The sequence below is a fragment of the Dromiciops gliroides genome, chromosome 1 (genome assembly GCF_019393635.1).
Source record: "Dromiciops gliroides isolate mDroGli1 chromosome 1, mDroGli1.pri, whole genome shotgun sequence".
Taxonomy (NCBI): domain Eukaryota; kingdom Metazoa; phylum Chordata; class Mammalia; order Microbiotheria; family Microbiotheriidae; genus Dromiciops; species Dromiciops gliroides.
The window spans coordinates 77,157,538-77,300,751 of NC_057861.1; the positions used below are offsets into that span (position 1 = coordinate 77,157,538).

Below are 143,214 nucleotides of genomic sequence, written 5' to 3' on the forward strand. Positions count from 1 at the left end.
TAAATATAGCACCTGTCTTATTTACTGTTAAGAATCTTATCTTTATCCCAGCCATGCATGACCCAAAAGGAAAATACATTCATATTATGGTTTAGAATATGTTTACATCATGAAACAGAAAGATAATAAAATACAATACTGAAACACTCAAGTGGTTGACCTGCTGCCACATCTAAGGAGGTGAACTCTGTGTGTGTGTATGTGTGTGTGTGTGTGTGTGTGTGTGTGTATAAATATATATATATACACACACACATACATACATACATATGTTATGGGCCCAGAGTACCCCAGAAGTTCTCTGGGGCACATCAAAGAACTTTCTCCTTGAGAAACTAATCCAAAGGTCAGACACACCTAAAGAGATAAGTGGAACCAGATCAGACTGAGCTAGCCTAGCTCCGGGACCCCCACCTTTCATTCCAGTCTCCCTCACCCCTGGAGAGATAAGTTTGGGTGTGGCTGCTGCCTTTGTGTAGGGATGGCTTGAGAGATCCACAGCCACCCCTCACCCAAATCCTCCAGCCATCAGCAGGGGGGATGGTCCTCCCTCACTAAGGGAACTTTCCACAGTCAGATGATCACCACCATCCGACCTCCATAAAAGTACCTGCCTGTCTTTTGCTGGAGGAGATTGGTATCTCAGAGCCATGCTCTGTGCCATGCCTTTCTCCCCATGAGAAGGCAGCCAATAATTTCTCTCTTGGTTTCCCTTCCCTTCCTCTGCCCCTAAATAAACTACTATATTATTCTAATTGCTTTTGTGTGCAAGAGGGTGTAATTCTTTAAAAAGGAATTCCTAAGGACCCCAAGCCCCTACCCCATTTTCCCCATATCACATATATAAAAAATTTTCCCTCAATTACATGTTTTGTTTTGTCGTGGTTTTTTTTTGTTTGTTTTTTTGGTGAGGCAATTGTGGTTAAGTGACTTGCCCAGGGTCACACAGCTAGTAAGTGTTAAGTGTCTGAGGCCGGATTTGAACTCAGGTACTCCTGAATCCAGGGTCAGTGCTTTATTCTCAATTACATGTTAAATTAATTTTTAACTTTTTCTTTAAAGTTTTTGAGTTCCAAATTCTATCCATCCTTCCTCTTTTCCCCCCTCCCTGAGACAGTAAGCAATCAGATAAGAGAGAAGGTGAACTTTGATTCTGTTCTCAAACCCTTCTTTGTCAAGGTCAGCTCTGGGAAGCAAATACTCAAAACCTCCCTCTGTCTATACATACGGTCTCACACACACACACACACACACACACACACACATACAACACAACCCTGAAGGCTGATTTCATATTTGCAACATCTCTTTAATGTATCCTCTACTCTCCTCTGACACTGCCACCATTCATCACTCCTCACCTGGACTATTACAATAGCCTGCTGGACAGTCTGCCTGCCTCAAGCCTCTCCCCACTCCACTCTATCCTCCATTCTGCCACTAAAGTGATTTTCCTAAAGCATAGGTCAGACAGAGTCACCATCCTACTCCGTAACCTCCTGTGGCTCCCTATTCCCTCCAGGATCAAATACAAAATGCTCTGTTTGCCATTCAAGCCCTTCATAATCTAGTCTCCTCCTACAATGTATTACCCAAGATGTACTCTTTGATCTAGTAAGTCTGGCCTCCTAGCTGCCCCATGAATAAGACACTTTATTTCTTGGCTCTGGGTATTTTCTCTGTCTCATGCCTAAAAAGACTTCCCTCCTGCACTTTGACTACTGACCTCCCTGGCTTCCTTTAAGTCTCAACTAAAATCACACCTTCTATAGGCTGCCTTCCCAAGCCCTCAGAATTCCAGTGCCTTCCTCTGTGAATTATTTCCTAGTATCCTGTATATTCTTCACTTTGTATATATTTATTTTCATGTTGTTCCCCCCCCCCATTAGATTGTAAGTTCCTTGAGGGCAGGGACTGTCTTTTGCCTCTTTTTTTTTTCTTTTTTTGTGGGGCAATGAGGGTTAAGTGACCTTCCCAGGGTTACACAGCTAGTAAATGTCAAGTGTCTGAGGCTGGATTTGAACCAGGTTCTCTTGAATCCAGGGCTGGTGCTTTATCCACTGCACCACCTAGTTGCCCCTGCCTCTTTTTCTATTCCCAGGGCTTAGCACAATGCCTGGTACATAGTAGTTCTTAATAAATGTTTATTGTTGATTGATTGGGGGTGGATGACCTATATATATAAACTATCATTCTCAGCTCCTCAATCTTCCCTGTTCAGAATGCTTTTGTTAGGAAAGTGCTTACAGGGCAGCAAAGTGGCACGGTGGCCCTGGATTCAGGAGGACCTGAGTTCAAATCCAGCCTAAGACACTTGACACTTACTAGCTGTGTGACCCTGGGCAAGTCACTTAACCTTCATTGCCCTGGGAGGGGAAAAAAAGAAAATAAAAGAAAGTGCTTTCTTATGCTGGGGAGCCATGGTCTCAAGAAGAGGAAAAACACTTGTAGATATTTCCAAGCACAGTAGACCTATATAGGCCTGAATTTCTACATGGAGCTGGTAGATGTCCTAGGATGGATTTCAGTATTTTCAAACATACTGTATGTATGTATGTGTATATGTATGTGTGTATACTGTAGTTGACGGTAACAACAACAGGTGGCATTTTTAGTGCTTTAAGGTTTGCAAAGCACTTTACATATGTTAACATTTGAACTTCACAACAACCCTATAAGTTAAGTATTATCTTCATCCCCATTGTATAAATGAGGAATCTCAGGCCCAGATAGGTTAAGTGGCTTGCTCAAGGTCATACAGATAGTCAGTTTTGGGGTCAGATCTCAGACTCAGGTCTTCCTGACTCCACAGTTTTGTGCTGTTCTACCTAGCTGCCCAGGAAAGGAAATGCCTCTCAGTTCATCCATCTCCACTCCCTCCCCACTTCTCCATCTAGATTGAGGGCCAACTCATTTGGAGACAGATTTGGTGAGGTATAATGCAGAGCCTTCATGCAAATCATTGCCTTCTGCGCTATTATCTAACTCAGACAGTTTCTCTACAACTGATAAACAGTCTCTTCTCTTAACTGACTGCCATTATTTCCATCCTCCTCCTCACCAGGGAGCACGCCTAAATCAGCAATAGGCGAGTCTTTATATCCTCTCCAAAATCTTTCACCAAAATCACCTCTGGGAGATACTTGCCCAATTCATGCCGCATTGGTAGATTAGGTTCCCAGAGGGGAATGACTATTTTTCTTTCTAGGGTTCTAGGGGTAACTGAAGGGTTGTAGCTTCTAATATGCTAACTCCTGAGTCCCTATATTGTATGTCCCCCAATGTTAATTATCTAGTGAAACTCTATTAGCTTCTAGAAAATGGTATTTACTGAGAAGGTATAAGAAGGACTGAAGTTACAAATCATCTCCCAAATTGAGGCTCTTTTTTTCCTTTGCAAACACAAGGTCCCTGGGGAAAGTGGGCTCAAACTTAGAGAGTAGTGAGGCACCTGTGGAGAGATCACATGTGACTAAGGGGTCCTTCTTAACTCCTGATCTTAGAAGTCCCTTTCTCCCTTCATGTAGTCCTCATGGTTTCCCTTAGGTGTAGTTCTTTGCTGGGCTCCAAGGATTGGTGCTTTTCAAGAATCCAAAGCTGTTACTGCTCTACAATGGGAGGAGTCTCAATCCCTGAATGAACCTGCTGATGTCCACCAGAAATTGTCTTTCCCCGTTCATCATTAGGGGATTCTTTTGTAGTTAATGACTACCCTGTTCTTAGACTCTGCTACCATCTGGTTGGCAGTGAGACCTTGAAGCCTGTACACTCGCATCTCAGGATATATACTCATCAAAGATCATGAAAGAAAAAGTACAAAAGAAATAGACCAAGTGGGGAGGGGGAAAGGGAATAACTAGCTCCTCCCCACCCAGCAGCTCAAAGCAATCCTCCTCAATAATAAAAATCTGCAAGGGAAGAGAGCAAAAGATGATCTGTTCTAACTTCTTGTATGCACATTTTGATCTGGGGCAGCTAGGTGGCACAGTGGATACAACACTAGCATTGGAGTCAAGGACCTCAGTTCAAATGTCTCCTCAGACATTTACTAGCTGTGTGACCCTAGGAAAGTCACTTAACCCCAATTTCTTCAAATATATAGAGCCATCTCCAGTTGTTCTGATACTTATCTTGCCACTAGACCCAGATGGCTCTGGAGGAGAGAGTGAGGTTGCTGACCTTGCAGCAAGAGACCTCCCTCACTTAAACCCAATGCAGTATAAGTCATGACTTCACCCCAATGTCATGGTCCTATTTGAGAATGAAAGACAAACAACAGCAACATTCAGATCTGTCTCAGCCTCTCCCAAATCATCAATTCATCTGGCTCACAAGCTAGTTAGGAAGCTCTTTATCATCACGTAGCATTAACTCTTAAGTTACCATAGGCAAAGCAGATTCTGAAGTTTCACATCTTGAACTGGCAGCAAGCAAAGAAACCCACCAGGAAGGACAAATCTGGCACCATCCAAGATCTGGGCCTTTATTGACCATTCCCATTCTATACCTATCATTCATTTTATTTTTATTTTTTCCCAAATTACATGTAAAAACAAATTTTAACATCAATTTTTAAAACTTTGTGTTCCAAATTCTCTTCCTCCTTCCCTCCCCACCCAGCCCCCCTTAAGAATTCAAGCAATTCAATATGTTATACATGTATTCATGCAAAACATTTCCACATTAGTCAAATTGTGAAAGAAAACAGACAAACACAAAAACTTTAGAAAAAGGAAATAAAAACATTATTCTTCAATCTGTATTTGGATACCATCAGTTCTTTCTCTAGAGATGGACTGCATTTTTCATAAGTCCTTCAGAGTTATCTTGGATCATTGTATTGCTGAAAATAACTAAGTCATTCACAGCAGATCATCTTACAATATTGCTGTTATTTTGTATACAGTACATTTCACTTTCTATCAGTTCCTGTAAGTCTTTCCAGGTTTTTCTGATAGCATCCTGCTTATAATTTCTTTTTTTCTTTCTTTTTTTCTTTTTTTGTGGGGGCAATGAGGGTTAAGTGACTTGCTCAGGGTCACACAGCTAGTAAGTGTCAAGTGTCTGAGACCAGATTTGAACTCAGGTCCTTCTGAATCCAGGGTCGATGCTTTATCCACTGCGCCACCTAGCTTCCCCCTCATCATTTCTTATAGCACAATAGTCTACACCTATCATTCAAAAATAAGGGTTGGGGCAGCTAGGTGGCGCAATGGATAAAGAACCAGCCAACCCTGGATTCAGGAGGACCTGAGTTCAAATCCAGCCTCTGACACTTACTAGCTGTGTGACCCTAGGCAAGTCACTTAACCCTCATTGCTCCACAAAAAAAAAAGGTGGCGGGGCAGCTTGGTGGCACAGTGGATAGAGCACCAGCCCTGGAGTCAGGAGGACCTGAGTTCAAATCCAGCCTCAGACACTTAACACTTAACTAGCTGTGTGACCCTAGGCAAGTCACTTAACCCCAATTGCCTCACTAAAAAAAAAAAAAAAAAGGTGGCAAAGAGGATTGGTTCAATGACAAAATTTTCACATCTGCTGCTATATATATGTGTGTGTGTGTATATATGTATGCAAGAGTATATATATACAATACACAAGAGTATACACACACACATACACACACACACACACACACACACACATATATATATATATATATATACTCTTGTGTGGAAGTTTTAAAACTTCCAACTACATTTCCATTTGGCTACCACCAGCTCCCTGGATGCCACACACAGCCTTCACTGCTTCCATAGTTATTGATCTCTAGCTGGCAACATATGACTTGATGGTGGTCAGAATATAAATCAGTGGAATGGGCAGATGAAGGCTGTCTTCTCTTTGTCTTTCTCTGTCATGAGGATCTGATTACATCCACTTCACAGATCCAGCACTTAAAATCACTGCTTGCCTAGCAGACAATCCAATACATGTTGATTTTGTCACACTGGTCAGCCTGACTTCTTGTCAAAGAGAACTAAAGGGAACTTGTTCTGGGAGTTTCCATGTGTTCAGTTCTTCCTCATCTTTTTCTGTACCACCACTGTGGAAATCAATCCATACGCACTGCTAGACCCTATGATGATACCATTGACCAACAATTCTTTCAAATATTTTCTGAGTTCTTCCCTCATAGAGAAACCTTTTGGATTCATTCTCAGAAAGGTGAGGAGACAATAGGATGGATTCTATGAGCGGCTCCTTGGATGTATCCTAGATCCCTCTCTGTCAGTGAGAACTTCCCTGTCCTGCTAGGCTTCTGCCTCAGTGGATTCTTCCATTCTTTGGGCATGGGAGAGTCATCTGAGTCTAATTCCTCTGGCTCTACTTCTGAATTAGAGGAACCAGCGCTCATGAGATGTCATTTGCCACCACTCCCTTCTATGCCCTTGTAAACTTCTGCATAGGATACACAGATGGTCATGGTCTTCTGGTATTGAGTTTAACACTTGAAGTATTCTGCTGATACATTAAATAGACAAGAGCTAGTCCCAGTCAATGTCAAAATTCCAGAGATGTTTTCCAAATCTGCCTATACCCAAACCAACATCAATCTTCTTGCCATCATTAAAAGCTTCCTTAGCAAACTTCAGACTTAATTTGATATAGCCCAAATATAGATAGTTCTTATCACTTGGTCCAGATTCCAAGTCCTTTTTCTTTTTCGTTTCTTTCTTTTTTTTTTTTTGCAGGGCAATGGGGGTTAAGTGACTTGCCCAGGGTCACACAGCTAGTAAGTGTCAAGTGTCTGAGGCCTGATTTGAACTCAGGTACTCCTGAATCCAGGGCTGGTGCTCTATCCACTATTCCACCTAGTTGCCCCTGTATTTGTTATTGTTATCTCCATTTTATAGATGAAGAAACTGAGGCAGAGGGTAAATGACTTGCCCAGGGTCACACAGATAATTAAATGTCTGAGGCTTGATTTTAATTATTTTGTATTTGTTGTATGAATGAATGAACTACAACGGGATCCAGTGTCTAGAGTAAGTTTGCACACCACATGTTTAATCTGCACAGTCACTTCTTTACATGGTCCTATGAATCCTGGTGAAATGAACTCAGATAAAATGGGGAATTAGGTTAGTGCTGTCTTGAGGTCTCTTGGTCTCTGGCCCAGGTCTTATTTTATGAAGCTGGTTTTATTCTATTTAGATTCTGATAAACAAACACCTGATTTTCTTCTTGAGTACATGAGTACATGACTGACCACCTAGTTCTCATTCGTAGCAGAAGACCGTTCTGCCTCTTTGACTGAACTCTGCTAGTAATGTTATTACCCTTTGACCTTGAGTCTAATAAGTTGCTCAGCTGGGCTCCAAGGATGATTTTTTTCTCAAGTCCATAACCAGTACTTTTCCCTAGGGGAGGTCATGATCCTTGAAGTTATTGCCTTTCTCAGGTGACTGTCTCTCCATATCTAGCTGTCCTTGTTGCAGAGTGATACAGAGAGGAACAGACAGACAGAGAGATAGACAGAGAAACAGAAAAAGACAGAGACAGAAAGAGATTGAGATGAATAATAATAATTTGTTTATTGTTGAGTCATTTTTCAGTCATGTCTGACTTTTTGTGACCCCATTTAGGGTTTTCTTGGCAAAGATACTGGAGTGCTTTGTCATTTCATTTTTTTTGTTTGTTTGTTTTCAGGGCAATGAAGGTTAAGTGACTTGCCCAGGGTCACACAGCTAGTTAAGTGTCAAGTGTCTGAGGCTGGATTTGAACTCAGGTCCTCCTGAATCCAAGGCCAGTGCTTTATCCACTGTGCTACCTAGCTGCCCCGTCGTTTCATTTTCCAGTTCATTTTACAGATGAGGAACTGAATCAAACAAGATTAAGTGACTAGCCCAGGGTCACACAGTTGGTAAGTATCTGAGCTAGTAAATACTGAACTCACAAAAATGAGTCTTCCTGATTCCAGGCCCGGTACTCTATCAACTACGTCAACTGGTTGCCCCAATAACAATAATTAATAATAAATAATAACATCCCATTATTAATTACTAATTTAATAATAATCAATTCATAATACTAGCTGACATCTATATAGTGTCAAGCACTGTGCAAAGAGCTTTACAAATATTATCTCATTTTTATCCTCACAACAACCCTAGGAGATAGTTGCTATTTATTTATTTATTTAATTTTTAAAGTGAGGTAATTGGGGTTAAGTGACTTGTCCAGGGTCACACAGCTAGTAAGTGTTAAGGTCTGAGGCCTGATTTGAACTCAGGTACTCCTGACTCCAGGGCCGGTGCTCTATCCACTGCGCCACCTAGCTGCCGGACAGTTGCTATTTATTACTCCCATTTTTAAATGAGGAAACTGAGGCAAACAGAGTCACACAACTAGCTACCTGCCTAAGGCTAGATTTGAGCTCAGGTCTTCCTGGACTCTATGTCTGGGGCTCTATCCACTGTGCCACAGGGAAGGGGGGGATGGAGGCAAAAACACATGGGACAATATGCATGTGGTAGTAACACACACAAACACAAGTGACAATAATACATGTGATAATAAATACTCATATAGTACTTTCCTTGAAATATCAGCTCTTGTCAATAGTCCCTGAGGTAAAAATCCAGCCAAAGGGTTTGAATTACCAGGATGCAATAACTGAGTTAACCACCAGACGGTGGTCTACTCAAGATACCAACCAAAAACTCATTCAATTCTTACATATACACAGGTAAATAATGCCTACCTGGATCTTGGCACATGAACACTTCCAGCCTCTGAATGAACCCTTTTCACTCAGAAGGGACATTTTAACCCCTTACACTTCCCAGTCTAGCTTGAAAGGCTATCATGGGAAAGAAGAATTTAGCTTACATTGTTTTGACTCCAGAGCCCATAAGGAGGAACAACGAATGGGTTGGAAGTTGCAAAAAGGCAAATTGAAGCTTGATATCGGGAAAAACTTTCTTACATTTCAAGAGCTCTAGAAATGGAGTGGGCTGCCTCAGAGAGACCTCCACCTCATTAGAGGTCTTCAAGGGAAGACAAGATAATACCTTGTTGGTATACTACAGAATGGGGGGGGGCAGTTCTTTTTCAGATATGGATTGGACTAGATAGCTCTATTTAAGTCTGGAAGTGTATTAAATCCTGCGATGTTTCTATTACCCAAACCCAACTAAGGATTCACTCTCTTTCATTAAGGCATCCTTTCCTGATCCCCACAATTATTAATGTTCACTCCACAAAATTCCTTTGTGCATATTTGTATTTATTTACCTGTGTATATGTTGTCTCTGTTCCCCACCACCCAAAGAGTAAAATGCAAGCTCTTTGAGGGAAGGAAATAAACCTTTGGGCCTCTACTATTACATGCAGTTCTATTTTGAGCAGTCTCACCAGGTGTTTTTTTTTTTAATTTAATAAATGTTTATTGATTCCTTAATCTATAGAAATACCTGGAGTTTCCCCGATAAAATTTTAAGTAAAGGGGGCAGCTAGGTGGTGCAGTGGATAAAGCATCGGCCCTGGATTCAGGAGGACCTGAGTTCAAAACCAGCCTCAGACACTTGACACTTACTAGCTGTGTGACCCTGGGCAAGTCACTTAACCCTCACTGCCCTGAAAAAAAAAATTAAGTAAAAATAGGACAAAGGACTCTCAATATGGTTCAGGAGCATGGTATCAGGGGAGAGGACTAGTCTTGGAATCAGGAAAAGTCCTGATTCCGGTCCTGCATCTGAAACACATAGTAGCTGTGTGACCATGAACAGGCCACTTAATGTCTCACTGCCAGAGAACTCCCTAAGACCACAGTAATACCCATCATTTGTGTAGTGCTTTAAGATTTGCAAAGCATTTTACAAATATTATTTCATATGTTTTGCATGACTGTTCATGTGTCATATTGCTTGCCTTCTCAATGAAGGAGAAAGGGGAGGGAGGGTGGGAGAGAATTTGGAACTCAAAATTATAAAAAATGAAGGTTAAAATTGGTTTTGTATGCAATTGGGAAAAATAAAAATATTAAAATTATAAAACAAATATTATTTCATTTTATTTTCATACTGGGTTGTTTTTGTTTTTGTTTACATTTTAAATATCATAGATTGAGTGCCTGGGTACTTAATGTTCAATTAACTTTTAGATTCAAACTAGCCATACCTGGATAAATGATAATGTTCTCTAAGAGAGAGACTATCTGGGCCCCTTGATCAGGTATTATATATAATAGTCATTGTTGTTTTTCAAAGTACTATGGAGTTGGGGACCCAATAGAGTTCCCAAAGGGGAAATACTATAAGACCTTTACCTTGTGGGAGAAAAATTTGGAACTAAAAATCTTACAAAAGTGAATGATGAGGGGCAGCTAGGTGGTGCAGTGGATAAAGCACCGGCCCTGGATTCAGGAGGACCTGAATTCAAATCCAGCCTCAGACACTTGACACTTACTAGCTGTGTGACCCTGGGCAAGTCACTTAACCCTCGTTGCCCCACCCCCCCAAAAAAAGTGAGTGATGAAACCTATCTTTACATGTAATTTGAAAAAAAATAAAGGTCTGGTAAAATGAAAAAAAAAAAGACCTTTACCTTGTATAGTAATGGACTCAAAATACAGAATATGACAAATGTTTTTGGAAATAAACAATGTAGGAATTTGTTTTGCTCAACTATGAATATTTGCTACAAGGGTTTTCTTTTTCTTTAGAACAAAATGAAAGGGAAAGGGCAGTTAGAGAAGGATAGGGAAAAAAAGAAATTTAGAAAAAGGAAAGAAAAGAGAGTCATTGAAGCTTTTGAAGCAAAAGAAACTAAGTGGGTAACCATCATTAGGGGAATGGTTGGACAAGTTATGGTAGTTATGGTATGTGAAGGTAATGAAATACTATTGTGCACTTAGCTGCTGCTTGCTTATGAATTTGTTTCTCACTTAGCGTATCATAAGGACCAGGATTGTTCCTCACCGTGGAACATCACTTCCCTACTTAAACAGAACCTTATGTATGACCCACAACTTGGTTGTGAATAATCGAACTTCCAGTTTTTACTGTCAAATTTTGTTTCCGTGTCTGTCCTCCTATGAAAAAAAAAAAAAGATCCAAGAACTCCTAGGGAAAAACATAGTACCAGTTTATTTGTCCCCGTGAATCATGTAGAGACCCCTTACAAAGAAGGAGCTTGAAGACTCCTCCCTCTTTCCAGGGCATATAAGGTTTCTTTGTTCACTGGTTACAAGATGTTATCAGTTTCATTAGTATGATACAAATCAACCTAAAAGCAAATACTATGATCAGAATGGACAATGGGCATAATGCAAATCAGTTTAAAAATTTCAGTTATAACAAGAATGTAGGAAATACCAATCAATCTGATAGTTTAGCTTAACAGAAACACTATTATAAGATTATAGACTCCAAAAAAATAGGGTTTGGCAAGGAGGAGGATGCTCAGATAAAGAAGTCAGCAGATAGGGACTTATCTACTAGCTATCTGGTTTCAGTTTGAAGTTCAGTCAAAGGGCATTTTGCTCCTATTAATTCAGGGTTTCATAAAATCCTTTTGAATAATAAGGCAGCTCCATCAAATCCAGGTGGTCCATACATTCATCATAACAGTACCTATTCCCGTCCTTTTCAAGAGTATAGGTCCCTCTTCGCTGGATCTGGGATTTCCTGACCTTGTGCTAGACTTAGAGTCTCTACTTACTGTGATTTTTTTAAATTAGATTTCCCAATCAGGATTTAGTCTAGTACATTTTCTTCATCTTTTTAGAGAAATTGTGGATAAAGCACTGGCCCTGGATTCAGGAGGGCCTGAGTTCAAATCCAGCCTCAGACACTTGACACTGATTACTAGCTATGTGACCCTGGGCAAGTCACTTAACCCTCATTGCCCTGCCCCCCCACCAAAAAAACAAACTAAATTTAATTTAATTTAAATTTTAAAATAAAGCTATTTAGAGAAATTGGAGATGGGAAGAAGCTCGGTGTACTTCTTCCTATTTTTCTGCCATCTTGGCTCCATCCCCCTGCTGCATATTAAGTTGCCTATAAGAAGCATTACTGTAGGAGGGACTGGTGCCCTTCCGAGCTATTGACAAATGCTGTTACCTTTCTATTCTCTTGCCTTTAATGTGCTTGTGCTAACAGGAGAAATTAATCTTAAATCAGTCCTCCCTTCCCCAGAGCAGAGAGTGTAAAATGGGAATGATCTCTTATTGAAGCATTTTTTCCCCCAAAATACAGGGAAGAGGACAGAAAGAAAGCCAAAAGAAATCACAAATAAGTGGGGCAGCTTTGAAGTTACATGTTGAATTTACTATATGTTTTAAAAGAAAAGCAAGGTGTATATAACAAAGATTCACTATTTCCTGTATAAAGTTCTTTTTCTGTTCTACTATGTATGTGGAAATGGTAATTTTATTTGAGTAAGCTCAGAAAAAAAGTAAATTAAAGAACAACCAACCCATCACTTTCCTCTCCCTAAAAAGTCTCTGCATATGGGCTATTGACTATCTACACTCTCTATATTTCTTGTTTTTGTTTTGTTTTGCAGAGCAATGAGGGTTAAGTGACTTGCCCAGGGTCACACAGCTGGTAAGTGTCAAGTGTCTGAGGCCACATTTGAACTCAGGTCCTCCTGAATCCAGGGCTGGTGCTTTATCCACTGAGCCACCTAGCTGCCCCTACTGTCTATATTTCTTTTTTCTTTTCTTTTTGTCTCTGTCTATATTTCTTGATGTGGTTTTCTGAGACTGGGGATCAACATAACCCTTTGTGATAAAATAATGGGATTTGGCAGACGCCCAGGGGTCCCACCTGAAGACTGATTTAAAATTGTTTGAATTGGGTGAGACTGAGAAACTGACTGAGTACCTACTTAAAGGTGATTGGAGGGAGACCACACCTGGCTGGCCCTGAGTGATGTGTTGTTCTCAGAGGCTGTGGACTACTGATGTCAGCAGGAGACCACTCTCAACCTATTAGCTTGAAGGACCTCTCCTTTTGGGGAGGGAGACAGGAACTAGGAAGTGGAGGCTTCCTCGATGAAGTGGTCTCTCTTTTCATTGAGGAACCTGCGTGGCAGGAGACAGAGAAAAAGGAGGGTCCCTCTTGTCGTTCAGGACTTCGGCTTGGTGGGAGACAGAGACAAGGCGGACAGAGAAAGAGAGGAAAGCAGATAGAAAGTAGATAGACTTTTTTGGCATTATGGATCCCATGTATTATCTTTACTCTTTAATAAATTCTTAAAAGTCTAAACTCTTGGGGCAGCTAGGTGGTGCAGTGGATAGAGCACCGGCCCTGGATTCAGGAGGACCTGAGTTCAAATCCAGCCTCAGACACTTAACACTTAACTAGCTGTGTGACCCTAGGCAAGTCACTTAACCCCAATTGCCTCACCAAAAAAAAAAAGTCTAAATTGCTGAATTTATCAATGATTTTAGCCAGCTTCCCCCCCAAAACTGTGGGGGGGCAGACTAGGACCCACATTTAGATATTAAACATCACACCTTTTTTGTTGTTATTTTCAATTCCCATCATGTTCCTGCAGACCGTTTATGTACAGAGGGAGTCTCATACCAGCGTCAAGTTCACATTCATCACCAGCCTCAGCATATTCTGAGTCTTTGCTTTCTTCCTTTGTAAAAGATCTCCACAAAGGCAGCTAAATAAATTTTTACATTATAATCATTTCCCCTAACTTTCACTAACTTTACCCCTTGTAGGGGTCTGGATTTTAGTTGGAAGGGCCCTTATAAGTAGGTCTTTGTATCACCCACAAATGTACCACTTCCATGTTAAAAAAAAATTCTGAAATTCCCTTATCTGACCATAATTTATTGGCTTTTCACCTTACCCTCTGCTTTTCCTTATATAACTCTACCCTTCATCCACACAGTGACCTCCAATCTCTTGGCCCTTCAATTCTCTCCCAGGCCATCTCCTTTGCATTGGCCATTCTCTCCTCTTCACCCCATTTGATTCCTAAGTGAAGCAGTTCAACTCACACCATCCTTTCTAGAATCCCTAGCCCCTTTATCATACTGACAATTATGTGTAGCCAAGCCTCGACCATGGATCACTCCTGCCATTTGTTGCCTTCAAGCATACACATGTGTTGCTGAATGAAGGTAGGGAAAAATCATGCAACCTTTCTGACTGGAGCCAATACAAATTTATGTTATATAATAACCTCAACTAGGTCCTCACTGCTGCTAATCATTTTTTTTTTTTTGGTGAGGCAGTTGGGGTTAAGTGACTTGCCCAGGGTCACACAGCTAGTAAGTGTCAAGTGTCTGATGCCAGATTTGAACTCAGGTCCTCCTGAATCCAGGGCCAGTGCTCTATCCACTGTGCCACCTAGCTGCCCCCTGCTAGTCAATCTTATGTTACCCTCCTTATAAACCCACTTTCTCACTCTCCACAGTGGCTCTTCCAAACCTTTTCATCCCTCCTCAAACCTCTCATGACTTCCCTCTCCTTCAATTCTCTCAGTATAGAACCTTGCCTCATATGTTACAGAAAAAATAAGGCCATTTGATGTGAGCTCCATCTTCCCTCTTTCTCATCTCACTATCACTCAGATGCCTTCTGCCACTTTCTCCTTCATCCCTATCTTTTCATTTATTTTCTTTTTTTTTTTTAGTGAGGCAATTGGGGTTAAGTGACTTGCCTAAGGTCACACAGCTAGTAAGTGTTAAGTGTTTGAGGCTGGATTTGAACTCAGGTCTTCCTGACTCCAGGGCCGGTGCTCTATCCACTGCACCACCTAGCTGCCCCTCTTTTCATTTATTTTCAATCTCTCCCTTTCTACTGGCTGCTTTCCTACTGTCTACAAATATGCCCATGTCTCCCGTCATGTGATCCTTCCATCTTTGCTAACTATTGTCTTATATGTCTTCTGACCTTTGTAGCTAAACTCCTCAAAAAGGCCATCTACAGTAGATGCCTACACTATCTTCTTACCCTCTTTTTAACCCTTTATAATCTGACATCATACCTTATTATTTCACTGAAATTGCTATCTCCAAAGTTACTAATGACTTCCTAATTGTCAAATCCAATGGCCTTTTCTCAATCCACATTTTCCCTGACCTCTCTACAGCCTTGACACTGTTGATCACTCTTTTCCTCCATCACATACTCTTCTCTCTAGGTTTTTAGGACACTACTGTCTCCTGGTTCTCCTCCAACCTGACTGTTCCTTCTGTGTATTTTTTGCTGGATCCTCATCCAGATAGATCATGCTCTCTAACTGTAGGTGCCCCTCAGGGTTCTGTTCTGAGTCCTTTTCTCCTCTCCCTCTAAACTTCTTTACTTGGTGATCTCATCAGCTCCCATGGATTTAACTGCCATCTCTTTGCTGATGATTCTTAAATCTACCTTTCCTGCTCCAACTTCTCTACTGACCTCCAATCTCACATCCCCAACTGCCTTTCAGATGTCTCAAACTGTATGTACAGGAGACATCTTTTTTTTTTTTGGCGGGGCAATGGGGTTAGGATTTAACTCATCCCAGGTTCCTGATGACACTTTTTTCTTCCTCTTTGAACTTTTGTTATGTTTTTATTTATTAGTCAGCCATAATTTCAGGTCACCCAAAGGACAATGGACCTCATGCAGTATACATAAAAAGACTGAAACATATTATCAGTGGAGAATTGCACATAAAAGGCATCTTCAAAGAGATAAATAATCCAAAAAGGGAAGTGGACTGGTTGTGTAGTAAGGTTGAAACAACAAGTATTTATTAAATACTTATTATGTGCCAGGGACACCCAAATGCTATATTAATGGGAACTGATGAGATCACCTAGTATAGAAAGAAAAGGGAAGAGGGCCCCAGACAGATCATTAAGGGATACCCTCAGTTAGTTACAGGGCATTAAAGGATGAACATCCAGCAAAAACCAAGCAGTCAGGTAGAAAAACCAAGAGAGAACAGTTTTAGGCGAACCCAAAGGGGAGAGAGTATCCTGGTCAGTCAATTAATAAACATTTATTAAGCACTTACTATGTGCTAGACACTGTGCTAAGTGTAAGGGATACAAAAAAAGGCAAAAGGAGTCCCTATTCTCCAGGAACTCACAGTCTCCTGGAAGAGATGGCATGCAAACAAACAACATACAAACAAGTTTGGTCAAACAGGATGGACTGAAGAGAATCAACAGAGAAGGCACCAAAATGAAGGGAGATCAGGAAGAGCTTCCTGTAGAAGGTGGGATTTTAGCTGGGCCTGGAAAGAAGCCAGGAGGCAGAGATGAGGAGGGAGAGCATTCCAGGCGTAGAGGACAGCCAGGGAAATCATATGGAATTGGGAGGTGGAGTCTTGTCTATGAAGAACAGCAAAAAGACCAGTGTCACTGGATGACAGAGTACATGGGGGGAGTCAAGTAGAAGACTAGAAAGCTTGGAGGGGAGCTGGATTATGAGAGACTTTGAATGTCAAACTGAAGATTTTACATTTGAGCCAGCAAATGTAGGAAGCCAGTGGAGTTTATCGAATAGGGGAAGTGACATGATCATACCCTTGCTTTAGGAAGATCACTTTGACACCTGAATGGAGGAGGGAGAGACCTGAAGCAGTCTAACCCATTAGCAGGCTATTGTAATAGCCCAGATGTGAGGGGATAAGGGCCTGCACCAGGGTCGTGTTTGTGTCAGAGGAGATAAAGGTGAACATTTGAGACATGTTGCAAAGGTAAAATAACAAACAGGCCTTGGCAACAAATTACATGGGAGGGGTTGAGAGTGAGGAACTGAGAATGACGCCCAGGTTGGGAGACTGGGAGGATGATTTGAAAATCATCCGAAAGGAGACCATTGAATCCAGGAGAACTTATGAAACCACCAAATGAAACAGAAGAAAGGGACCCAGGACAGACACCTGTGGGACACCCACAGTTAGCAAATGTCAGCTGGATCCAGCAAAAGAGACTAGATGAAGTCTGATAGGCAGGAAAAGAACCAAGAGTGAATAGTATCCTGAAAATCTAGAGAGGAGAATGTATCAAGGAGAGGATGACTGACAGTGTCAGAGGCTGCAGAGGTCAAAGAAAATGAAAACTGAGAAAAGACCATTAGATTTGTCGATTGAGAGGTCTTTAGTTACTTTGAAGAGATGTTTCCATTGAATGGTGAGTTCAGAAGCCAGACTAGAGAGAATTAAGAAGAAAGTGAGAGGAAAGGAAGTGTAAACTCCAACTGTAGGTGGCTTTCTCAGGGAGTTTTATCCACAAAAGAGAGGGGGGAGAGATCAAGTCAGGATTTTTGGAGGATGAGGAATCTGGAAATAATTGTAGGCAGTAGAAAAAAAGCCAATAGACAGGGAGAAATTGAAGATAAGAGTGGAGATGACAGAAGGATCAATTTGATAGAGGAGACAGGATTGAATGGGATCCTTTGAATAAATAGGATTTACCTAGACAAGGAGAAGGGCTGCCACATTATGTTAAATGTAGGCGAAATTAGAGATAGTAGCAGAAGGCATCTGGGAGATAGGAGTTTAGGAGGAAAGAAGAGGAAGCTCAGAATATAACCTGGTTTGTTTTGGGTTTTGTTTTTCAGGCAAGGTTCTAAGCTCAGAAGAATGGGAATTGGGGGAGCTAGCTGTAGGAGATTTGAGAAGGGATGAAAGGGTTTGTTTGGAAAAGCTGCTCTCCTGTTAGTCAGTTAGGAAGGTGTAAAAGGATTGCCTTTCTATACTGAGGACCCAACTGAAATTGAATAGCGTAAATTTATTGTGGCTAAAAGTGCCAACCACTGATGCAGAGAAGTCAAGAGGGAAAAAGATGGAGAAGAGGACATTAGATTTGTCAATTAAGAGATTATTAGTGGGGGCAGCTAGGTGGCACAGTGGATAAAGCACCAGCCCTGGATTCAGCAGTACCTGAATTCAAATCGGACCTCAGACACTTGACACTTACTAGCTGTGTGACCCTGGGCAAGTCACTTAACCACCATTGCCTCACCCCCCCAAAAAATTATTAGTAATTTTGGAAAAACCAGTTTCAGTTAAATAATGACGTAGGAAGCCAGATTGGAGAGGGTTTAGAAGAGAGTAAGAAAAGAGAAAAAGGCATCAAGTGTAAATGTTTTTTTGGGGGGGGACGGGGGGGGGGGGGATTTTTTTTGGTGAGGCAATTGGAGTTAAGTGACTTGACCAGGGTCACACAGCTAGTAATTGTTAAGTGTCTGAGGCCGGATTTGAACTGAGATCCTCCTGAATCCAGGGCTCTATTCATTGTGCCACCTAGCTGCCCCAAGTGTACATGATTTTTTTTAAAGGAGTTGGCAGCGAAGGTAGGAGAAATATAGGCTGGTAACTGTAAGGATGGTAGGGTACCTGTAGGAGCATTGACTACAAAGAGACAGTTCAACCTTTATTCCCAAGAAGATTTAGGGGAAAGGCATATAGACCCTTGGAGAGGATCATTATGGCAACGGGCCCCCAGGAGATATGGTGGCCCATATCAGTCGCACTGTCTTGAAGGAGGACTGTTAAGCAAGACATGAGGTTGACATTTGGTATAGAAAATAATCTCACTTTCTTCTTTTTTTTTTTTTTGTGGGGCAATGGGGGTTAAGTGATTTGCCCAGGGTCACACAGCTAGTAAGTGTCAAGTGTCTGAGGCTGGATTTGAACTCAGGTTCTCCTGAATCCAGGGTCCGTGCTTTATCCACTGCGCCACCTAGCCGCCCCCTACAGGAGACATCTTAAACTCAATTTATAGAAAATATAACTCATTATTTTTCCCCTTAAACCTTCCCTTCTTCCTACCTTCCCTATTACTATGGGTTTTTTTGTTTTTGTTTTTTTGGTGAGGCAATCGGGGTTAAGTGACTTGCCCAGGGTCACACAGCTAGTAAGTGTGTTAAGTGTCTGAGGCTGGATTTGAACTCATTACTCCTGACTCCAGGGCTGGTGCTCTATCCACTGTACCACCTTGCTGCCCCCTTCCCTATTACTATGGAGGGGAACACCATCCTCCAAGTCCTTCAGGCTAGGAGTCATCTTGAATTCCTCACTCTATCTCATCCCCTATATCCAATCTGTTGCCAAAGCCTGATGATTTTACCTTTACAACATCTCCCAGATTCACCCCCTTCTCTCCTCTGACACTGCCACCCCTCTGGTACAGGACCTCTTCCCTTCACACCTGTAATTATTCTTTTCTTTTTTTTTTTTTGTGGGGCAATGAGGGTTAAGTGACTTACCCAGGGTCACACAGCTAGTAAGTGTTAAGTATCTGAGACTAGATTTGAACTCAGGTCCTCCTGAATCCAGGGCCAGCGCCACCTAGCTGCCCCTCACACCTGAATTATTGCAATAATCTTCAGTCACTCAAGTGATTTTCCTAAAACTCAGGTCCCATCATGTCACCACCACCTCCTACTCAATAAAGTTCAATGGCTTCCTATTGACTCCAGGAGCAAATACAAAATACTCTGATGTTCAAAACTCTTCATAACTTAGCCCTTTCCTACCTTTCCAGTTTTCTTCTACCTCACTACCCAACAGGTACTATTTAATTCAGTAACACTGGCCTCCTGGTTGTTCCATGAACAATACGTTTCATCTCTTGGCTCCCAGGCCTTTTTTCTGGCTGTCTTCCATACCTGGAATGTTTTCCCTCCTCGTCTCTGACTACTGTGAGAAATGATCATTAATAACCAGTAATTTGGGGGAGATTCAGAGGTCTCCCCTTCTTCTAATGTCCTTTAAATGTTCAGGACATTAGTGATAATGAGATTGCTTTAACTCTCCTCATCTTGGTTAGACCCTACCCAACCTTGCAAGGAATTTAATTTAAGGTGGGGAAGCCCACTGTATTCTTTTGTCTAGATAGCCAAGGCTGGGGTTGGTCTGAGTAGAGCATTTCTCTGTCTAGGGGTCACTCAGCCTCACCATTGAAAAGGGTATATATACTTTGAATTCATATAAGTTGTCTGGTATAGAGATATTTTACCGATCTGTGGTAAAAATTATTTGTGGTAAAGATTAATATCAGAAGTTTTAGCTGAATCATTTGAGAGATTGTACATGCTACTGAAGCAGCTTTTTTTTTTTTTAGTGAGGCAATTGGGGTTAAGTGACTTGCCGAGGGTCACACAGCTAGTAAGTGTTAAGTGTCTGAGGCTGGATTTGAACTCAGGTACTCCTGACTCCAGGGCCGGTGCTCTATCCACTGCGCTACCTAGCTGCCCCATTGAAGTAGCTTTTGAAGGACCTCCCATTTTGGGAGGAAAACTCAAGAACGTGAGGAACTTCCGGGATATGAACTTAAAAGTGAGGGCGGGAATGGAAGTTGGGTTCTCTGGCTGTTAAACTTAGCCGTGGTGGTGCACACAGGCGAGAGGAATTTGGAAACACATGGTTGGTGTTTGGCTTTGGGTGTGCTGGTTTGAGGCCTGGCAGGCAGTTTGGGATTCGGTGAGTTTTATAAAGGAAAATAGACTAAGTTTAGATCTAAGGCCATTCATCTGTATTTCTACTTCCCTATTTCCCTAATTGGTATCACCTTTTGTTGTCTAATTAATTCCCAAGCAATAAAAACTAATCCCCCACAGATTAAAGCTCAGAGGCTCCTTTTTCTTATTGGTCTGGGAGATATATATATAAAAGGGAAAAGTTAAAAGGGGGAGTTTAATGCTCCGTATATCCAATTTTGAATCTCACATATCCAAGGGATACTCAGTTTTTCATTTTAAAAAGCCCACCTCCAATCACACTAACCAATTAGATTTGATTGATGTTTGATGGACCACCTACTGTTCTGAAGGGTATATAAACTGTAAGTCCACCACCATGATTGTCTTTGGTCTAAGAGAGATAGCCAATGACCATCCTTTTATCAATAACCTGCTGGTCTTATTAATAAAATGATTAAATTATCCAGAAACTATGTCTCCAACTTTTTAATAGTCACACTACTGACCTTCCTTTAAGTCCCCCCAAAATATCACCTTCTACTGGAAGCCTTTCCTAACCCTTCTTAATTCCAGTGCTTCCCTCATATTTATTTCCTATTTATCCTATATTTGGTTTACTTTATATATATTTGTTTGCTTGTTTTCTCCCCCATTATATTGTAAGCTCTTTTTGAGAGTAGGGACCCTTTTGCCTTTTTTCTTGTATTCTTAGCACTTTTCACAGCGCCTAGAACATGACAGGCACTTAATAAATGTTTATTGAATTAAATTGAATTGGAGATTCCAATCCAACCTCTTCATTTTACAGATGAGAAAACTGAGGCTCAGAAAAGGTAAATTTGTTCAAGATTAGAAAGGTGACTCTGGCAAGTCAGGATTTCAACTTGGGTGTTCTAGCTCCAAATTCAGTCTCTTTTCCCCCTGAAACTTCCCTTATAACAACAAAACCTCCAAAATATTTAAACAAAATCAATCAACCCACAAAACACTGCATATAACAGTGTATGTTGTGTTGCCCCTCCATAGCCCCCATCACTAGGGGGCAGCTAGGTGGTGCAATGGATAAAGCACTGGCCCTGGATTCAGAAGGACCTAAGTTCAAACCCGACACTTGACACTTACTAGCTGTGTGACCCTGGGAAAGTCACTTAACTCTCATTGCCCCTTGCCAAAAAAAAAAGAAAGAAAGAAAGAGAGAAAGAAAAAGACAGATTATTTGGGGCAGCTAGGTGGCGCAGTAGATAGAGCACTGGCCTTGGAGTCAGGAGTACCTGAGTTCAAATCCGGCCTCAGACACTTAACACTTACTAGCTGTGACCCTGGGCAAGTCACTTAACCCCAATTGCCTCACTGAAAAACAAAACAAAAAAACAAAAATGTAGACCCCATCAGTTTTCTGTGAGGAAGAGAAATGCTCCATTATAAGTTCTCCTGAACCAGAATTGTTCATTGAAATTAATTTGAGTTCAATTGCCATTAAATGTTTCCATTTGGGGCAGCTAGGTGGCACAGTGGATAAAGCACCAGTCCTGGATTCAGGAGGACCTGAGTTCAAATCCGGCCTTAGACACTTAACACTTACTAGCTGTGTGACTCTGGGCAAGTCACTTAAGCCCAATTGCCTCACCAAAAAAAAAAAAGTTTCCATTTATATCATTCTAGTCATTGTGTATAGTGTTCTCTTTCTCTACTTTCTGTAACTTTGTTGGGTTTTTTTGTGTGTGTGTGTGTGAGGCAATTGGGGTTAAGTGACTTGCCCAGGGTCACACAGCCAGTAAGTGTTAAGTGTCTGAGGTCGGATTTGAACTCAGGTCCTCCTGAATCCAGGGCCGGTGCTCTATCCACTGCGCCACCTAGCTGCCCTTTTCTGTAACTTTGAATAAATCTTTCCATGTTTCTTTGAATTCCTCATATTCGTTTTTCCTTATAATACAACACTATTCCCTTACGCTCACATTTGAGGTTTTCCTCATGGAGCAATTCTCCTCTAGGTTCATGTCTTGGGCATCCCTGTCATGCTGACAACTCTTTACACATCCTGTGATCCAATGAGGCTGACTTTCTTGCTGTTCCTTGAAGAAAACACTCCATCTTCATGCTCCAGGCATTTTCTGTGGCTATTCCCCATGCCAGAAATGCTTTCTTTCCTCCTCTCCACTTCCTGGTTTCTTTCTAGTTCTATAAAATCTCACTTCCTACCAGAAGCTTTTCCCATTTCCCCTTAATTCTAGTGCCTTTCCTCTGTTGATTATCTGTAATTTATCTTGTCGTGTGTGTGTGTGTGTGTGTGTGTGTGTGTGTGTGTGTGTGTGTACACAGTTGTTTTCATGTTATTGCTCTCATTAGACTATGAACTCCATAAGAGCAGGAACAGTAATTTGTCTTTTGTTTTCTCCCCACTGACTGAATCTTTACTTTTTTTTTTTTGATTATTGATTCTTTCAGAAATCTGTTCTGGGCAACAGCTTTGTGTTGTTGGCCTAGCTGAGAGGGTCTTCCTTTCACCCTAAATCCTAGGTGCCTAGAGTATAATCCCTTTGTGATGGGCACTGCTGGCAGCATCTCCAGGAAGGATTTCCTTATTTCCTCACTTGTCTGAATTCTCTCTCCCTGCTTCAATCATATTATATTGACTTCTTTGTCTACATAGTAATATACTTCCTGGCTGTCTCCTCACTATGCCCTTGCTCTGGAGTCATCATCCTCATCTCTCTCCCAAAGGAACCTTGGACTCCCTGGGTTACCCTTTCTAGCACTCCTTTATATGCTGTTTGCCTCCATTAAAATTGAATTGGAGATTCCAATCCAACCTCTTCATTTTACAGATGAGAAAACTGAGGCTCAGAAAAGGTAAATTTGTTCAAGATTAGAAAGGTGACTCTGGCAAGTCAGGATTTCAACTTGGGTGTTCTAGCTCCAAATTCAGTCTCTTTTCCCCCTGAAGATCTTTGAGGGCAGGGACTGTCCTGTGTTTATATCCCCAGTTATTAGTACAGTGTCTGGCACAAAGTAAATGCTTGATAAATGCTCTATCAAAATTTTTTAAAATTTATTTAGAATTTTCCCCAAGTTACATGTAAAAACTAATTTTCACATCGATTTTTTTGAACTTTGTGTTCCAAATTCTCTTCCTCCCCCTCCTTCCCCACCCCTCCTTAAGAACTGAAGCAGATAAATGCTCTATTTAGTTTGTGTATCCCCCAGCAGAATGTATGCTCCTTGAAGGTAGGGACTGATTTTTCTTTGTCTGTGTATTTCTGGCCTAATACAAAGCCTTGCAAAACTGTTGCTACTTAATAAATGTATTGAATTTAATTGGTCTTTAGTTCTCTCACCATTATAATAGTCCCTTTGCAGACACCTTCTAGTTTTTCTAGGTCCTTCTTAAAACGTACTGCCCAAAAGTGGATACAATAATCCAGAAAGGAAATATTCTAATCTAGGCAGAGATGATAAGAGAGAACAGACTTCAAGGTGGGAATGAGGTAAGGTTTTATTGAGGGGGAAGGAGACTGCAGCCACAGAAAGTTCCATTTGGAATTATGGAGTAACTTGTAGGAGGCCTTATAGTCTGTGTGGAAGACTGTCTACAAACTCATGATCTTGGGGAGAGGACCGGCTCCTTTCTGGGTTTCAGTTTCGTTATTTGTCCAATGGGCACGGGACCAAAGGACATCTGAGGTACCTTCCAGCTGTGATACTCTCTAGACCTAGGATTCTGTACCAAAATTCTCTCTCTTCCTTTAAAATGCAGCTCAGGCATCATCTTTTTTGCATTAAAAACTTTTCCTGATCCCCACAATTACTTTGGGAGTGCCCTCCACCCCCAAGACCTTGTATTTAATACACACACGCTACACACACACATATTTATATAAAACATACATAAAACTAATAAACAGCTTATAGCATAGTGACTCATTCCTAAGGCTTGGATTCAATATCATAGATACATATATTTATATATGCCTATTTGTGCAAATGTATATTTGTACTAATTTTATATTGACGCTGAATATATTTCGATATGAATTTGCAATAGAATGTAAGCTCCTTAGGAGTAGAGATGATCTCATTCTTTGTACTTACATCCCCAGCGCACAGTACCTGTCACAAAGCATGGACCTAATAAATGCTTGTCGATTTATCGACTGGAAGTGAGGAACCGTGAGGTTCGAGGGCGGGGGAGGAGGAGGACGCAGGATTAATTTCTCACGAAGAATGAGTTCTGCAATAAAGACTTTTGGACCTTACATTTGGCACAATCATAGCTCAAAATAAGGCGGCTCCTTAACTCACAACCTCCCCATCGGCCCACTTTAGGATGAGCACCTAGCCTCGCCCTATCCTTTGACCTATATCCTTTGACTTTGATCCCCTAACCCCTCCTTTTCTAGCCAATCGAAGGAAAGGCGCTGAGTGCAACGCACTGAGGGTGGACCAATCAGAGGATAGACAGTGGGTGGAGGAGCGCCGTGCGCCAGCACGCCGGATTCTAGCTTTTCCTCCTGGGGAGGGCGGGGCCGCGAGGCAGGCTGGTGCGCGCTGCCGTGTGGAGGAGGGCGCGTGCGCGCGTGTTGGGGCGGCGCAGGGACTGCCGGTCCTGGTCCTAGTGGTGGCGTGAGCCGGAGTCGGGAGCGGTGGCCGTGGCACTGCTGGGATGTCGCGCACGGTGAGGAGATCCCCAACCCCAGCCCCGGCGTCGGGGCCCGGAGACCCCTGTCCAGTCTGGCCTAGGGCCGGCTCCTTCCCCATAGACCTCTGCCCACGGACCCGAGATATCTCCCCCCAGAGACCCCGAGGTATCTCCTTACCCTGACACGTCCCCTTCCCCACAAATTCTCCTCGACCGAGAGACATCCCCCCCCATCAGACCTCCAAACACCTCCCCCCAGAGATACCAGACATCTCCCCCCATAAACCCCAATATATATCTCTCTCCGGCCTCTTGATATCTCCTACCCAGAGACCCCAGATATATCCCTAGACTCCCAGACGTTTCTACCTCAGAGACCCCGATTTTCCTTCCTCCACGTTAAACCCCTCTGCACCCCTAGAGAGGGGAGGGGGCATATATTTCCCTGGGAGAGACTTTACCCACACCAAACTCCAGATATATCTTATCCCCCACTCCTACTAAGAGATTGTCAGGAACCTTCACCGTGTTGAGAGATGACCTGGTCCCTGCACCTGCCTGATCGCCCCCTGACTATCCCTCCCTCCTCCCCCTCCACAGATCACGTCTTCTTTGGACTGTTAACATGGTAGCAGAGCTTCTGACCTCTTCCCACCCCTACTCTCCTTCCCTGTTATTCATCTGGGAGGAGCCCCTCCTATCAACCTTCTGCAGTCACTGCTCTGTCTTTTTGGAGCTGTAGTAGGTTATTATGTTTATTGTACTTTATATGTTTCATCTGTCTTTATCTGGTTATTATCTCCATGGTACAGCCCAGAATATGAAAGTAGTGGGTAGAGGGCCAGGCTGGAAGTTAAGAAGACCTAGGTTTGAATATTGCTTAGACACTTAGTAGCTAAGTGTTAAACTCTCAGTGTACCAGACAACTCTCTAAGAGTTGTCTCCATGGTACAAGGAATGTTCATACCTGGAGTCCCCAATATAAATGAACAGTAGCAGATCAAAAACAAACAAACCTTCCAAACTATTGAAGAAGTTAAAGTTTAGACAACTGTAGTGACTAGTTTAAGGGACCCTGTCTCTGAATCTTTAATGTTTTCAAGATTCTGTATCCCTTTGTTTCCCTAAACCCCCATAAAAAGGGGAGGCTCTTTGTTTCCTGATTTCCCAGTGTCCTTAAATCATTTAGCTCTTAGGAGATCCTGGGAGGAGTGTGCTATGATAGGTAAAATAACTTGATTTTTAGAGTGCAGTAAGAGGCAATTTTGCTGTGACCAGACTTCATCTTTGAGTATTGTGTTTTGTTCTGGGTGTCACATTTGACAAAAGACAGTGAGAAGCTGCCAAGTGTCCAAAGGAGAGCAGCCAGTGTAGTGAAAAGGCCTTGAGATCATGCCATAAGTAATTCTGGTGATATCTTAAAGTATTTGAAGAGCTGTCACATAGAAAAGGGATTAGATTTATCCTGCTTGGTCTCATAAATAGTAGCAATGGTTAGAAGTTAATCGAGAGGGGGGAGCTAGGTGGCGCAGTGGATAAAGCACTGGCCCTGGATTCAGGAGGACCTGAGTTCAAATCTGGCTTGGACGCTTGACACTTATTATGTGACCCTGGGCAAGTCACTTAACCCTCATTGCCCCACCAAAAAAAAAAAGTTAATAGAGAGAGAGAAAAAGAGTTAATAGAGAAGCAAATTTAGGCTTGATTTAAGGAAACATTGCCTAACAATGTTGTTCTTTGGTCATTTTTTCATTTGTGTCTGACTCTTTGTTACCCTTTTTGGGGTTTTCTTAGCAAAAGTAGTTTGCTGTTTTCTTCTCCAGCTTATTTTATAGATAAGGAAACTGAGGCAAACAAGGTTAAATGACTTGACCAGGATCAGACGACTGGTAAGTGTCTGAGGCTGGATTTGAATTCAGGAGGAGGAGTCTTCCTGACTCTAGGCCCAGCACTCTATCCACTGCCCTATTCCTAACAATGCTCTCATTCTTTTTACTGTGATGCAAGACTATAATGGACAACTTCAGGAGGAAGTGGATGCCTCACTGGAAGCATTTCCAAGCAAGGGCTAATGATAACTTGTCAAGATATTGAAGAAGGAATTCGTTTTTATGTATGACTAGGATTGGATGGTCACAGAGGTCCCTTCTGACTCAGAAGTTTTATAGTTCTGAGTTTATCACACCTTTTTCTTCAGCTTGGAGTTTTCTTTCCCCCTTTAATCTTTTTTTTTTTTTTTTGGTGAGGCAATTGGGGTTAAGTGACTTGCCCAGGGTCACACAGCTAGTAATTGTTAAGTGTATGAGGCCGGATTTGAACTCAGGTCCTTCTGAATCCAGGGCCGGTGCTCTATCCACTGCACCATCTAGCTGCCCCAGCTTTTAATCTTATAGGTATATTGTTATAATAATATTTTGGATTTTCCCAGGATTAATAGCTCCTCTGTAGAGACATTTTTGAAACATGGTTTCTTGGACCCAGCCAAGAAGCAGCTGCTATTCCTGGCTCATTTTCTCATTTTTACAAGTTTTTCTTTTTTGTAGGAATGCTATGATTTACCACCACATACAACATACAGTAAGCTCAAAAGCCTTAGTGTGGCACATACTGTTGGTGGCAACTGGTACTTAAAACATTGAATTTAAAATAAAGTGCTGGGACAGCTAGGTGGCACAGTGGATAAAGCACAGGCCCTGGATTCAGGAGGACCTCAGACACTTGGCACTTACTAGTTGTGTGACCCTGGGCAAGTCACTTAACCCTCATTGCCCTAAAAAGGGGGGGGGGAAAGTGCTGTAGACAGAAAGATGTTTAGAGATTACTTGCTTTAGTACCCTCCTTTTCTGGAAAAGGAAACATACCAAGAGAGGGGAAAAGACTTGCCCAAGGTAACACAGCAGTTTAGTGTCAGCCTAGACCAGAGCCAGGTGTCCTGATTTCTCTGGTCCAGGACTCTTCCTACTATACAACATTGCCTTTTATCAACAATGTCTAATTCAACTGGCCTTGATATTGTTAGTAATGAGTAGTTAACATTAAGTAAGAGTCCTTGACATACTTGAGGAAGCTAAATATCTCAATTCCTCTTCTGATAGTAATTAGCTGTGTGACTTTGGGAAAATCAGCTTCTTTTGGGGTTCAGTTTTCTATTCTAGAAAATGAAGGGGGCAGGGTGGACAGATTTTGTCAGCTCCATATGAGGAAAGTACCCTGTACCAAAATAAATTAGGCTGCCTCATAAATATGGTAGTGAGCTATCTCTCACTGCAGGTCTAAAAACAGTCACTGAAGAGATTCTCATTGGAATAGATGGTCCCTTTAAGCTCTGGGATTCTAAGTTTCTGTGACAAGGTGATTTCTAAGACCCTGTTCTAGCTCTCAGATTCTAAATCTCAGGTTCTAAATCTTCCGTCCATGCCAAGATGACTTTTTTTTTTTGGTAAGGCAATGGGGTTAAGTGACTTGCCCAGGGTCACACAGCTAGTAAGTGTGTAAAGTATCTGAGGCCGGATTTGAACTCAGATCCTCCTGAATCCAGGGCCGGTGAGTGCCACCTAGCTGCCCAAGATGACTTTTTATATAATAGAAGACATGGAAAGTATCTGGTATAAAAATGCATATAAAGATGACACTTTATTTGTTGAATGAGTGAGTGTACTTTGAGCTGGCTTCCTAGAAGTGTACATGTGTTCGGTACACTGTCTTTCACTCTTTTATCTGGAATCCTTTGTGACCAGTTGCACACAACCGTCTGACCGTGGCTCTTCGGTCAAGATGCAATCTGTGTCCAGGAAACAGTTTTTTTAAATGTAGGAGTGGCTGGAGATCGACTATAAAGAGAAGAAAACGAAGTCAGCAGGGGTGATGGACAGGAAAATAAGAATGGATGGAGGGACATAAGGTCACCAAATTTCAGAGTTGGAATGGACCTCAGAAGCTCTCTGGTCCAACCCATATTCGACAAAGAATCTCTTTTACAAGATACCCTCAAAGAGGTCACACATCCTTTTCTTGAAGGTTGCCAATGAGGCAATATCCATTACCTCTTGACAGTTGGATATGTTCTTGGATAGATCTAGTGTTAGGAAGTATTTCCTCTAGCAAGCCTAAATGTACCTCTGTACAACTTCTGCCCACTGCTCTAGTTCTGTTCTTTGGGCAAGGAGAATAAGTCTAATCCCCTTATCAGGTGACAGCCCTTCAAATATCTAGATTAAATAGCCTTAGTTCCATTCAGTGGTTCTCAGAGTATCCCTTCGGGTCCTGAGACCCTTGCAGAGGATCCTTGAGGTCAAAACTATTTTCATAATAATACTAAGACATTTTAATTTCTAATATGGTAAATATCTGCAGCTATAACCCACAAAAGTTCTTTGGGAGATCTTCAATAATTTATAACTGCATGAAGGGGTTCTGAGGCCAAAACATTTGAGAACTGATGATGTGACTGACCCTCACATGGTATCAACTTGTCTTCTGGAAATCCTTCAGCTTGTCAGTATCCTTTCTAAAATATGCACATAGGCTTGCTCAGGATAGAGTATAATGTCAACTAGCATAGTTGGACATTCTGCCTCTCAAAATACAGCCTAATATTTTATTGGGATTTTGGGGACTGCCATATCATATTGTTGATTCATTGAGCCTTGTAGTGCACTAAAACTCCCCAGATATTTTCAGATCAACTGCTGCTATCAATCTAGGGGTTCTCGATTTGTTGAAGTTGATTTTTTTATAATCCAATTGTAAGACTCTATATTTAATCCTTATTAACTTTCATCCTATTAGATTTAACCACTGTTATAACCTATCAAGATATTTTTCAGTCATGACTTTATAATCCAGTGTTAGCTATACTTTCCACCTTTTCGTTGTCTGCAAATTGGATAGGTATGCCATCTATTAAGTCACTGATAAAACTGTTAACAACATAGTGCCAAGGACAGATGCTTTGCACCCCATTGGAGACCTACTTCCAAGTTGGTGGTGAGAATAAAGAATAGATTTAGGATAGATAAGACAGCTGAAAGATGATGAACAGTTTATTATGATTAGAGAAGAGATTTGTAGGTCTCAAGATCATGGAGGTGGCACAGTCATAGGTGATGGTGAAATCTAATTTGGAACATCCCTGTAAGAAGCTGAGGTGTGACATAGGGGTCCTGGGAACTGAGGTGATGAACTTGGAGGCCAGGTGTTTGAGGGGTCATCAAGTTGTACATTGAAATTCACAGATAAAAGGACAGAGATTGGGGTGGAGAGAAATCAGTCAATAGTTATTTATTAAATATCTACCATGTGCCAGGAGTTTGCTAAGTTTTTGGGGTAATAGGAGCTCACATTTATAAAGACCAAAAAATGAGGGGCAGCTAGGTGGCGCAGTGGATAGAGCACTGGCCCTGGATTCAGGAGGACCTGAGTTCAAATCCAGCCTCAGACACTTGACACTTGCTAGCTGTGTGACCCTGGGCAAGTCACTTAACCCCAATTGCCTCACCAAAAAAACCAAAACCAAAACAAAACCATAAAGACCAAAAAATGAAATCATCCCTATCCTCAAGGAGCTTTTATGTCTGTCAAGAGATAAAAATGTGTATGTGTTGTGTAACCTGTATTGAATTTCTTGCCTTTTCAAAGAGGGGAGAGGGGAAGGGAGAGAATTTGGAACTCAAAAAGTTTTTTAAATGGATGTTAAAAATTGCTTTTATATGTAATTGGGGGAAAATAAAATACTAAATGCAAAAAAGTGTATGTGTATATATAGTGTACATATGTAGATTATCTAGAGAGCATATACACATGCACACATAGACATATCTATACTTGTTATCTCCCTTGATAGACCTAAAGCTCCTTGAGGTCAGTTGTCTTCACTTTTGTCTTGCCACTGGACTGCGATGACTGGAAGAAAGAGAAGACTTTGTGCAACTTTGCCTCACTTGAATTCAGTCCAAAAATGAGTCAAAACTTGTCTTCAAAAACAAAGGACAAACAATAACATTAGAGAAGGAGGTGTTCTATGGAGGCAAATTTTCCTATAACTGTACCTTGCCTCCTTTAAGTGCTCAGGTTTTTAAAAAACAACTTTGAATGGAAACAACTTAGCTGTGTGACTTCAAGCACCTTTTCCTTTTTTTACCTCGGTTTCTTCATTTCTAAAATGTATTGTGTGTTTATTATAGTGGGGATTCCTTTTGCATATGGGTTGTATTTGTTGGCTAATGAGGTTCCTTCCAACTCAAATTCTGTAATTGTGATTTTAGAAAACATGTATTCAATATTTCTATTCATAAAACATTCTGAGACAGTATGGAGTGGTAAAAAAAACACTGAATTTGGAGTCAGGATCTGGGTAGAAATCCAACACCTGCTGTTTAATAATAATGATTGGCATCTGTCTGGCGCTCTGGGGATTGATTGCAAATTCCTACTCTGTTAGCTCATTAAGCCTCACATTTCTAGGGAGTATTTCCTTTAGGTGACCTCCTCATTTTATTTATGAGGAAACTGAAACTCTCAGAGCAGGTAAGTAACTTGCCCATGATCACATAGCTGATAAGTTTCAGAAGTAAGACTTAAACCTGTCTTTCTGACTACAAATCCAGCCTTCTCTCTACTACCAGTGTGACGTTAAACAAAATCTTACCTCACTAAGTCTCACTTTCCTTATCTGTAAAGAAGTTTGATTAGATGATTTCTAAGGTTCCTTGCAGTTCTATAGCTTATGATCCATGGAACATAATTTAACCTTTACCAAGTGACACTTCAGTGGATACAGCACTACTCTTGAAGTTGTAAGGACCTGAGTTCAAATGTAACTTCAAACATTTACTAGCTGTGTGACCCTGGGCAAGTCATTTAACTCCAATTGCCTTAAACATCTGGGGCCATCACCAGTCGTCCTGACCTATGTCTTGCCACTAGACCCAGGTGGCCCCAGAGGAGACAGTGAAGTTGGTGACCTTACATAGCCCTCTCTTGCTTAAATCCAATTTATCTAAAGTCATGACATCTGGGGCAGCTAGGTGGCACAGTGGGTAGAGCACTGGCCCTGGATTCAGGAGGACCTGAGTTCAAATCCGGTCTCAGACACTTAATTGCCCCCCAGATCAATATACTTTCAGCAATGAAGTCTGTGGGTACAAAGCTATGTTGTGATGACTTAAAGCATTTTCAGGTAGTATGAATCATTTGGGATTGAATATTTGTCCCCCTACTATTCATTCCCTCACATTCTATAAAACTTTAAGCTTTACAAAGTGCTTTCCTGTATCCCTGGGAGGTAGGTCCTACACATAGTATTTTTCTCATTTTACTCATGAGAAAATTGAGGATTAGAGAAATTAGACCTAGCATAATGTACTGGCTTGAAAGCCAGCCTCTGAGCCAGAAAGACCTGAGTTCAAGTCCTACCCGACATGTCCTGGTTGTGTAACCTGGGCACCTCACTTAGCCTCTTAGTAGTACTCTTGCCATAAAAAACTAAAAAAACTAAGACTAAATTGCAAAGAGAGTGCCAGCCAATATTGGTGAAGGGAGTTGACTCGTGTAGAAGTTCCATATACTGATGAAATTCCAGTCTCTATCTTTCCTACTCATTTTTTCTGCCTTGTAAATAAGTCATTGTTTTTTGCCTCTTTCTCTGTTGTGATGAGATATTAGATTCCAGTCCAGATTCCAGTTGGACTAGATAAATTCTGAGGCCCCTTATGTTCCAGTTATGAGATTCTGTGATTCTGCATTGAGCCCCAGAAGCTTCCAGCAGGAAAAATCCAAACATCAAGCATGTGCTTGGTCATGTGGACCCAGGTTATGCCTCTGAAGTGAATCAGCCTGTGCTGGTATTATAAGGAGGGCTTACCTGTACTGGTATTGTAGGGAGCTGAGCTACTAAATGGATACGGTCAGTGCTTCTGGGCAAATGCTGCTAGAATTTGCTACTTGTTAGTGTGAATTCACAGAACTATCTTTTGGTTATGTCAAACTAGGTGTCTCATAAGCATCTTAAACAATATGTCTAAAACAATGCATCTTTCACCCCCCAATGCCTCCCCTCTTCCCAACTTTCCTATTATTGTCAAGGATACAAGCATTCTCCCCCTTTCTCTTTTAAAAAAAATTTTTCTCAATTACATGTAAAAACAATTTTTGACATTCTTTTAAAAAAATTTTGGGGTTCCAAATTCTCCCCCTCTCCTTTCTTCCCTCCTTGAGAAGGCAAGCAATTTTATATAGATTATACATTTGAAGTCATGCAAAGCATATTTGCATATTAGCATGTTGCAAAAAAAAACCAGATCAAAAAGAAGAAGAAAGAGTCTTTAAAAATACACTTTGAGGGGCAGCTAGGTGGCACAGTGGATAGAGCACCGGCCCTGGAGTCAGGAGTACCTGGGTTCAAATCCAGCCTCAGACACTTAACATTTACTGGCTGTGCGACCCTGGGCAAGTCACTTAACCCCAATTGCCTCACTAAAAAAAAACAAACAAACAAACAAAAAAATACACTTTGAGGGGCAGCTAGGTGGCGCATTGGATAAAGCACTGGCCTTGGATTCAGGAGGACCTGAGTTCAAATCCAGCCTCAGACACTTAACTAGCTGTGTGACCCTGGGCAAGTCACTTAACCCTCATTGCCCTGCAAAAAACAAAACAAAACAAAAATACACTGATCTGCATTCAGACTCTATCCGTTCCTTCACAGTTGTTGATCATACACTATTGCTGTTACTGTATACAATATTCTGGTGCTGTTCACTTTACTTTGCATCAGTTCATATAAGTCTGCCAAGGTTTTTCTGAGAGCATCCCTACTCATCATTTCTTATAGCACAATAGTATTCCATTACAATCATATACCACAACACATTTTCTTAATCAGTGGCTTGCAACCTAGTGTCATTCTTAACTCCTCACTTTTACCCTACATATCAGTCTGTTTTCTTTTTCTTCTTCTTTTTTTTTTTGGTGAGGCAATTGGGGTTAAGTGACTTGCCCAGGGTCACACAGCTAGTAAGTATCAAGTGTCTGAGGCCAGATTTGAACTCTGGTCTCCTGAATGGACCAGTACTCTATCTACTGCACCACCTAACTGCCCCCTCCAATCTGTTTTCAAGTCTTGTCATGTCCACCTTCAAAACATTTCTTGTGTACGTTCCCTTATTGCCACTAGCACCCCACCACCATGGTTTTAGGCCCTCATCCCCTTATACCTGCCTGCTGGTTAGTTGCCCTTTCCTCAGTCTATCCTCTACTGACCTGCCAGCATGAGTTTCCTAAAGCTCAGCAGGTCTGACCACACCACTTACTTCTCTACTCCATAAACTCTGGTGGCTAAAAGGCCTCTCTTTGGCATTTACAGTCTTTCACAACTTGGCCCTGTCTTATTTTTCCATCTTTTTGTACTTGATTCCTGTCTTCATACTCCATGATGCAGCTCCATGGGTACTCTTGCTGTCCCTTGTGCACACCACTCCATCCCTCTCTTCTGGGCCTTTTCAGTGGCTCTTTTCCATGCCTCCACTACATTCCTCACCTTTGCCTCCCAGCTTCCCTAGCTTCCATCAGGGCTCAGCTCAAATTCCAGCTTCTATAAGAGGCCTTTTCTGACTCCTCCTCACATACCCTTCTCTAGACTAGTACCTTCCCTCCAAGATTGCCTTCCAAATTTACTGTATATATCTTTACAGTTGTTTAAAATTTGAACCCCGCTAGGTGGCACAGTGGATAAAGCACTGGCCTTGGACTCAGGAGTACCTGAGTTCAAATCCAGCCTCAGACACTTGACACTAGCTGTGTGACCCTGGGAAAGTCACTTAACCCTCATTGCCCCCCCCCAAAAAAGGCAACAATAAAATTTGAACCCCTTGAAGTCAGGCAGTACTTAACACTGTGCCTGAGTTGCAAGTAAGTGTTTAATCAGGGTTTGTTGATTTAATCAGGCCTTTCTGATCTAATGTAAGCTGTCAGAAGTTAGATTTATTTCATTTAAAAAGTATAGTTTTTGAGGGGCAGCTAGGTGGCGCAGTGGATAAGGCACTGGACCTGAATTCAGGAGGACCTGAGTTCAAATCTGGCCTCAGACACTTGACACTTACTAGCTGGGTGACCTTGGGCAAGTCACTTAACCCTCATTGTCCTGCCCAAAAAAAAGTATAGTTTTCTTGCAGGATGCCTTTGCCAAACCCTTTTCATTCCAGTGCCTTCCTCTGTTAATTACTTCCTATTTATCCTATATAAAGCTTGCTTTGTATATATTTGTTTGCATGTTGTCTCTCCCATTAGATTAAAAGCTCCTGTCTTTTGCCTCTTTTTGGATCCCCAGCACTTAGCCTGGTGCCTGGCATGTAGTCGGCATTTAAATGTTTGTGGATTGATCGATTAATTGATTGGCAGTCATCTCTGTTCCTTTTTGGCTCACCTCTCCTACAACCACCACAGGCAGCAAGATTGACTCGTATTGCTGAATTACATTCTACTGGCATGGAATATCATGTCTTTCTTGTGTGTAGACAGATAGATGACAGTAAACTTAACTAAGACACATGCACACATACTTGAGGCCAGGCCCATGGCCATGCTATGGCTCAGCCCTTACCCCTTAGTCTTTTTTCCTCCTCTTTTAAATGGTAATTATGATCCTTGTACTAGAAGAAAGGAATAAGCATTTACATAGTACTTACTACTGTGTGCTAGGCCCTGTACTAAGTGCTTTTAGCAAACATTAATTCATTTGATTCTCATAACAAATTTTGCAGTTGAGGAAACTGAGGCAAACAGAGGTTAAGGGATTTGCCCAAGGTCACATAGTAAGTGTCTGAGCCTGGATTTGAATTCAAATCATTCTGACTCTAGGCCTAGTGTTCTAAGCTACTCTGCCATCCGCTGCCTTGCACTAGCTCAATTCTAGGGTGGTTTGAGAACGTTTTAATGAATCTTTATATGTTATGGAAATGTGAGCTATTGTTTTATTATTAAATCAGTTATACAAATATAATCCCTTAGCCACAGATCACATTGCTATGAAACTTTCAGCATTATGGAGTTTTGGGGTTTTTTTGTGGGGCAATGAGGATTAAGTGACTTGCCCAGGATCACACAGCTAGTAAGTGTCAAGTGTCTGAGGTCAGATTTGAACTCAGGTACTCCTGAATCTTGGGCTGATGCTTTATCCACTGCGCCACCTCACTGCCCCAGCATTATGGAATTTTACCAATTGCCTTGAGAGGTAAATAGTGCAGAAATTATTTTCCTCATTTTACAGATGAGGAAAGTGGGGATCAAAGAAATTTCATGTCTATGATTGCACTTTTAAGGCTTGGAGCCAGCATTCAGATCTAAGTCTCCTGATGCCTAGGATTTTCTATACTGCTTTCACACTGGAATAGAAAAAGACCTGGGGGTATTGGTAGGCTTCAAGTGCAGTATGAATCAGTAGTGTGATGTGGCACACACAAGAGCAAATGCATCAAAAGCTGGATTTTTAAAAAACAACAACCTGGTGACCAGATGGGGGAGGTAAGAGACTTTCTGTCTTCTGCCCCTAGATCACATCTTTTTTGTCTTCAGTTCCAGGCATCACATCTTAGGAAGAACATTGAAAGTATGAAGTTTATCAAGAGGATAGTGAGAAGATCACTTATGAACCATGAGTGGTCTAAGGAACCAGCAATGGTTAACTTGCAGAAGAGATTTAGAGAGCTGTGGTAGTCATGTGTAGATATATGAATGACTTTCAGTGTGGAAGGAGGGGTTAGATTTGCACTATTTCTCACCAAGGTTATAGTTAAGTCCAAGTGAATAGAAGTGACAGAAAAGCAGGTTTAGCCAGGATGTAGGGAAGAAGCTCTCTAGCAATAAGAGCTATTCAAATGGGGGTGATTTAATGACCATTTATTGTGTGAAAGGATTCTGGTTGGTCTATATGCCATCTAGGGTTCCTTTCTGCCCTGAGAGCCTTTGATTCTCTTACCAGCCTTGAAGAGATTAAATTAATCTCTCTGGTCCCTCCTAGTTCTCATAATCTCTGAGTGTAAGGAACTAACATTCCCATTGAGGAAGTGAGATTTTAAAATAATAATAATAAAATCCTGAAATAACGCTATGCCCAAATTGGGGTAGGTGTTGTTAATAAGTGCTGGTGGAATTTGAAGAAGGGAAGCATCAATGTAGACCAGAGCACCCAGGACATTTTCCTGGAAGAAGTGAAACTTGAGCGAAACCCTAAAGGCTCAATAGGATTTGAATAGGCAGAAACAGGAGAGGGAATAAAAGCTCAAGAAAGACCTGTCCTCTTTGCATACTCTATGTTTTATGAGGATACCTGCCAATTCTTCTATTTTCCCCCCTTTAGAATATTAGCTACAGGCCTACATCAACGGTTACCTGTTGGAATATTTCAAATGGATGTCCCAGAAACATCTTAAACTCAGCATGTCCAAAAGTGAACTTATTGGGGGCAGCTAGGTAGTAGCACAGTGGACAAAGCAACAGCCCTGGATTCAGGAGGACCTGAGTTCAAATCCCACCTCAGACACTTGACACTTGCTAGCTGTGTGACCCTGGGCAAGTCACTTACCCCTCATAAAAAAATTGAACTCATCTTTCCCTGCAAACCCTCCCTCTTCCAGACTTCCCTAGTTTTGCTGAAGATGCCACCATCTTTCCAGTTTCCCAGATTCCTTATATCGGCATTACCTTGGACCCCTCATTCTCTCTTCACCTACCAATCAATCACTTGCCAAAGCTTGCTGTTTTTACCTTCACAGTATCTCTCACATTTGCCCCTCTCTCTTTACTTACATTGTAGTTCAGCTCCTCATTATCTCTAACCTAAATTATTGCAACAGCCTCCTAATTGGCCTCCTTGCCTTGTTTCTTTCCCTTCTAGTTCATCACTACTGTCAAAGCAATTTTCTTTAAGCACATATCTGACCATGCAACTCCTCTACTCAGTCCATGACCTCTGGGATAAAATATGAACTTGACCTTTAAAGCTCTATGTAGTCTGCCCCCAACCTGGCTTTCCAATCTCATTAGACATTACTTTTCCTTGAGCACTCTGATTGAGCCAAACAGGTTCCTACTCCATCTTCTGTCTCCATGCCTGTATGCTGGCTATCCCCTGGTTTGTAATGCACTCTTTTCTTACTGTTGCCTCATAAGAGACCTTCCCTTCCTTTAAGATATAATTCAGTAACCATCTTCTGCATGAAGCCTTTCCTGGTTCCACAGCTTCTAGTACCTTCCCTCCCAAACTACCTTGTATTTAACTATGTATATGTTTTCACTTTATATTCTCATTTTCTCTCTCTCTCTCTCTCTCTCGATATATATATATATATATGTTTGGGGTTTTTTACACACTTGTCTCCTCCATTCAAATGGATGCTTCTTGGCAGTAGTGATTGTTTCAGTGTTTGTATTTGTATCCCCAAGTGGCTAGCACAGTGTTTGGCATACACTAGGCATTTAATAAGTACTTTGTGATTGATGGGTTCAGGTTAGGGACTGGGCCTCCTCTCACAGTAAGAATTCCATCCTCCTTAAGATGCCTAAGCAGGGTCATAAGATCACAGAGAATATTTGCTGGGGATGACCTCTAGACTATATAGTATGCTATCTCTTTAATGAGACCTGGAAGAATTCTGGTGATGAGAAACACTGACTCTGCACTTTACTGCTTTTCTCACCATGTGTAAGGTTCTCCTGGTGTATCAGGGCTAGTACCCTAGTTTGTGTGGCTATGTGTATGGCATGTGGGTGGGTGTATGGCCTTGCTGAGACTAAGTTTTTCTGTTAGTCTCTGTTCTTCCATAAGAAAACATAGTTCTTTAAGGACAGTAGTTCAAGGACCTTTCCCTTTGAATTTTAAATTGTTTTGTAGACCTTGAGATTGTCTGAAATGCCAAATTCCTTGGCTAAAATATACTGCTGAATTGGTGCCAATATTTGGTGTATTGTGAATTTGTTAGCACTTGGTAGTAGACTAGGTGTGCTCCAGGGGTCAATACCCAAAGGTACTATGGAGGTAGCAGTCATTCTTCTGGTCAATCTAGGGAAGCAGAACACTCTAGGCCAAATTAAACAATTACTGCCTCATTTTTTGTAGGGACTGACCTTGGTCCACAACAGGGACATCAACCTAAGCTCTGACTTCAGGGGCAGGGACCAGGATTTGAAGGCAAAGAGATATGGAAATTTTCTATTCCTTTTCCTTTGTATCCTCTCCTCAGTTTAGCTCTTCACAGTGATTATCTTCCAAAATTTTTCCCCAAGGTTTTCATCCTCTCTAGCATCACTTGGGTCACAGTCTGAGAACTTATTTTTCAAAATGGAGTTCATTAGGAACAGCATATCCATAGAGCAGTTATACTTCATTTCTTCAAGGTGTGGTGGGGCCACACCTTGAAAGCCCAGTGGTACAGGAAATGAAGTCCTAAGCTTAAATAAAGATCCTCGCATCAGCAGAACTATTAAGCTTTAGCCTGCCACTTTTGAAGAGTGGCCAATCCCAGCCCATTCCTTTCTGCTACCTCTTCTGGTTAAATAATCTTGTTCCTCTTGACCTTCCCTTCCACAGCTTCTTTTCTATCTCATGGCCATCTTTGTGATACAGTCTAGGGACTCTTTCCCTCTGAAGTTGGAAGAGCCCAGCTGTGACCCACATGCTCTTTTGGGGAGGATTAGGGGTGGGGTAAAATAGGGGATGGGAGCCCCACAGCAACCTTCCTTCCAGGCATAAACCTTGTGTAGTACATAGATTGGTCTGATCAGCAGAGAATGTTTTCCTTTTTACTCCTTCATTTGGATTATTGATTTGGGTCCGTTAGATTCTTGGTATTAAGGGGATTTTCCCTACCCAAGCCAAAGAGTTGCTATTTTTGAGACATTGTCTACTTGAGAGCACCACTTAGGCATCTTATAGCAGGAGAGGCCTTTGGGGGCTTGCTTTGGCCTTTAACCTCTTAACATTTTTACCGGTGACCTGTCTGATGAGATGGGAGAGAGTATAGCCTTTGACTGACTTTTAATAACTAATTCTTCCTGCCCCCAAAACACCCTGTGTTGGAAGGGACCTCAAAAAGGTTATCTGAGCCAGCCTTCTGGAAGTGAACATGTGGTATTATCTCCTGTTTTAAAGATAAAACAATTGAGAAGAGAGGGGCAGCTAGGTGGCTCAGTGGATAGAGCACCGGCCCTGGAGTCAGGAGGACCTGAGTTCAAATCCGGCCTCACACACTTAACACTTGCTAGCTGTGTGACCCTGGGCAAGTCACTTAACCCCAATTGCCTCACTAAAAAAACAAAACAAAACCAAAAAACCAAAACACAATTGAGAAGAGAAGCTTCCTTCCTGAAGAAGTCCAGGGAGTGCATCCTGGGCTGGAACTGTTCCCTACAACCCCTTCCCACCCAACTTACCTCCTCTTCTTTGGGCTTCAGTAGGAAGATATCTTTGTTATGACTTCATCAAAAATTGGGTGCTTTATGTGAGTCACATCTCAGGTGCTGTGGGGGGTAGGGATACAAAAGAACAAACAGTCTCCTGCTCTTAAAGAATTTACAGCTTAGCCAGGGATGCAAAACCTAGAGATCTGAAACACATAGTCAGCAATCTCAGGCAGCAGAAATGCTGTGACAAGTTCATGATAAAAACAGCAGACATTTATATGGTGCTTTAAGGTTTACAAAGTGCTTGGCCCTCAGCTTTTTTCTCTTTAGCTAGAAGAGCTGCTTTTGAGAGAGTTCAGCTTTTCATAGTTCATCCTCAGTGTTCTTGCTCCCATCCCCCTGTATTGTGTACAGTTGTCATGGTTTGGGGAGGGCTAATAGATGACAACTTGCCATGTTCTCACCACAGACCTACCCCCGCTTTTACAGATAAGAAAACCAAGGTCCAAAAAGGTTTAGTGGTCGTCAAAGTTACACAGCTATTAAGTGGAAGACTGCAGCTTCAAACACACTTCGGATGATATCCATTGGATCATAGACATTGGCCTGGAAGAGGCCTCTGGGGCCATCTAATCCAGCTCACTGTCTTCTAACTCCTACACCCAGGATTCTTTCCATTACACCATATTCTGCATAGCTGTGCAAAGACACCTATGATACAGGACAGACTGGGAGTACCAAAAGAGAGGCACAAATTAAATGCCATGATAGTTCAGAAAAGGGGAGGGATCACTTTCTTTTTTTTTTTTTTTTTTAGTGAGGCAATTGGGGTTAAGTGACTTGCCCAGGGTCACACAGCTAGTAAGTGTTAAGTGTCTGAGGCTGGATTTGAACTCAGGTACTCCTGAATCCAAGGCCGGTGCTCTATCCACTGCGACACCTAGCTGCCCCGAGATTACTTTCTACTGGAGAGATCAGATAAAGATTTGTGTCCTCACTGAAGTAAGAAGCTAAGGCATCTGCTCCAAGTGTAAGAGTTGGGGGGTTTAGGATAGAGGTTTAAAATTTGCTTTGGGAAGTAGGATGTAGAGTCACTAAGAGCAGAGTAGGGCTATTGAGCAACAGCAGACTGAAGTAACAAATATTAGTGAGTGCAATCAGCTTGATTTTGTGATTATAGTAGAGTAGAGGGAGATGAGGGATGGGACAAGGAATTAGAGGTAATGATTAAGGCAGAGTAGTGTGATTGAAAGTGGGAGAGGTGGAAAGATGGGAAGATGTAGTTAGAGTGGAATTTCAAAATTCCAGGTGTTAGATGTAGTTTAATTCCATGAGGTATTCCAGTGAGTTCCAAATTGTGACTCTGCCTAATTATGCAGCTGAAGTGGGATGAAGGAGGATAATGGTGGTATTATAAAAGTTAAAGAATGGTGTGGTCAAGGTGTTAGAGGGATTGTCGAAATAAATATTAAAATCTCTGAGCATTATGGCAAAACGGTAAGTAAGAAAAAGACTGCAAACCAGGTTGTTTTTGTTGTTTGTCCTTCATTTTCAAAGAAGACTAAACCAACATAAATCATCAGCATTTCTACATATGACCAACAAAGCTGAACAGCAAGAGATAGAGAAATTTCATTTAAAATAACTGTAAACAATATAAAATATTTGGCAGTCTACCTTCCAAGACAAGCCCAGGAACATATGAATACAATTACAAAACACTTTTCACACAAATAAAATCAGATCTAAACAATTGGAAAAATAGCAATTGCTCATGGGTGGGCTGAGCTAATATAATTAAAATGACAATTCTACCTAAATTAATTTACTTATTCAGTGTCATACCACTCAAACTACCAAAAAAATATTTTATAGAGGTAGAAAAAATTATAACAAAATCCATCTGGAAGAACAAAAGGTCAGGAATATCAAAGGAATTAATAAAAAAAAAAAAAACGCAGAGGAAGGTGGCCTACCCATACCAGATCTAAAACTGTATTTTGAAGTGGCAGTCATTAAAACTATTTGGTACTGGATAAGAAATAGAGTGGTGGATCAGTAGAATAGATTAGGCACCTAAGACACAGTAGTAAATGACTAGTAATCTACTGTTTGATAAACCCAAAGACTCTAGTTTCTGAGATAAGACCTGACTGTTTCATAAAAACTGCTGGGAAAACTGGAAAATAGTATGGTAAAAACTAGGCATAGACCAATATCTTACACCGCAAGGTCAAAATGGGTACATGATTTAGACATAAAGGGCGATATCGTAGGCAAATTAGGAGAGGAGGGAATAGTTTACCTCTCAGATCTATGGAGAGGAGAAGAATTTATGACCAAATAAGAGATAGAGAACATTTTGAAATTCAAAATGGATCGTTTTGATTACATTAAATTAAATAAATTAAAAACCAATATTAGAAGGAAAACAGAAAGCTGGGAAACAATTGTTACAGCCATTGTTTCTGATAAAGGCCTCGTTTTTCAAATATATAGAGAACCGAATCAAATTTATAAGAATACAAGTCATTCCCCAATTGAAAAATGGTCAAAGGATATGAACAGGCAGTTTTCAGTTGAAGAAATTAAAGCTAGTTGTAGTCTTATGGAAAAATGTTCTAAATCACTGTTGATTAGAGAAATATTCTGAGGTACCACCTTACACCTATCAGATTGGCTAATATGACAAAAAAGGAAAATGATAACTGTTGGAGAAAATGTGGGAAAATTGGAACACTAATGCGTTGTTGGTGGAATTGTGAACTGATCCAGCCATTCTGGAGAGCAATTTGATACTATGCCCAAAGGGCTATAAAACTGTGTATAACTCTTTGATCTAGCAACACCATTACTAGTTCTGTATCCAAAGAGATCATAGTAAAGGGAAAAGGACCTACATGTACAAAAATAATCCTTCCTCTTTAGGAAATCTCATTCTGATAAGGGAAAACAACTTGCAGTAATTTTTCTTGCAAGTCAGATGAAAAGATCCTGTGGTCCTTATGGCAGTAATTCTGTGATAAAGGATTCTGTATGTATTTCCATTGGTAAAACCATACTCATTTCTTAGGTTGAACCATTTGATAGTTCCAAGGACTTGAATGGCTTCCTTTTTCCAGCTTCTAGGTCCCATATTCACAAAGATTGATTTCCTGGATGATGGCTACAGATGCTGGGCTGCAACCAGGCCTGGGGGTAGTGGTGTGTTGTTATTTGAAGGGAAGGGCCTGTAGGTCTTGCAGCAAAGTAGACAACTTTTTCAAGAAGTTTGGTGGAGAAGAGAAACGAGATAAAAAACCATAGTTTGAGGGCATGGTGGGGGTCTAGTGCTGATTTTTTTCCTTCATTCTTTTTTTTTTTTTTTTTTAGTGAGGCAGTTGGGGTTAAGTGACTTGCCTAGAGTCACACAGCTAGTAAGTGTTAAGTGTCTGAGGCCAGATTTGAACTCAGGTACTCCTGACTCCAGGACTGGTACTCTATCCACTGCGCCACATAACTGCCCCTTAGTGCTGATTTTTTGTGTTGTTTGTTTGTGTGTGTGTGTGTGTGTTTGGCGAGGCAATTGGGGTTAAGTGACTTGCCCAGGGTCACACAGTTAGTAAGTGTCAAGTGTCTGAGGCCGGATTTGAACTCAGGTCCTCCTGACTCCAGGACCGGTACTCTATCCACTGCGTCACCTAGCTGCCCCAGTGCTGATTTTTTAAAAGAAAAGTTGGACATGTTTGAAGGTAGTTGAGAAGATTTGAGAGGGAGGATGATAAAGGATGCAGGCTGCTGAAGAAGACTAAGTAGAAGGGCAAGGGAAGGGAACAGGTATTTATGAAGCACCTACTATGTTCCTGGCACTGTGCTCAGTCCTTTACAAATATCATCTCATTTGACCCTCACAACAATCCTGTCAGGCAGGTGCTGTTTTTATCCCCATTTTACAATTTGAGAATACTGAGGCAGACAGGTTAAGTGACTTGCCCTTGAGGCTGGATTTGAAATCAGGTCTTCTAGACTAATCCTAGCTAGCACTTTTATCCACTGGCCCACTGCACTACCTAGCTGCCTCCAATAGGAGATACATCCCTTCCAGAAGGAAGTCAAGACAGATATAGATACACAGTAGCAGCCACTTGAGGCTTAGAGCAGTTTCAAGGAGTACCATCCTTGGCAGAAGAAGAGTCAGCTAAAGAAAAGGGCCATTGCTTGGTCCTGAGACTTCGGTAAAGGAAGGAGTGGGAGATGACAGAGGGAGCTCACATTGCGTCCATTGGCCTCAGTCTTCTCAGTAAAATAAAAGGCAAGGTCCTCAGCAGGGGTTGTGGGAGAAGGGAGGGAAGAAAAGACAGTAACTTCTATGGGGATTAATTAGGAAGGAATGAAAGGACTGCCTGGCTAGCTGCAAGGTGGGGCCTGGTGGAGTTTGGATAACATGTATCTGTTTAACAGTTCAGGAGGAGGAGCAGAGTGGGGCAGTAGTGGGTCTAGGGCTGAGGTTTGACAAGTAAGGAGTGGTAATGGGATCAGAAGGACGATGCATTTGAAAGAAGAGGACAGCGTGGAGTTGAAATGACTAACTGAGGGGCAGGTTGGTGGTGCAGTGGATAAAACACCAGCCCTGGATTCAGGAGGACCTGAGTTCAAATCCAGCCTCAGACACTTGATACTTACTAGCTGTGTCACCCTGGGCAAGTCACTTAACCCTCATTGCCCTGCCAAAAAAAAAAGGAAAAGAGAAGAGAAATGGCTGAGTCCTCGGCTGGCTGTGCGGAGCCCACACGATACCCAAAATCACAGTGAAGGACGTGCACCAGCAGGAGTTCATTCGGACCCAGCTGCCTTTCTGAAAAAGTCAGGGGAGCTGAAAGTCCCCAAATGGGTGGACAAGGTCAAACTGGCTCAACATAAGGAACTGGCACCCTATGATGAGAACTGGTTCTATACTTGGCTGCCTCCACTGCTCCCCACTTGTACCACCGAGGCAGTGTGAGGGTGGGCGCCAGCACAATGGAGTCATGCTCAGTCACTTCAGCAGAGGCTCCAAGAGTGTGGCCTGAAGGGCCCTACAGGCCCTGGAAGGCCTCAAGATAGTGGAGAAGGGCCAGGATGGGGGCCAGAAGCTGAGATCTAGACAGAATTGCCAGACAGGTGGTCTCTGACAACAAGAAGAATTAGGACAGACCACACGGATTCATTGTTTGTGGTTTTTTTGTTTGTTTGGTTTTGGGGGGCAATGAGGGTTAAGTGACTTGCCCAAGGTCACACAGCTAGTAAGTGTCAAGTGTCTGAGGCCGGATTTGAACTCAGGTCCTCCTGAATCCAGGGCCAGTGCTTTATCCACTGCGCCACCTACCTACCCTAATTGCCTTATTCATTAAAAAAGAAAAAAAAGAAATGGCTAACTGAGAAAAGTGAAGTCCAAAGTTAATGACCTGTGATGGTATTGAAGGGTAGAGGGATTAAAAGTCTCCATGAGGGGAAAGAGTAAGTTTATGAGGGGGGAATATAGGGGATTCGTCAGATGTCAGGAAGTTGTTGTAGGGTAGGGAAGCGGGATACTTGTGGGGATTGGTGAAGTCTTGTGTGTGGCTGAGATGGAGTGACAAGGGATTTGCAAGGTGATTTTAGAGATGAGGAACCTTGGCTTCTTGCTTATAGTGATTCAGCTAGTGAGCATCTAAAATGGAACCCAGACTCAGCTCTCCTGCCTCCAGTTCCAATGCCCTGTCTGTTCTGCCATGACACTCCTCAACCCCGATGTGCCCATGAGCAGAACCCCAGCCTCCAGACCTTCTTTCCCCCATTTCAACCCAAGCTGCTCTGATGATCTGAGCTTTGTTGTTAGCATAGAGTGGGGAGTCTAGGTCTGGGCTCTGGGGATACCCATATTTAGGGCTTGGGAAATGGAGTTAGTAAAGAAAACAGGAGTGGCCAGAGAAGTGGGAAGAAAACAAGGAGAGGAGGGGAGAATTTTAAGGAGGAGGTGGTCTGTGCTGTGAAATGCTGCCCAGAGGGGAGAGTAAATGAACAGTAAAATTTTTCTCCAGCATTGAGGACCCTAGGAGATACAATGTGGAAACACAAAAGAAACTTGTTTAAATAAATGACCCAAAGGTGGGGCCAGGGGGGTCTTCAGATAAGAAGAGAGCCACATTTCTATTAATCCTGTCAAACTGCTCATCTCTGAATGGCTCTTTTGCTTTGTAGGTCATTGATGTCATGCCCTCTACCTGTCATTGTAGAGGAGTCAGATGTCATCTGAAATGGGGAGGTGTCTGGTAGGGTAGAAAGAGCACTGGGGCAGCTAAGTGGCACAGTGGATAAAGCACTGACCCTGGATTCAGGAGAACCTGAGTTCAAATCCGGCCTCAAACACTTGACACTTACTAGCTGTGTGATGCTGGGCAAGTCACTTAACCTTCATTGCCCCACAAAAAAAAAAAAAAGAAGAAGAAAAGAAAGAGCACTGACCTTGGAGTTTGGAGACAGAACTTTGAACCCTGTTTTGCTGCTTATTAACCTTGGACAAGTCATTTTACTCTTCTGCACCTGTTTCCTCATTTATAAGATAATTTAAATGGTCCTACCTATGTCAAAAGGTTTTTGCAAGATCAAATACGATAATGTAGGCAAAGTGCTTTATAAACTTTAAATCATAGTATAAATAGCAACTTCAAAAAGTATTTCCTGCTCTTTTTGCTGCCATCCACCCTGGGTGCCCACTCCCCCCACCATCTCTGCTATCCTGGGCAGACCCTCAAGCTCTCCTCTCCCTGGACCACTCTGGGTGCTCCCTCCCCCAACACAACCCTGTTGGGTGCCTGAACTAGCTCAGTTGAAGAACTAGTTAGATATGTGGTGTTAGCATTCATAGGTAAACCAAACTGCTTTTCTGTGGAAAAGTAAGGTGGCTGTTACCCCCAAGGTAGGTCTTGGACTAACTGGACTAACTGTGGTGTCCACACACACACACACACACACACACACACACACACACACACACACACACACACACACACCCCTTTCTGCTACCTCCTGTTTGTTTCCCATAGCATCCAGCAGGTTGTACCTGCTTAGGACTGGCTTGGGTTCCCCTCTTCCAACAGATCCCTAATTTATTTCAGCTGTTCATTATGAGGAAGGGGACGGGCAGCTAGGTGGCACAGTGGAAAAAGCACTGGCCCTGGATTCAGGAGTATGTGAGTTCGAATCCGGCCTCCGACATTTCACACTTACTGGCTGTGTGACCCTGGGCAAGTCACTTAACCCACATTGCCCCACCAAAAAAAAAAAAATTTAGGAAGGGGACAGTGATTGGTCAGTGTTCCCTCTGGGCCTCTGCCCCCTTCTAGGAATGTATTGCTTTCCTTGCACCTCTTATGGTAATAAAACAACAGCTCCCATTTCTGTAGGGCTTTTCAGTTGATACTGTACTCTCCTCCCAGCAGCACTGAGGCAAGGAGTAATCAAGATTTTGGAGAAGTTATGTGACTTACCCGCTTTCACCTAGCTGGTAATTGTGGGAGCCAGAACTAGAGCCAAGCTGTTGGAGGGCCTCATGTGTCCTGAAGGCTGTGCCAAATGTGGAGGGCTCCCGGCACGAGCCTGCCCCATGCTAGACTGTCACCTGAGAACCAGAGGAGGGCCTGGATAGCTCAGGCAGAGCCAGCAGAGAGCAGACACTGTCTTCTAAGTCGAGAAGGGCTTGTGGCCTTTATTGTGTTCCATGATTATCCAAGGTCTTAAAGCACTGAATCCAGGGCCCTGGGAACTCTCCCTGGTCTATAATATAAATAGGGGTAATGCCCCAAGGCTGGGAAAGAAATGTTGCATCTCAACCTGAACTTTGCTCCATTTGTGTTTTTTTCTAGTTGCAGCTTTGCCGATTCCATTCAGCGTTACTGCAGAGCCGGCATCCACCCGGGCTGTCTCCATTCATTTTCTTCAGGAAAAACTTGACAGCAGGACCTGCAAGGTCATTACCTGCAAGGTAATGAGCTTCCCCAGGCCACCAGGATCTTAGAGGATTTCACATCTTACAACGTGTTTGAGATCCAGCCTTGTCCCATAGTCTTGTCATTAGTTTTTTCTCCTGGCCTCATTATTAACTCTGGTAGGATAGGGACTGGCTTATCCTTTTCTGTCCTCCCCAGTGCTTAGCACAGAACCTTGAACATACAATAGAGATGGACTGGCTCAGAAAATCCCTCATTCATGAACACATATTGATTGATTAGGGATGGCTTCTCTTTGAGTTATCCAGTCAGCCTGTAAATGAATTCCCTGAAGCCTCATGCTGGATACCTGTAAGGGCTTCTGAAGTATATGACTTCTTGGCCCCTGTCTCTAGGAGCTTGTCTGTTGGAATCATTCAGCTTGTGAATACGCATGATGCATGATGTGTGTACATGATCAGTCAGGAGACTTGGTCTTTGGCTCAGAGGAACTTTTAACCTACTATAAGTGATTACAAATAACAACAGGTTCCATTTATATACAGCACTTGGCAGTTTACCAAACACGTAGCTCATACCACCACTATGGGGCAAATAGTACAAGAATTCCTATTTACATTTTACATAGGAGCAGACTCACAGAGGTGAGGGCCATCTAACTTGTGCATTTTGGAGCTAGGATTCAAATTCTGCTCTCTTGGGTCATAGCCAGTGCTGTTCTACTCTATTCTTGCTACCTCTATAAACATATGGAGTACTTAGAGGAGGGATTACTGGGCCTCCAGCTTCTTTCTGTTGGATGTTTGAAGCACTGTGTCATAAAGGATTTAGAGGAAAAGAAATCCATGGAGCATGTGACTGCCTGAGAGGAGTGAGGTACAGAGGAAGAATAGTCTGTCGCCTGGACCTTCTCTGATCCAGAGTGCTATGTGTTGGGCAGCCTAGGGTTAGGGCAATATGTGAAAAGGATAGCATTTATCTAAATACTGTCCTCATCTCTCCAGTCAGTCACTGCCTTTCTGGCAATAGAACAGGATTCCAGTTAATACTCTGTGTGTGTGTGTGTGTGTGTGTGTAGGCAGAATGTAGGGAGATAAACCTCATAGAAGCACAAAGGTTCACCCTGTAGCTTCTTTGGGACCTTCTTTTCAAACAATGGTTATTGGCAAGAAATGGGCTGGAAGTGGAAAGGGAAATTGCTGGTAAATGATGAATGAAGGAGGGTGAGGGTGAAGGGTTGGGGTGTTTGGCAACAGGAAAGAGAATCATCACTGCCCTGTGGCTCCCTTCAGCCCCACTGTTCCCAGACCCTTATGGAAGAAGGCAATTTCCGCCATGGTGGTGAGTGTGCCCCTGCTGTTTGGGCTCCGCTACGTCTTTGCCGACAAACGAGAAAGGAGGAAGATGAGGCTTTTGGCAGATGGCATCGGACGATTTGGCAGGTTGGTTGGCTGTGTGTGAGGGCCTTTTTCTGGGATTATCCTTCCAATTTGCCTTAAACCACAAAAGATTCTTCTACAACACTGCAGTATTCTACCCAATTGGGTCCATTTCCATAACCTTATCCTGAATGCAGAAGATGCCTGTCTAGACATGAGGAGGACCATAAACTACCATGTCTTAGACCTGTTGCCCCTGGGGCTTCAATAGGTACAAAATGAGCACTGGGGCTAGAACTTATAAAATATATGCAAGCATTATCTTCAAGGTCAATTGCTTATGAACTATTTGAAGTCTTTGGAACAATCATAGTGTAAGCCTCAGGGCTGTGAAGATAGGGATGCCAAGGGCCAGACTCAAACTCGTAGGTCCTGATTTGTCTTCTTTAACTGGTGATTCAGTTAAACATTTTTCAAATGCCTACTTGTGCAAGTCATTATATGCTCTTTTAATAGAGTTTGCCATTTTTTTCAAGTAGTTATTGATAATTTCTCTGGAGAATTGTAAAGGTAATCTTGCATATCTCCAAAAAATAAATTGCTGAATTCCTTGAGTCATATGCCCTTGATAGTTTAGTTGGTAGTATTCAAATCTTAACTCTAAGATTTACCTCTCTGAGTCTCAGTTTCTTAATTTGCAAAATAGGACTAATAATAGTTACCCTGCCCCTGGGACCAGGTATCAACAGAGAGCTCTGGAATCTCCTGCTTAGCTGTTTTGTAAGGGTTGCTTCATGATGGCAGAGATATCTTATTTTCTAGATCATCATGATAAGATCATAGATTTAGATCTGACCACCAATACATCCCTCATTTTAACAAATAAGGAAGCTGAGGCCTAGTGAGGTCAAATAATTTGCTCAAAGTTACACAAGTGGTAAGTGAGAGGAAGGATTTGAATCTTGGTCCTTTAGCTCCAAATTCAGGGTATTTTTTAATGTACCACAACACTTACTTGGTATACCCCAAGGTTCTGTTCTGGGCTTTCTTCGTGTTCTTGTTAAACTCCCCTAGGTTCATTTATCTCTGATCTTCATAGTCATCTTGACTTTCAAATCTACATAACCATCCCTGGTCTGATTTCTGAGCTCTAGCCCTTTTTACTGTTGGATATCACTGCCTGGGTGTTCTGTAGGCATTTTTCATCATAAGTCCTTCAGAACTGTCTTGGATCATTGTACAATGTTGCTGTTGCTGTTACTGTGTACAGTGTTCTACTGGTTCTGCTCACTTCACTCAGCATCAGTCCAATTAAGTCTTTCCAGGTTTTTCTGAAATCTGCCTGTTCATCATTTCTTACAGCTGTGAGGGGCTAAAATTCTAGCTAGTCTGTCTAAAATATCTAATGAGTTGTCACCAATAAATTATAAGCTTTAGCAAGAGTTAGACTTTTAAGCATCTATTAAGGAGAATAAGAATTTGGTGGAGAGAGAAAGGCCTAGATTCATCTATCTATCAAAGGGAGAGCACATCTTTAGCTCTGCTCTCCACCAGAGTCCTCATGAAAAAAGAGCTAGAGTCTCACCCCCTCTTCCTCCCACAAGCAAACCCTGCCACAAGCAAACGTCATGCCAAAGAAAAGCCACATGTCTTGCCCTCAGGCGCCTTCTCCTCATGGTGGAACTTTGCTACAGTAAGTCTACAGCAGGTGGCATCATTCCAATCATTAAACAGCACAATAGGGGCGGCTAGGTGGCGCAGTGGATAGAGCACCGGCCCTGGAGTCAGGAGTACCTGAGTTCAAATCCGGCTCAGACACTTAACACTTACTAGCTGTGTGACCCTGGGCAAGTCACTTAACCCCAATTGCCTCACTAAAAAAAAAAAAAAAACAAAATTAAAAAAAAATTAAACAGCACAATAGTATTCCATTACATTCATATACCACAACTTGTTCAACCATTCCCCAATTGGTGAGCATTCCCTCTATTTCCAGTGCTTTGCCACCACAAAGAGAGCTGCTGTAAATATTTTTGTACATGTGGGTCCTTTTTCCTTTACTGTGATCTCTTTGGGATATAGACCTTATAGTGGTATTACTGGGTCAAAGGGTATGCACAGTCCCATAACCCTTTGGGCATAGTTCCAAATTGTTCTCCAGAATGGTTGGATCAGTTCACAATTCCACCAACAATGCATTAGTGTTTCAAATTTTCCACAGCTTCTCCAACATTTATTATTTTCCTTTTTGTCATATTAGCCAATCTGATAGGTGTGAGGTGGTATGAGGTGGTATGAGGTACCAGAATTTAAGATTCTGGGTTGGAAAGAACCTAAAATGCAGCCAGGTTGTAGGGGTTTTTTTATTTTTTATTTTTTTTACCAAAATTTGTTTTTTCTCCTTTCCCTTGCCCCCAAGAAAAAGAAAAAGCCCTGTTATAGACATGGGTAGTCAAAAAAACCCTAATTTCTACATTGACCATGTCCAAAAAAATACCCCTCGGTCTTTACTCTGAATCCATCACTTCTCTATCAAGAGGTAGATAGCATATTTCACCACAAGTTCTCTGAAATTGTGGTTGGTTCTTGTGTTGATCAGAGTTCCTAAGTCTATCAAAGTTGTTTTTGTGATACTGTGTAAATTATTTTCCTAGTTCTGTTTATTTTCCTCTGAATGTTCATGCATGTCTTCCCAGGTTTCTCTGAAACTGTCCTTTGTAGCATTTCTTACAGCACAATACTACTCCACCACAATCATATACCATATCATAATTTGTTATCCATTCCCAATTGATGGGCACCCCCTCAGTTTCCAATATTTTGCTACCAAGAAAAGGTATTGCCACAGATATTTTTGTACAGATGGGTCTTTTTCCTCTTTCTTTGATCCCTTTGGGGTATCATAGTAGTAGTGGTATCAACAGCTCAAAGGCCATGGCATAGTTTAGAAATTTGCAGGGGCATACATAATTCCAAATTGCTAAACCAATTCACAGCTCCACCAACAGTACGCTGTTGTTCATTTTCCCAAAGCCCTTCCAACACTTGTTATTTTCCTCTTTTATCATCCTTGACACTCTGAGGTAGATGGAAGCTTGCTTTAATTTGTTATTTCTAATTATTAGTGATTAAGAGCTTTTAAAAATATGGTTCTTGATAGCATAGATTTCTTTTTTTGAAAACTGCCTGGTTATTTCCTTTGATTATTTATCTCTTGGAAATGACTTCCTGGGGGAAATCTGGCCTCAGACACTTAACACTTATTAGCTGTGTGACCCTGAGCAAGTCACTTAACCCCCATTGTCTGGCCAAAAAAAAAGAAAGAAAAGGAAAGGAAATTATTTCCTTTGACTGTTTCTTGGAAAATGACTTTTATAAATTTGAATCATTTCCTTATGTATCTTAAAACATGAAATCTTTATCAGATAAACATTGTTCAGTTACTTCCCTTCTAATTCTAGCTGCATTTGTTTTATTTGTGCAAAAACTTTTATATAATCAAAATTGTCCATTTTATCTTGTATGATCCTTGACACTCTTGTTTTTTAGTCATGAACTTTCCCCTTTACTTAGATCTGAAAAGTAATTTCTTTCTTTCTCCTCTAATTTATTTTTGATGTGACCTTCTCTATCTAGATCTTGTATTCATTTGGAGCTTATTTTTATATATGGCATGAGGTCTTGGTCTAAACCTAATTTCTGCCAGACTGCTGTCCAGTTTTCCTAGCAGTTTTTTTTTTTAATATATATAGTGAATTTTTCCCCTAGTAGCTGGAATCTTTGGGTTTATAAAAAACTATGCTATTCTGTGTGTTTGCTTCTATATAGTATGTACCTGATCTGTTCCACTAATTGACCTCTGTATTTTATATTGGCTTGACCTACTATGAGCAGTTCATTTTTTGCCATATGTTACCAGATATATTACTAAGGAAAAATTGGTAGGATTTGGTGACTGGTGGAAGGAGATGAAGGAGAGAAGAAAGAGACTCCAGATTTTTAAGTATGCAGATAATAAGATAAACAATCAAGTGCTTACCTTTTAACTGTATGTGAGAGCACTTGTCTTGTGAAAGGAGACAGTTTATTATTGGAGTGGGTTGGGGCAGTAGGTCAGGGAATAGTTGTCTTCCTCTTGCCTAATAGCTTGTCATAGAAACAGGTCAACACTTAAGTGCTAATTCTTCATGTATGAAGCCTTATCTGTCTGATTCCTGTAGGACACAATGACTTCTTCCTTTGAGCTCCTGTTGTCTGCTGTAACCTCTCAAAGTATTGTACTGATAAGTTTTTGAGAACCCAGAGTTAGCTCTGTGCCATGAGGAAAGATGAGAGTAGGACTTTGGTAGTAGACATCTTGGAGTGCAAGGACTACTTTTCTTTTCTTTCTTTTTTTTTTTTTTTTTAGTGAGGCAATTGGGGTTAAGTGACTTGCCCAGGGTCACACAGCTAGTAAGCGTGTGTTAAGTGTCTGAGGTCAGATTTGAACTCAGGTACTCCTGACTCCAGGGCCGGTGCTCTATCCACTGTGCCAGCTAGCTGCCCCCCAAGGACTACTTTTCAATATTAAGAACAATAAATATGAGACATGGTCCCCTCCTTCATGAAACTCACAGCCTGGTTCTGAGACAAGAAATACATACACAGAAAGAAAATTAACCAAGAAAAACTACCCAAGAAGTGCCCAGAAGTGACAGATTGCATTGCTGTGGAAACTCAGTAAGGGCATTGTTGACTGTGCTGATCCTGCCTAAGAAAATTTTGTAGCCCAGAACTCATGACTAACATTAAGTGTCTGTTGTGTACAGAGCCTGATTCTCAGCCTTGGGAGAAACATAAAGTTTAAATAAGACAAAATCCCTGCCCTCATGGACCTCCGTATCTTTTAGAGGGATAAGACATGCCTACCTGTAACATGCAAGACTATACGGCACGGGCATTATCCAGGTGCAGATAGCGCTCCATGAAGGTGAGAAGGTCATTACTGACAAGGAGTGGTACTTGCAAAAGTCTTTCTGGAGAAGGCAGTGTCTGTACTTGTCCTTAGAGGATTGGGATTGTTGTTTGTCCTTTGTTCTCCAAGAGGACCTTGACTTGGGGGGGGGGGGTGAATAGTTTGGCTCAATGGTTTAGTGAACAACAATAAGGCTAGAGAAAGAAGAGAATAAAGTTGCCCCTGAATGTTTGTCCCAACCAATTGGGATTTCTCTTCCCTTGGAAGCCCCTGCCCTTGAGGTATATTATACTTAGCCGTACTCCTTTGGGGGCGGGGGAGCTCCCCCTATTTGCACTGCGAGGTGTGGTCCTTTAGGCTTTGTGGACCATGCTTTGTATTCATTTCCTCCCCCTTGCTTAGCTGTGGGTGAGTGGGTGAGGACATAGGAAGTCGTTAGTAACTTCTTGCTAAATAAAAATGGAACCCAAAAGTTGGAAGTTTATCTAGAGGTCATCTAGTTAACCACTATGCCTAAAGCAGGAATCCTTTCTCCAACACCTCCATCCAGTGGTCAGATTGGGCAATTACAGAGTGATTGGGTAGAGTAAGTACAGAATTCCAGCTCCTTAGTTTTAAAGACAATTCTAACCAAATTCCCCTCTCACTCTGGATACCTCCCTCCAACTTCCTTCCTGCTTCCATTTTCCTGTTTGCCTTCTATCCTAGGCCTTTTTTTTGTCTCATTTCTCAATCAATTTGTATTAGCCAGCTCTTGGTCAGAATACAGCTGAATGTGTGCTTCCTTCCTAATCATAATTTTCTTCCAAAGTAAGATCCTTGCCTTTTTTTACCCTTATCTCCTCCCTTTGTCACTAACAGAAGGCCTGACACTAGCCATTTGGTCTCTTAGGGATAATTGATGGACCCCTTGATTTCTCCATTAGTAACTATGGTCATCTTTCATATGTATAAAAATCACAGAATTACAAAACTTGAGAAGACTTCAGTTGTCATATAGTCTACCTCATCCAAAGAAAAATCACCTTACTTAGCATTCCTGACAAGTGATCAGTTCTTTTCTTAAAAACACTCAGAGCAGGGAAACTCATGAAATTACAGAGCAACACTTACATGAAGCTTAAATATTCCTCTATTTAATTTCCACCTAGTTCTGTCCCTAGTCTAGAGTCAAGAAGAATAAGTCTCCTTTCTCATGTCCCTCTAACAACTGTCATATCCCTCCAGGTCTTTGTCTTTTCTTTAAATTAAACATTTTCAGTTGCTTTATCTAGTCCTCATGTGGAATGGCAGCTAGTCTGTTCCTCATCTTGGTTTTTCTCCTTCAGGCCTACTGTTTGTCAGAGTTTCTCCTAAAATGGTGTACCCAGGACTTAGGGCAACAGTATAAAAAGGTCTGTCCTAGGCAGAGTCTAGCTGAATTTTCCTCCTCTATTCTAAGGATTAAGGCCTCCTAGCTGAATCCAGGAGTGGACTTGAACAGTGTTGAGCCATAGGATTGCAGGCTCAGAAGGCACCTAACACTTATTTAGTTGAACCTTTTCATTTTACGGATAAGGAAATTGAGGCTCAGTGGGAGAAAGCTAGTTAGTGATGGAATCACAACATCATCTCATGTTTCTTGTTTCGTAGTCTGGTATTCTTTCTGCTATACCACATTGCCATTCCTTTGGCTGGCCAGCCTTGTAATAAGAGGAAGGCAAATTTAAAAATTTTATTTATTTATTTTTGGCAGGGCAATGGGGGTTAAGTGACTTGCCATGGGTCACACAGCTAGTAAATGTCAAGTGTCTGAGGCTGCATTTGAACTCAGGTCCTCCTGAATCCAGGGCCAGTCTTCATCCACTGCGCCACCTAGCTGCCTCAGAGGAATGTGATTCTTGAAGTGAAGTCCCATGCTCTAGTGAGGCTTATGTTCTCACTGGTGACATGTCAAGCCATCTGACCTTGGAGCAGGGTGTTTCTGCCTGAGCTTATTGGAGATAATGCTGTGTACCTTAGATTAGCAAGTGTAGCTAGAAGACCAGACAGAGACCTAAAAAACAAGCAGAGGGCTCCCCTAGCCCTACCCCCAGATTTCCAAGCTATAAAATTCTTGCAAAATGAACACATACTGGGGGCAGCGAGGTGGCGCAGTAGACAAAACATTGGCCCTGGATTCAGGAGGACCTGAGTTCAAATCCAGTTTCAGACATTTGACACTAGCAGTGTGACCCTGGGCAAGTCACTTAACCCTCATTGTCCCACTCCCACCCCCAAAAATCAAAACAGAAAACAAGAACACATACTTCTAGCTTTATTAGTTTAGTCAGTCATGCTCACTTTGGCAGCACATATAGTAAAATTGGAATGATATTAGTTCAGTCAGTCAATCAGCAAACATTATTAGAGGCAGCTAGGCAGCTCAGAGGATATTATTGAGCCTGGAATCAGACCTTAGGCACTTAGCTATATGACCCTGGGTAAATATTCTTTGTCTGTCTCAGTTTTTATAACTGTAAAATCAGAATCATAATAATACTTAGCCTCACAGGGTTGTTATGAGGATGTGCCTGGCACATCATAAATGCTTATTTCATTGAGCACCCATTATTTGCCCGGCACTGTGCTGAGCCCTGGGGATGCAGAGAAAGACAGCCAAACCCAACATACCCTTGTAGTTCTCGGGGAGTTCACAGACTGATGAGGAAGGACAACATGCAGCATACAAGAAGATGTGTACACCATAAACCAGAGGTCATCCACAGAGGGAAGACTCTAGTGCTGAAGGGGATTGTAGCTGGAACTTGAAAGAAACCAGAGATGAGAATGGATCATAAAGTCCACGGCAGGTAGGAAGGTGTAAGAAGATTGGAAAGGTCAAGTGCGGAGCAGGCTCTGAAGGGCTTGTAGGCCCAAACAGGAATTTAAATTGGAATCACTAGAGTATATTGGAGAGAGAGGATGGTTAGACCCGCGCTTTAGGAAGATGGGCCTGACAGCGGAGTGAAGGAGGCAGGGAGACCCACCGGCAGGCGACTGCGATCATCCATATGTGAGGTGAGGAGGGCCTACACCAGGGTGGTGGCAGTGCTGGAGAAGGGGGCCTCTAAAAGAGATGTGTAAAGCAAGGACTTGATAACTGATTGGAAATGGGGGTGCTGAGAGAGTGAAGAATTGAAGATGATTCCTAGGGTGTAAGCACACGACTGGGAGAATGGTAGTAGTGCCTTTGGCAGCAATAGGAAAGGTAGGAAGAGGGAAGCTTAGGGAGATAGTTGAGTTTTAGATGTCTACAGGACATCCAGTTTGAGGTATACAATAGGCAGTTAGAGATGAGAGTTTGGAGATCAAGAGAGAGGTTTGGGCTTCCTAAATCTGGGAATCATCTGCTCTGTGGAGGTGATAAGTAAATTCATAGGAGCTGATGAGACAAAGAGAAGAAGGCCCAGGACAGCCTTGGGGGGGACACTTAGAGTTAGTTAGCCTGACCTAGATCTGAAGATCCAGCAGAGGAGACTGAGTGCCATGTCATAAACACCTAGAGAGGTGAGTATCGGGGAGAAGGGGGGGGGAGCCTTAGGGTTAGTGATTAAGAGATCATTGGTATCTTTGGAGAAAGCCAGAGTTCAGAAGAGCCTGAGAAGAAAGGAAGTGGAAGCACCTATTGTAGATGGCCTTCTTAAGGAATTAGCCCCCAAAGGGAAGAGAGATAGGAGATGGTAGCTGGTGGGGATGAATGGATCAAGGGAGGGATTTTTGAGGACAGGAGACACAGGCATGTTAGTTGGCAAAAGAGAAGCAGCTGGTAGATAGAAAGAGACTGAAGATTAGTGAAAGAGGTGGGGTGATAATGGCAGGGGGGAGACAATCTGTTGAGAAAGATGGAGTAGGTGGGTTTGTGCATCTAGAGGGTTCACCTTGTTGAGGAAAAAGGCCACCTGCTCGTGTGAGACATCAATGAAAGAAGAGATTGGGATTGAGTGATGTGAGATGAGGATGTTCTAGGCCTGTACCAACCCCAGATTACTCTCTCAATACACTGTACCCAAGAACCAACTTGACTCAGTGAGTAATCTCTACAAGTCCCAGAACTCCAGTATCAGATACTGAGTAAATCAACCTGAGGGGTCTGCGTCAAACCATTGTAGATTGTTCACTGAGAATATCAATTCAGTGGGTTCCAGAAGCCAAAAAGGCCCACAAAATGCTGGATGCCATGGGATCTTAAGAGTTGGAAAGGACCTTAAATGCCCCACTCACCACAGCATCCAACTTCTGCTTTGAAAATCTCTAGTGACAGGAAGATCACTAACAAAGCAGCTCACAACATTGGTGTACAGCTGTTAGTAGAAATGGTCTGTCTTCCTAAGCCAAAATCTTCCTCACTTTAACTTCTGCCAACTGGATCTAGTTCTTCCTAAATACATGAAATAAGTCTAGTCTTTCTAACATAACCCAAAATCTTAGTCCATGACAATCCTTTAGACACTTGAAGATTGTTGTCACATGTTTCTTATTCAAGCTAAGCATCCTCAGTTTCCTCTGTTGATGTTTTACATGGTTTCCTGATTATCCTCTAGATTTGTTCCAATCTGTTGGTTTCCTTCCTAAAATGTGCCCCCCAAAATTGGAGATGGTTTTCTAGATGTGACAGCAGAATCATTCTCTCCTCATTTTGGACACAGGACTCCTGTTAACACATGCTTGTGACTCAATATTGAAGCTGTAGACAATGAAAGTCTCCAGGTCTTTTTCATATGAACAATATTATCTAGGTATAGTTCCTCCAACCCTATTCTTAGATTTTTCTGGAACCTAAATGCAGGACTGTGTACATTTATTCTTATCACATTTCACCATTTTGATTTCATTCCAGTGTTAGCATGTGAGCTGTCCTCCCAGCTTTGTGTTATCTGTAGATTTATAACCATTGATTTATTATTATTATTATTATTATTTTTTTTTTTTGGTGAGGCAATTGGGGTTAAGTGACTTGCCTAGGGTCACACAGCTAGTACGTGTTAAGTGTCTGAGGCTGGATTTGAACTCAGGTCCTCCTGACTCCAGGGCCAGTGCTCTATCCACTGTGCCACCTAGTTGTTCCCATTGATTTATTATTAAATCCTGAAACACTAGGGTTCTTTGTGAGTAAGGTATGCTGAGGGCAGATGTGAGTCCTACTTCCCCCAGCTAGTAATAAACCTAGGAAACTCATCACAATGAGACTCCCCTCATTTCCATTTCTATCCTAGTGCAGACCCTCATCACATCCCACTTGGACTATTGCCATTGGTCTCTATGCTTCTGATCTCTCCTTCCTCCACTTCAGACTGTGCAAACCATCAGGTTCATCTTCCTAATGCAATTTTGATCACATTTCCTTGCCCACAAACCTTCAGTCGCTCCCTATTTCTCACAGAATAAAGTCCAGACTTCCTGGCATTCCGGGTCCTCTACAGTCTTTATAGTATCTTAGATTTGGAGCTAGAAGGTACCATAGAGTCCATTTTACAAATGAGGAAACTGAGATCCAGAGAGGTTAAGTGATGGATAGTGTCCGAAGTGGAATTTGCACTCAGGTCTTCTGACCCTGCATCCAGTATTCTTCCCACCATGTCATCCTAGTTCCAGTCACCTTTCTGGCCCTGTCTTTTATGAATCACCTTTATGTACTCGACGATCCATTCAGACTGGACTCTGTATGATTTCCTGAACATGTCTTTGGCTTTCCTGTCTCCTGTGCCCTTGCTCACACTGTAATCTCCACATGGAGTGTTTTCTTCTTGCTCTGTTTCCTCCAATGTCACTTCTGTGTGATCTTGCACTGGAAGAGAGTGAACTGAACTCTCTTGGCCCTTCCTTCTCCATGGTCTTGTTCTTCTCTCCTATTCCTTACAACAGTGCTAGCTGTCATCACACAGAGGTGAAGAAAGTGGTCACCACTGTGGTGGAATGGAAAGGAGATGGGAAAGGCCTGTAGGCTCATATCTGAAGCTGGAAATTCTGTCATTTGCCTCATCCCTCTAGTTTCTGTATTGTTCTTTTCATCCTCAGCCATGAGCCTTTTTAAACCTGACTTAGCCTCCCAGGGTACTTGCTCCTCTGCTTGGCGCATCTCCTCAGGAAATATGCCTTATGTGATCGGATAGCTAAGAGCAGCATCTGTCCCCTCCTCCCCTTTTGCCCACCATTTTGCTAGATTTTAGGTCACAAGAGGACATCTTCTAGGGTTTATTCACCAGGGGGAAAGAGAAGATGTCAATTCTGAAATATCTACCAGAAAGTAATTAGAAATGTGCATGAAGGAAATCTCAGACTGGACAGTATGGCACTGCTAAGTCAGTTCCTCAAGCTGGGTTAGTCTATAACTATTCTTCCTGTGGTCCCAGATGAGAATGTCTTCCATTCCAGAGAGCAGAGCAGGTACTGCCTTAGGGATTGGCCTCCCTCCAATGCCAGCCTATATTTTTGACCCCCTTTATAATCTCAGGTCTCAGCTCAAAGATGTTTATCACAGCTTTTGTTCCTATAGTGCTTTGAGATTTACAAAGCACTTTCTTCACAATAACCCTGGAAGGCAAGGAAAGCAAAGAAGAAAAGTAATGAATTTCCAAATAAGAAACTCAGAGAAAGTAACTTAAATTACTTAAGTCCATAAGCATTGATTAAGCACCTAGTATGTGGCATACATAGTGCTAAGTGCTGGAGATATAAAGAAAGAAAGGTCAAAGACATTCATTCCCTGCTCTCAAGGAACTCATAGTCCAGTGGTGGAAACAACTATGTGCAATCAAACAGGATGAATTAGGAATAATCGGGGCGGGGGGGGTAGCATTAGAATTAAGGGGTAATTGGGAAAGATGTCCTATAGAAAGTAGGGTTTTAGCTAAGACTTGAGGGAAGCCAGCAAACTAGCACATGTTGGACCAGGGACTTTAAAAATTGTTTCATTGGTGCTTTGAAAAAAATCACTGTCACTATCTAGTGGAACTTTCCCTTGTAACAAAGTAGTTCCATGGAGTCAAGATGGATTATGGCATTGACCTGAATTGTTAAGTCTTTGTTGTGTTCCTTTATATTATGGTGTCCATAATGACTTACATTTAAAACCCTTTCTCATGCATTTTTAAAAATTTGATTCAGGGCAAAGGTGGTTATGCCCGTTTTAGAGGTGAGGAGCCTGAGGCCCACAGAGGGGAAGTGATTTGCTCAGGGCCACACAGCTAGACTTGAGTCTAGTGGAGTCTAGACTTGAACCCACGTACTCTGATTCCTCATTCAGGGTTCTTTTGCCTTCACCATGTTACCTGAGGACCCTGGAGCCCCAGACTCCCAAGGGGACAAATGATAGGGAGTTGGGTAAGCAGAACTTTTAGTAAGCAGAACTATTATTCTTTTGGTTACTTTCTGTCAGTTCATACAAGTCTTGCTAAGGTTCTCTGAATTCCTCATATGTCATTTCTTACAATACAATAGTATTCTATCACATTTGCATATCACAGTGATCTTGCACATTCTCCCAGTTGATAGGTATCCATTTCATTTCCTCCTTTTTTCTACCACAAAAGGTGCTTTGATAAATATTTGGTAGATATGGGATCTGTCTGTGATTCCCACCCACCCCTTGGGGAATATATCAAAAAGTGAGATCACTGGATCAAAAGGTATAAAAAGTTTAATCCCTTTTTTAGTATAGTTTCAAATTGTTTTTGGAGCTAGGGTTTACACCCATCTTTTTTTAAACTTTAAACTTGAGCATTCTTTCTGCTACACTACCAAATCTCCCGGTGGCATGGCAGGCTATTACCACATTCCGATGGAATCCTTGAGTTAATTTAGATGTCCCATTCTCACTATTCCCCTCCCTCACCCTAATCAAAGAAAAAGTAGAAAAAAAACACCATATGGTAAGGACAGAGTTTCCATCCATTCAAAAGTCAGTCAGTCACCCAATGCCTGTCACCCCTAGAGTTTTCTTAAAGATACCCCATGCTTACCTAGGATTCATATAGCAAGTCTGTAGTATCTCCCAACAATTAGTTTAAGAGGCCAGTCCTCGGTGAGAGGACAGGAACTACAAAACAGTCTCGTTGTTATTGTGCTGTTATTTTATCTTTCATGTGGATAATGACTTACACTTACAAAGCCCTTTCCCATGCATTTTCTTATTTGATCCAGGGCAAGGGTGGTTATCCCCATTTTAGAGATGAGGAACCTGAGGCTCAGAGAGGGAAGTGATTTACCCAAGGCCACACAGCTAGTAAGTGGTGGAGCCTGGACTTGAATCCAGGTATTCTGATTCCTAGATCAGGGTTCTTCCCTGTGCACCATGCTGCCCGAGGGCCCCGAGCCCCTGAGGGGACAAATGATAGGGAGTTTTGTAAACAAACTGCCCCAATGGGCTGGCCTCACCCAGACCTTGCATCCCCCAGCCACAAAATTCCCATATGCAAGAGGGGTCCAGAGGGAATCTCTCCAGAGTATCATCCGTGTGGGACTGTTAGATTCTGGAGAATGACCTATCCCTCAACATTGTTCCATGTCAGGTCTCTCAAAGTGGGACTGCAGATCTCCATGGATTACTGGTGGTGCACGAATGTGGTTCTCCGAGGGGTGGATGAGGTATGTCTCCTGCTGTTGGGAATAGAGAGGGCATTCCAGGAGCCAGGGAAGCCTGACAGCCATTGGCTCTGGGAATTTCCCTTTCAAAGACCTGGCATTCTCTAGTGCACAGGAGAGGTCAAGTAGTGTCAGCATTTCCGTTTGGATTAGTTGTAGTGTTTTGTCCCATGTGCCTGGAAAGCTAAGTCATCCATCAAGCTTTCATCAGGGTTGGAAGCAGGAGTTAAGAGACTGGGAGGCAGTGTGGGGTGGTGGGAGAAAACAGGCTCAGATGCCATTGAACATGACTTCTTAAGCTGCTTCCACTCGCAACCCCTTTTCACCTGAGAAATCTTTGTGCAACACAGGGTATATAGGTATATAAAATAGGCATACATAACCATTTACTATTGCCAAATTTTTGTGACTCCCACATTCAGTTACATGACCCCACATGAAGTCTCAACCCAGTCTAAGAAGCTTTGTCATAGAATAATGAAATTTGAACCCAGGTCCTCTGAGTCCAATGCCTGTGGTTCTTCCCACTAGAGCAAGCTCAGTTCTATAGTAACTTGCTGTGTGACCTCAGGAAAGTCATTTGACTTCTCTAGGCCTCAGTTTCCTCCTGGAATATGAGGAAGTTGGACTCAGTAAGAAGGGCCCTCTGAACTCTAACAATCCTCCTGTGAGGCTATGAATTGAATTTGATTAAGGAGCCCTTCCCCTAGGAGATGGTTTTGAATTATGGCATATAGGAGGAGAGAGATGGGATAATAGGTTTTTGAGCTAAAAGAGACCTTAGAGACCACCTGGTCCAGCCCATTTATTCTACAGATATGGAAACAGACCAGAGAGATTAAATGAATATAAAAGACAGAGGGAGGAAGGCTGTTTAAGGATTATGGGATCCCCAAGCCGACTTTAAGGTGGGAAAGGGAAGCCAAGAAAGTTCTCTGGCTAGGATGGAAGCCATCCTAGGGTTGCCCTGAGGGTTGGGGGATTGAGGAGGGGCAGACACCCCCTCCCCCATCCCTTCTCTCTGTCCCTGTGGCCAGAACAGCCCTGGCTACATGGAGGTGATGTCAGCGTGTCACCAGCGGGCAGCTGATGCCTTGGTAGCTGGAGCCATCCTCAACGGGGGCCTCTATGTGAAGCTGGGCCAAGGACTCTGCTCCTTTAACCACCTGCTACCCCCCGAGTACATCACCACCCTTCGCCTACTGGAGGACAAAGCCCTCACTCGGGGCTCCAGAGAGGTGGGCAGCTTCAGGGACTGGGGGCATGGGGGGTGGTCAGCTGCGAGGAGCTCCAGCCCCATGCTGAGCACTGGGGAAGGAGCTGACTTATAGAGGCAACTGGAAGTATAAGCTTTGTCTTCTGGGGATTTTCTGACTGTGCCTCTTGATGGACCAAGAGCTGTGGGAGATGTGAGGGCTTGGGGTCCTGGGAGGAAGGGAGTTTCCAAAGCTGGAGAGCCTAAGTAGGCTTGACTTCTTGGAAGAGGGCATTTGTGCTAGATGTTGAAGACAGGGAATGGGCCTATATGAAAGGGGGTTGGGGGGGAGTATTGAGGCCTTGGTATCATATTACCTCACAGCTTCACTAGGATGCTGTTAGTAATCTTAAGGGACCTAATGAGCCAGAGAAGGCCTGAGTGTGGGAGACTGGCCCTGGACTGGACTGCTCCCGTGGCTGAGCTAGGCTCCCTTTCTCTTGCAGGTGGATGAGCTATTCATGGAGGATTTCCAGACCCCAGCCAGTGAGATGTTCCAGGAATTTGACTATGAGCCTGTAGCAGCCGCCAGCCTGGCCCAGGTGCACAAAGCAAAGCTGAAGGATGGCACAGAGGTGGCTGTGAAGGTGTGTGTATGTGTGGGAGTAGCCCGAGTGTCTCTGGGCTCTGCCCAAGGACTTGACTGGAAGAAGGAACCATGAGGATCACCAGGCAGGGCTATCAGCGTGTTGACCGTTCTTGTTTGGCTTGGAGAGGTAGCCAGGAAGGTTTTAGGACAGTCTCTGGCACCTGTGGAGCCTGAAGTCATAGGCTCTCCCAGAATGTTACTGCTGAAAGGGACCTTAGGAAGCAGGTTGAGTCTAACTCCACATTTTGCAGAGGAAAAAAATAGATCCTGAGGGAGGATGACATAAATGCCAGAGACCTAGGGTTCCAGCGTAACTCTTGTGGTGCCAGGCCTGTTCTGGAACCTGTCCCATGGCCCTCTTTACCTCACACAGCAGTACAGCAGCCTATTCCCTGCCCTCCCTGTCTCCTCTAGCTGCACAGATTTGGACCAAAAGGCACTAACCCACTTGGGAAATTTTTATACTTCCCCATGGCATTCGAGGCTGCTCCATGATCTGGTCCTACCCCACCCAGTCATGCCTGGAATGCTTTCCCTCCCTCCTCTGCCTTCCAGGCAGAGGGAGAGCCCCAGGCCCACTGCTACTGGGAAGTCTAACTGGCCTGTTTCAGCACTGCTCTTCCTTTTCTTAGCTGGTCCATTCACAAGAAAGTACTACACTGTTTAGTTTTTCCTTAAGTGACCTAAGACCATTTCCAGGTCATAAATCAAATCCCTCTGTTACATGATAGATACAAGATAACCCAAAGAGGTAACTCATTGAGAAAGTATTGATAAGGGGGGCTCAAGAAAGGCTTCCAAGAAGATGGTCCCTGGGCTGCTTCTTGAAGGAAGCAAGGGGTTTCATATGGGATGGGACAGGAGAGATCATCATTATGTGTTGATAAGGCAGAAGATGACTTAACCCTTGCATCCAGTACAGGTGCAGTACATTGACCTAAGGGACAGGTTTGACGGGGACATCCACACCCTTGAGCTCCTGCTGCAGATTATCGAGTTCATGCATCCCAGCTTTGGTTTTAGCTGGGTCCTCAAGGTAGCTCTGGCCCCAGCCCCTTAAATGCATTGCATATGGCACTAGAGAGGGAGTGGAAAATACAGCTGTTTGCCTAGGCCTCAGGGAGACTCCAGCCTCTATATTCTTGGGATGTTGTGGATCTGCTACAATTCTACCTCAAGACTCCTTTCTTATCCCATTTCCCCTCCCCTCCCCTCCCCTCCCCTCCCCCACATCCTCCCTACGTACAACCCAGTTCCCACATTAATATCTCCCCCTGTTGGATTCTCCACCTCAGGACCTGAAAGGAACCTTGGCCCAGGAACTGGACTTTGAGAACGAGGCTCGAAACTCAGAGCGCTGTGCCAATGACCTGAAGCACTTTCGCTATGTAGTGGTACCACGTGTTCACTGGGACAAGTCCAGCAAGGTTTGAGCCTTGAGGTTTCCTGAAAAGCAATTTAGGATCTTTCCCTTCCACAACTTACCCTGTCCCATCCAAACTAGGTCCTCTGACCCTTCCCCCTCCCCCCCAAATCCCCTCAGATTGGGCAGATCTGGCCTGCTTATCAGCCCTTGTCTCCCAATTTCCAGAGGGTGCTGACTGCTGACTTCTGTAATGGCTGTAAGGTCAACAACGTGGAAGAGATCCAGAAGCAGGGGCTCAGCTTGAGTGATGTATGAACCTCAGTTTTTCTGCACTTATGTAATTTACACATGACCTATGCTGGTTTTATCTATTAGATTGAGCTCCACTGAGACAGGAACTATTTTACCTAAATTTCTATTTCTTAACCCACTATACAGTTGTTTGTGAAGTTAATGTGTGAAAGAGGTGAGGAGTGGGATTTATGTCTTTTTTATGAGATTGTGATTTGGGGCAGGGGGGGTCAGATGTGCCAGATGTGCCATCCCTGGGAGTGCTGGGGATGTTCCATTTCTGCTTCTGAGAAAATGATTCTCACCTCTTAATGGGCACCCACTCTTTTAGATATCATCTAAATTGATCCGAGTATTTGCTGAACAGATCTTTTACACGGGCTTCATCCACTCAGATCCCCACCCTGGAAATGGTAAGATACCAGTCTTGGGAGGGAAGAGATTGGTGTGGGCCATCTAAGGTTGGGCTAAGTTAGATACTCCCTACCCATATTCTCTCTTAGTATTGGTACGGAAAGGCTCAGATGGAAAGGCAGAATTGGTGTTGCTGGACCATGGCCTCTACCAGTTCCTGAATGAGAAGTAAGATCCGTACCCTATGGCAATACCCTAGTCCTGGGGGGAAGAGAAAAGAATTGGTTATCTGCATTGAATCAACCCTGTGGGGGCCCGGAGACCATACAGTTGTGGGGAACAAGGGATGGAATGTCTGACCTGACCAGAAGGGTCACACACCCCCTGCCCCCCACCCCCTTCCCCAGGGATCGAATGGCCTTGTGCCAACTGTGGCGGGCCATTATCTTGCGGGATGATGCAGCCATGAAGAAGCATTCTGCTGAGCTTGGTGTTAAAGGTAAAAGGGGGGATGAGGTGGTGTCGAGGGGTGGGTTTTTACCCATAGACCTTCTGTATGGGGTTTATGTAGTAGTCTTAAGTTGTTAATTAAATTATGAGATTGGGGTTCAAACAAGCAGTCGTGGCTTTTCACACAGGTGGTTGACACAACTAATTCTTTAATAGAATTAACTCTGCATTAAAGCAGAAAGTGGGATGCACAATTAAAAGTTTGTTGTTTTTTTTTAATCCAGACAATCTGGAATGTTTAGACCTTAGGCCTAATATTTTAGACCACTGGTGTCAAACTCAAATAGAAGGGGCCACTAATCCATACATAAGGATCCCTGTGAGTCACATCAATGTTATATTTTTAGTTCTATTTTAAAGTATTTCTCAATCACATGTGTTCAGGACACAATCAGAATGTTCTTGGGCTGCATATTTGACACCTCTCTGCTTTAGACAGTTGCTTTTTACTGTTTAACTTAATTCTGGATCTCTGCTCAGAGTAGTGATGGAGGTTGTTGCCCTTGAGCTTCCCTGTAACAATGCAAGGAGGCCTTAAATCAAGTTTAAATGTTTAAGGGCCAAGGGGCAGGTAGGTGGTACAGTGGATAGAGCACCAGCCCTGGAGTCAGGAGTACCTGAGTTCAAATCCAGCTTCAGACACTTGACACTTACTAGCTGTGTGACCCTGGGCAAGTCACTTAACCCCAATTGCCTCACAAAAAACCACCAAAAAATAAGTTTAAGGGCCTTGCCTAGCTGAACCTAGAAGGAACGCCAGTCTAGTTCTCCCATTTAACATATGGGGAAAATAGGCGTTGCCTAATTCTTCCAGTGGATTCCACTAACCAAAAACGTCAGGGAAAGGAAAAAGCCCTGTCCTGGGTTTCTTTTGTTACTCAAAGAAACCTAAGAACTTTGATGAGCACTGGACTCATTTGTCTTTTCATATGTTGTAATTGAATGCAAAGTAACATGCTTCATTCACAATTAGCTTCTTTCCAGACCTTACTTTGCGGGATTAACCTCTGGACCAGTTGTTTAAAAATTAAAAAAAAAAAGACCTGGGACAGCTGAAATTGCATTTTTTGACAAAAATAATTGCAAAGCAGTGTCTTCACTAGAAATCTACCTTAGCAAACTTCCCATTGTTCTATAGCTGCACTCAGCACTAGGCTAATTCCTGTTACCCAAGAGTCTTTAGCCAGAGGTGCCAAATTCAAATAGAAAACCACAAATAAACCACATTATTTACGCGGTATTCTATTTCTATTAAACATTTTCCCCATTACATTGTAATTTGGTTTAGGCTAGTCTTTGAGTTTGACACCTACTTGGAGGTACTTCGACAGCTATCACATTCTCCTCATCCCCAGTGTCCAAACTATAACCAGCCCCTCTCCTTTCCCTACTCTAAGACTATTTCCTGTTCTGTGAGATCCTAATGCAACGACCAATTCATATGGAGCAATTGTGGAATTCTGGTATGCTGAGCCGTGCAGAGACAGCCTACATGCAGGAAATGGCCAAAGAACACTTTGCCCGGATCATGGAGGTGCTGAAGGCCTTGCCCCGCCCCATGCTGCTTGTTCTTCGAAACATCAACACCGTGCGCTCCATCACCATGACCCTACAGGCCCCTGTGGACCGCTATTTTCTCATGGCCAAGAGGTTTGGGATGGGACTTGCCCATACTTTTTGCCATCACAAACAAATTAAACCAAGTGTTAGTACAACACAATGAGGGAACCCATTACTTAAGAGCTACTGAGTTTTAGCCCCTGCCCCCCACCCACCCACCAAAAAAAATCCACAGTAGGGGGGGGTGGGGGTGGTGAAAGATAGGTTGCTTGGCTGTCTTAACTCTTGTGTTACAGTTCCCAGGGAAGGGAAAAACTGGGTCTAGAAAAGAGTGGGATAGCAAAGCATGTATACAGAGAGAAAATGCTAATGCTGTGTTTTTTTTGGGGGGGAGGAAGTGCTGTGAAGAGCTGGAGCCGCCTGGTTGGTGAGCAGACTGAAGGTACCTTCTACAGACGCCTTCTGAACTGGATCAAGGTCACATGGGAGAGCTTCAAGTTTGAAACTGTCCTCAGGTGAGGGGGGCAGCAACCCATGTAAAAATGGGAGGAAGGGGACTGATAGAGGGGCTGGAGCCATTGCTGGGTCCCACCTTTTACTCCCTCTCTTGGCTCTAGGTTGGAAATGTTATCAATGCACCTAACCTCCATGATCATCAAATTCCTGGTTTACTTTGGTGTCATGCTTGAGCCTGAAGAGATGTTCAAGAAAATGGAGCCCTATGTGGGCGGATAGGTGGCACAGTGGAGAAAGCACTGGCCCTGGATTTGGGAGGACCTGAGTTCAAATCTGACCTCAGACACTTGACACTTACTAGCTGTGTGATCCTGGGCAAGTCACTTAACCCTCATTGCGTACCCCCCACCCCCCCTCCCAAAGAAGAAAATGGAGCCCTAGATCTGGGTGGCCCTATCATACCCACCCTCAGCTGCACAGATTCACCTCCCTCAACAAAGAAACAAGGAGCAAGTATCAGCCACCAGGGCAACAAGATCATCTCCATCCCACCCACACATCAAGTGGCCAAGAATAGGGAGATGACAGACAAGTGCCTGTCTACTTGCTCAGACTAAGGCAGGGGAGGGGCCCTTGTGACACCAAATAAAGGAGTACATGCAATGCTCAGTCTCCAACTGCAACTTCCTTGGTTATAGGGTGCTAAGAGAACAGGGCCTTCAGTGATAGGAAGGCCCCTCTTATTTCATCATGGCAGCTTCTTCACAGAAGATAAGAAACTCCAATACTCTTACACACATCCCCACACCCTGAAGTTTCCTTGAAACAAAACCTCTTTGTTTTATCCAAAAGTGTGTATTTGGGATAAGGGCAACTAGAAATGAGCTGTAACACGGTCAATTTCCAATAGGTCATCCAGAATCTGGAAGGACAAAGACAGAGAAGGGTAGGGTAAGGCAAGTAACACACAGATGTATGTATATATGGCAATAAATTGAGTCTGGGAAAGATCCTTACAATGTCAGGTGTGGTTCCAATCTTCTTGGCAAGCTCTCCTCGTTCCATGGTACTAAGGTAGAGATACCGATTAAGAAGTTCCCCATCGAGGACGTTTCGTACAGCATTCTGTAGGATGCGACGGTCAACATGTAGCATCCTGCATTTTTGGAAGATTAAAAATATAGTGTCATCTAAGGAAAGGGGAGGGCAAGGAGGTTACAAGAAGGGGGTGGTGGAGTCTCACCGAAAGGCACGGGGGTTGAGGCCAGCATGGTGGGGCAGCATAGTGGTCAGGGCATTTTGCAACATCAGTAGCCGCCGATACGTCTTCTCCTGCATGGGCAACAGGAGCCCAATACCACCATCTAATGTGGCTGGAGGAAAGATGTGGCAGGCATTATTAAGCAAAGGCCTGGCATACAACCTTCCCCACCCTTCTCAATGACTAACTCACCAAACCAGGTGATATGTTTGTTTTCCCAGACAATGGATTTCTTGCTAGGTCCTTCAGCTGCTCCCCGGCATGGTGTCCTCCAGAATGTGTTCACATGGGCACCCACGTGGAAGTCTGCCCGTCGCAGCAGCCGCATCCCCCCAAAACTCTCCTTGGCTAGGAGCAGGGAATAAACTATCATTTTCTTCTCCCACCTCCCTCAAAACTTCATGGGATGAAGAGCAGTGATTGTGTAGCTTTAGTGGCTCCTTCTAGTCAGGATTATGGGGAAAAGTCATTATACTCACCTTCAGGTAGATACATGTACACCATGAGGTTGCGGTCCCGATCTGACACTGTTGTGTGGTGGGGAGAAGGGGAAGGGTCAGCAGACCCAAGTTACATTCCCTGCAAACTTTCAGAAAATATCCTTTCCACCCTTGGAGGTTCCAGGTTTACTCACCCAGAAAGCCGAGTTGAGCACTGTCTACCATGAAATCCACACTGTACACCTCCAAGGGCTTGGCATCCTGGGGGTAAATTAGCTTTAGTATCTTCTCTTGTGGGTCCCAACTCTCCTCCCATCCCCTCCTAGGTTCTGAGTGCCTCAGTCCCATACCCGGGACACGAGGCTCAGGGTTTTGCTTTCCTCCTGGTAACGAAGCAGAGAAATGCTCTTCATGACATCAGCTGCCAAGATGAAATTCTTCACACTGATCATCTGGTGAATGTAGAGCTGTGTGTCAATGAAAGCCATGCCTGTCAGCTCACTGGCTCGAAGACTCCACAGGAAGATCTAAGGAAGACAGGGAAGACAAGGGAAGACAAGCTGTATCACAAGAGGGTGGCCTGGTCAGAACACATCTTCTGCAGCCCAAGCCTTATCCCAGGGCTAGATGGGGTCTTACCTTCTGGCCAATGGCTGATACCAGGTGGCCATTGCAATGACAGAGAGCTGTCACTGGACCCTTTTGCTCTTTCTCATACAGCACTTTGAACTTATTCTTTGTCAGTGGCTGTCCTGGCTCTGGAACTACTTCAATCACATCCATAATGAGAATCTGGGAGAGAGCAGGCAGTTTAGATACTGAAGGCCAGCAGGCCCCAGAACCACAGCCCCTGTAGTACACGAGGCTGCTCACCCTGCCTCGGCATGTGACCTCCTCCCCCTGCATGAGGCAGGTTCCGGCAGCCACATAGCCCTTCAGACCAGATACAGTCTCCTCACTGCGAAGAGACACTGTCTTCATGCAGGTCACATGCTCCCATTCCTCCAGCTCAATCCTGCAGAAAACGCCCAGAGACACTGGTTGGGGCCTAAAGGGATACGATGACATAGAACGAAAAGAGAATGGGGAAGTTCTGACCCAAGGTGTTACCTGGCATTGGGGATGGCCTCCCAACTGACTGGAGAGATAAGCTGTATAGAGAAGGCCTCCTGCAAGGGGTGGATATATCGTTCATCTAGGAGGAGAAGAGTCACTGTCAGCCTTTCCCATTATTCTTCGAGAATATAGTACCTTAGAAGAGCTAATGGGGCTGTGGAGGATGTGAGGGCAAGAAAAGGGAAGGGGAGCAAATCACTAACCTCTCTCTATTGTCTCAAATTCCTTCTCTTCACCCGTCATTCGAGGGATGCGGGTGCACAGGGCATTGGTGCTGGTGGCCACAGCATAGACCTATTTGGTTTGTTTGGAGGCAGCAGGGTTAAGGGGTAGAATAGTTAATCACGAGTAAAGGGCAGAAGCGACAGGAAGTTCTCAAAAAGATACAGAACAGGATAAGGTGGAGGATACTGGGGCTTTTATTCAAGGCATCTCCAGGTATGGTTTGGGTACTTCTGAAGAGAGGCTAGGAGTGGGAGCCATGGGGACAGGCTGCTAACCTTGGATTCCACGTGATAGGCAACGTAGTGAGCTGTGCATCGCAATGGGATCTTTCTTACCGGCCAGGGAGCATCATAGGACAAATAGGCTGGGAGCACACTGATCCGAAGCTCCCCCTGGAGAATCCAGAAAAGCAAAGAGAGATCAGGTAGGTCCTAGACCTGGAAACAGCTCTCTATGCCCCTCACCCACCTACATCCAGTGAAGAAAAAAAAAAGGATATTGCCCCCCCAGGTTCCCATTTAATTAGTAATATATTCTGCAGGGAAGCCCCTCTTACTTTACCAAGAACACAGATGTCATGCATCATGAGCTTTCTCATTTCCTGCACTCTGAAACATCATCACCTATTATTCCCTCCTTGTAATCCATTTTCTCCAGGATCCCCACTTCAATGGTTCTTGTGACCCTCCCCCCACTTATCTTCAATCTCTCCATATCTATTGGCTCCTTTCTTGCTGCTTATAAACACACTGAGGTCTCTCCCAGAGTTTAAAAACCAAGAAAACCTCCTTTGCTTGACCTTGATGTCTTTCTATATTTTTCTTCACAACTAAACTCCAGAGAAATTTGTCTCTATTTCTTTTCCTTTCTTCCTTCTCTTTTACAAACTAACTTCTAAAATTACCACTTAAATGAAACTTCTTTATAAGGTTCCCAACAAACCCTAAGGCCTTTTTCTCAATCATTCTTAACCTTTCTACATTAGGCATTGCTAGTCACCCCTTCCTCAATAGTTCCAAACTCCTTGGATTTTTAGAGCGCTGTTTCTCTGACCTGTCCATTCCATTCTGTTTTTGTTGAAATCCCATTCATATCTCAAGTATGTGTGACCCCTCCCCCCTACCACATCCCAGGCCTTGTCCTGGGTCTTCCTCTGAATTCTCTTAGTGATATAATCTCTCTGCAGATATTTCTCCATTTAAATGATGTTCCACAAGCATCTCAAATGCTACATTTCCAAAGAAGAGTTTGTTCTCACAAAGCATACACCTGCAGCTTCACTATTCCTGTTGAAAGCACCATTATTCCAGACATGCTGGTTCAGAATCTTTATCATCAAGGATTCTTCCTGTCTCACAACCCTGCATCTCCATCAGGTGTCAAATCTTGCCAATTCTTCCTTTCTAATATCCCCTGTAGCCATCCCCCTCTCTCCATTCACAATGATACCACCTGATTCAGGACCACATCACCTCTTGCTTAGACTATTACAACAGGCCCTAACTAGACTCTTAACCCCTAGTATCTTCCCTCTCCTATCCGACTTCTACACAGCTACCAAAATAATCTTTAAGAGCACAAGTCTGTCCATGTCACATGAATGCAAAATCATGATGTCCTAAATAATCTCACCCCATCCTACTTTCCAGGCTTATTATACATTACTCTCCTTTACACAATGTTCCAATCAAAAAGGATAACTTTTGTTACCAGAATTTAGCATTTCTACCTTTGTGCCTTTCTTTACACAATCTGTCACTCCATCCCTCACCTAAGCCTCTTACAAGTCTTCCTTTCATTCTCAGTTCAGTTCATTTCCCACCTCCCAAGGGAAGCTTTTGGAGTTGTCAAATTACACCCATACTTCTCAACTGGCATGCTGTGGGCCCCGGCAGTATATGCGTTTCTTTAGGTAGGGGGCTATTTTTCCATTTTGTCTTTTTCTCTCCTGTATAGCAACTTACCCAGAATGGGTGCTTAGTGTTTTCTAGGTGGATTGGGAGGCAAGAGGAGAGCCCTCCCTTCAAGGAAGTCAGTTCAGTTGGAGACAAGCTTCACATACATAACAGCAAAAAAGTGCAAGGATAGAGGATCGGGTGCTAGATTGTTTAGTCTAGATTCGGAGCCAGAGGTATGGGGATAAAGAAGAGTAATATAAAGTTAAATGTTGTTGGCAAAGACTTCCTATAGCTGAGGAAAATGGAGCTGGACCCGGTAGGCTGGGTTGTTGAGAACTGCACAGTATGAGCAATGAGATGGGGTGAGCATAAACATGACCGACCCTGTTAGGAAGAATAGACTGAGGTCAGACTGTGCAAAGTCCCAAGAAGCAAGCTAAGGAGTTTAAAAGGCCATATCCTGTAGAATTCAAAGAAACTCTTTAGACTTGCAAGCTGGAGAGAGTCGTGGCAAAGTGGTGCTATGGAATGAACAGCCTGGCAGTCATATGAAAGGACTAGATGCAGAAATACCAAATCTGAGTAACAAAGGTTCATATATGGGGAAAGATGAAGGGTGGGCACTAGGATGGGGAAAAGTGCTCCTACTCCAGTCCTACCTGTCTGTTGAAGTACAGGAATCCCCTTGGACAGTTGACATTGTGGAAAGGGGCAAAGGAGTCAATGGGGCCATCGATACCCATGGGATGTAACCGTAGGGCTCCCCGACCAGTCACCAGCAACCAATGGGGTGAGGGACCACAGATGAACACCTTAGTAGGGAAAGAGTATCAACAATGTTTCAGACCTCCTCCAAAGCTTCCACCCTGTCCCACTGACCACCCCTCATGTCATCAACCTGTCTCAATCCCTCCATATCCCACTGACCCCTGAATAGCCATAAATATCTTCAAAATAACGGAACCGGGCCACACGACCCCGAGCACCAGCACCCTCTTCAGTCCCACCCCCTTCTGGCTTCTTCTTTGATGGTTTTGGCTTCTTCTCCCTGAAATTGATGTTGTGGGGGACCTAAGACATGGAAGAAAGAAGAGAGGAAGGCAGTGAGAGAAAGGTAAAGAAAACACCTTGTCATACCTGAAGTAGTTTCCAAGTAGGATGAACCTTAAGGAGAATATTCACATCTAGACACTGGTAGATAAGAGACCATCTATAGAGGCAGCTAGGTGGCGCAGTGGATAGAGCACAGGCCCTGGATTCAGGAGGACCTGAGTTCAAATCCGGCCTCAGACACTTAACACTTACTAGCTGTGTGACCCTGGGCAAGTCACTTAACCCTCAGTGCCCTACCAAAAAAATAAAATAAAAAATAAAGAATGTGCCTCGTTCAAGGTCACACAATTAAGTATTAGAGACAAATTTCAAACTCAGGTCTTCTGATTCTCCATCCAGAATTCTTGCCACTACACCACTTCTCTTCTGAAGCCTTTCCACCAGGGTTCCTCTACTCCAAATACTCCTTCCTTCAGGACTTAATTCCTATCACACATGCCCCAACCCCCAACCTCAGTATCACCATGACCACTGTTATTTCTGTACTTGAGTCTTATCTTCTCTGACAGTCTGGGAGTTCCCCAGTCCGGGCCCTTCCCTACCACATATTATAGCTTACATCCAGAATGAAGTGGAGGATTTAGGGGTTCAGGTACCTTTTTAAATCGCACTTTAAGGTTACTCTGGCCAAGCTGGGAGTCATGAGCAAAGGCCTCATAGATCAACAGTTCCTGGTCTACATGAACCTGAGGGACGTGTGGAGGGAAGAGGCTGTCAGGGCTAGAGACTGGGGAGGACTCAAGGCCCTTGGCAATAAAGGAAATCATGTAAGGGAAGGGGGAAGGGGGGGTGGGGGCATCAAGGGGTCTTGTGTATGAAACTCACCAGGAGGTAGGGGCGGGTCTGACGGTTACCCAGGGCAACAAGTAATACCTCCTTAACAAGAGGAAGTTCCCCTTGCCTTGTCACCTCTTCCTTCTTGGTGTCACCTTGGGTAGCTGGCTGTCCAAAGGAGCTGTCTACTAGTACCCGCTGCCCAACAGGGAAATTCTTCACTAGAAACACCAGGCGCCAATCTGGGAGCTGATAGATCTAGGGTCAAGAGAAGAAAGGGGGGTTAAGTGGCCAAAAGGCCAGCCTCTGGCATCAATGCATGAAGACCACAAAGGTAGGAGTTAGGGGATCACAACTCCATAGCCCCACTCTTTCATATTAACACAAAGAGGCTGTATCATTGGAGGTTAGCAGTAGGTATCACTGCTGTCTGTAGGCCCACAAACCTATACTAAAGCAGAGCTCAAGTCAAGAGTTTATTCACCTAAGTACTCCCACTGTAGTGCATTAGCACACCCAGGTCGGTGGGGAAGAGGGAGGAGGGTCAAGGGTCACTCACTTCCATGGCCCCACTCTCTCGTACTAGCACACACCAGTGGGTGGGCTCTGCTCTGTATGGGGGAGGGTCCCGGTCAGCAGGTGGGAGACTGCTCCTTCTGGCCTCTTCTTTGCTGGGACTGAACAGGGAACTAGAGTCTCCATACAACATCTCTTCTTCATCATCCACAGTGGGGCTGAAGGCAGATGATGACAAAGCACAATCAGGTTGCATACTCAAAGCTTTAGCTCATGGCCTTGGCCCCTCTCCGCATATATACCTGATCTCAGGTCCCAGGCCTTCAGCCTCTAGGCCCCCTCGACCTCCCAGCTCATCCCGGGGCCCAGATGCTCTACTCTCAGTAGTGAACATTCCACTGACATCCCGGTACACACACAGTGCGATCACCTTTGACTGCTGTAAAAAGTTAAGAATGAGAAGTCAGCACACCATGTCAAGAGGGACAGGGGAAGGGAGTTGGTGGTCAGAGAGAGGATTAAGAATATGGTTTGACCAAAAAAAAAAAAAAAAAGAATATGGTTTGGATATAAGAAGAATCAAGAGGAGTTATTTTCAGAAGTTATGGGAGGCAAGGAAGGGGAAATCAAGGAAAAGGATTTAGATCTGAGATCAATTATTGAAGAGGGGTTGGAGAGTATTGGCATTCCCCTACATGATGTAAAGGGGGCTTGTGAAGAGCTAGGCGATGATTTCTTCCCCCATAGGAGTCACTTTTCAGAAGGAACATAGTCACATGGCCCTCAGCACTCATGATGACCACATAAGGATCAGCGACAGCACACTGCACAATGGGAGAGCCCAGGTCCACAGGTATAAAATGCAACTGGTTTACTGCAAGGCAAATGGCAGACCCATCACCATCCCAGAGCCAGACCCAACCCCCCAGTAATGAAGAAGCAGGCTCAGACACTTAGGCTTGATTCCTCCACTATGCTTCTCACATGTCTTATCCCAAATTCTAGGCGCTTAAGTGCTCACCTCCCTCTAGCAGACGGATACCAAGGGGTGACACCTGGACAATATAGCGATTGTCACCAATGTTACCGGCATAGACAGTGGGACCCTGTGTGGCAAAGCCACTTGTGTCCAGCTCCATGATCTCCTGACCTGTCTGTAGGATCTGGGGGGATGGATGGAGAAGATGTTAAGATTTCAGGTCTAGGGTCTTAAACCATCCCTTTCCCACTGAAGAGTTGAAAAGGTATTGAAAAATAGGCATCACCTCTAAGAATGGGAACTTGGAGGTCATCTAATCTTGCCTCCCACATTTTATAAGAAAAAATCCCCAAGGCCCAGAGAAATGAAGTGGTTTGTTGAAGGTTACAAAATAGAACCGGACTCCAAGCTAGAGCTCCTCATTTCAGTTCAGTGCTCTGTTCTCTAACACCAGCCTGTCTCTCAGCACCCCATCCTTACCCCATCCCCATGTCACTGTGCCCTCACCATGGTAGAATCCTCCCGGCTGAGAATAAGAAAGCCATGTCTCTTCCCATCATCTTCTGTTTCTGGGGAGCTGGGCTCCTGTTCAGCTCCCTCCCCCTTGGTGGTCTCATCCTGGGTGGGGGGAGGAAGACATAAGACTAGGGAATGCACAATGAGAAGGAAAGAGACAGAGAGCAGAAGAGGCCTACATGGGATGGTAGCAGAGGAGTGAGGCTGGGACACAGTGAAATAGCAAGGAGATTTTTAAGGAATTTTCCCAAGATCACTCACTTAGAGTAAAAATGGGGTTCTGAACTCAGGTCCCTTGACTCCAAGAACAGAGCTTTCTCCATTCCAACATACTTTAATTACCTACTTGGTGAATTAGTAGTTATTCATTAAATTTTCTTACTCTTCATTTTAAGAGTTATATTTTATAGAAGTGCCTAGATCATGCAGTAAACTATATTCTCAGTCATCCATGCCTAAAATGACAAACCTAATCTGTTGGCTTATATAATTTTAAGTCAAGCTCCAGTATTCAAAAGTAAGATCAAGAGATAGGAATGGGGGAAAAAAAAAAAAAGAACTGGCGTGAGGTAGGAACAACCCAAGGGTTGAGCTTCACTCTAGTGTTTGTATTAGCTATGACAAGGTTTTGGGGAAAGGAATGGTGGGTGGATCCCCAAGGGTAGGGTCTGACCTCTTCCTTTCGTAAGGGTGCAATGACTGTCCACATGTCATAACAGCCGGGCAGCTCAAAAGTTGTCACCACCTGGGGCCGAATGCTTTTCTAGAGAAGCAAAGATTTGTTGGGGAAGTCATCAACTGTAGTACCCTTTCCATCCACCTCAGGCCCTGTCCCATTTCCCACCGCCTCTTCCTCTGGGGCACTTTAAAGGTAGCAAAGGAAGCAGTACATGTTGGCATTTAGTCTTGACTTTCCCCCACGAATCTCCGTGTATTCCCAGCTGCTGCTCATAGGCAACCAAACAGGAGGCAGGCAGCCGAGGAAAGGACCAGGAGCAGCAATTACTGTGGCACCAATACCAGACCTATAGCACACATTCTCTGCTGCAGGCCTTCCTTATAAGGGCCATACCCTGATAGCCCCTCTTCACTGTGAACCATCCCCTTCTCCCTGCCTGGCCCCACCCCAAGGGGAAAATGATGGGCTCATCACCTGAAGTACAGACAATGCTCCATTCTTCCCATAACCTGAGCAAACCACAATTTCCAGGTCTGGCTCTGGGCTGTTCTGAAACTGCAAAGCAAGTAGCAGGGGAAAATAGCATCAGTCAGAGGATCCCTGCTAGTCCCCGGCATGGTCCCCAATACCTGGTCACCTATGGTCCTTCAGCTCTCCCCACCACCTCAAGGCCCCAAGCCTGTTCCATGAGCCTAACCTCAGAGTTGAAACCCGAGCTGCCCCCCTTCAAAAGAAAAATGCCCCAAGTGGAGTGAATACCTCTTCAGACAGGAAAGCTGGTTCCCCCATGGCAGCATTGGCACAGGGTCCAATATTCAGGATGCTGTCACACACCTGACAAATTGAAGAGCAACAGAGATATAAGAAGAATAGCTCACATCTATTTAATGCTTTATGGTTTGCAAAGTGTTTTCTATACACTATAATTTGATGGGCCCAACGAACTTGTGGTCAGTTCTATTAGCATCCTCATTTTACAGACGAAGAAACCAAGACTCAGAAGGTTAAAAAGACTTGCATGGTATCACACAATTCATAAATATTTGATGTGGAACTTGAACCCAGTTCTCCCTGATTCCAGTTCAGGTACTCTAGCCTGCTATGCTCCCTCACTTGGGCAGGAGATAGGAGTTGGAGATGAGAAGATAGAATAGATGAGAGAAGACAGATTGAGAAAGGGGATAAGAAAGGGAATTGGAAGGAACCAAAGGCAAAGGGGCATAAACTATAAGGAAACAAAATGAAAATCATGAACTGTGAAATCAGAGAGTTTCTGGGCCCAATTCACCCATTCCCACACTTGAATGTCTAAGCAGAAATGGAAAATTGTGGGTGGATATGTGGGTGTGGTGAAAGGTATTTCAAGGATAGCTCCCTTTCCCTTTCTAATTCTCTCTCTCTCACCTCAAAAGAGTACGTGGCCAGCTGGGTACCAGACTGGGCTTCACTGCCATACACCTCAATCTCATCCACCTCATCCTGGGGAGCTGACTTCCCACCTGTAATATCAACCCAGTCAGACACTCTCAGGCCCAGATTCAGATTCCCCAGAAACACGTGCTCCACCCCGATTCAGAATCCCAGCTACCTTGCCTCATGCCCACCCCCAAGGCCAGGTCAATGTCCCCCACCACCTGCCCAGCCCAGCGTGGACTCCACTCGCTTCTTTTTGACAGGCGGCTCATCCTGAAAAAAATAACAACAAAATTTCACATTTATATAATATTTTAGGGTTTACATGAAAACACAAGTCAAAGATAGGGATGAAAGAGAAAGAGGTATTGTGGGAAACCTTGTTATGTCTACCCCTTTCTTTTCTCCAAGTCCCTGTACTGAGGTCTCTTCCTGCAAATGACCTGGAGGGTCTTCAGGGTGTCTTCATGTGGCATAAGAAATCTAACCTTGTCAGAAACCTCCCGTGATGGGGCTTCTCGGGCAGCACTGGCTGGTGGTTCCTGTAGTTTCTCTGTATATTTGAGTAGAAGTGAATTGCCAAGGCGGGAGCCCAAAAAAAGGTAACCTGGTTCCATAGTGATCATCTGGAAGAAGGAAAAAGGGAAAATATTCCACCAGGGGCCAAAAGCCTTCTATTCCTAGATCATTCCCCACCTACTGCTTTCCAGGGTCCTCTCCCCCAACAAGTTTATCTTCTTCTCCACAATGGATCCTCCCTAGCCCAGTCTCCAGGAGGGAGGGAGTGCCTATGTTTATCACATAAACTCACACAGGTGGTAAGAACACTAGCAGCTGCTTTGTCGAAGTGAAAGGATCGGACACTACGCATCCCATCTGTGATGAGGGTCAGTACATAGCTGGGAAGAGAGGGCAGAGTCAGGAGAAGGACAGAATTCTACTTAGATCATAAGATCTAGAGCTGAATGCCCTGAGAAATCAGCTAGGCTCAGCACTTCATTCTGAGAAGAGTGACTTCTCCACAGTCATACTAGCAGTGAGCAGCAGAGCCTGGCTCAAACCAAAGTCTTTGGACCCAGACCCAGGGAGGAAGGAACTGGAATAAGAGGTAGGGCAGGGGGAGAGGGGCCAGAAGTCAGGGCAGGCTCACATCTCGCCCCCTTTCAAGGAGATGACCATCTTGTCATAGGATATAAAGGCAGCCTGAGCACAATCCAGGGTGATCTTCACTCCATCCTGCATGCCTAGAAGCAGAGAGAGCCCATAAGGACCCACCCCCAAAGTCTCAGGTCTTCCCATCTAGACCATTTTCCTCCTAGTCTATTCATCTCGCCCTACCACACACAACTCCCACCCGTCTCCCTAGCACTTCCTTCCCATTCCCGGGTTGGCTTACGTAGAGGGAAGGCTGTGGTGCCAGCAGTGAGGCTGTTGAGGGAAACACCATAGGGTGGGACACTCTGGTTCAGGTACAGGAGGGAGTTGACAGCAAAGATTACTACTCCACCTGGGAGGAGAGGCAGATAGGCAGGCAGAGCTTCTTAGAAAAGAATCTCCCAAACCCCACTGTCAGCCTCCCCACCCCCACCCCACCTCCTAGCCTCTCTTAGAGAAGGGAATCCTCTTTACAGAAATGGGTCATCCCCTGGCCCCAGTGCTCACCTATTGGTTTGGGTACTGCTAATGCCTGGGTACAGTCAAAAGGCAAGTTGGTAAGGGACCAGATAACCGGGTGAACCTTCTGCAGAATGTTCAGAGAGATGGCAACAATGGAGCATGTATCCTGTCGTACAGCCACACGCCTGGCCAAAGAAAAGACAGGGGCTCAGAGATTCCTTTTTGGGGGGTGGGGTGGAGGGTAGGGGTTGGGGATCCTAGAGAAGACCTCATCATGGAGCATGTATCCAGAAAGCCACCTATGATAACACACAGGAGAAGGGATCAAGGAGGAAGCACATCAGTTTGGTGAGGGGCATGTGTCATGCTATGCAGCCCTCCCTTGGTTAGGGTGGGAGGTAAGTAGACAAAAAGTCAAAAGGTATATCAGTATAGGGGTAGTTATATACGTAACCTAGTTAATTTGGTTTAAATGCTATTTCAAATTAAATAAGTACAAAATATTCAGAAGGAATGAAGGCTTAGCCTATTAAAGAAAGTAGCCCAAGTATTGAATTAAGAACAACCAGGGCTAGACGAGTGTCTGCATCTCCTCTAGGGATTTTTTCTGGAGCCTGATTTACCAAGCAACCCAGAAGCCTTTGCCACAGCCCTCAGAGATGATGAAACTGCCCAAAGTATAGGTCAAATCTCTAAAATATCTCAGATTGGTGTTGTGTGGAATCGAAAAACTAGCCTTAGAGTGAAATGTAGTAAACAGCAATGTAAAGGGCTAATATCTGGCCCACGAGGCCACATGAGGTGGACAATGTTAATATAAGACCCTGTAAGATAAGCTATTAGACATGGGAAAACTCCTACAATTAAGGAGACAATCAAGGCCTTCTTGAAGAGCAACATCAAACACCAGAAAGTCTGTATTTGTTCTGGGACTGGGGCTGCTCTATTCTCAAAAGAAACAGAATAAAGAACCCAATGAGATCACCTAGACTCCCAAAGCTATCAAAGAGTGATTAGAAACTGAAAAGACTGATTTCTTTATTGGGTTCAAACCCAAATTATTATTTTTTTTTTTTGGTGAGGCAATTGGGGTTAAGGGACTTGCCCAGGGTCACACAGCTAGTGAGTGTTAAGTGTCTGAGGCTGGATTTGAACTCAGGTCCTCCCGAATCCAGGGCCTGTGCTCTATCCACTGCGCCACCTAGCTGCCCCCAAACCCAAATTCTTAAAGCACTCTCTCAGTGAAATCTTACAAACTCAGACTTCATAGAATCTTTTCCTCTAGTTCATACCTGGGCAGAAGTCCTTTCTACAGCATTTCTAACAAGTAGAAACACCGCTCAATCCAGTCTCAGCCCTGAAGACCTCTAAGAATGGAAAACTCACTACCTTCCAAGGCAGCCCAACCTTTTTTTGAACAGCTCTGATTGTTGGGGAAGTTTTCTTTCTATAGAACCAAAGTCTACTTCTAAGTACTAAGCCCTATTGTTCCTAGTTTTGCCTCTGAAACTTCCCTGTGACGATAAATGCATCTGGTAGTGAACTGTATGCAGTGTTACTACAAAAAAACACCAACCACATAACCACTTGACATTTCAGAAGAAAGCCACACCAGGGAAAATAGATGTCTGGCAATTATTTGAATGTTAGCATCAACAATTATTTCTGTAGTAAGACCCTTAGAGAAATGGAAAACTCAATGGTACCTGTCTTGCAAACTTAGCCTTATTTTGAGTGGCACTATAGTAGGAAAGAGAGCTGGACTGAGTTAGTAGGGAGCACAATTCAGAGTCTGCCAATGGCATTCATTAGCTCTGGTCACTGACAAGACATTTACCTTCCTTAACCTCAGTTCCATTTTCTCAAAGATAGAGATAATATCGGTAGTGTTCATCTCAATGGTTTGTGAAGGTTAAATGAGAGATTGTCTATAAAGTACTTATTCTGACGGCCTCAAAGAACTATATAATTGTCTACTGTCACTGTTATTTTCATGATAAATGTCAAAGAGGACAAAGGCAAGTCCTTACCCTGGCCAGGTCTGATTGGGCTCAAACAAGATGAGGAGGGTGGGCTCGTAGTACCCATGAAGGAACTGCAGATCAATGATGTTCAGAAGCTTTTCATCCAAGGCCCGAACATCAATAATATAACTAGGCAGGAAGCTTGACTTCTGCCTGGGGAGAGATTTAGAAGAGGAGGGAGGAGAGAGAGTTCCAGCTGGGGTCCCCATCCTGGGCAATCCTAACTAATGTCCCCAAGGTGGATCCACATATCTCTCCCCATCCAGGGGAGCCCTCACCCTTCAAACCCAAGTCTATACCCCAAAACAAAGGGTGCCAAGAATTGTAGAAGAGTTCCTGATTAAGTCCAATTCCAAATATATGGGCAACACCCAGGTTCATAGGCCTCAGCTTTTCTACAGGTCCTCAGGAATCCTTCAACCTCCCTTCCTGACACTTACCCTTCCCCTACCAGCCCCTCATGTTCCTCTGCCAGGCTCTCCCTTCGGAAAGGCAGCACTACAAGTCGTGTTCCATAGATCAGCATGACTGCACAGCGCCCATCAGGGTCCACTCGTACCCGAGGTGTGTGTACATTTTGGACAAAGCCATCCTGGGATGGGGGAAAGGGATGGGGAGAACACAGGGCCAGGTTAGTACCTGTCAAGACTTGTGCAAAGGTCCATACAACCCCATCCTGAGAAGGGTAAGGCGGGACAGATGGGCAGTGTCAAGGCCAGCACCAATTCCGGTCCACAATGAAGATATCTGAGGCACAGAGGCATTTCTCCTGTTGTAGAGAAAGGGAAATCCCTACCTAGCTCTTAACTTAGGGGATTCTAATCTAGTTCCTACCTCAAAAGAACCCAGAGGCCCCTACTTTCAGGGTTCATATTGAGGATGGTAGGAAGCTACAGGAACATAGAACCAGGTATTGGAGGGTAAGAGACACAATTCAAAGGGCCTGAGGAAGGGGCATAGAGACTCTTACCCTCAACTCAGGCTCCTCAAAGTAATGTAGTGAGAGGGTCTTCAGGTCATGGGTTCCAGGGTCATACTCTACCACTGACAGCTGAAAACCAAATGGAAAAAAAGAAGAGTTAATTTCATCCTTAGCCCCTCACACTATCCCAGGTACATACAGGGATTCTATACCCATGGCCTAGCACTAAACTGACAATATTACCTCTCCTTAAGTCCTCAAGGGCAGGGCAGCTAGGTGGCGCTGTGGATAAAGCACCAGCCCTGGATTTAGGAGGACCTGAGTTCAAATCCGGCCTCAGACACTTGACACTTAACTAGCTGTGTGACCTTGGACAAGTCACTTAACCCCAATTGCCTTGCCCCCCCCCCCCCAAAAAGTCCTCAAGGGCAAAGAAAACTCAATCAGAAATACTATGGAGAATCCAAAAGTTCACTTCAGGGTCGACCTTGTCTAAGGCCCCACCTATGACCCAAGACTAGTTGAGGTCTATCTCAGGTCAGGGTCCCTCACTCCATAAGAACCATAAGTTAGTTGACCTAGTGATGAAGGGTATTGAGCTGAGACAACTTGAGAACCAGGATAAACACGTAAGTGTACTTTGTAGAACTCCTATAAAGAACCATGGGCTCTCAGCTAGGGAAGGGATCCCTGGTAGGGCATTTACCCCAATCCCTGAGCAAAAGTTCCCACTACAACATTCCTGAAAAGTATCTGTAGAAGTACTTCAGAGAATTCACTTTGGGCTTTCAAGGAAGTCCATTCCACTACGGGACATTTTAATTTAAGGGGGGGGGGGCGGCGGCAGGGCAATTAGGGTTAAGTGACTTGCCCAGGGTCACACAGTTAGTAAGTGTCAACTGTCTGAGGCTGGACTTGAACTCAGGTCCTTCTGAATCCAGGGCCAGTGCTCTATCCACTGTGCCATCTAGCTGCCCTAGGGACAGCTTTAATTTTTTTTTTTAAATTTTTTTAGTGAGGCAATTAGGGTTAAGTGACTTGCCCAGGGTCACACAGCTAGTAAGTGTTAATTAAGTATCTGAGGCCAGATTTGAACTCAGGTACTCCTGACTCCAGGGCCAGTGCTCTATCCACTGCGTCACCTAACTGCCCCTTGGACAGCTTTAATTTTTAACAAAGTTTTTCTCACCCAGGGCCAAGATCTGCTTTTCTGTACCCAGTGTTCCCAGAGGTTCTTCCCTCTAGAGCCGAGCAGAAAAAGCCTAATCTCTCTCCCATGAAAGCCCTCTGGATATCCAAGAGTGTTTTATATTTATATTATGTTTTATATTTATGGTCAAGTAAAATAACCCAAATGGGGTTAATTTCATGAAGTCTGATGAGTACCTTCATTCTGCTTTTTAGCCCACAGTTCATTTCAAGTGGGAGAAAGAGAACTGTCCTGTTTATTCACCCTTTCCCAGGATTATGGCCTGAATCTCTGAATGTACAACCTGATAGCATGGAAAGACAGCATGAAACAGTGGAAAGACTCCTGGACATAGATCAGGAAATGTGTTCATGTATTTATTAGCTCTCTGTCACTTATTGTGCCTTCACTTCTCTAGGACTAAATTTCCCTATGTGCAAAATCAGGGAGTTGGACTAGATAAGGATTGTTAATCTGGGGTGTATAAATTTTCCAAAAAGCATTTTGATAAAAAGACTGGTTTCCTATGTAATCCTGTGTATTTTATTTTACGCTTTTAAAAACATTATTCTGAGAAGGGGCCTATAGGCTTCACCAGACTGTCCAAGTAATCCACAACACAAAAAAAGATTAACAACCACCGTACCAGATAGTCTCCAAGTTCCCAACCAATTCTAAATTCTATGATCTTATCACCTTTCTGGGTCTGTTCTCTCATCTATAAAGTATAACCTCACACCCCTTAAAAGGTTGTTATGAGAAAAGAACATTGGAAACATTAAAAAGCTAACAAAATTATTGTTATTATATAAAAAGCATTCTCATTGTTTTTGATGGGGTTCAGACAGAAATAATCCTAGGTCTAGTAGCTATCTGCTGTTATTTTTTCACATTTAATATTCTGTACATTGTTGCACAGGTAGAAAAAGTAACTATTTTAATAGTTATCCAAATATACCAAAAGAAAATCCAAATATATCCAGAAAATATGTGGATGTTATTATTGTAGAGATGGAAACACAGAGATAGAAAGCAACCCACCTTTGCCTTGTTTCCCCGCTTCCCCTCACCCCTATCAAGTATCCCTGGCACCTTGGCATCTTTGAAGCTGAGAAGTAGGGCATCTCTTTTGGCTCCGGCAAGCTGTACACTGGCCATAGACATGACATTTCCAAAAAAGGAGAAGGAGGCCACCAGTTCCAGCTTTTCTTTGTGTTCCTTGTGTAACTTCCCTTCTGGGAGTAGAAGCAAAGGTATACTGGGGTGAGGGACCCTGTTCACAGATCACACTATCCTCGGAAGTTTTAAACCAGATCTTCCTCTCCACCCACTGGCCCAGCTGCTTACCTGCATTCCTATCACTCTTAGTTGAAGTCTTGGGAGAAACAAACACAGAGGTCAAGTTAGATCGCTGTCCCACCCCTGCAGAGAAGATTCCCCTCCTGTTGTCCCTCACTGATACCCTTCCCTCCTAGGGTCAAAGGATTATGGGTCTGTAGGAGGATCACAGTCAGAAGCCTAAGCAACTGGGATAATCTTTCTTCCTGCTACCCACCACTCCACCCCTAGCCCCAAGAAGGGAATAAACCAAATAAACCATTTAGCTAAGCTAAACGTGTACATGTGTGCAGTTATGTATGCACGCACATACACACGTTCTCCAAGACAACTGTGGAAAGATCCAAAGTATATGGGACAAGGGATGCATCTGTGGTGGAAGGTGGAGATATGCTGAGAGGGAATGTGAATACAGAGAAGTCAAAGGGTTTACCTCAGCATCATGGTTGAGTCGGTATACATAAAGCTGAGAAGTGCCAGCCACCACAAGGTTGCGTTCAGCATTGCTGAAGAAATTGCAATACATGGAAAACTCAAGCCCCGTAGGGGGGTGAGCCTGCTTGTACACAGCATACATGGTGGTGCCAGAGGGAAGGAGCCTCACAACCTACAGACAAAAAAACAAAGTGGGGAAGGAGTTGGGATGGTTACTGAGAACCAACACATGCCAGACCCAGACACCCCTCAGAGATCCAAGGGGCCAACTGACCCCTAGACATGATCATCTCTGCTCCATTTTGGGCTATACCCAAATCTCCCTTATGCATACACACTTACTCCTACTCCCTCAGTTTTCACCCTAACCCTGTATTCCCCCCTCCCAAGATTTTCAATCACCCTTACACTCCCTTCTGAGCCCTGACCTTCCCCACAGGCTAACTCCTCATATGCATCTGATCCATGCTTCTAGGAATACTCCCCTACCTTGACAACTCTCTCTGTGGTACTTTCCATCCCTCCTGTCCCTCACTGTCTCTCCCCCCGCCTCCCAGGATGCTCACCCTCCCCAGCAATGCTGACCCTCACTCCTGCCTACAGCCCTGGCCTCTTACCCATATCTCCAACTACCTACAAGACATATGCACCTGTTTGTCCCACCAGCGGCTCACACTAACCCTATCCAAAATTGGGCTTATCTTTCCCCCTAAATTTGCTCTTCTGACTTCCTCACCTTCACAAACTTGCTGAAATCCAATGGTCTTTTAAAGCCCATTTCACATACCACCTTCTAGAGGAAACCTTCCCTGATCCCCCATTCCTTCTGTAATTACCATTTTCCCTCCCACTTTTCAAGCAGGGCTTTGCTCTGTATGTCTCTAACATTTAGTATGTAACACTATATATCAGAAGTATCTGTGCCTTTGTCTTATCCTCCTATAGGAATATAAGCTTCAAATGGAGAAGGAATCTCTCTATCTTTCCCAGCACCCAAAGATCCCCTACAGGGTTCTGCAACACAACAGGTGCTCAGTAAATAAATTAGGCAGCTGGGGTGGCAAAGGGAAGAGAACTCTGAAGCCTGGGTCAGGAAGAACTGCTTTCAAATTTGGTCTCGGACACCTGCTGGCTACATAACCCCTGGGCAGGGCACTTAACCGCATGTGTGCCTCAGTTTCCTCATCTATAAAACAGGAATGATAACAGCACCTACCTGCCAGGGTTGTTGCAGGGATCAAATGGGATATTTGTAAAGTGCTTTGCAAACTTTAAGGTGCTCTCTATAAATAACAACTATTATTATTATTATTATTAAATCAAGCCATCAACAAGGATGTGGTACTAGGTGTTGGGCATAGTGCTAATTTCCCTTTTGGGGTACGGCGGTCCCCGCCTCTCACTGATCTTCTTAGGCCAGACCTACCTAAAAGTGCCCCAAACTTCCTCGGTCCAAGGCTTCCTTCCTCCAAGAATCTATCCTTTCTTTTCCCTCGGTACCCCCAAGCCCAGTTCTCTCGAGATGCTTGGACCTCCCTCGGCCTCCCCCCACCTCCAGTCCCATCCTTCCCCATCTTCCTTAGGACCCCTAGATGATTAACTTTCTCCTTCCCTCAGAGCTCTCCTCCCTTCCTCCCTAAACTCTTTTCCCTCCTTCCTCCGGACTGCCCCCACAGGATGCTGCCCCTCACTCCCCCCCCACCCCCCGACACCTCCTCCCCAGCCCCTCACTGCCCTCCTAGGACATTCCCCCTCCCCAACCCTTCACTGCCCCCCAGGACTCTCCTTCTCCCCAACTCTCCTCCAGCTCACTGCCTCCCCCCCACGCTCCTCCTCCCCACGGGTTCTCTTCCTCCATTCTTCAGGGCGCCCCCATCTTCTCCCCGCCCCCCCGGATCCTCTTATCTCTAACGTTCTTTCCCCTCCCCCACCTGTGTGGCGCACCGCCTCCTCCGCCTGTTCGCGCGGCCTAACGCGGCCTCGCTCCCGGCGCGCGCCGGCCCCGGCCGTTAGGTTCACGGTAGCAAGCTGGAGAGAAGAGATGGGGAAGAGAAGGGGCTCGAGGACGTCGAGGAAAGCGTTCCGGCCGCTCCGCGGAACCCTAACACAAACGTTCCGGCCCTGGCCCCGCCCCCTCCCCAATGTCCGCTCCTCCTCTCCACCCTCCAACCCCGCCCCGCCAGGTTAATTCGGAAGAACCGTGGGGGCGGAGCAAACCGCAGGCCGGAAGATCTTCTGCCTTCTCGCTCTCTCTCTCTCTCTCCCGCACCTGCGCATTGGTGGTCCCTGTCCAAGTAACGGGAGCTTAAGTGAAGGTGAAGCTATACACATCTTCCGCAGGCTGAGGAGTGATGGGCGTGCCGTCCTTCCTTCATTCAATCGTTCTTAAAACTTAAAACTTTTTTTTTCTTTCTAAAAATTACTTAAGCCTCTCGGCCTGCCCGGGACTAACGAACCAAGATGGAAAATGTTCCACTCAGCTCCACTCTGGTGCTGTGTGACCTTGGGAGAGTGGCTAGCCCTCTCTGAACCCCATCACTTACTGCTTCCTAGGTACTCTTCTTCCATTTTAGAGCAGAAAGGAACCTCAGGCCTCCTTTCAAGGAAGAACCAGACCCGCAGAGGTGAAGTGAGTTGTGCCAGAAATAAGGAAAACCGAAATTCTCTCAAAATCCAGAGGACTGAACTTTGCTCTTTCTGTTGCAACGCCCCCTCCCGAAAAAAAATCCTACAGTGCTCATCCGCCTCACTGCCTCCTGCTGACCTTCCAGGTTTCCTCCAAGTCCCAGCTAAAGTCTCTTCTCCTACAAGAAGCCTTCCCAGCCCCTTAGTTCTTTCTTCATCATTTCCTGTGGATCCTGCATATGGCCTGTTCCTGCATATCTGTTTGCAAGTGGTCTCGCCCATTACTGTAGAGTGTAAACTCCTTGAGAACAGGGGCCATCTTTTGCCTTTGTTGTGTATCCCCAGATTGCCTGACACACAGCAAATGTTTACTAAATATTGACTGATGTGCTTGGGATTGGGAGCCAAGAGCTTCATAAACCTTACTGGACAAAAAAAAAAAAAAAGTAGGCAGATAAAAGTGATGTAGGAGGCAAAAAAGGGGTTAACAGAAGAACCTAAGACCCAAGCTCTAATTTAGATTTGAGTTCTAAGAGGGATTCAGACCCCAGTTAATGGATAACTTAAGATTTGGGAAACAAGTCAGGGCCTAGTTCGCTTACCCACATTAATCACCATTCATAGCAAGAACATAAAGAGGCAGGTCAAAAAGGCCTTACACTGACAGGGTTAAAAGGCAGGTTATAGCATACTTGTTTTTATTTTGTTTTTGTTTGGGGGGGAGACAATGAGGGTTAAGTGACTTGCCCAGGGTCACACAGCTAGTGTCAAGTGTTTGAGGCCCAATTTGAAATCAAGTCCTCCTGAATCCAGGGCCAGTGCTTTATCCACTGTGCCGCCCTAGCTGCCCCCAAATAGCATACTTGTTAAAGGAAAAGGTATATAATTTGCTACTGGAGATAGAGAAGGGAGTTATCATCTTAAGCAGACCTAGTATCAAAGAGCCTAGTGTATTACTGGGTCAAAGGGTATACACAGTCCCATAGCCCTTTGGGCATCATTCTAAATTGCTCTCAAAATGCTTGCATGACTTTACAAGTCCACCAACAATGCATTAGTGTTCCAATTTTTCCACAGTTTCTCCAACATTTATTATTTTCCTCTTTTGTTATATTAGTCAATCTGATAGGTGTGAGGTGGTACCTTGGAGTTGTTTTAATTTGCATTTCTCTAATCAACAGAGATTTAGAGCATTTTTTTCATATGGCAATAAATAGCTTTGATTTCTTCATCTGAAAACTGCCTGTTCATATCCTTTCACCATTTCTCAATTGGAGAATGACTTGCATTCTTATAAATTTGATTTAGTTCTCTATATATTTTAGAAATTAGGCCTTTATCAGAAACACTGGATGTAAAAATTTTTTCCCAGCTTTCTGCTTGCCTTCTAATATTTTTTTTTACAATCAGTGATTCACTTTATTGTGAATCAGTACTCAACCACCATCACTGCCATACCAGGTTCCAAAAAAGAGAAGAGGTACCATACTTGCCCCCCAACAATGGCTTTCAATCTCATGGGTAGGAAGAAGCTATAAAGATATGAATAAGGTGCTACTGAAAAAGTTTGGGGTAACCTAGTTGGGCCTCCTCCCTATTGTGACAAAGGCTCTTTTTTTTTTTTTTGGTGGGGGTGGGGGGAAAAGAAGGAATAGGTGTTCCCATCAAACTGGCTGGATACACAATTCCCAAAGGAGGGAGTGACTCCATAACCAAACAACATCCCAAGCTCAGGCTGGCCAAAACACTCCTTATCCTAGTAGGAATCTTTTTTCTTGGAGAGGAGGGGAAGTACAGAAGGTGGAAGCATCCATCCTCATTCTGAAGAAGTTCCATTCAGGGTGGACAGAGTCTGAGCACCTGCTTGGGGGTTAGGGGCTGCTGGTCCCGGCAGCTTTCACTCTAGCAGCTTTGACCTTGTCCTCCAAATCATCCAGGAACCGTTCTTGGGACACGGAGTAGAATGTATAGCCACAAATGGCCAACACCAGGGCCCCGACGGTCAGGCCCGTCAGGATGTTCCGGCTCCGCCGCTGCGGAAGCGTTTTCTGTCACTGGTTGAGCTCCACTTGCCGGGTAAAGTGCAGCTGGGCTGGGCTCAGCTTCTCTCCCGGCGGGTCAATGCGCTGCACTACGAGGGCCTTCCCCCGCCTCGGATCCCCCGCTCAGCTAGCACTAGCAATAGACATCTCACTGCTCCACCTACTCGAGGCGGTCAGAGCCACCGGGCACCTTCCCTTCTAATTTTGGCTGCATTGCTTCTGTTTGTACAAAAACATTTTAATTTAATGTAATCAAAATCATCCATCTTGCATTTCATAATATTATCTATCTCTTGTTTGGTCATAAATTGTTCTCCTTGCCATAGATCTAAGAGGTAAACTATTCCTTCCTCTCCTAATTAGCCTGTGGTATCACCCTTTATGTCTAAATCAGGTACTCATTTTGACTTTGTGGTGCAAGATGTTGGTCTATATCTAGTTTCTGCCATACTATTTTCCAGTTTTCCCAACAGTTTTTGTTATATAGTGAGTTCCTATCCCAGAAGCTGGAGTCGTTGGGTTTATCAAACAATAGATTACTATACTCATTTACTACTGTGTCTCCTGTGCCTAACCTATTCCATTGATCCACCACTCTATTTCTTAGCCAGTACCAAATAGTTTTGGTTTTTTGTTTGTTGTTTTTTTTTGGGTGAAGCAATTGGGGTTAAGTGACTTGTCCAGGTTCACACAGCTAGTAAGTGTTAAGTGTCTGAAGTCAGATTTTAACTCAGGTCCTCCTGACTCTCGGGCTGGTGCTCTATCTACTGCACCACCTAGCTGCCCCCCAAATAGTTTCCATGACTGATGCTTTATAGTATTGCTTCGGATTTGGTATGGCTAGCCCAACTTCATGTGAATTTTTTTTCATTAGTTCCCTTGATATTCTTGACCTTTTGTTCTTCCAGATGAATTTTGTTATTATTTTTTCTAGCTCTATGAAATCATTTTTAAGTAGTCTGACTGGTATGGCACTGAATAAGTAAATTAATTTAGGTAGAATTGTCATTTTTATTATATTAGCTCACCCTATCCATGAGCAGTTGGTATTTTTCCAATTATTTAGATCTGATTTTATTTGTGTAAAAAGTGTTTTAAAAACGGAAAAGGGCCCAAATGTACAAAAATATTTATAGCAGCTCTCTTAGTGGTGGCAAAGAATTGGAAATTGAGGGAATGCCCATCAATTGGGGAATGGCTGAACAAGTTGTGGTGTTCCAATTCTTTGCCACTAGTTGTAGTATATGGATGTAATGGAATACTAACGTGCTGTAAGAAATTATGTAACAAATGATTTCAGAAAAACCTGGAAAGACTTAAGAGGACTAATGCTGAGTGAAGTGAGCAGAACCAAGAGAACATTATGCACAGTATCTGATCAACTGTGATAGACTTAGCTTTTCTCAGCAATACAATGATCCAAGACAATTCCAAAGAACTCAAGATGGAAAATGTTCTCCACATCCAGAAAAAAGAACTGTGGATTCTGAATGCAGATTGAACCATACTGTTTCAACTTTTGTTTTTGTTTTTTTGTTTTTTGAGGGTTTTCCCTTTTGTTCTGATTCTTCTTTCACAAGATGACTGATGCAGAAGTATGGTTAATGTGATTGTACATATATAACCTATATCAGATTGCTTTCTGTCTTGGGGAGGGGAGAGGGAAGGGAGGGAGGGAGAAAAATTTGGAACTAAAAATCTTATGAAAACAAATGTTGAAAACTATCTTTACATGTAACTGGAAAATAATAAAATGCTTTTATTATTTAAAAAAATTGTAAAGGGTTTGGGACTAAAGGGAAGAATGATGAGAGCAAGCATTTATTAATCTACTGTGTGCCAGTGCTTTACAATAATTATCTCATTTGACTAAAAGATCATGGATAGAAAGCTGGAAGAGACCTCAGAAGTTATCTAATTCAACTTTCTCATTGTACAGAGGGGCAGACTGAGAGCTTGAAGAGATAGCAGAGCTGGGACTTGAACCTGGGTCCTCTGATTCTGGGATCTCCGTCCTCAGACACTTCTTAGCTGTATGACCCTGTACAAGTCACTTAGTCTCTGCCTACCTCAGTTTCCTCAACTGTAAGAATGTGAACAATAACGTTACTTACCTCAAAGGTTTTTGTGAGGATCAAATTATTAATTTATATAATTAAGCAATCAATCTTTTTTTTTTTTGGTGAGGAAATTGGGGTTAAGTGACTTGCCCAAGGTCACACAGCTAGTAAGTGTCTGAGCTCAAATTTGAACTCAGGTCCTCCTGAATCCAGGGCCAGTGCTTTATCCACTGTGCCACCTAGCTGCCCCCTCAATCAATCAATCTTAACTTGTTTGTCTAGAAACTTTTAAAATATATTTTTTTGATAACCATTTAAAAAATAAATAAAGAGCCCTTCAGGCCAGACGAGGGAGGAGGACCTCCCAAGGACTCAGGAATCCTCTACCTTCAGCAACTAATTCTTTTTGCACCAATGAGAGAATCAGTTAATCAATCCATCAATAAACGTTAGGTGCCAACCATGCGCCAGGCATAAAGAAGGCACTGAAGTATACCAGCTCCTGCAGATGGTTTTGTAGTTCATGAAGGTTCATATACAGCAGAATGGCTAATACAGAACAAGATGGAGTCAATTATGTTCTCCCCCAAAAAATCACTTTCAATAATTCTTCATCCCTCACATTAGAGCGGTGGGGGTCTAGTAGGACAGAATATCATATACATTGTCATACAAAATTATCTGTATTGGATGTTTTTGCTTGTTGTTTGTCATGAAGAAAGATTCCATCTGGAGTTGGAGGGGAAATGACTATGATTTAAAAACATTTTGTAAAATGTATTTATTAAAAAATGCTTTTGGGGCAGCTAAGTGGAGCAGTGGATAAAGCACCGGTCCTGGATTCAGGAAGACCTGAGTTCAAATTTGACCTCAGATACTTGACATTTACTAGCTGTGTAACCCTGGGCATGTCACTTAACCCCCATTGCCCCGCAAAAAAATATATATATATACATATACATACACACACACATACACACACACACACACACACACACACACACATATATATATATATATATATATATATATGCTTTTGAAGCACTCTTCCACCATCACCCCAGGTACAGTGTTTCTTCTGATCAGTGTGGTTAGAACTACTCCATATGCTATAACTGCATAAGCCACTAGGTGGTGGCCTCCACTTAGATACAAATTCACACCCATTCCACCCCCCCCCCAACTCCAAACTGGGGAAAGGAACCAGCATTTATTAAACACTTACTATATGCTAAGCACTTTGACCCTCACAACAAGGTAGATGCTAATATCTTCATTTTACAGTTGATGAAACTGAGGCAGACAGAAGGCAAGTCACTTGTCCAGGCTTACACAGCAATATGTCTGGGGATAGATTTAACTCAAGTCTTCCTGACTCCAGGACTAGGGTTCTATATAGGACGGCCTAGCTTTAGGCCTAGGGTTAAGATTATTGCAATAACAATACTCCCTTAGCTCTTCTATCCCCATTCCCATTAAATTTTCCATCTTTCTTTCCCTTCTCAGCATGACCCCCAAATGACTGGCTAATTTGGAAATTAAGTTAAATGCATTTACTAAAGAAAAAGTAAAAAAAGAAAAAGTTTAGTTTTTAAAGCTCCAGAGCAGCTGGGACATTCCAGCTCTGAAAAAAATAATATTGTTCCTAGAAAGAGAATGTTAACAGATTGTCCTATAGATCAATTCACCATGTTAGTACCCGAGTCCTCTGACAATCCCTTCCCTAGCTACCATTACTATATCTGTGTATGTATATATTTATAAATGTGTGTATATATGTATATATTTATATGTGTGTATGTATATTTATATGTGTGCATGTATATATTTTATGTGTGTATGTATGTGTACATATTTATGTGTGTGCATATATTTAAATGTGTGTGTTTTCTCCTCCTTTTAAAAGACCACCTCCTTGAAGGCAGAGACTATGTTCTCTTTGTATTTGTATCCTCATGGCTTAGCGCAGGATCTGCCCTTAATAAATGCTTTCCCATCCATTCCTGGTAAGCTTGGAATTTTCCATTCTACCCATCTTGTCCTCAGTATCTTTAAAAACAACAAATAGATGCACCCAAAGGTCCCAAAGTCATGAGGGGACAAGGAACCACATCATATCACTGAAGCTTCTTAAACAGGGAAAAGACAATGACAAAAAATTTGTATTATACTAGAAACATTAGCTATAGCTATAAGGGAAGAAAAAGAAGTTGGAGGAATTAGACTAGGCAATGAGGAAACAAAACTATCACTCTTTGCAGATGATATGATGGTATATGTACAAAATACTAGAAAATCAGCTAAAAAGGGGGCAGCTAGGTGGCAAAGTGGATAGAGAACTGGCCCTGGAGTCAGGAGCACCTGAGTTAAAATCGGGCTTCAGACACTTGACACTTACTAGCGGTGTGACCCTGGGCAAGTCACTTAACCCCAATTGCCTCACCAAAAAAAAAAAAGAAAGAAAGAAAATCAACTAAAAAACTTGTTGAAATAATTTACAGTTTCAGCAAAGTTGCAGGATATGAAATAAGCCCACATAAATCATTAGCATTCCTATATATTACAAGCAAAGTCCAGTAGCAAGAGATAGAAAAAGAAATTTCCATTTAAAATAACTCTAGACTGTGATAATTAAAATCTAATGTGTGTATTTACCTGCCCTGAATTATAAATTCAGGAGCTTCAGGAACAGTTTAGGCTTTAAGCTTTTATTAAGGTATATTAGAAGTTAGTATAGATAGGGCACATGTCTCTGAAAGAATAGAAAAAAACCCTATCTCAGATCTACAAGAGAGAGAGAGAGAGAGAAACAATTCCTTCCCCTAGCCACTCACACTTCCCCCCCAAAAAAAAGAGTCCCACTCAATTCCCCCAGAAGCCCCCCGTCGAACAGAAAGAGGGGCAGCCCCACACACAGCTCCAAGCTAATTGGCTGGTCTCATTTAAGTCCATTGATTGACATGACTTAAAGGCAGTCTATGAATAGAGGCAACTTCCTGGGTGCCAATCTCACCTTAGAAACCTCAGAAAGGTCACCTCATGCTTTCTTGGTTCTCACAAGAAAATATAAAATACTTGAGAATTTACCTGCCAAGACAAGCCCAGGAACTATATGAACACAATTATAAAACACTTCACACAGATAAAGTCAGATCTAAACAATTGGAAAAATATTAATTGATCATGGGTAGGGCCAAGCCAATATTGTAAGAATGACAATTCTATCTAAATCAATTTACTTATTCAGTGCTATACTAATAACATTATTTTATAGAGTGAGAAATGCCAAAACATTATTTTATAGAGTGAGAAAAAAATCATAACAAAATTCATCTGGAAGAACAAAAGGTCAGGGGAAAAAAAAAGTGAGAGAAGGTGGCCTAGCTGTACCAGATCTCAAACTGTATTATAAAGCAATAATCATCAAAAATATCTGGTATTGACTAAGATATAGAGTGGTGGATCAGTAGAATAAATCAGATACACAATACACAGGTTTAAATGACCCATAATAATCAAGTGTTTGATAAACACAAAGATCCAAGTATGAGGATAAGAAATCACTGTTTGACAAAAATTGCTGGGAATACTGGAAAGCAGTTTGGCAAAACTATATATAGACTAATATCTCATACCATATACCAAGATAAGCTCAAAATGGTACATAATTTAAACATAAAGGATGATATCATAAGCAAATAAGGGCAGCATGGAAAAGTTTACCTGTCAGATTTATGGATGAGGGAAGAATTTATTACAAAACAAAAGACAGAGGGTATTAAAAAATATACAATGGATAATTTTGATTACATCAAATTAAAAAGGTTTGCACAAACAAAACCAATGTAGCCAATATTAGAAAACATGTTTTCTAGCAAGTTTCTCTGATAAAGTGCTTATTTCTCAAATAGATAGAGAGCTGGGGCAGCTAGGTGGCACAGTGGATAGAGCACCAGTCCTGGATTCAGGAGGACCTGAGTTCAAATCCAACCTCAGACACTTAACACTTACTAGCTGTGTGACCCTGGACAAGTCACTTAACCCCAATTGCCTCACCAAAAAAAAAAAATAGATAGAGAGCTGAGTAAAATTTACAAGAGTATGAGTCATTCCTCAGTTGAGAAATGGTCAAAGGATATGAACAGGCAGTTTTCTGATGAAGAAATCAAAGCTATCTATTGCCACATGAAAAAATGTTCTAAATCACTATTGATTAGAGAAATGCAAATTAAAACAACTCCGAGGTACCACCTAACACCTAACAGATTGGCTAATATGACAAAAAAGGAAAATAATGAATGTTGGAGAAGCTGTGGAAAAATTAGAACACTGATGCATTGTTGGTGGGGCTGTGAACTGATCCAAGCATTCTGGAGAGCAATTTGGAATTAATGCCCAAAGGGCTATAAAGCTGTGCATACCCTTTGACCCGGCAATACCACTATTAGGTCTTTTTCCCAAAGAGATCATAAAAAATGGAAAAGGACCCACTTGTACAAAAATATTTATAGCTGCTCTTTTTGTAGTGGCAAGGAATTGGAAGTTGAGGGGGTGCCCATCAATTGGGGAATGGCTGGACAAGTTGTGGTATATGAATACAATGGAATACTATTGTGCTGTAAGAAATGATGAGCAGGAAGAGTTCAGAGAAACCTGGAGGGTCTTATGTGAGCTGATGATGAGTGAGATGAGCAGAACCAGAAGAACATTGTACACAGTATCATCAACATTGAGTGTTGACCTACTGTGATGGACTATATTCTTCTCACCAATGCAATGGTACAGAAGAGTTCCAGGAAACTCATGATAGAAGAGGATCTCCAAATCCAAGAAAAAAAAAAGAAAGAAAGAACTGTGGAGTATAGATGCTGATTGAACCATATTATTTCTTTGGTTTTGGGTGCTGTTGTTTTTTTTTTCTATTTTGAGGTTTTGCATCACTGCTCTGATTCTTTCTCTTGTAACAGGATTAATGCAGAAATAGGATTAATGTTATTATGTGTATATATATGTGTGTGTATATATCTATATCTATATGTATAGATATAACCTATATCAGATATAGATATAACCTATATCAGATTACCTGCTGTCTAGGGGAGGGGGGAGGGAGGGGAGGGAGGGAGAAAAATCTGAAATTGTAAAGCATGTATAAACAAAAGTTGAGAACTATCTTTACATGTAACGGAAAAAATAAAATACCTCATACATTAAAAAAAAAAGAAAGAAAAGAAAAGTTAATTAGAAAGGGAACTAAACTAGATCCGAATTGAATCACAAAGTGCAGTCACTGTGGTTTACTCAGTTCCCACAATTCCCTCAGGTAAGAGGTTTATAATTAAGAATAAACATATTCAGGGGCAGCTAGGTGGCACAGTGGATAGAGCACTGGACCTGGAGTCAGGAGTACCTGAGTTCAAATCTGGCCTCAGACACTTAACACTTACTAGCTGTGTGACCCTGGGCAAGTCACTTAACCCCAATTGCCTCTCTAAAAAAAAAAAAAAAGAATAAACATATTCAGGGCAGCTAGGTGGAGCAGTGGATAAAGCACAAGCCCTGGATTCAGGAGGACCTGAGTTCAAATCTGGCCTCAGACACTTGACACTTACTATCTGTGTGACCCTGGGCAAGTCACTTAGCCCTCATTGCCCCGACAAAAACAAACAAACAAATAAAACAAAACAAAAAAGAATAAACATATTCTTAATCTTAATCATAGCTGTAAACCTCCAAAAATTCATTAAGATGTATGAGGGACAGGGGCAGCTAGGTGGCGCAGTGGATGGAGCACCGGCCCTGGAGTCAGGAGTACCTGGGTTCAGGTCTGGCCTCGGACACTTGACACTTGCTAGCTGTGTGACCCTGGGCGGGTCGCTTGACCCCAATTGCCTCACTAAAAAAAAAAAAAAAGATGTATGAGGGAAGGGGCAGCTAGGTGGCGCAGTGGATAAAGCAGTGGCCCTGGATTCAGGAGTACCTGAGTTCAAATCCAGCCTCAGATTGAAGAAATGTCCCTGTGTCACCTCCCCCATTGGCTAAGAACCCAAAGAATAATAATGGAAATTGGGGTTAAGAATACTGCATTCTGCTTTTGGTGGTGAAGGTGCAACTTCTTTCAGTCGTCCTGAATCAGGGTTCATTAGACACCGGTAGCCACCCAGGCTGAGCCTCCACCTTCGTCGCCGCCATGACGCCCAAGTTTGACCCTAATGAAATTAAAGTCGTGTTTTTAAGGTGCACTGGTGGTAAAGTTGATGCCACATCAGCTCTGGTCCCCAAAATTGGTCCCTTGGGTTTGTCTCCCCAAAAGGTTGGTGATGACATTGCCAAGGCAACTGATGACTGGAAAGGGCTAAGGATCACAGTGAAACTTACCATTCAGAACAGACAGGCCCAGATTGAGGTTGTGCCTTCTGCTTGTGGGGACCAATTTTTAATTGGGGAGTGTTAGCTAAGCGGCTTGCCACCATATTGGGGCAAGGAAGGAGACCAGCAGCCTCCCTCAAAACAAAACAGGATTTATTTTAATAAGAACAAACTTAAAAAAAAAAAAAACACAAACAGGGTCAATAGGATCAAGGGAAAGGAAATAAAATGGGGAAAGGGAAATTATACAATCTCAAAAGATACCACCGCCCAGGAATCAGCTGAGAATACACAGCAGACCTCCTGTCGTTCCAGTGTCCAGCTAGAATGCCCAATTCTCCTCTCCCAATCCCAGAAAAAACGCCACACAGCCCCAGCCAATGGGATGGCCATTCTGACAGTCACATGACTGCCCTCACTAGGCTTCCAATCATTATATTTTCCCAGGCCAATGTAGGCGTTGGCGAGTGGTGATGACATGAGGTGCAAGCACCATGGCAACAGCTACAACCAGTGGATGGAGCACCATGTGGTTTGCAGAGCCCCAGGCCAGTGCGCCCCGAGGCATAAAAACCTCAAATAACAATTAATTCTTTACTTTCCCCCCTTTGTTTTGTCAAGAAACATGGGGTATTTCCTTGATGGAACAATAAATAATAAACAATAAATAAATTTTTAAAAATAACAGAATATCATAACCAATGCTAACAAACAATATACTAATAACAATATAGGAAAGGGAAAATACTTATTACAGATGATGTATATAGTTACAGAAGGAAAAACAAAAATGTCCATTTAAAGTCCTTAAAATCTTGTCTTAGAAAGAGGGTTGAGATGTCATCAGGGGAACTGAACTCTGGTCTGGATTCTGGCTGTCTCTGGAACTGCTGGATTTTCATTAATCTTTAGCATAGCATTGTCCAAAAATGTTCAAATTAAACGATGAAAGTTCTTCTAAATATACAAAAAAGTTTAAACTTGATATATATACAGCATATTGGAGTCCCCCCTTTGGAAGATATTCATATGCATACACAATACAAAATTGAGACAGTTATGACATTACTAACACTTTTTACCACTATATGTCTGGATCAAAGACAAATTTAGTTATGTGTCCATGATGACACCTAAAAATGTTATGGAAAGGTTACCATACCACATCTTGTGGTGCACAGATATCTAATAATTGTGCTAGGCCTCAGGTGGATGGATTCTGACCATGCTACCAGATTGAGTGAAGAAGCCAAGTTAAGTTAAACCAGGTGAATGCATTAGGACTAACATGACACCAGAACATTTTTGGAGTGAGAGAGGAAGAAACTGGACTATGTCTAGCAATTGTGCTCTACATAGCTGCTCTCATAAGCAAACTATGGACTTCTTGAATGTATTTGGCTGTTCTCTCAGCCTCCATCAGGGTATCTTACATGTACCTGTCTCTTCTCCTGTTGTACATATATTCTCTCCAGGACCTGCAACGTGGTGTTGAACCATCTCCATTAAGCTCACTGTAAGAGCAATTAGTCTCTGAAATGGTAAGTTTCCATAAATCATAAATCTCGTATTAATTTCACCAAAGTGTGCTACACTGCATAACTTAGGATATACTTGAAATATATATATATATATATAATCCCAAACCATACCCAGAGTATACATAGTCACAACGACATACAAATGATAAATGAATGTAAATGGCTGATATTATTAAACATTATTACAGAATCTTCATTAAGCAAGTAAACCACATCATCTTATCCATGAATTCTCTATCTAGTACAATGACAATAACAGATACTTGAAATGATAAACAATATATCAAAAGGAAATAAAACATCAGCAAGACTCAATATGTTCATTAATTGTCTTATAAATCAAGCAATAAGGTTCAATAACCCTTTCTAGAAGACAGAGCCATGTGCTTGTGGTGGAGAAGTTCTTCACCTGTAGGAGGAAAAGCTTGTTTAAGGTAAAAGCTTATAATGCTAGAATTTGGGGTACACCACATTTTTTTAACTGGTTCCCCAATTCTCTGCATGCCAAAGTGGCAGGGGTTTCTGAATCATCATTGATTCTTCTAATGCTGTCATAATGACCGTTATGGTAGAAAATATGGAGTTCTTTAGTGTCAACTTAGTCTGTGCCACAAATTTGCCATAGAGGTTCATTCAACTGGTGAATGATTACATTCAGTTGGTTATGTTTGGCAAAGGCTACAATGGCGTCATTCCCAGCACACGTACCAGCTTTTTTCAAATCAGCAACATATTCTTCAAAGGGAATATCTGTTTCTATAAAAGACCTAAGGTCTTCTTTATGACTGAGCATATAATTAGCAGTTTCTTGTCTGTGTTTGAGATGGTTTTTTTGGAATGACCTTCTAACTGGTCTCTGAGGGCTCTGAAAAGACAATTTCCATCTCCTGATACATTACGGAGTTTGAGTCCCAGGGTTTGCAATTGAGTGATAATACTTGCAAATTAGAACTGTCTATTACCCCTGGACTCCGTTCGGTTTCTTTTCTCTTTAGCAGCTGGTTGAGTTTTATCTGAAATTACTTTACCCACAAATGGTGCGGGCTTCACGTGGGAACGATGAATCCAAGATTCTTTTTCTCCAATTTTAATAGCAGTAAGAGTTGTCAATAATACTTGAAAAGGTCCCTCCCAAGCGGGCTGGGTCCCACTGGTCCGCTGAAAATTCTTAATATATACATTGTCGGGCAGCTAGGTGGCTCAGTGGATAGAGCACCAGCCCTGGAGTCAGGAGTACCTGAGTTCAAATCTGACCTCAGACACTTAACACTTACTAGCTGTGTGACCCTGGGCAAGTCACTTAACCCCAATTGCCTCACTAAAAAAAAAAAAAAGATTAAAAAAAATATATATATATACATTGTCTCCAGGACTTAAATCATGCAAGGAAAAGTCTAAAGGACCAGCTTGTACAGCAACTCCTGCTTCATGGAGTTCACATAGCCTAGTTTGTAGTTCCTGAATATAGGAAGCAACAGAAGTATCACCTCCCACCAGTGATGTATAGAATGGGGAAAAAGTTTTAGCTTGGATAGGAGAGTGACCAAAAAGCATCTCATAAGGAGATATATGGAGTTCACCTCTTGGTCTACTGCACAGATATAATAATGCCAAGGGTAGAACATCAGGCCATTTTAAATGGGTTTCAGTACATAATTTGCCAATCATGTTCTTAAGCTCTTTATTCATACGTTCAACTTGGCCTGAGCTTTGAGGGTGGTAAGGAGTATGAAATCTAGGAGTTACTCCCAAGAAAGAATAAATCTGGGAGAGAATTGAATCTGTAAAATGTGTACCTCTATCAGAGTCAATGTATGCTGGTGGCCCAAAGTGAGGAACAATTTCTTTAAGGAGAGCTTTGGCCACAAAGCCAGCAGTTGCTCATGGGGCAGGAAAAGCCTCCACCCATCGAGTGAGCTGGTCAACAATAACAAGGTAAAATTTATATTGTCCTGCTTTGGGCATAGAAATAAAGTCAATTTGTAGATGTTCAAAAGGTGTATATGCCAAAGGGCACCCTCCATATGCTTTAGCACGGAAGGCATGTTGATTGTAAGATTGACATGTGGAGCAGCCTGAGCAGATTTGAGATGCTGTGTTAGTTATACCTGGTGCTAACCAGGTCCTTCTAACTGAGTCCACAATGCCTTGTGTGCCAAAATGGCCTTTCTTGTGAATAGAGAGGCATACCTGGTGATAGAATTTCTGGGGGAGAAGTGGTTTTCCCTCCGAAGACATCCAGACTCCATTGATCTGTTTAGCCTTGAATCTCTTTTTCCACCTTTCTACTTCAGAATCATCATAAGTTAGGTGGAGAGAAACATCCTCAGAATGTGAGAGGTTAAATACATGTTCAGGGGCTTCTAAAGCAGCAAGCTTAGCTGCTGAATCAGCTCGTGCATTCCCTGTTGAAACAGGATCACTATTCCCTGTGTGGGCAGGGCAATGTACAATTGCTAGAGCAGAGGGAAGTTTCAGGGCAGATAGGAGGTCCTTGATAAGGTCTCCATTAGCAATAGCTTTGCCAGAGGATGTTAGAAGGCCCCTCTGTAGCCAAAGCATGCCTACAGCATGGCATACACCAAAGGCATATCTGGAGTTGGTATAAATGGTAGCGCTCTTCCCTTTGGCTATGTTACAGGCTTGTGTAAGAGCCACAAGTTCAGCAGCTTGTGCACTAAAATGTGAAGGCAGAGAAGCTGCCCAGATAATATCATAATCAGAAACTACAGCAGCCCCAGTGAAACAGGTGCCATCTTTCATAAACAAATAACCGTCTGTATAGAGGACAATATCAGGGTTCTCTAAAGGTGTATCCAAAAGGTCATCACGGGGTTTCTCAGCCATATTAACTAAAGAGGCACAGTCATGCAACGGCTCCCCCAAGAGTGGTAAGTTAGGGAGCAATGTTGCTGGGTTAAGGACTGTACAGCGTTTTAAAGTGATATTTTCATGACCTAGTAGGGTTACTTCATATTTAGTCAGCCTTTGGTCTGAAAAGGCTTGTGTTCTATGGTGTAGTAAGAGGGCCTCTACTAAATGGGGACATTGTATTGTAAGAGGATTACCTAGGACCAAATCAGAGGCTTTTTCTACCAAAAGGGCTGTAGCTGCCACTGCCCTGAAGCAGGGTGGCACCCCAGAGGCCACAGAATCTAGTTGGCTGGAATAATAACCTGTTGGAAGCTGGACAGGTTCTAATGATTGAGTCAGGACCCCAGAAGCCACTCCCTTCTGTTCATGCACAAAAAGAGTAAAAGGCTTACTGTAATCTGGGAGTCCTAGTGCAGGTGTTGATAACAATGCCTGCATGCACCCAGCTATCATGTCGCCCAAATCTTCTCTTCTCCAGGTAAACACCTAGACATTATATAATTAAGAAAGGTTGGGGAGGAGGCAGCTGGGTGGCGCATTGGATAGAGCAGTGGCCCTGGAGTCAGGAGTACCTGAGTTCAAATCCGGCCTCAGACACTTAACACTTACTAGCTGTGTGACCCTGGGCAAGTCACTTAACCCCAATTGCCTCACTTAAAAAAAAAAAAAAGAAATACTCAAATGCATTTGTAATGCCACCTCACAAATTTTTTTTTTCCTTGAGTGCAGTCAGAAGGGATGGCAGAAGTGGTGGCATCCAGAGGTCTAATAGGTTTGTAATACAGAACACAAGGCAGGAAGTATACAGTGGTTTATTCCTTCTGTTGAAACATAGGAGAGGGAGGATCCAAGTTCTCTCAGTTCTAGTTAATAGCTTATACAAATGCCTGGTCTAGTTAAGTTAACAATTAAGTTCCATTTCATAATTCACAGAAGTAACACAAAGCATTATTCCAAATTAAATTTTACAAATTCTATTGTTGCTCCCTGATTTATACAAACTTTCCTCTCTTTTTGATGAATCAGGAAAGAGTTAACAATAGGTAATTCCTAAATGGTACAGCTATTCAAATTGCCAATTACAACATATTTTTAACTTTTTTCTTCATTTTAGAATCTCATTGATACCACTTTTCACTTTCAAGAATCTAGATAGAGTTTTCTTTACATATTCAATATTGCCCTCCTTTCTTTAAAATATCCAGATAATATTCTGTAATTTCCAAATCAAGAACATTACATTTTCCAATTCTTCTTCTTCTTCTTCTTCTTCTTCTTCTTCTTCTTCTTCTTCTTCTTCTTCTTCTTCAAGGTCACACAGCTAATAAGTGTTAAGTGTCTGAGGCCAGATTTGAACTCAGGTCCTCCTGAAATCCAGGGCCAGTGCCCTGCATTTTCCAATTCTTAACAACATTTCTTATATAATGGTTTTTTTTAATTGAATTCATGTTTAATAATTACAGGCACCGTGCCCCCCCTTCCCCCTGCCCAGGCAGTGGCAGAGGAGGTGCGGGGGGCTGGGGCAGAATGCCCCTATAATGGTTTTTATAATAGTAGTACACATTTTTAAAGATTAATTTTTGGCATTCCAATTTGATTGCATTCAAGGCCAATATCTCGAACAAAGTATGCTTTAAGGACAAAAACTAACTTTTTGCAGTTTTAAACACATTGCCCTGATGCCAAATATTGGGTGGCAATGTGAAAATTATGCTCAACAGTGTGAGAAAATAGTGGTTTTTGGGGACTCAGACTACTGCCCACACACACACACACACGCGTGCGCACACACACAGGAACTCTGGATGGTTTTGCAGGGCCAGAATCAGGAGAATGTCAAAGGAAATGTAGATAGACCTTCTTAATTAACTAAAGGAACCACCTTCAAGTCATGTCAATCAATGGACATGAATGCTACCAACCAATTAGCTTGGAGTGGTGGGTGTGTAGGGACCACCTCCCTTCCGACTGCAGGTAGCTTCCACTCTCACAGGCACTTGAACTCTCTCTTTTTGGCCTGAGACTTGGAGGTGGTGGCAGCGTCTTGTGCTAGGTATGTAGGACTTCTGAACTTTCTGAACTCCACATGTTCTCTCTTTAGTAATATTTAATATACTTCAATAAATGCTTAATGCTCCCAAACTGGTACAGTAGCTTCTAATTTCTAAGTAACAAATATATGATAAACCCCAGCTAATTTTCCCTACACTTGGAACAGTAATAGGTGACCATACTTTTAATTGTACTTGTCACAACAGTAATGATCTATATTTAATGTTCCTCAGGGCTAGTTTTATCTTAAGGACTATCTTTATTCTTCACATCCTTTTGTTTGGGTGGAGGGGACTTATGACCTGGATCCAGGGGCTAGCTCACCCAAGGAATTGGAGGCTCATCATGAATCTTGTAAAATAAAAAGAGATTTCTTATTTATTTTTTTTTTTGGGGGGGCAAGGCAATGAGGGCTAAGTGACTTGCCCAGGGTCACACAGCTAGTAAGTGTCGTGTCTGAGGCCGGATTTGAACTCAGGTACTCCTGAATCCAGGGCCGGTGCTTTAACCACTGTGCCATCTAGCTGCCCCTTCTGGTGTTAATTTGACGTTTCAGTAGAAGCCTCTGCTTTTCTTTTTTTTGGCAGGGCAATGGGGGTTAAGTGACTTGCCCAGGGTCACACAGCTAGTAAGTGTCAAGTGTCTGAGGCCGGATTTGAACTCAGGTCCTCCTGAATCCAGGGTCAGTGCTTTATCCACTGCACCACCTAGCTGCTGCCCCAGTTTATGTTCAAGGTTGATTGTGCACTATATTGATGCCTATGTTCACTTTTCACAGGCTCAAGAAAAATTAGCTTACTCTATCCCAATAAAGAAACACAAAAAGATACAGACACAGAGATACAGAAGTACAAATAAACAGGCAAAGATTAATAGACTTTTGGAGAGCGTTCCCCAAGTCTTACTTGAGAAAGCAAGGATTCCTCTCTGGTGTTAATTTTTTTTTTTTTTTGCAGGCATTGGGGATTAAGTGACTTGCCCAGGGTCACACAGCTAGTAAGTGTCAAGTGTCTGAGGCCAGATTTGAACTCAGGTCCTCCTGAATCCAGGGCCAGTGCTCTATCCACTGCGCCACCTAACTGCCCCGCTTCTGCTTTTCTTTATGTATTTTACCTCTCTCTTGTCAGATAAGGCACCATTCCAGTTTAGAGAAGTTAGAAATGTTATAGGGAAATAGAGTGGGGATTTGGGATAGGGATTTGGAATACGGGTTCTGGGAATTTCTCTTTAAAGTATTACACCCTCTTGCACACAAATCCAATAGAATAAGATAATAGTTTATTTAGGGGCTAGGGAAGGCAAAACAAGAGAGAAATCCTTGTACTTCTTATGGGGAGAAGGTATGGCACAGAGGGGTGGCTCTGAGATACCTATCTCCTCCAGCAGGACGCAGGCAGATACTTTGTAGAGGACTAATGGGGGTGATCATCTGACTGTGGAAAGTTCCCTTATGGGGGAGGATCATCTCCCACTGGTGGTGGCTGGGGGTGTTGGGTGAAGGCAAGCTGCGGATCTCTCAAGACATCTCTTTCCTCCTCATGCCACAAAGGCAGCAGTCACACCTGATCTTATCTCCCCAGGAGTGGAGGAGACTGGAATGAAGGGTGGTGGTCCTGGAGCTAGCTCAGTCTTGATCCAGTGCCACTTATTTCTTTAGGTGTGTCTGTCCTTTTGATGTGGGCAGGAAATTTGGGGTCCAACTGATCGTGAGTCATCCCAAAAGAATTACAAGACTCAGTGACTCAGTTTACCAAGTTTTATTGCAATGCTGTGAGTGATCACAGGGAGAGAACCAGAAAAGTGGAAAGGTAACTCTTGAATAGTGAAAGAAAAGACAGTTATATTTATAGTATAGACAAATTATCAGTCTCATTATAATAATCACCACCTTGGGGAGGTACAAGGGAGGGCCTGTCCTACTCATTATACTTTTCTTCACCTTGGGGTGTTACAAGGGAGGGCTTATCCTAATTTGGAGTTCCTGGGGTCCTAAGCCAATCCCTGAGGCAGGTACCTTTTTCAGTGGAGGTGTGTCTTGGGGGCTTACATGTCATAAGGTGAATCTGGGGACAAATTTGGCCTTTTCTGCCCATGTCTCTTTCTGATTCCCATGGCTAGTTTCAAAATATAATCATTTTTCATTAGAATTTCCATAGGTTGTCTTTTCCTTTATTGTTATTTTGACCTAACCTGCTCTAGTCCGTTATGGATGTTGATCACTATGGGTATAAGAACCTAACATAAGTTATCCATTAACTAAGGTCTGACTCCCTTTTAGAGCTAATATCTGAATTAAAGCTTGGGTCTTCGGTTTTTCTATTAACCCCTTTTTGCCTCCTACATCATTGTGGTTTAGTTTCTCAAGGAGAGTGTTCTTTGATGTACCCCAGAGAACTTCTGGAGTACCCAGGGCCATTCAAATGAGATAACCAGATCCATAACAAAAAGATCTTTTACTGGTCCAATTTCTAATCAAGATATTTGAGTGATTGCTAGAGATACAGTCTCTAAAAACACCCTGCTATGGTTTTATTTTTCAGAAGTCCCTCCAGTGGCTCAATGGTATTGAAACTGGCGGACAGATTTAGTGCCAGAATGGGTAGGTAATGTGGGGAAATGTGCCCCCCCCCAAAAGTTAAAAATGGTAATGCCCAGGGAAGCTAGGTGGATAGAGCACCGGCCTTGGATTGAGGAGGACCTGAGTTCAAATACGACCTCAGACACTTAACACTAGCTGTGTGACCCTAGGCAAGTCACTTAACCCTCATTGCCCCCCAAAAAACCAAACAAACAAAAAAAAAGAAAATGGTAATGTCCACAAACTGGGGCCAGGCTCCTCCCAGTCTAAGAAGGACTTCCTCCCCTCCACCTCTCCAGCAAACTGAATCACATGATGAGGGAGACCCAAGGCTGGTCACATGGGGAAGGAGTTTAGAGGGCTGTGTCTGTGTCACCTTCCCCCACTGGCTACACTGTGTTCTGATTGGCTAGTTTGGGGGGCCAGTGTCTTAGCAGGCAGATTGTAACAGGGAAAAAGAGAGGGGCCAGCCTGTTAAAGTATAAAAAGGCTCAGGGGCCCAGTTTCACTGCCATTACATTAGGGAATGGCCCATTCTCTCAAGAATGTAAATAAAGGGTACAATATCGAGGGGTGGAGCTAATATGGCAGAGGAAAGACATTAAACCCACAGGGCTCCTGATACAATCACCCCAAAAATAGCAATAAAAGAACCCTTGGGGCAGAAAACCAAACAAAAATATGGGCTGAGAGTTTTCTCCAGCTATAGATAGATTTCAGGGGGCCATGCTGGGCCATGAATGAAGCCTAACCCCGCAATTGGGCTGACACACCAGACACCCGCCAGAGGAATTTGCCCCAGTGCCTCTGAATTGGCTGCAGCACCAGCGTCTTCTAGAACTGAGCACACGGTCGGACTGAACAGCTGGGGGGGGGGGGGTGGTAAGTACAGGGGTACCAGTGGACAGGGGGGAAGGATTCAACTGTCCCATCCCAGTGGGGAACCAGGAAGAAATCCTGAGTAGGGGGAGACCCAAGTGGGGGAGGGGAGCAGGGGAGCAGTCTCATCAGAGGCTGAGAACCACACCACAGAAAGCTTTGCTGGTTGGTTGCTTAGTAAAAATGAGAACAGACCAGGTGAGATTAAAGCTTGCTTTCCCTCAACCAAAAACACCTGGGATCCTCTGAAGCTGAGAAGAGGAGTGGAGCCGAGAAGCAGCCCCCACCACCCCCACCACCCCCACCACCTCCCAGTGGAGAGTTTAAAATCAAATGAAAATGAGGGCAGGCAGGCTGAGAAGAAGCCCAACTATCCCCCAGGGCCATGCTGTAGTTTGAACAGTGTGTCCTGGAAGCAGCACCACACTTTAAGAAGGAGTTAAAAGCCAAGAAATAGTAAGCCAGGATGAGCAGGCAGAGAAAGCAGAAGACCATCGAAAACTTCTTTGGGGGTAAGGTAGACCACAATACAACCTCAGAAGAAGATAATAACAGGGTCAAAGCTCCAACATCCAAATCTTCCAAGAAAAATATGAACTGGTCTTAGGCCATGGAAGCTCTCAAAAGAGACTTTGAAGAGAAAGTAGGAGAAATAGAAAGAAGATGTAGAGAAAAGGAGGAAAAAATGGAAAGGGAAATGAGAGCGATGAAGGAGAGTCATGAGAAAAAAAGTCAACAGTTTGAAAAGCCAAATGGAAAAGGAGATTAAAAAACTGTCTAATGAAAATAACTGCCTAAGAATTAGAACTGAACAAATGGAAGCTAGTGACTTTATGAGAAACCAAGACACAATAAAGCAAATCCAATTGAATGAAAAAATAGAGGGCAATGTGAAATATCTCCTTGGTAAAACAGCTGACCTAGAAAATAAATCTAGGAGAGATAATTTGAAAATCACTGGACTACCTGAAAACCATGATCAAAACAAAAGCCCAGACACCATCCTCCAAGAGATTGTGAGGGAAAATTGCCCTGATATAGAAGCAGAAGCTAAAATAAAAATTGAAAGAATCCACCGATCACCTCCTGAAAGAGATCCCAAAAGGAAAACCTTCAGGAATATTATAGCCAAATTCCAGAACTCCCAGGTGAAGGAGAAAATACTGCAAGCAGCTAGAAAAAAGGAATTCAATATTGTGGAGCTCCAATAAGGATAAAGCAATATCTAGCAGCTTCTACATTAAAGGACCAAAGGGCATGGAATATGATATTCCAGAGGGCAAAGGAACTGGGACTTCAGCCAAAAATCACATACCCAGGAAAACTGAGTATAATTTTTCAGAGGCAAAAATGGGATTTCAATGAGAAAGAGGTCTTTCAAGCATTTGTGATGAAAAGACCTGAACTGAATAGAAAAATTGACTTTCAAATACAAGATCCTGGAGAAGCATAAAAGGGTAAACAGGAAAAAGACTTCATGAGGGATATTAAAAGATCAAACTGTTTACATTCCTACATGGGAAGATAATACTTTGAACTCATAAGAACTATCTCAGTAAGAAATTCACAGAAGACAGGGCTGAACTGAATATGAAGGGATGATATCTGTAAAGCATTTATGTTTTGTTCCTTGTAGGGCAGAGAGGGTGGGGTGTCTTATGTCTGGGGCTGGATTTGGGTTTGGGGCCTCCTGGGTCCAGGGCTGGTGCTTTGTCCACTGTGCCACCTAACTAATCCATGATGACATCATTAAAATAGGGTTGAGGTGTAGGAGGAATAAACTGGGGGAGGGAGAAGAGGAGAGATGGTCTGGGGAGAGGTAGTTCACATCAAGGAAACAAGAAAAAAACTTATGGAGGAGAGTAGAAGAGGGGGAAGGAGTTGGGGAGTGAGTGAACCTTAATATCAGAATTGGCTCAAAGAAGGACTAACATACATACTCAAGTAGGTATAGTAATATATTTTTGCCCTGAGGGGGAGGGGGAGGGAGAAAAGGGTGGGGGGAGAAGGGAAGGAGGAAAGGGCAGATTGGGGGAGAGAGAGCAGTAAAAAGAAAACCACTTTCAAGGAGGATGAAGATGTTCTACATTACCGTACCAGTGTGACATATTGAATTGCTTGATCTCATAGGGAGGGTTGAGGAGGGAGGGAGGAAGAAAAATTTAGAACACAGAATTAGCTCAGGGACCCTGATCTCATCGGAGTGGACTCATGGAGGAAATATCATTCATACCAATTGGGAGGAGCAATCTATTTAACCCTGCAGGAAAATAGGAGGGGAAGAGGATAAGGAAGGAAGGGCAGAAAAAAGGGAGTGCAGAGCGAGGGAGAGGATAGTCAGAAGTAAAACACCTCTGAGGAGGAATAGGTAAAAAAGAAGAGTAAATGTCATGGGAAGGGAGTGGGATGGAGGAAAATAGTTATGATGATTGATTATAATGGCAAAATGTATGGTACCTACTTTGCTGGGCTTTTATGAAGAAAATTTTCTGTCAAGCTTAAGGTACTATATAAAGGTTATGATGAACAGGATACTATCAGAAAAACCTGGAAAGACCTACATGAACTGAAGCAGAGTGAAATGTACTGTATACAAAATAACAGCAGTAGTGGGGGATGATCTGCTGGGAAGCATGTGGTTATTTTCAGCAAGGCAATGATCCAATATAACCCTGAAAGACTTATGAAGATTGCAGCTCATCTGCAGAGAAAGAACTGATAGTATCTGAAAACAGATGGAAATACATTAAAAAAATTTTTTTTCATTTCCTCTTTGACAATTCCTTAATCTGAAGTTTTGGGTTTTTTGACTGTTTTCTCTCACAACTAGCTAATAAGGGAATTTCTCCATGACTACTCATGTATAACTTATCTCGAATTGCTTGAGTTCTTGTGGGTGGGGGGTGGAAATGGAGGGGGGAAGAGAAATTGGAATGCAAAGTTTTTCTAAAAATTGATGTTACTCGGACACTTGACACTTGCTAGCTGTGTGACCTTGGGCAAGTCACTTAACCCCCATTGCCCCGCAAAAAAAAAAAATTGATGTTAAAATTTTGTTTTTACATATATTTTGGAAAATAAAATTCTATTAAAAAAAAAAAGAATGTAAATAAAGACCTCCAACACTGAGTCCCAGAAATTTTTAAATGGGGTTTCTCACAGGTAATCAATTGATGGCTAAGGAAAAACTCATGGGTAGCCCAAGGATCTTGGTGCTTTTAGTACTAGTGAATTCCCCTGGCAGGGTGGGAGAGACACTAAGTTCCCCTATTGGCTCTTTCTTTTTTTCTTTTTTTTTTTGTGGGGCAATGGGGGTTAAGTGACTTGCCCAGGGTCACACAGCTATTAAGTGTCAAGTGTCTGAGGCCAGATTTGAATTTAGGTACTCCTGAATCCAGGGCCGGTGCTTTATCCACTGTGCCACCTAGCTGCCCCCAAATATGAGACTCTTTTAACATAATTTTTCTATAGATTTAGTTACCCCCATGTGGGTGGGGAGTGTCTTTGTTTCTAGATTTATTAGGGTGCCCCAAAAGGCACCACCAGTGTACAGCTGATTATCACTCCTTGGCCTAAGCTGGAAGTCTCCTTTGAAGAGAGTAAGCTCAAGTGTTTGTCTGGTAGGGGGGCTCCCTCGGTTCTCTATTGCTAATAACTGTCAAATTATCACACAGAATACAAACAGTACCCCAAAACAGAAAAATAGACACAAAAGTACTTGCTAACAAAATTCCTTTAAAAAAAGTCAGTGCACATGAAGGAAAATTCCCTTTTTGGGTCAAATTACATTTTAAAATTAAGGTAAACTGAGAGACAAGGTTCCAAGCACAATCAATCTCTTAGTTAGGCTAAAAGTAACCAATAAATTGTGTCAAAGTCTTCTCTCAGTGACCAAAAACCCTACGAGGGTTAACAGTCTTTTAGAACAATTAGCAAGATGACAGAGCAAAAATCTTGAGCAACATAGGTGTGTCTTCTAATTGGCTGCCAGTGATGTAGAATTGATATTATATCATGTGCACCTCCCTTTCTGAAACCACATTTTCCAACAGCCAGGACTTCATTCAAATCACAAGACAAAGGTTCCCAGTCTTCAGGTGCTGGGAGTTGCTACAATAAATAGTTTAAGTGCATGAGATTTGACCTTTAGGTTAGCCAAGTTTCTCTATAAAGTGGGTGATGGTTGAGGTTACAAAGGTAGTGGGAATTACAAGACAAAAGCCTGACCTTTAGGTAAATTTTTCCGGGATGTGAGTGTTCAGTGAAGTTTATTAAGGGAAAGAACTGTGAAAGGGAATATTAAATCTAGCTTGGATTAAATCTAAGCAAAATAGAATTCAAAATTTCAATTTTACAGTTGCAAGATATGCTATGGAGGTATCACTGATAAGACCTGGCAAGTGATTAGATGTGGGGGTTGGGGGGGTGGAAGTGAGGGGAGAAGTTAAAGGAAAGGGGAGAGGGGAGAAATGAGAATTTTAAAAAATTTCTTATTTTCGAACTCAGTCTAGCACCCATTTTAAATTCTTTTTCCAGTTTCCTTAATAGATCAATCCACAGTAACCTTTTATTTCACTCTTAGTATTTTATTTTTCCTGTTACATGTAAATATAGTTTGTAAGATTTTTTTGTAAGATTTTGAGTTCCAAATTTTTCTCCCTCCCTCCCTCCCTCCCTCCCTCCCTCCCTCCCTCCCTCCCTCCCCAAGGGTCACAATAAGCTTCTTAATAGTTACCTTTGTTGTACCCATCTTAAGCAACTTCATTCATATTTGGAGGGGGAAAGTGCTTTGCTAACTAAACTTTTTTTGTTTGTTTTTGTTTTGTGGGGCAATGGGGGTTAAGTGACTTGCCCAAGGTCACACAGCTAGTAAGTGTCAAGTGTCTGAGGCGGGATTTGAACTCAGGTACTCCTGAATCCAGGGCCAGTGCTTTATCCACTGTGCCACCTAGCTGCCCCCCCCCCAAACTTTTAAATGTCAGATGTGTATATTTCAGAGGATTAAAGATTTAGGGCAAGAAGTGATCTTAGAGACCCTTGAGTCTCACCTCCTAGTTTTTGTTTTGTTTTGTTTTTTTAGTGAGGTAATTGGGGTTAACTTTTTTTTTAGTTTCCTTTTCTTAAGTTTTTTTTTGTCTCTTTTCTTTCACAACCTGACTAATGTGAAAATGTTTTTTGCATGACTATATATGTATAACTTATATTGAATTGTTTGCATTCTTTTTTTTTGCAGGGCAATGGGGGTTAAGTGACTTGCCCAGGGTCACACAGCTAGTAAGTGTTAAGTGTCTGAGGCTGCATTTGAACTCAGGTCCTCTTGACTCCAGGGCTGGTGCTCTATCAACTCCACCACCTAGCTACTCCTCACCTCCTGGTTTTACAAGTGAAGAGAAGAGGGAAATTAAGTGACTTACCCAGGGTCATAGGGCTAGTGTGTGTCTCTGAGGTGACTTTGAACCTCCAGATCTCCTAACTCCAAGTCCAGTGTCGTATCCACTATGCTGTACTGCCTCTCAGTAAGAGGATATTGGACAGAATAAGGAAGTCTTTAGTGTTGAGTTATTAAAGAGATCATAATATCTTTTCTAGATTTATAACTCAAAGCTGTCATATGTGATAAAGACCAAATGTTCTAGGAAGGCCACTTCAAGTTCAATCAATACAGACTCCTAATACTTGAAATTCCCAAGATAAAGATTTCGAAAATTGATGGAGGATACAAGTCATCTAGGCAACTAGGTGGTATAGTAGGTAAAGTGCTTAGGAAGACATGAGTTCAAATCTGGTCCCAGATGCTCAGATGATTTGGGATAAGTCACTTAACCTACTAAATTCTACCTTGGTTTACTCATCTGTAAAATGGAGAGAATAATAGTATCTGCCTCCCAGGTTGTGAGATAACATATGTAAAGCACTTTGCAAACCTTAAAGACCAATATAAAAGCTAATTATTATCAGAGCTATTATTAGAGATACCTATTTCTAGATAACAGCCAATGTATAGGTTTCTGTGATTATATTTATTACAAGGGAAAGTTTAAAAAAAAAACCACTTTTTGGGTGGGGAGAAGAGTAAAGGGATAGAGAGAGGGATAGGGATACAAAAAAAAAAAAAGGAGCCATCATAAATCATTAAAAAAGGGGGCAGCTAGGTGGCGCAGTGGATAAAGCACTGGCCCTGGATTCAGGAGTACCTGAGTTCAAATCCGGCCTCAGACACTTGACACTTACTAGCTGTGTGACCCTGGGCAAGTCACTTAACCTCCATTGCCCCGCAAAAAAAATAAAAAATAAATCATTAAAAAACAAACAAAAGAGAGGAAAGTTCATTTTCCCACCAGGCTGAAGTCTGGATTTCTCTCAAGGGCAATATATACCCTTCAGAATCTAATCCTCTAATGGAGATGAGCTGACAGGAGGTGACAGGTACACTGATGTTGTTCAGCTGTATCTGATCCTCTTGTGACCCTATTTTGGGGTTTTTGTGGCAAACACACAAGCATCTTTGGTTTGCCATCTTTTTTTTTTCTTCAATTTACAAGTTGTAATACAAATGGAATTTTTACATTCATCTCCAAAAGATTCATTTCTGATAGAAAATATACACCAGTAAAAACACTCTTAGTTTCCTATTAGAGGAAGGACCTGGAACCCTGCCTGCAGTGGCATCCAGCTGTTAGCTGGATGGCCAGGGCTGCTCTCCATCTTCAGTCCCAGAGAAAGGAAGGCAGGAACTGCAGGCTCCTCTGTGAAAACTTGGGGAGGGGTGGGGAGAGGCCCAGAAACCATGCCCCAGCCTTGGGAAGACAAGAGTAAGAGAGGAACCTGTGCCTACTGTCTTCTGTGGAGTCATGGACTAGATGAGGCTAAACTCTCTCCTGCGTTCAACATTACCACCTAAGGGGGAGCTCAGGGTGATTGCTTAGGGGGAGCAGAAACCCCCTAAAGTCTGGATCTGCTATAAGGAGCAGGTGAGAGGCCCTTTCTTTAAACGTGCATTTCGTTCCAATGCACCCCAGGCTGGGCTCAGAAAAAAAGCTTCAATTTCCCTCTGAAGCCCCTCCCTCAAATTGGATGGCTCCTCCCCAAACCCAGCCTTCTCTTCATTTCTCACCAGGATGAGCTTCTGCATCAAACCTCATTCCCTCCTCCCTGCCTTCTTCGCTTCTTTTTGTTTGTTGTCTTATTGGCTCCTTCAGGTCAAGAGCCGTCTTTTTGCTCTATTTGTATTCCCGGGGTGCCTGGCACATAGCAAACACTTAGAAATGCTTGTCAACTCAACTTCACCCCAGAAGGGCACGTGGCCAAGCGGAGCAATTTTGGAACTACCAGATCTTAAAACAAAATGTCCAAACACCCAAACTGTGGGTATTGGAGGTTCACAGCTTCATAGGGATCTTCCTTTCTAGGGAAACGTTCATGTCTGTTGATGTTTGTCAAGTATGTCAATAGTAAAAATTTAAATTGGGAAAAAAAAAAAAGCCAGAGGCGGGAAAGACTCACCAGTGTAAGTTAGAGATGAGGCTTTTTCTATGGACAAGGAATGAGCTAGAAGTCCCTCTTCACAGAGCTGCTACCTACACTGGCTGTTCCCCCAAAGGACTGGATGATTATGTGTATGCTCTTCCATAAATAAACTTTTGTAGGATACATAAACTGTATTTGAATTGTTTTTTTTTTTAATTTTTATTTCCCTAGAGAAGCCAGGGACTTACCACATAACTACTTGCTTACTAAATGACAGAGAATGGACAGGGGCACTTAAAAAAAATAATTAAGGCACTGCAAAAACAAAACCAATTGAGTGTAACTGGAAACTGAATATAACATAACGTGAAATTATTGAATAGCAAAAAAAAAAAAATGCCACTGTTACAAAATACAAGACAGAGTTACATGGTTACTGTTTTCAGTATACATCTGACCCATTGAACTAAGGTTGTGAATTATTGTACTACTCCACAATTAACAAATAGCAAATCTAATATTAAATACCATTCAAACCTAACAATGAACTTGTAAAACTGTAACTTCACCTATACAAAAGGAATGTACGCTGATGTTACAAAACATAATCAGAGGGGGCAGCTAGGTGGCAGCTAGGTGGCAGCTAGGTGGCGTAGGGGATAAAGCACTGGACCTGGATTCAGGAATACCTGAGTTCAAATCCAGCCTCAGACACTTGACATGTACTAGCTGTGTGACCCTGGGCAAGTCACTTAACCCCCATTGCCCCACAAAACAAAAAACAAAAACCAGAATCAGAGTAGCTAAAATTAGCACTTCTAACCAAGAACATGTGGGAAATGGAACGCTGAGACATTCTCAATCAGTAGTGTTCTCTGAGTTCAACCATCATGGGGAATGGAGAAATTAAGTTCTGGGACCTTTTGCCCCTCAACACTGCCTACTTTACATCATAGGTATGAGTGTACCATGGGCAGCTAGGTGATTCAGTGGATAGAGCACTGGCCTTGGAATTGGGAAGACTCATCTTTATAAGTTCAAATCCAGACTCAGACACTGATTAGCTGTGTGACTCTGGGCAAGTCACTTAATCCTTTTTTTTTTTTAATTTAAAATTTAAAATTAAAAAATTCAGGGCAACAAACATTTATTTTATTTTTTCCAGTTACATGTAAGGGTAGTTTTCAACATTCATTTCCATAAGATTTAATGAAACATTTTAATTTTATTTTTGCAGGGCAAAAATTTTCCACAAGGAACATTTTTTTTTAAGTGAGGCAATTGGGGTTAAGTGACTTCTCTAGGGTCACACAGCTAGTAAGTGTCAAGTGTTGGAGGCCAGATTTGAACTCAGGTACTCCTGAATCCAGGGCTGGCGCTTTATCTACTGTGCCACCTAGCTGCCCCTCATTTCCATAAGATTTAGAGTTCCAAATTTTTCTCCCTCCCTCCCTTTCCTCCCCTCTCCACAAGACAGCAACCAATCTTATATAGGTTATATATATACAATCCACAAGTGCTCTTTTTATCAGTTCTTTCTGTGAGAGTGGATAGTATGCTTCATCATTAGTCCCTTGGGATTGTCTTGGATCATTGTATTGCTGAGAGTAGTTAAGTCATTCACAATTGCTCATCGAACAATACTGCTATCACTATGCACAATGTCCTCCCAGTTCTGCTTACTTAACTATATATCAGTTCGTATGAGTCTTTCCAGGTTTTTCTGGGATCTTCCTGTTTGTCATTTCCTATAGCATAATACCATTCCACTACAATCATATACCACAGCTTCTTCAGTCATTCCTCAATTGATGGACATTCCCTTGATTCCCAATTCTTAGCCACCACAAAGAGTTGCTATAAATATTTTTTGTACAATTTTCCCCCTTTTCTTTTTCATGATTGCTATTGTTAACTGTTTCCCTCCATCCTATTCCCTTCCCCATGATGTTTATTATCTATCTTCTTTCACCCTATCCCTCTTCATAAGGCATTTGCTTCTGTCTGTCCCCTCCCCCAATCTGCCCTCCCTTCTTTTGTCTCTCTCTTTATCCCTTTCCCCTCCTATTTTCCTGCAGGGTTAGATAGATTACTCCACCCAATTGGGTGTGTGGCAAGTCACTTAATCCTGTTTGCCACAGTTTCCTCATTTGTAAAATGAGCTGAAGGAAATGGTAAACCACTTTGCCAAGAAAACCCCAAAACTGGGTGGGGGAGAGTCAGACTAAACAGCAACATCAGTGTACCTATCAGCTCACCTTTGTTAGAGGATTAGATTCTTGATTTTTGTTTGTTTGTTTTTTTTGGTGAGGTAATTAGGGTTAAGTGACTTGCCCAGGGTCACACAGCTAGTAAGTGTCAAGTGTCTGAGACTGAATTTGAACTCAGGTCCTCCTGACTCCAGGGCCAGTGCTCTATCCACTGCGCCACCTAGCTGCCCTGAGGATTGGATTCTTAAGGGAATATATTATTGACTATATAATTTTTCATCTTTATACCTCTCATAATATAACACAAGAACCTGTATATGAGAGTCACATAAAAAACATTTCTTGGGGGCAGCTAGATGGCGCAGTGGTTAAGGCACCAGCCCTGGATTCAGGAGTACCTGAGTTCAAATCCGGCCTCAGACACTTAACACTTACTAGCTGTGTGACTCTGGGCAAGTCACTTAACCCCCATTGCCCCGAAAAAAAAAAAAAAAAAAAACAAAAAAAAAAAAAAAAAAAAAAAAACATTTCTTAAATTGAATGGATGTCCCAAAGATTAGTTTCACTATTTTTTCAGATTTCAGAAAAGTTGGGTTAAAATTGCACCTCAGCCATTTAACTCCTTATCTGAACATCCAAGAACCTCCAAAGTCTCCAACCTGCTTTTTCCACAAGGAACATTTTTTTTTTAAAGTGAGGCAATTGGGGTTAAGTGACTTGCCCAGGGTCACACAGCTAGTGTTAAGTGTCTGAGGCTGGATTTGAACTCAGGTCCTCCTGACTCCAGGGTCAATGCTCTATCCACTGTGCCACCTAGCTGCCCCTCCAACCTGCTTTTTCAACCTCAGTTCACTTTATTTCCCTTTACATTCTTGTCAAATCAGATTGTTAGCTATTCCCCAAACTCTATAATCCATTCCCTCTTTGCCTATTTGCCTTCAGACCTAGAACTTTGTTATCTGTGATCACAGGCAAATCATTTAACTTCCCTGTTTTATCCTATAATAATTGAGAATGATACTTTGTAATGCCTCCTTCTCAGGGCTGTGAGGCTCTAATAAGATAATACAAAGCACCAGGCAAACTTAAAAGTTTTCTAAGCTGAAAACAGCAATGAGACTTTTGGCATGTCACTTATTATTTCTCACATCTACCTCAAGAATAAGGTAAGAATCTTTGGTTTTTTGTTTGTTTTTGCTTTGGTGAGGCAATTGGGGTTAAGTGACTTGCCCAGGGTCACACAGCTAGTAAGTGTTGTGTCTGAGGCTGAATTTGAACTCAGGTCCTCCTGAATCCAGGGCCGGTGCTCTATCGACCGCACCACCTAGCTGCCCCAAGAATCTTTATTATTTTTTTTTAATCTTTATTTTATTTTTTTGTGGAGCAATGGGGGTTAAGTGACTTGCCCAGGGTCACACAGCTAGTAAGTGTCAAGTGTCTGAGGCTGGATTTGAACTCAGGTCCTCCTGAATCCAGGGCCAGTGATTTATCCACTGTGCCACCTAGCTGCCCCAAGAATCTTTATTTTTATGATAGTTTTCATTCAGCTGTAATTTTTTCAGTCATTAGTGCTCTGTTCCTCCCCAAATTATCTTATATTTACTTGTTTACTTAGGCTGTGGCCAAAGTAGGTGAGCTCATTTGGGGAACAAGCTTCCATTATGTTTTGGTTTTGTTTGTTTTTTCCTGGTATGCCCAGTACATTGCACAATGTGGGTACTTAATGATAACTGAGGGCAGCTAGGTGGCGCAGTGGATAGAGCACTGGCCCTGGATTCAGGAGGACCTGAGTTCAAATCCAGCCTCAGACACTTAACACTTACCAGCTGTGTGACCCTGGGCAAGTCACTTAACCCCAAATGCCTCACTAAATTAAAAAAAAAATTTTTTTAAATGATAACTGAATTGAGTTTGATCCAGCACTAGCTAGTCTTGTCTCTTCCCTTCTCTAGGCCTCAATTTCATCATCTGCAAAGGAAAGAGATGGAGCAGATGACCTCCCAGGTCCCTTTTCCATGCTGATCTTGGGTGACTTCAGCAGGTAGAGATGGGGCTGGGATGCCTTCCATTCCATGGGGGATGGCTTTGGGAATTCAGGGATGTGGGAGACCAAGGAGTAGCTGTTGGTTTACTTAGGTAAGACTCTAGAGTGATAATGGAAAATAATGTGAAATAGGACTGGCAGAGTAGGATAGGACCACATGGAAGGCATTGAGGGCCAGGAGAGCAGTTGTATTTTGTGGCAATTTTTGGCAGAGAAGTGGCAGGATAAGGTCAGACTACCAGGAAAATTATTTTTATTATTATTTTGCAGGGCAATGAGGGTTAAGTGACTTGCCCAGGGACACACAGCTAGTTAAGTGTCAAGTGTCTGAGGCCAGATTTGAACTCAGGCATTCCTGAATCCAAGGCCCATGCTTTTTTTTTTTTTTTCAGTGAGGCAATTGGGGTTAAGTGACTTGCCCAGGGTCGCACAGCTAGTAAGTGTTTAGTGTCTGAGGCTGGATTTGAACTCAGGTACTCCTGACTCCAGGGCCAGTGCTCTATCCACTGTACCACCTAGCTGCCCCCAGGAAAATTCTTTTGATACCTGTGTGAGGGAAAGACTGGAAGCAAGGGGACCAGCTTGGGGTCAATAGTCCCAGAGGGGAAATCAAAAGCTGCCTTCTCTTGGACTTTGGACTCCTTTGGTATATTGACCTTCAGCCTGCCTGAGTTCATTCTAAGACTTGGTCATCCCTCTATGAGCACCCTTTTGCATTCAGGGTCAAGGCACTAATGAGGATGAAAAACTGGGGGTATCTTAACCTTGAACTTGGATGAGGAAAAAAAATTACATCTTTATTTTCACTAAGTTCTGAGATTTAGCATTTATGAGTGTATGGGGAAAACCACGGTAGAATTAGCAGTCCTTGCGACCCTATTGTGGTAAAAAGTTTTAACAGTCAGTTAGATAATGGAGAGACGCCAGTTTTTTTTAGGACCACCCTTTTGGGGAGGAGACCAACAGCATGAGCTACGCACACCAGTCCGTCCGCCTGCAACGCACGCCAGATTGCCTGCTGAGCACTAGACTTCCGGGGTGCGAGCTTAAAAGGCAAGGAGAGAACAGAAGTGGGGCCTTTTTCCTGCTCCGCTCGTCTCCTGGCTGCGCTGCACAGACAGACGCTGACTGGAGTTTGACTGGGCCCAGCTCTCGGTTAACAGCAGGCGCTTGACTTGGTCTCTCTCCCCAAAGGTGGCCTTGGGTTTTGGTGAGTTTTATACGGAATATAGACTAAGCTTAGACTTAAGATGATTTGTATTGTATTTCTACTTTCCTATCCTTCTAATCAACATCACCTTGTGACTACCATACAATAAAAGCTCTAACTAGAAAACCAGAAGCTTCTTCCATTTACTAGTCTGGGAGATAAATTAAGGGAAAGGTTAAGTAGGGGAGATTTATGATCTAATATCCAATTTTAATCTCACACCATGACCAAACAGAAATCACAGATATTTTTACATCACGTGATAGCTGTTGCTGATAGCTCCAAATATCACATGTTCATTGCTACTTTTGAATTACTACATTCAATCAGACCCATGCTAGATTGTATTATAACATAATTGTTCTCCTTTATGATTTTATGTATTTCATTTTACACATTTTCCAAGATTATTCTGAGAAAGGGACCATAGGCATCCCGGACACAGAAGAGATTTATAGACCCACATAGAATGATGTCACCATGGAATCCTTTTGTCTAACTTCAGACCATCCTCTTAGGTAATTAATGAGTTCTCTAGTCATCCTTACACACACACACACACACACACACACACACACACACACACAATTTCATTCCTCTTTTACTGAGCTATGGAGACAGAAGCACTCCATCTAGGACCTGGGAAATGTGGGTTCCTGTTCTCCCTCTCCCACAGTGGTAACTCATCTCAGCACAATGGGAGAACATTCCCAGCTCTGCCTCTTGACTAAGGCAACTCTAGAGAAGCCCTGAGGTCTGGACACTTCCAAATGCCACCCCTGTGGTATGGCAAACACTACAACCATTCTACATGACATGTCCTGATCTGCCCTCAATATATCTCAGAGAACCAGAATGTCAAAGACCACAGGGAACATCTAGGGCATCTTGTCTAACTTCTACCTGAGCAGAAATCTCTCTACTGGGGGCAGCTAGGTGGCGCAGTGGATAGAGCACCGGCCCTGGAGTCAGGAGTACCTGAGTTCAAATCTGGCCTCAGATACTTAACACTTACTAGCTGTGTGACCCTGGGCAAGTCACTTAACCCCAATTGCCTCACTAAAAAAAAAAAAAAGAAAAGAAAAAAAAAAAAGAAATCTCCCTACTTTGAGCAGGCATCAAACATCTGTCCACCACTCCATCCTGCTCCCCCTTTCACACTGGACTGCATTCATCCTTTCATTCTCCCCCCTCCCTCTTCCCAGTGAAGGTTAGGGCAGACCAAGGCAGCCAAGAAAAAATGAGTTTATATGGGTCACATGAAGAGGGGCCAGGGGCCCCCTCTAGAAGTCACCCTGGATTATTCTGGTCTCCCTGTTCTCCTGTGTCTAGCACAAAGGGTGCAGCAAGAACTCCCAGAGGCCTGAGGGGTGGAGGAGCAGGAACACAAAACTGATATCTTGGACCATGAGGTCACTGAAGGTTAGAAAGCAGTGAGGGACAGGGGTCAGTGAGTGATGAGCCCCTCCCCTCCCTTCTAGCGAGAGTTATATATGCATTTTAGTAAGTGTTGAAAGTATTTTGTAGAAATTCTCTCTGAGGATCTAATGAAAGGATCCTGAGATTCTAGAGGGTGCTGGGGGTAGGGAGGGCACATAGGGGTACCTCAACTCAGGAAATATCAAAGAGCACCCCAGAGAAGTATCTGGTGCATTGTACAAGGTGACAGCAGGGGTCAGAAGTCAGAGCCCAGTGAGCAAGGGATCAGAAGGTGATGTTCTCCTCATACAAAGACAGCACCAGCAGGATGGCCCAGCCACTTAGGAGTCCCAGATTGTGCAGGAAGAAGAGCAGCCAGGGCCTCTTGTCCTTCACCTTCATCATTGATGGCAGCTAGCAGAGGGAAAGGAGGCAGGATCACAGCATGCTTTCCCTCCCCCACCTCTCAGCTCTCCCCAGCACCAGCTACCCCACTTCTCTGCCCCAATACTGACCATGTCACAGAGCGCCACATAGAAGAAGAGCCCAGTGGCGACCGTGAGAATCCAGAGTTCACTTTCCTCATTGGACCCGATCCCCAGAGCCACGTAGAGCCCAGCGAAGGCTGTCAAGCTCGCGAGCAAGTTCAGTAGGAGGGCACGCCACACGGACAGTCCGGCATGGAGCAGGGCACCAAAGTCCCCTGGGGAGAGGAAGAAAGAGATTGCTATGGGGCATCGGATGCCCCCCCCCAGGGCACAGTCCCCCCTGGGTCATAGGAACCAGCCGCTCACCCACCCTGCTTTGTCCCACCTCCTGGAATCCCAGGCCAGCCCCCACAAGTTTAGGTCAGCTTGTGCCCTGGGATCAAGAATCTGGGGAGAGGCATCTCACCAAGTTCATGGGGCACCTCATGGCACAGAACAGCCAGCGAGGTGGCCAGACCCGTCTTCCATGAAGCAGTAAAGGCAGCACCCACAGTCAACCCATCCGCAAAATTATGAAGGGCATCTCCAAGGGTGATCATGTAGGGGAGAAGCTGCAAGTCTAGAGGAGGGAGAGAGAGAAGCCAGGGGTCACCAGGAGATCTGGGGAGGGGAGTTGCAGGGAATCTTCAAGGGGAAAAGGGCAGCTCTTCCAGTACTTTCCAAAGAGTACTGTATTCAGTTTTGGAGAGACTTTTGTAAAAAGAAATCTTCATTCAGGGTACCCCTTTTCCTCCCCCTAAAAGGTCATTTTCTCTTCTGTAAAATGAGGGTTTGGATTAAATGGTATCTAAGGTCTCTACAGGAGCAGCCAGATAGCTAAGTAGGGCCTGGGCCCGAAGTCAGGATGATCTGAGTTCAAATCTGGCCTTAGACACATACTAGCAGTGTGACCTTGGACTCTACATCCGGTTCTCTTTCCACTATACCAAGTGCTCTATGATATGGCTCCCACCTACCTCTTTATTTCATAGTATTCCTTTTCACTTACCCTCTGTTCAGTCAAACTGGACTACTACTATCACCTAATATGTATACAGTCTCAGGAAATGTCTGCAAGAGGCTAAATGATTTCCCCCGGAACTTATAGTTCAGAAGTGGGATTTGAACTCACACCTTTCTGGCTTAAAGTCTAACACTTTATTCCAGGCAAGTCTAGTCTACTGCCTGTTCCTAAACTCAACATTTCTACCTCCTCCACCACCTGTTAGCATGGGGTTCTCTCTCTCTCCCTTCCTCCCTCCCTCTCTTCATCTGTCTCTCTCTTTCTTTCTCTGTCACTGTTTGTCTCTCACTGTCACTCTCTGTCTCTCTCAATGTCATTGTATTACTTTGTATATACTTTTTGGCATATATGTTTATATCTTAGAGGGTAGAGCCTGTTCCCTTTATAAAAGGGTTTTTTATCCGCAATGCCTGACACACAGTAAGAACTTAATAAATGTTTATTAAATGGAATCATCCTCAAATACCATCTCCTCCATGAAGTCTTCCTGAAACCCCACAGGCTTGTTACCAACATTCCCCCCCAGACCTAGCATTGCACTCTGCTTGTACCTCTCCAAAGCACTTAATGAACATGACAGATCTCTGTGTACCTGTCTCATGCTGCTTCTAGCTTTTAACTGCCCGTGAGGGCAGGGGGTGTGTATTTCTTCCAGCACACAGTAGGCCACAAAGGAAAAGAGGGTACCATGGGACAGACCAGAAAAGAGAGAGACCAATGATTTTGTGAACTAGTGGATCAAATGGGGAAAGTTTTCTCTAAGAGTTGAGTCTTGATGGAGAGGAAAGATGTGGAGAGGTGAGAGGAAGGGCACGGGGAGGGGGGTTTTGGGTAGTTTGCTCCAGGTAGGGGGAGCAAAGACACACAGAGACAGGAGCACATAAGGCACATTCAGTGAAAAGAGAAGAGACTGGGGGCAGCTAGGTGGCACAGTGGATAAAGCACTGGCCCTGGATTCAGGAGTACCTGAGTTCAAATCCGGCCTCAGACACTTGACACTTACTAGCTGTGTGACCCTGGGCAAGTCACTTAACCCCCACTGCCCCGTTTAAAAAAAAAAAAAAAAAAGAGAAGAGACCAGCCTAAATGGGTAGTTTGAGTACAGATCATGGGGAGCCCTGAATACTGGGCTGAAGTATATGGATTTTCTCCAGAGGCAATGTGGTATATTGAAAAGAGTGTCTAGATTATTGGGGTGTCAGATTATTGGTGTTCAAACTTTGGTTCTAACCTTTCACCAGCTGTGTGATCGCAGGGAAATTCCTTCCTTTCTCAGAGCTTGACCCCTTCTTAGAAATGGGATGCAGTAAAAAGAGAGCACTAGGGCAGCTAGGTGGCGCAGTGGATAGAGCACCGGCCCTGGAGTCAGGGGGACCCGAGTTCAAATCTGGCCTCAGACACTTAACACTTACTAGCTGTGTGACCCTGGGCAAGTCACTTAACAGCAGTTGCCTCACCCCCCCCCCCAAAAAAAAAGAGCACTAGACTTGGACACAGGAAACCTGTGTTAGACACCCGGCTCAGTCATTGACCCTGACCAAGCTACTTTCTATCTGGGCCTCTCTTTTCCCATCTGTAAAATGTGTATGTGTGGAGGGGGTGACGTTCACATTGTCTGCCTTACAGGAATGCTGCTCAGGAAGAAATATTTTGTAAACAGTAAAGGGCTATAAAAATGAAGGGTCCTTCCAGCTTTAATGCCCATGAGAGAACTGAGGGAGAAACCCAGCTTTAGGATGTGGAGGAGGTAGCAGGGGTGGGAAGGGAGACTGTAGCAGTGACCCTGGAAAGGACAATGCTTGGGATGAAGAACAAAAGATAAGAGGGGAAAGACGGAAGGGGGGATAGAGGATCCAGTGGTCAGGTCAGGCCTAGGCAGAGAGGGCTTACCTCGGCTCAGTTTTTTGCCATCCTGACCAGAAAACTCTGGACTCTCATCTGACACCTGGGGAGGAAGAGGGGGAGGCAGAGGCTCAGGGACATTGGCCAGAGATCAGGCCTCAGACATGCTCTGGTCACAACCCAGCCAGTCCAGGTTTGCAGGAGTGTTTTGGTGGAGACTTGGGAACGTTGCTTGACCCTTATGTCTGGGGAAGCTCAAGCAGCCTCTTTGGGCTCCCTGGAACCTAGGACATTCCCTCCTATTATCCCCCTCCCCACTGTACAGGAATGGGGCTCAGGAAGTAAGGGGGAATTTGTCCAGGAGAGGGGCTGGGGCTGGGATTGGAAGCGGGGACAGAGACTTGGGCTGGGCTGGAGCCAGACCTGCATTAGGGAATACTTCCTTAATTTCCTTCATCCCCAGCTTCTAACACTGGGCCCTGCCCAGAAAAGGCCCTCCCTCAAAGGTTCAGAGGTTGGGCTGTGGTCAAGGCCATTACCAGGTCTATTCTGGAGCCTTCCTGTTGCTGGTGTTGCTTCTGGTGTGACAGTTCATCCGTCACCAGCTGCAGGGGCATTCCGTGGCTGTGGTTGCAGGCGTTGCTGTCCTCTTTGTCCTGCAGGGACAATGGATGTCCGCCCCCAAAGTCCAAGGGATACCCTGCCTCCTCTCTCTGCCCCAGACACTGACTCTTAGACAACTCTCCTGAGCCCCAGCCCTCAACACTCTGCCTTCTCCCATCACCCCTTTGATGACTGGGGTCTCCTTACCTCTGAACCCTGGGGCATCAGGATGTTGAAGAGGTTCTCAAGGAGGAAGAAGGCATAAAAGCCACCCAATATACCCAAGAGCCGCCACACAAGTTCAGGGTTCCCGTGCCCAGTTTCTGTCCCATGGGAATGTTGGCCTAGTACCTGGAGGAAGAGGGCCCAGGAGATAGAATTGTGTATATTTCCTCTTATTCCCCAGTGCTTAGCAAAGTGCCCGGAAGAAATCAGGCACTTATGATTGACTGAGTTTAGGGCATAGCAGCTGGGACATGAGACGGTCAGCAGAGAGCAGAGAGGGAGAGGCACATTTTGCTCATCCCTGGGAGGAATGAAAACCAAGATGTTGAGCCAGATCCTAGATCAGGCAAATGCTGGCAAAGGGGAGACCTCCCTTGGGTCCCCACCTTTTAACCGCACTAGGACTCAGGGGGCAGTTATGGAAGGAGGGGTTGTAGGAGGGGTAAGGGCCTGAGTCGGGGGGTAGGTGGGGGGGGCGCAGTTCAGGGGGCATTTTGGAAGGTCGTACCTTAGGGATGAGATGAAGCACAGCATCCCCAGTGAGGGAACCCACAGCCATGCCTAGGAAGGTTTGGATGACGTAGTGGGATATAGCCTTGCAGGAGGCACAGAACACAACCACCACGCCAAAGACAGAAGCGAGGCAGATGATCAGCGTGGCTACAGAGCTGTAGAGGTATTCTGTGGGTATGGGTAGGGGAGACGTTAGGACTGAGAACAGGTCACTTGCCACCCCTCCTAGGGCAGAGACACATGGCTAGTATGGCTAGAAAGTTGTCCTATGGGTACAGGTAAAAGAGCAGAAGGTAGGCCTGGGGACAGACAGGTCATTCACTGTCCCCTTTTCTCCTGGAGGTCCCATGCACAGGGAATCTTGAGATCTTCCCCTCCTATGCTGGAAATCCCACTGTGAGAGGCCCAACCATCCTGCCTCCCCCCCCCCCAAAAAAAAACCAACCCAGGGGGCAGCTAGGTGGTGCAGTGGATAAAGCACTGGCCCTAGATTCAGGAGGACCTAAGTTCAAATGCGGCCTCAGACATTTGACACTTACTAACTGTGTGACCCTGGCAAGTCACTTAACCCTCATTGCCCCACCCACCCCCCAAAAAAGAATTACCCCCTCTTGCACACAAATCCCATTAGAATAAAATAATCTTTTATTTGAGTGCTAGAGAAAGGGAAACCTGGAGATGAGTGTCAAGGGGAAATAGATACAGAGACAGTTCTCTGAGACACCTATCTCCTTGAGTGGGAGAAAGGCAAAAACTTTTATAGAGGACGGATGGTGGACGGGAGACCCATGAGGTGATCATCTGACTGTGGAAAGTTCCCTTACTGGGGGTGATCACCCAAGGGTAGAACATCCCCCACTGGTGGTGGGCTGGAGGAAGTTGGGCGAGGGGCAGCAGCTCAAGCCGTCTCTGTCTACCTAGTGCCACTCAGGCAGCAGCCATGCCTAGCCTAATAGGCTTCTCTTTCTTGCTTCAAGGTGTGTTTGTCTTCTCAAGGAGAATTCCCTTAGACCTGTGTCCTAACCCCATAACAAGGGATTGGGCACCCACATCTGTTATAACATTCCTGCCTGGTAAGGCATGCATCTCTGAACTGGAAGGATGCTTGGACGGCATCCAGTCCAACCTTCACCTGAGCTAAAATCTCCTCTGCACCATCCCACACAAGTGCTCATCTGGCCTTTCTCTGTGAAGACTTCCAGGGACAAGGAGCTCACTACCTTACAAGGCAGCCAGTCCTTTTGGGGAGAGCTCCAATTGTTGGGAAGCTTTATCTTGGAGGGGAGAGGCAACATAGCATAGTGCTCAAGTCGGGGGTCAGGAAGACCAGGCATTGGTCCTGCCTCCTAATACTTAGGCTGCCCCTTGGATGGGCACTCACAGGGCGGGTGCCTGTTCCCACAGCCTTTTTTTTGGTGGGGCAATGGGGGTTAAGTGACTTGCCCAGGGTCACACAGCTAGTAAGTGTCAAGTATCTGAGACCGGATTTGAACTCAGCTCCTCCTGAATCCAGGGCCAGTGCTTTATCCACTGCACCACCTAGCTGCCCCCTCCCACAGCCTTTTGCTGGGTGGCCAGGTGATATTCTACTAGGGCTGGCTGGTGATTCAGGCAGGGCTGCGTAAGGACTAGGGGGCTACCCCTTCACCCCACACCCCTCAAGTGGCAAGAGAAAGACTAGGCATTAAAAATCGAAGGAAGCAGCCCCAAAGGCCAACGCTGGTGGAACTGGGCTGAGAGAGATGGGGAGTCTGTGGTCTGGGCACTGAAGGTCACTCACTTTGGGACAGGCTGAGATCATCCTGGGTGGGGAGCAAAGTTGATATGCAGGCCCCACTTAGCTGCTGCTGGAGGAGGGCTGGGCTGAGCTGGGCCCAGGCAGCTGGGGACACACCTTCCTTTTCCGACAGTCCGTAGACCTCCAGGACATCAGAGGCACTCAGGCATACCTAGTGGCAGAGCCGGGAATGGAATCAGGAGGTGGGGGGGAAAGTAGCCTAACCAGCTTTTCCACTGCCTTCCTCCCTCCCCCTCCTCCTCTTCCTCCTGACTTACACTGTCCCACACACTAGCAGCGTCTTGGGCCTTTTGAAGATGCCTGGGCTGTCGGCTGGTCCTCTCTCCCAGGCTGTGTCCTCTGTGAAGATGCTGCTCATGGTGTTCTTCGTGGCCGGCGTGGGAATGGACCTCAGCCTCCCTCCCCACGTGTAGCTGGCTCATCAGAGCCTGCAATTCTGGGTAGGGAAAGGAGGGTGCTTCTGTTAGCCCTGGTTGCTTCTCAACTACTCTACCCTCCTCACCCCGCCTCCACTGCTTCTGCTTTTGAGAAGTCTTCCAGGATTGTCCCACCTCTCCAAGAATATCTGGAGAGTGCTCTTCTCATGTGGCATGAGTTGGATAAATGTTGGCTAAATTGCATTGAGGACGGCCAAAGACTGAGAGGGAAGGAGGGAGGGAGAGAGAGAGAGGTAGAGAGATGTGTCTATGACAGGTACCTTACCCTAACTTCACACTGACTGGAATCTGGTGCATACTTTAGCCTCTTGTCGGCCTGTTCCTTTTTTTCCCCAATTTTAATTTAACTTATTTTTTTTCAATCTTAATAGTGTTTTTTTTTCCAGTTACGTGTAGAGATAGTTTTCAACAACATGGGCTTATTCCTAAACCTGTTATTCCATTTCTTCCCCTTTAGAGACTTTCTCTCATTAGCCTTCCTTCTTCCTGAATCTGAATCCCCCTATACCCAGAGGTCAAACAAAGCTTTCCCTAAAAAGAGCTCATCTGAAGAATCCCCCCCACACATACTCTGAGGTCTGTCTTTCTTTTCAATCTCTCCCTCTCACCCCTAGACACAGCCCCCTACTCCTTACCAAGCAGAGTGAGGTTTCGTGACTCATTGCTATGAAGTCGGAAGACGAAATCAATGAAGTACTGGGGACTGGGCAGGACGTGGAAGCAGGACCCAGCTAAGGCGTGGTCCAGGAGGGCAGCCAGAGCTGTGCTTGGACCTTGGCCATCATCCCCCTGGGCTCCTGCCGCTTCTTCCAGGATCTGGTGTGTGTCCACACAACTCTGGGGAGCAGAGACCAGAACTCAGGCCCCTCCCCTGCCCCTTCAGGTCACTTCCTCCTTTAAAACTTTCAATGTGGGGCAGCTAGGTGGCTCAGTGGATAGAGCACTGGCCCTGGATTCAGGAGGACCTGAGTTCAAATTTGGCCTCAGACACTTAACACTTACTAGCTGTGTGACCCTAGGCAAGTCACTTAACCCCAATTGCCTCACCCCAAAAAACAAACAAACAAACAAAACTTTCAATGGTTCCCCACTGCTTACAGGATAGTCCAAGCACCTTAGCTCGAAGGTCGCTGAGTCCAAACTCTCGGCCCCCCCACCCCCACCCCCGCCTCAATTTTCAAGATGGTAGAAACTGAGGTCCAGAAAGAAGGAAAAGAGACATTCCCAAGGTCATACAGAGCCACTGACAGATCTGGGACTCTTCCCTTCCATATGCCTTATGCTTTCCCGCTGATGTCATGGTGCCCTCACCTTGCCATTGCTATCCTCTCCTTGGTAGTGTCCTTGGATCTGCTGAAGAAGTTGATTCAGGATATTGGGATAATGGGTCCCGGCAGAGGTCAAGGAAGCCAGGAGATGATCAGCCTTGGAGCCCCAGCTTCCATCCTGGATAGCAGCACACGTGCCCTTTGGATCACTGAGGTAGAGAGCGATCCCAGCACAGAACCGGGTAACATTCTGGGGACCCTGGATCAAACCCTGTCCTGCCAGGGCCAGGACATTCTCCACAGTCATGCACTGTAGGCATAAAAAGACAGTCGTAAGAAGTCAGTGAGGTTAGCTTTGGGGAATTTGGGGAATAAGCATGTAAACAGGAATTTTTACAAATATGATCTTGTTATGGACCTGGGGTACCTCGGAAGTTTTCTGGGGGAACTCGGGAACCTTCTTGAGAATTTAAACCAGGGCAGCTAGGTGGTGCAATGGATAAAGCACCGGCCCTGAAGTCAGGAGTACCGGAGTTCAAATCCGGCCTCAGGCACTTACTAGCTGTATGACTTTGGGCAAGTCACTTAACCCTAATTGCCTCACCCACCCAAAAAAAGAGAAGTTAAACCAAAGGACAGACACACCTAGAGAAATAACTACAAGACCACCACCACCCTTCATTCCAGTCTCCCCCACCCTCAGGGAGGTAACCTCCTAGGCATGGCGGGACAGGTTAGGGGTGGGGTAGGGCAGAGGAATCCTTGCCAGGGGGACAGAGATAGGTATCACAGAGAACCAAGTCTCTGTGCCATGCCTTCTCCCCGTGAGAAGTACAAGGATTTTGCTCTTGGTTTCGTTCTCTAGTGCCCAAATAAAATATTATTTTATTCTAATTGGATTTGGGTGCAAGAGGGTGTAATTCTTTTTTTTTAAGGGTGTCATTCTTTAAAGAGGAATACCTAGAACCCCAACCCCCCAACCCCACTCCCACCAATTTCCCCTGTAACAATCTCATTTGATCCTCACAACAACCCTGTGAAGTAGGTACTATTATTATCTCCATTATACAGTTGAGGAAACTGAGGTTCAGTGGCCTGCACAGGGGTTACCCAGGTAGTAAGTGTCTGAGGCCAAATTTGAACTCCTGACTCCAGTCCCAGCTCTCTATCCACTGTCCCAGCTCAGCGGGGGGGACGTCCCCCTCCAAATCCATATCTTGCCCCTGTGATTCCCCGGCTCTAAGTTACCTATAGCTATTCCAGACATCAACACCATGCCTGGGTCTGAACAGAGATAAGCCCCAGGATGAGACCAGGACACGTGGGGGGAATGTGCCCCTGTGCTCACAAACCAAGAACGACAGAAAGGAAGGGTGGACCCACGGGTGGGAAGCCCCACTGTAGACCTAGATGGGTATGACTGAGTAAACTGCTTTCCTCTCAGCCTCTTCTCATTCTCGTAAAGTACTCTCCCACAAAGGGTTCTGAGCTCTGTCACCCCCCACCCCCGTGTAGGAGTCGTGTCTTCCTCTTACACACATAAAGTTTCCATCACAGAAAGGATGTAGGGGTGTCTTCCCCACCCTCCATTCACACACATCCAAAGAGGATCTCATATATACACACAGATAGGAATTACACAGGGGAACTCTCTCACACCCAAATAAGCCACATACTACAGTTGTCTACCACGCATACAAGACTTCTGTTAATAATTTGTCTTCAATCCAAGTTCCACCTTTCTCACACATGGAAAAACTCTCTCTTTTTCTCATCTATATGTACAAGTTTTCTCTCTTTCTAATATACACCCATGGAAGTGCACTCACACACACACACACACACACACACACAGAGACAGGTGTCTTCTCACACAAAAGTCCTACTTATCTCTTGGTTGGCAATCCTATTTATACTTGCAAGCACACACACTAGTCTTACCCAGGCATTCAAGGCCCTGAATCTGTCTCTTACACAGACACACACTGGGGTGCTAGCTAGCTGTCCCATTTACTCACGAAGGCAAATGGGAGACCCACTGCACCCTCTCACTCAGACATAAAGGAGAGGGAGAGAGGAGAAAATATGATCAGTGGCTTCTAAGCACCTGGGTCATTTCCAGCTTCTGGGCTAAGAACCAGAGGGAGAGGATTGGCCCCTACAGGGAAGTCTGGAGTCAGAAGAAAGTGGGGAAGAAAGGAAAGGAGATGCCAGTCTGGCCCCAAGCCCTGGGCTTCCCTTCCCTAGCGGGGCACAAGTTCCTCTCTTCTTCTCATGGAAATTTCTTTCCCCATAAAGAAGGCTAGCCCAAGTCTGCACACCCCAGGACAGGCTACTAATCTCTTTCCCCATTCCCATTTCCTAAGGTGGCACTGGGTCCTGCTCTGTTCCTCTTTTCTGCTTCCTATCCCTGGATGAGCCAGTCCCTGGGTTCTTCTCTCTCCCAAAGCATGGTAAAGAGTAATGAGTTGAGGTGGTCTTTCTAGGGTCCCTTTTCTTCTCTGACTGTCCTCTGCCTGCCAAGACACCCAGGTTGTATCCTGTCCTATCTTTTTCCCTCCCTCTCTCCCTCTTGGAATTTGTCCCCTTTGCTCCCGGCCCTACTGGGGAAGGGCTGGCTGGACAGGTTAGGGGTGGGGTAGGGCAGAGGAATCCTTACTGTCTCTTACCTTTCCACACGGCTCTTCTGGGCATTGCACACGGGCCGCCAGTGTATTTAATAGAGAGCTCAGGGCGACAGAGTCCATAGAACTTTGGTTGGAGGTGAGCAGGCTCAGGAGGCTGGCAGGTCTTGGAGTTGTCCCCAGGGCTATCCCCAGCCATGCCCCAAGCCAGAAACAGACCACGCTCCGCATAGCTCAGGTTCCCAGAAGACTCTTGACAAGGGTCAGGGTAGGTTTCAGGGAAGGAGGTGCTAAAGGACTTCCTGGAGGTGCAGGTGGGGACTCGGGGGGCCTGGACTAGGGATGTCTGGGGGCCTGGTTGGATGGGGAAGGGGGTGGGGGATTCCTGGTGCAGATCTTTGTCTCAGGAAGAGAAGAAAGAAGAGAACTGTACTGCAGCTGGCCACAAGAAGTCCTTGGGGTAGGGCTGGGCTGTAGGACTCTTGAGGAATCTCCCAAGCAGGTATTTCCTGCCAGGCACTGTGATTGGCTGCCGCTCAGATGGCCCTAGGTTAACCATTCCGGCAGCTGATCCTCCCTAGATAGAGATGAGAACTATTCCAGCCCCCATCTCCCCATTCCCTCTCTCAGTACCCAGCTTTCACTCCCTCATTCTTTTGGGGGGGCCTAAACTTAGTCTGTTTGTCCATACCCTTTCCCCTCTGTTTCATAGACCTACTGGATAATTCCCCAAGCCCATGACCCCATGCAAAGTCTCCCCCCTTCCTTCTTTCCTTCCTTCACCTCGGGCTCTTTCTTATCTTGTTATTCAGCCCTTTGTCCGGTGAGATCCCGCCTACGTCTACAGAGAATCTGCAAAGCTTGAATTCCACCACGAGCTGGTGAAGGCCCAGGGTCTCCTCCCTGGACTCCCCAGGAGCTTCTCCACCTCCCATCAGACCATGCAGGTAGTCAGGGAGAGCCCATGGCCTGCCAGCTGGATGCTGGGCCTGGGAGATGGTGTTCGTGCCTCCGTGTTACAGGCATGACACAGAAAAAGGCAAATTGACACAAACATATGGATTGGCAAACTCTGATCTACAAAAACCAAAGGTGTTTTTAAAAGTAAGGTTCCTTAGACCAAAGCTCAGACAGGGAAAGGACCAAGATCTTTCCTGGATTTCCTCCTGTCTGCTGAGTCATGTATTTTGGGGGAAGGAGAGAATTGGAGTCTAGGTCACAAACTTCCCAGAGCTCATGCTGTCCCAGTACCTGTTCTGAGCTTCTCCTACTCCTCTCCCCTCTCCTTTCTCCCTTCCCCTCTCCTTCCCTCCAGAATCATATCTGAGAATTCTCTTGGCAGCAGATCTAGGTCTGGGGGAAGAAACAGGAAGAGAAGAGGGATTGGAGGGGAGAGAAGTTAGAGGAGGGAAGGGTTTGCTGTTCTGGAGCCAGAGCACACAACCACTGGGGATCTCCCAGCACCAGGCAGTGAGCCGTAGACACCATCCCCTCCTCTCCCCACTTTTTTCTTACCAAAACCCTTTCTAGGCCGAGTAGAAGCAGTCTAGGAGACAACAAAATTCCTGAATTTTGCCATTTCATCACAACTCTTTCACAATTCTAAATACCAGAACTGGGGCGGAGGGGGGTGGGAAGGGGAGGGGAGGGGGGTTGACCTGGTTGTTAGGAACTGATTGCAACTGGGGGAGGGTCAGAAAAGGGAGGGAAGTTGGGGTTATGGATCAGTTTTATAATTGAAAGGGTCCTCAAAGACCATGTAGTTCAATGAATACCTGAAAAGAATCCCCTCTATTACAAACTCAAGTGATCTTTCAGTCTTCTCTTGAAGACCTCCTGGTAGGAAGTGTTGAAAATTAAATATAGTTTTTATCTGCCTGCCTCCTATAAACAGAACAGAGAAAATAATTTTATAATATCTCCTACAAAAATTAATAATAATAAGCAGAGACATGTCTCCCAGATTAGAGAACATAATGTCTCCTACAGGATAAACCAGATCAGAGACAGACAGGAAAAATAATACCAATTTATTTTGTTCCAAGAAGAAATATAAAATGATCATACTGGAGACCCTTCCAAAGAAGGGAGCTCAGAGACTTCCCTCTTTCTGAGAGTATGTTATAGGGCCTAGCATCCTAGAAGTTCTCTGGGGTACATCAAAGAACCTTCTCCTTGAGAAACTAAACCAAAGGACGGACATGGCTAAAGAGATAAGTGGCACTGGATAGGGACTGAGCTAGCTCCGAGACCATTACCCTTCATTCCAGTCACGCTCTGTGCTATGCCTTCTCCCCATGAAAAGTCCAAGGATTTCTCTCTTGGTTTCCCTTCCCCAGCCCCTGAATAAACTATTCTCTTATTCCACTGGATTTGTGTGCAAGAGGGTGTAATTCTTTAAAGAAGAATTCCTCAAACCCTTACCCCTAACCCCCCTACCCTATTTTCCCCATAACAGGTATATAAGGTTTTTTGTCCACTGGTTACAGAGTGTAATCAGTTTCAATAGTATGATACAAATTCAACCCAGAAGCAAAAGCAGTTTAACAATTTCAATTTTAACAAGTATAGAGAAAATACAGAAGCATCATGATAAGATTACAGGATTCCAAAAAATGTTTGGCAAGAATGAGTTAGCCCAGATTTCCCCATAAGATAGGGACTTACTATCCTGAGGGAAAAGAAGTCATCAGGTAGGGACTAATTTGCTAGCTACCTGCGTTCAGTTTGGAGTTCAAAGGACATTTTGCTCCTATTAACCTAGCGTTTAATGAAAAATACTTTTGGATAACAAGGCACCTCCAGGTGATCCATACATTCATATTAACAAAGTAAACCCATTACCTTCTTTCCAATTTTAGATAATTCTCATTTTTAGGAAGTTTATCCTGCTAACAAGCTATGCACCTCTTCAGAACTCTCACCCATTTTCCTTGTTCTGTCCTCTGGGGTCAAATAGAAAAGTCTTAATTCTTCCCAATCTTCCAAAAATATCCATTTGTCCTTCTCCAGTATACTTGAGGAGAGGAGGTGGGCTAGGGGTCTTGGGCTGGTTAATTAGTTGATAGAGTGAAAGTTTAGGGTCAGGGCCCCTAGACCGGTCAATTGGGGGAGATCACCAGAATCTTGTGTAACACATCCTGAGAGGTTCTGCAGGGTGAAGGGCCCTGAGCTGATCATTGGGGGAGTTCAGGGACATTGGTTGGGGCTTGTAGACTTCCAAGTGTATGCTTTCACCTGGGAGAGGCTGCTGCTGCTGCTGTTGCTCCTCAAAGCTAGAGACAGGGACTTGGAGTACAACCAGGGAGGACAAGAAACTCATCACTGACTGATAGTTGCTGTCCACATCCTCCAGTTTCCTGGTTGGGAGCCTGTGTTCCACAGATGAAGTCCCAGTACAGCAGTATCTTTTATGGGTATGGATGTGGGAAGATTGGGAAATCAAGGATATGAGGAATAAGGGATGTTCGGGTGGGGTGGAGGGGACTAAGAAACTACTGCTTCTGGCTCTTAAGATTAACATGTATGGGGGCAGCTAGGTGGTGCAGTGGATAGAGCACCGGCCCTGGATTCAGGAGTACCTGAGTTCAAATCCGACCTCAGACACTTAACACTTACTAGCTGTGTGACCCTGGGCAAGTCACTTAATCCCAATTGCCTCACTAAAAAAAAAAAAAAAAAAGAGGATGGTGATAGATCTCAGGGGAGGAGGAAACAGAAGACAGACTTTATCTTACTAGAGCAATGACAATGCCTTCCCTAGAGTGTCCAAAGCTGCAGTGATAGACATTCTGTGTGGTTGTCTTGAAGCTGGGTTTACTGAGGTTAAAGGTCCAAGGAAACTATGTTCAAAGGAGAGGTAGGGAGGGTTGGGAAGCTGAGGATCATCACTAGGGTGCTTCTTGCCAAGTCCTCTCACCATATCGGCCTCTCCCTGCCACTTGCCCTTCATGGCCTTTGCCCACCTGGTTTTATCAGGCACTATTTAGCCAGCTCAGCAAGTCTGGGCACCAGATCAGGTGGGGTCAGTCTCAGCTTAGTGTCTGGCTCCAAGAATTCAGATAGGCCCTCCAATTAGACACCCAAAACTTCCAAGTGGAGGGACATGCCCCACTGTGATGGCATCGGCCACTTTAGTCAACCCATTCCCTCCCCAAACACACCCCAAGGGGTCCTGGGATATTGTCCTGTTCTAAATCAAGTGGAACAGCCCACACGAAGCCGGATTAGCCTTTTTCCACTCCAGTCTAACTATTGTTACCTTGTCATGGAATAATGACCGAGTAGTTACATCTACAACAATTTGTTTAGCAGTGAAAGCTTTGACCACAGAAACAAATCCAGTCCAAGACTTGAGGTCTGCCTAACGACAAGGACCATTGGTTTCTACAGTCATTACATTTGGGCAATAGGACAAACCTAGGCAAACTTCCTAGGCAAACTGTCTGGCACTATGCCTCACTACTGTTGTAGGGAATGGAGAGAGTCAAGTACCCCAAGACCTTTAGAGAGAAGTATCCCCCTGATAATCAGAATCACAGAGGGAAAGGGGAACACTCTCAGCATCCATCAGCTTCTCCCATCTTCTCACGTGGGGGTGGATGATCACATCTTTCTGGCCCACAGCTAGGTGAACGTTAATTCTAGAAAGGGTGGTCGCCTCCTAGCTGTTCTGTACTTCAGCCAATTTGCTTCTCAAAGTTCCAGTCATTAAGAGCAAATGCCCAAAGAAGATGGAGGGTGCTATTAAGTATTACAAGTGACCCAGGACAACCACTCTTTATGGTAACCCTGGGCCTTTTCCATCTTTATTTGGTGTCTAAAGAGACAGAAAATTGCTGGGGAAAACTGCAAGTATTACATTCAAAAGCTTAATCTCTGTTGGGAAACAGATGTCTATAAGAGTAATAAATAACCTGCTCAAATTCCTTACCAATTAGAGAGACGCAAACCAAGATGACTTTGACCTTAACCTTACCTGCACAGGAAAGGTAACAAAAGCAAAACATAAGATCCAACACTGGTGGGTAAAGAGAGAAAGAAGGAATTCCATTAGCCTGTCAGTAGGAACCCAGAGCCCTCTCTTTGAAGGGTAAAGTGGCAATATAAAATAGAAATTACAAACAGATCTACTTTGATTCAGTTATTCCACTGCTAGGACTTTGTCCTTAAGATATCACAAAAAAGCTTCCCCCCAAAATAGTAATTGCTCTTTATTCATGATACTGGAAAAACTGGAAATAACCTCTGTTCAGTGGCTGAATTCTGGTATGCTGTGGCACTATATAAAACATATAAATATGAAAGATAGAAGGGAAACATGGAAAGAACCTGAATGAAATGATGCAAAATAACATTAAGAGAAGCAGAACAATATATACCCATTAACTACAACAATAAGAAAACAAAGCCCAATGGCAGACATGAGGGAAACAGATTTGTCAGTTTGGTTTTACTTTGTGAAAAGATCCAATATACTATGCTAAGGATTTTATGTAAAATTTGATTTCTTATTTTGCATGTTTCATTAGTCCTACTGATGGTTGTTTATAATAACTTGGTAAAAAGTATCATTGAGTATACAGGTAAAGAGAAGGAAGTGACAGACTGTTGTTATGGTTCCAGAGCACCCCAGAAGTTCTCTGGGATAAATCAAAGAACCTTCTTGAGAAACTAAACCAAAGGACAGACACACCTAAAGAGATAAGTGGCACTGGACTGGGACTGAGCTAGCTCCTGGACCACCACCCTTCATTCCAGTCTCTCCCACCCCTGGGGGGATAAGATCAGGTGTGGCTGCTGCCTTTGTGGCATAAGGAGGAGAGATGGCTTGAGAGATCCACAGCCACCCCTCACCCAACTCCCCCAGCCACCACCAGTGGGGGATGATCCTCCCTCAATAAGGGAACTTTCCACAGTCAGATGATCAACCCCATCAGTCCTCTATAAAAGTATCTCTCTCCTGCTCGAGGAGATTGGTATCTCAGAGCCACCCCTCTGTGCTATGCCTTCTCCCCATGAGAAGAAGTCCAAGGATTTCTCTCTTGGTTTCCTTTCCCTAGCACCCTAAATAAACTATTATTTTATTCTAATTGGATTTGTGTATAAGAGGGTGTCATTCTTTAAAGAGGAATTCCTAAGGACCCCTATCCCAAACCCCTCCCACCTATTTCCCCATAACACTGTGAAGGATAAACTTTTAAAGTCAGTAGAGGCTTGACCAAATCATTTCCTTACTCAAAAAAGCCTAGGAAGCTTCCTGTTGCCTCTGGGGTAAAATACAAATTCCTCAGTTTGGCATTTAAAGCCTTTTACAAACTGGCTCCAACCTATTTAGAATGGTTCAGCTCAGCTTCCACTCCTACTCTCATAAAGCAGGCCTTCTTAAACTTTTTCTACTCTCGACCCCTTTTCCCCCAAGAAGTTTTACATGATCCCGGGTATATAGGTATATAAAATAGGTATAAAGAACCTTTTACTGTTGTCAAATTTTTTGAGACCCCTGCTCCTGCATTAGTTAGTTATGAGACCCCAGGGTCACGACCCACAGTTTAAGAGGCTAGGTCATAAAAGACATTCCATCTCCTGCCTCCACACCTCTAGGAGGGCTGTTCCCAAACTGGGTCTGCTCTCCCTGACTTCAGCTTCTGGGAATACCTAATTAACTTCAGGTACCCCCATCACCGTTAACTATATATGTGTGAATATATTTATATATTTATTTATGTGTGTGTGTGTGTGTGTGTGTGTGTGTGTATCTGTACACATACATAGTTTTCCATTTACTTAAGTGAGCCATTTTGCAGACTTGGTAAAGTGGTTTTTACTTAATGCAAATTTGCCCATAGACTTGTGGGAGGGAGGCAATTAGGAAGAGGGCCAGCACTAAGTTCAAGGTCATCTCA

At 43.6% G+C, this 143,214-nt stretch overlaps 3 protein-coding genes, 1 long non-coding RNA gene and 1 pseudogene across 9 annotated transcripts in view; 2 read left to right on the forward strand and 3 right to left on the reverse strand.

Moving 5' to 3' along the window:
* The first annotated feature begins 24,930 nt into the window (after positions 1–24,930).
* Positions 24,931–70,346, forward strand: ADCK5 (aarF domain containing kinase 5). 6 transcript variants are annotated; one of them, XM_044002471.1, is made up of 16 exons: positions 24,947–25,065; positions 25,630–25,770; positions 48,285–48,403; positions 49,661–49,810; positions 63,230–63,305; positions 64,340–64,540; positions 65,004–65,144; positions 66,069–66,182; positions 66,442–66,573; positions 66,738–66,821; positions 67,135–67,216; positions 67,307–67,385; positions 67,565–67,656; positions 69,065–69,317; positions 69,626–69,742; positions 69,845–70,346. In XM_044002471.1, exons 4-16 carry the CDS (start codon positions 49,704–49,706, stop codon positions 69,960–69,962), a joined length of 1,596 nt encoding a protein of 531 aa, XP_043858406.1. In that variant the 5' UTR covers positions 24,947–25,065; positions 25,630–25,770; positions 48,285–48,403; positions 49,661–49,703; the 3' UTR covers positions 69,963–70,346. The 6 variants fall into 6 exon arrangements, with proteins under 6 accessions (XP_043858387.1, XP_043858396.1, XP_043858406.1 ...); XM_044002452.1 differs by lacking the exon at positions 25,630–25,770 and having other exon boundaries at positions 24,931–25,065; XM_044002461.1 differs by lacking the exons at positions 25,630–25,770; positions 66,069–66,182 and having other exon boundaries at positions 24,931–25,065.
* A 123-nt stretch (positions 70,347–70,469) lies between these two features.
* CPSF1 (cleavage and polyadenylation specific factor 1) lies at positions 70,470–90,226 on the reverse strand. The gene is made up of 38 exons (XM_044002441.1): positions 90,070–90,226; positions 88,137–88,310; positions 87,713–87,740; positions 87,458–87,600; positions 85,225–85,305; positions 84,695–84,846; positions 84,261–84,407; positions 82,276–82,415; positions 82,010–82,120; positions 81,764–81,857; positions 81,425–81,512; positions 81,102–81,239; positions 80,835–80,886; positions 80,605–80,699; positions 79,960–80,034; positions 79,675–79,755; positions 79,195–79,284; positions 78,513–78,623; positions 78,048–78,189; positions 77,722–77,900; positions 77,329–77,465; positions 77,070–77,244; positions 76,562–76,768; positions 76,333–76,422; positions 75,551–75,694; positions 75,283–75,435; positions 73,001–73,117; positions 72,704–72,794; positions 72,495–72,579; positions 72,258–72,399; positions 72,024–72,176; positions 71,735–71,911; positions 71,579–71,645; positions 71,424–71,471; positions 71,137–71,292; positions 70,927–71,056; positions 70,701–70,839; positions 70,470–70,605 (listed from the first exon to the last, which is right to left on the reverse strand). Exons 2-38 carry the CDS (start codon positions 88,278–88,280, stop codon positions 70,558–70,560), a joined length of 4,350 nt encoding a protein of 1,449 aa, XP_043858376.1. The 5' UTR covers positions 88,281–88,310; positions 90,070–90,226; the 3' UTR covers positions 70,470–70,557.
* A 2,282-nt stretch (positions 90,227–92,508) lies between these two features.
* On the reverse strand, positions 92,509–101,057 carry LOC122745743 (annotated as a pseudogene).
* Positions 101,058–125,318: 24,261 nt separating this feature from the next.
* Positions 125,319–137,872, reverse strand: SLC39A4 (solute carrier family 39 member 4). Its single transcript, XM_043979084.1, has 13 exons — positions 137,825–137,872; positions 136,355–136,886; positions 133,729–133,995; positions 133,053–133,254; positions 132,238–132,416; positions 131,963–132,131; positions 130,178–130,350; positions 129,652–129,795; positions 129,381–129,497; positions 128,890–128,944; positions 126,403–126,555; positions 126,024–126,211; positions 125,319–125,922 (listed from the first exon to the last, which is right to left on the reverse strand). The coding sequence occupies exons 2-13, from the start codon at positions 136,538–136,540 to the stop codon at positions 125,794–125,796; spliced, it is 1,962 nt and encodes a 653-aa protein (XP_043835019.1). The 5' UTR covers positions 136,541–136,886; positions 137,825–137,872; the 3' UTR covers positions 125,319–125,793.
* Positions 136,436–143,214, forward strand: part of LOC122736696 — an 8,431-nt gene continuing 1,652 nt past the window's right edge. The window contains exons 1-2 of the long non-coding RNA XR_006354212.1: positions 136,436–136,577; positions 137,122–137,256. This is a non-coding gene — a long non-coding RNA (uncharacterized LOC122736696). The remainder of the gene's footprint in view (positions 136,578–137,121; positions 137,257–143,214) is intronic.

What these genes read in the sequence shown, in the direction of transcription:
- SLC39A4 (XM_043979084.1), bottom strand. Translation starts at nt 136,540, where the DNA reads ATGCGGAGCGTGGTCTGTTTCTGGCTTGGGGCATGGCTGGGGATAGCC. An exon ending in ACGAAACCTCACTCTGCTTG is followed by an intron (nt 132,417 to 133,052) that starts GTAAGGAGTAGG and finishes TTCCCTACCCAG; the next exon opens with AATTGCAGGCTCTGATGAGC. An exon ending in TGGCAAAAAACTGAGCCGAG is followed by an intron (nt 126,556 to 128,889) that starts GTAAGCCCTCTC and finishes TCCCTCCTCTAG; the next exon opens with ACTTGCAGCTTCTCCCCTAC.
- ADCK5 (XM_044002452.1), top strand. An exon ending in GCAAGGTCATTACCTGCAAG is followed by an intron (nt 48,404 to 49,660) that starts GTAATGAGCTTC and finishes GGCTCCCTTCAG; the next exon opens with CCCCACTGTTCCCAGACCCT. An exon ending in TATTTTCTCATGGCCAAGAG is followed by an intron (nt 69,318 to 69,625) that starts GTTTGGGATGGG and finishes GGGGGGAGGAAG; the next exon opens with TGCTGTGAAGAGCTGGAGCC.
- CPSF1 (XM_044002441.1), bottom strand. Translation starts at nt 88,280, where the DNA reads ATGTATGCTGTGTACAAGCAGGCTCACCCCCCTACGGGGCTTGAGTTT. An exon ending in GGCCTGGGACCTGAGATCAG is followed by an intron (nt 77,245 to 77,328) that starts GTATATATGCGG and finishes ATCTGCCTTCAG; the next exon opens with CCCCACTGTGGATGATGAAG. An exon ending in TTAAAGTGCGATTTAAAAAG is followed by an intron (nt 75,695 to 76,332) that starts GTACCTGAACCC and finishes TCCATGTCTTAG; the next exon opens with GTCCCCCACAACATCAATTT.